The sequence below is a fragment of the Phragmites australis genome, chromosome 5, assembly GCF_958298935.1.
Source record: "Phragmites australis chromosome 5, lpPhrAust1.1, whole genome shotgun sequence".
Lineage (NCBI taxonomy): Eukaryota > Viridiplantae > Streptophyta > Magnoliopsida > Poales > Poaceae > Phragmites > Phragmites australis.
Window position 1 is genome coordinate 39,190,164 of NC_084925.1, and position 109,902 is coordinate 39,300,065.

General features: G+C 45.1%; 10 protein-coding genes, 1 long non-coding RNA gene and 1 pseudogene across 15 annotated transcripts; 9 read left to right on the top strand and 3 right to left on the bottom strand.

Moving 5' to 3' along the window:
* Positions 1-5,059: 5,059 nt before the first annotated feature.
* LOC133919585 (protein NRT1/ PTR FAMILY 8.3-like) lies at positions 5,060-8,472 on the top strand. The gene is made up of 4 exons (XM_062364018.1): positions 5,060-5,319; positions 6,187-6,280; positions 6,495-6,712; positions 6,833-8,472. Exons 1-4 carry the CDS (start codon positions 5,275-5,277, stop codon positions 8,171-8,173), a joined length of 1,698 nt encoding a protein of 565 aa, XP_062220002.1. The 5' UTR covers positions 5,060-5,274; the 3' UTR covers positions 8,174-8,472.
* A 2,957-nt stretch (positions 8,473-11,429) lies between these two features.
* LOC133919586 (uncharacterized) lies at positions 11,430-14,272 on the top strand. Its single transcript, XM_062364019.1, has 7 exons — positions 11,430-11,638; positions 11,738-11,828; positions 12,281-12,396; positions 12,797-12,856; positions 12,934-12,999; positions 13,649-13,850; positions 13,959-14,272. The coding sequence occupies exons 1-6, from the start codon at positions 11,582-11,584 to the stop codon at positions 13,841-13,843; spliced, it is 585 nt and encodes a 194-aa protein (XP_062220003.1). The 5' UTR covers positions 11,430-11,581; the 3' UTR covers positions 13,844-13,850; positions 13,959-14,272.
* A 548-nt stretch (positions 14,273-14,820) lies between these two features.
* Positions 14,821-22,105, top strand: LOC133919583 (probable GTP diphosphokinase RSH3, chloroplastic). 2 transcript variants are annotated; one of them, XM_062364016.1, is made up of 17 exons: positions 14,834-15,404; positions 15,934-16,124; positions 16,211-16,351; positions 16,747-16,803; positions 17,042-17,136; positions 17,818-17,950; positions 18,215-18,394; positions 18,654-18,847; positions 18,964-19,030; positions 19,206-19,339; positions 19,642-19,708; positions 20,196-20,258; positions 20,335-20,573; positions 20,655-20,784; positions 20,863-20,955; positions 21,171-21,374; positions 21,567-22,105. In XM_062364016.1, the coding sequence occupies exons 1-17, from the start codon at positions 15,053-15,055 to the stop codon at positions 21,849-21,851; spliced, it is 2,625 nt and encodes an 874-aa protein (XP_062220000.1). In that variant the 5' UTR covers positions 14,834-15,052; the 3' UTR covers positions 21,852-22,105. The 2 variants fall into 2 exon arrangements, with proteins under 2 accessions (XP_062220001.1, XP_062220000.1); XM_062364017.1 differs by lacking the exons at positions 20,863-20,955; positions 21,171-21,374; positions 21,567-22,105 and having other exon boundaries at positions 14,821-15,404; positions 20,644-20,786.
* A 174-nt stretch (positions 22,106-22,279) lies between these two features.
* LOC133919584 (uncharacterized) lies at positions 22,280-25,694 on the top strand (annotated as a pseudogene).
* A 672-nt stretch (positions 25,695-26,366) lies between these two features.
* On the top strand, positions 26,367-27,570 carry LOC133919587 (large ribosomal subunit protein uL11z). The gene is made up of 2 exons (XM_062364020.1): positions 26,367-26,968; positions 27,356-27,570. Exon 1 carries the CDS (start codon positions 26,464-26,466, stop codon positions 26,962-26,964), a length of 501 nt encoding a protein of 166 aa, XP_062220004.1. The 5' UTR covers positions 26,367-26,463; the 3' UTR covers positions 26,965-26,968; positions 27,356-27,570.
* A 3,507-nt stretch (positions 27,571-31,077) lies between these two features.
* On the bottom strand, positions 31,078-38,395 carry LOC133919588 (DNA topoisomerase 2-like). The gene is made up of 22 exons (XM_062364021.1): positions 37,745-38,395; positions 36,887-37,179; positions 36,723-36,789; positions 36,372-36,642; positions 36,088-36,287; positions 35,801-36,010; positions 35,602-35,715; positions 35,318-35,431; positions 34,986-35,150; positions 34,721-34,906; positions 34,476-34,631; positions 34,235-34,368; positions 33,982-34,150; positions 33,683-33,874; positions 33,416-33,602; positions 33,279-33,328; positions 32,775-33,200; positions 32,529-32,700; positions 32,361-32,422; positions 32,196-32,279; positions 32,007-32,106; positions 31,078-31,905 (listed from the first exon to the last, which is right to left on the bottom strand). Exons 1-22 carry the CDS (start codon positions 38,294-38,296, stop codon positions 31,319-31,321), a joined length of 4,491 nt encoding a protein of 1,496 aa, XP_062220005.1. The 5' UTR covers positions 38,297-38,395; the 3' UTR covers positions 31,078-31,318.
* Positions 38,396-44,602: 6,207 nt separating this feature from the next.
* Positions 44,603-45,686, top strand: LOC133919590 (transcription initiation factor TFIID subunit 8-like). Its single transcript, XM_062364022.1, has one exon. The coding sequence runs from the start codon at positions 44,781-44,783 to the stop codon at positions 45,486-45,488; it is 708 nt and encodes a 235-aa protein (XP_062220006.1). The 5' UTR covers positions 44,603-44,780; the 3' UTR covers positions 45,489-45,686.
* Positions 45,687-48,341: 2,655 nt separating this feature from the next.
* Positions 48,342-54,637, bottom strand: LOC133919591 (uncharacterized protein At1g51745-like). Of its 2 annotated transcripts, none has more exons than XM_062364024.1 (4): positions 53,957-54,637; positions 52,061-52,290; positions 51,265-51,948; positions 48,342-50,091 (listed from the first exon to the last, which is right to left on the bottom strand). In XM_062364024.1, exons 1-4 carry the CDS (start codon positions 54,169-54,171, stop codon positions 48,758-48,760), a joined length of 2,463 nt encoding a protein of 820 aa, XP_062220008.1. In that variant the 5' UTR covers positions 54,172-54,637; the 3' UTR covers positions 48,342-48,757. The 2 variants fall into 2 exon arrangements, with proteins under 2 accessions (XP_062220008.1, XP_062220007.1); XM_062364023.1 differs by having other exon boundaries at positions 48,342-50,094.
* A 14,009-nt stretch (positions 54,638-68,646) lies between these two features.
* On the top strand, positions 68,647-75,253 carry LOC133919592 (uncharacterized). The gene is made up of 4 exons (XR_009909938.1): positions 68,647-69,441; positions 69,515-69,609; positions 74,160-74,672; positions 75,066-75,253. It is a non-coding gene; the product is annotated as an uncharacterized LOC133919592 (long non-coding RNA).
* Positions 70,164-72,610, bottom strand: LOC133917677 (transcription factor EAT1-like). The gene is made up of 3 exons (XM_062361550.1): positions 71,326-72,610; positions 70,362-70,781; positions 70,164-70,259 (listed from the first exon to the last, which is right to left on the bottom strand). Exons 1-3 carry the CDS (start codon positions 72,229-72,231, stop codon positions 70,164-70,166), a joined length of 1,422 nt encoding a protein of 473 aa, XP_062217534.1. The 5' UTR covers positions 72,232-72,610.
* A 5,130-nt stretch (positions 75,254-80,383) lies between the features above and the next one.
* On the top strand, positions 80,384-83,320 carry LOC133919593 (cell division cycle 20.2, cofactor of APC complex-like). 2 transcript variants are annotated; one of them, XM_062364026.1, is made up of 6 exons: positions 80,384-80,913; positions 81,042-81,317; positions 81,424-81,693; positions 81,786-82,376; positions 82,470-82,847; positions 82,935-83,320. In XM_062364026.1, exons 1-5 carry the CDS (start codon positions 80,776-80,778, stop codon positions 82,611-82,613), a joined length of 1,419 nt encoding a protein of 472 aa, XP_062220010.1. In that variant the 5' UTR covers positions 80,384-80,775; the 3' UTR covers positions 82,614-82,847; positions 82,935-83,320. The 2 variants fall into 2 exon arrangements, with proteins under 2 accessions (XP_062220010.1, XP_062220011.1); XM_062364027.1 differs by having other exon boundaries at positions 82,470-82,830.
* A 4,418-nt stretch (positions 83,321-87,738) lies between these two features.
* LOC133919594 (myb family transcription factor PHL11-like) lies at positions 87,739-90,998 on the top strand. 2 transcript variants are annotated; one of them, XM_062364028.1, is made up of 6 exons: positions 87,739-88,204; positions 89,041-89,117; positions 89,236-89,293; positions 89,406-89,481; positions 90,257-90,326; positions 90,430-90,998. In XM_062364028.1, exons 1-6 carry the CDS (start codon positions 87,904-87,906, stop codon positions 90,859-90,861), a joined length of 1,014 nt encoding a protein of 337 aa, XP_062220012.1. In that variant the 5' UTR covers positions 87,739-87,903; the 3' UTR covers positions 90,862-90,998. The 2 variants fall into 2 exon arrangements, with proteins under 2 accessions (XP_062220012.1, XP_062220013.1); XM_062364029.1 differs by lacking the exon at positions 87,739-88,204 and adding an exon at positions 88,231-88,750.
* Positions 90,999-109,902: the final 18,904 nt, after the last annotated feature.

Below are 109,902 nucleotides of genomic sequence, written 5' to 3' on the forward strand. Positions count from 1 at the left end.
TAGGATCTCATTTTTTTACATCTGTCATCTGGGTGATGTTCTCTCATTGTTATTCAATCAACAAGAAATAATTTGTCAAAGGTGGACCGAAAAGATCTTTGTAGTATTTTGTAACATATGCCTTAATTTGCGGCTCCCCTTCAATTGTGTTGTCGTCCTATTTTTTTTATGTTTGCCATTTGCAATTAGACGGAAGTATCTTATATTATTATCACCATAGAGGGCATAGTTAACTTTGGCTCTTTGATACCATTTAAGCTTCTCCTTACAAAGAAGTTTAACTAGTTTTTTGTTAGCCTTGTTTTTTAGGTTGATTTCAAGATCAGTCAAATCGGACATTTTGGATGTTTTATCAAGGTTATCGATGATGACCAAGAGTTATTTATGTTTTTTATATATCCCAATAGTATTTACTGCCTAGCCTATGCTATAACATCTCAACGAAATGATTTTTTTTGTCCATCTCTGTATGGAGGACTGACCAGTACTCGATGATTCCACACAAGAACTTGTGGCACATGAAGATCTTGGTGGACTTGAGCTTGCTGAAGAGTTCATCACAAGTCAATATGTCATAACTGGATGACTCTTCAATACTTAGGATCTTTACTTCTCATATGCTACTGTCAAGAGCATAGAGAAGATTAATTGTCCTCTCATGACCAGAGTAGGAAAAAACCCCAATAGATCTAAGGTTGCTCATAATTTCATCAAATTTAGTAAACATAGTATCCAAACACTCGCTAGAGTCCTACACAAACATCTTATATTCTCGATTGTATGTGTTCTGACGTTAAACCTTAATTTGGTTAGTACCCTCATGAAAGACACTAAGAGTAGTCCAAATCTCTCGAGCAGTACGGAGGTGTTGGACTCCGTCAAACTCATTACGACTTAGACTTGTGAACAATATGTTTCTAGCCTTGTTGTTGGCTTCATATTATTCGATTTGGACCTAAGTAGTACGAGCAGTAGGGATGTCATAGCTGGGTCCATAATATCTCATATTGCACTTCTTTGACTTAAAAGATAAGCCTCAAGCGCACCTTTCACCACGAAAAGTCTCGACCTTCAAAGAACAGGATCTTCCCATGCCTCTCCAATGTCACATACGGATCACAAAACTGGTTAAAGTTAACAAGTGATCAAACTAACTCTGATACCAATTACAGGACTGAGATTTGTGACTAAAGAAGGAAATAGGCGTCTTACAAATTTCTTTCGAAATTGATGGCCTTCTCCAATTTTTGATCCCAACGCATCTGAAAACCACATGCAGAAGAAAGAGAGACAAGAATAGATTGTAAGACTTCTAAAACCAATGCTCCTCTTATATGAATGTGAACTCTAGGTTCCAGTTAAGACCATAATAAGAGTCATAGTGCAAGGAATCAAGCACCTTGAAGAAAAACTCCTAACCACAAGAGAATTAGCCACTTGAAGAAGGAATTTTTTAAGTTGATAGATCTAGAGGGTTGGGATGGTTCAAGACTACCTCATATGAGATTATTAACCCTCTAGCAACAAGATGAATACCTCTTCCACGACCCAAAAGGAGGAGCTCTCAAGGAAAACAAAAATCAACAAAGAAACTCCAAAAACTTGCACCAAAGCAAAGGAGCCAATAGAAGAAAACTAGAACAAGATGAATACGAGCATCGGAGGAAACATACACTTCATTTCTTCAAGAGGTCAGCCCTATTTTTGACATATTACAAGATGATTTTCTCACAAAAGCTCTCCTCTCTCCTTTCCTCTAAAAACCTAGCACACAAACACAAGTGGTTGGTTCACCCCTCTTCTACAGCCCTACCTGTCTATTTATAGGCCTAGAAGGTTGCTTAGACCTTAAGCTTTCTTGTTTCTAAAATAACCCTCTCTTCCAATGGTCTCATACCTATTATCGGGGTATTTTGGTCCATTTTTCGTTACATCCAACGAACGATCATGACTTCTTCACGACTTAGCTTCGCCTCGATGCTAGCTTCACGATGATACCACATGCGCTCCATCCTTCCACGGTTTTGAGACCAAACCATGAAACTGTCTTGCACGTTTCTCAAAGAGTGACTCACTGTTGCTTGCTCTAATCTCAAGCAAGCATCCTGATGTTGATGTGTGTACTCCATCTTGCGATCTTGACCGTCGACAAGTCTCTCCCGCTCCTCATTGCTCAGGCCATCTTGTCACTTATACATGCATCTACTTCGCTTGACTTTATCAACACGCCGTCTTCATCCATCTTCTCATGCTTTGCTTGACCTCTATGCACCTAGCTAGGGTCACCCTTGACTCCGTCTAACCTCCTCGATCGTCCGGCACCAAACACCTCGCTTGGCCCTAATCATCCTGCTATCAGTCGCCAAATTGCATCCATTACTTGCACACCACGAGACAAGCACACATGCATCTCCAACCCCATTATAGATTAGTCAAGCTTAAAATTCTCAATTGAAAGCACATCTTAATGAAAATTTGAACGTCGGATGATCCGATGTACACTCCTTCTGAACGTCGGACCATCCGGCGTGTTCAACTCATCAGTCAGCCCAGTTTGCAACCTCTCTGCAAGAATTTGTTCAGCAAAGCATCCAGCGTTCATCCCTTTGAGAACCAGACTATCCGATGAGTACAAATCCACCAGAGCCAATTTGCAACTACTCTGCAAGAAAAACTCCAGCGTTCACTGATGCCAAACGCCGGACCATCCGACATGTACTTCAAGTTTTGCTTCTTCGTTTAAATGCTCCGGTGTGTAGTGCATATGAACGCTGGATTATCCAGCGAGTTTTTTTTTCTTCAGCACCAGATCATCCAGCGTGTACAATTTTTCTGGACTTAGTCACAGAAATGTCAACTCTATTTTCTCTGCAGCTTTGGTTACTCATGATCATAATTGCAGTACTTATACACGCTCATGCAATCCAAAAATCATCAAACCAAATCAACCCACTTATCAATCACTTATCACATATAAAATAAGACATATTTTCATTCGGTTTTCTCAATATCCTCTCCCTTTGGCACCTACCAAAACTGAAATCTACACGATTCGATGCAACGATATTCCGATAGCCCAAATCCTAGAGGACTTCCCTGGCAAGGTCACCTCTCTACTATGCAAATATTTTGGTCTTCCCCTGCACACTAGACGGGTGAGAAGAGTGGACATCCAACCACTCATCGACAAAATTAGAGATAGGCTCCTAGGGTGGCAAGGGAATTTTTTCTCCATGGTCAGCAGAGAAACACTTGTCAAATCAGTCCTTTCCTCACAGCCAACTTACCTCTTAACCGTCCTCCCCTTACAAAAATAGCTTCTCAAGAAGATAGACAAGTTCTGAAGAAGCTTCCTCTAAGGGAGGACGACATGGATAAAGTCTCAGGAGGTGGGGTGGGGGACCGCCTGGTCAATTGGCCAACTGTGACACAGCCTAAAGTCCTGGGCGGCCTCGGTTTCCTGGAGCTTGGGTTCTTTGCTAGAGCGTTGAGGCTTAGGTGGTTGTGGCTCCAATGGAAAGATGATAGACCATGGAATGGTTTCCTGGTACCATGCGGTTAAACGGATATTGACATTTTTAATGCCTGGACAACAGTCGTGATTGACAATGGGGAGAAGACCTCAAATTGGCACTCAAGTTGGCTCCATGGACAAACATTGAAGAACATAGTACCTCTCATCTATGCTCTATCCTCGAGGAAAATTTCTCGGTGAAATAAGGGCTACCATAACATAGATGGCCTCACTACATTAGTCAGATTGAAACTAAGCATGAGCTTATGCAAATCTCTTAGCTTTGGAGCTTACTAAGGGGTCAATAGCTCCAACTGGACACTCAAGATGCAATAACTTGGTGATGGACCAACAATGGAATCTTCACAGCCAAAAGCGCTTAAAAATCCAATTTGTAGGCCAAATGAACAAATACAAGATGTGATCTGTATGGAGGGCAAGAGTTGAGCCAAAGTGCAAGACTTTCTCCTAGGTGCTTCTGCAAAATAAGATTTTAACAACGAACAACCTTGCAAAAAGGGGTTGGCCTCAACACCAAACATGTCGCCTATGTGATCAAGATGACAAAACGCTTACGCACTTATACAAAGATTGTGCCTTCACACGACAGGTTTGGACTAAACTGTCTCTATGGTTGCATCTACCACTTGCCATAGTTATCTTCCTATCACACCACCAGGGGCTGGTGGACTGTGACATCATGTCGAATGGACGAAGATTTTTGGAGATCGTTTGATGGTTTAGTGATCGCTTTCTGGTGGAATATTTGGAAGGAAAGGAGCAACAAAACCTTTCAAAACATCGAAAGTACCATGATTCAGGTTGCGGAGCGGATCAAGAAGCAAATTGAAGTTTTCAAAACACTATGTTTGGTTGATTAGCATTATTTGCTTTCTTCTGATAGCGTTGGTCTCTCTTTGTAGTTCTAGCCTCTGCTGCTTTCCTAGCCTTTTGGTTTCTTGTAGCCCGGTACTGCACGGCCCTCTAGTTGTAATCATTCTTTCAAACACGAAGACTCTTTGTTATTTACCTCTTTTATTCTTTCTCTAATAAAATCGGCAAGTCTAAAACAAGTTCAGTCATCCCTTTCCTAAAGCCAAGTGTTCAAAACACGTGTCTGTAGTGTACAAAAATATACAGTACTCCACCCAAAAAAAAATCCGACATGGCACACGCTCTGGCCCCCGCGGCAGCTGACCGGAGACCGAACGCTCGCCCGAGCACGACTATTCTTCAGAAGAACCTGCAGGCACCTACACCTACTGCGTGGAAACTTCTGGCTCCGCGACCAGTGACCATTCTACCAAGTCCACATCACTTGCTGCAGGGGAGGCAAGAAGAGGTCGTCTCGTATGCATGCGCATCCGTGTTGCCCTGTTCGGGGTGATGTGAACCCCCCCCCCCCCCCCTTGCTATTTTGAAGCGTTATGGCGCGCGAGTGCGAGTGCCGCGATTATTTTACGTGCGGCGACGGCTACGCTGGACAAATCCCTCGGCCCCCGCGCTCACCAACCTATCGCTTGCCGCGACGCTAGCAATGCTTTCTTCATGCGTGCGTGCACGCGCGCTTTCATATAAGCGGCGCGGCTGCCTCGCAGCTTGGACCTAACACAGCAGCAGAGCAGCCGAGCCAGCGGCGGGAGCTCGAACGGAGGAGCCAAAGAGAGGAGAACCACCGAGTGCAGAGCTCTCTTTGCAGCTCACTCTCCCGTTCCCAACAAGAATCAGCTCGCGCTCACAGGTCTCGATCGGCGATCGGAATGGACGCCATGGAGAGGGGCGAGCTCGCGCCGCTTCTGCCCGAGGTAACGATCAAGAGCTCTGCCCTTTCGCCGTCACGCCGCATTTCTCGTGATTTGCAAAGTCGTTTTTAGGATGATCAGGGCCGTTTCAGCATCAATGCGTGATGCGTTGTTAGCAGCGGCAGATCTTCACGGGGCGGGAGGGGCTCAAGCCTCCCCTGCCACTCCCCTTAGCCCCCTAAGTCTCCTCTCATTTTTTGCAAACGAGATGGAGGAGGAAGATCAGCCCCTTTTTATGATTTTGTTGCATCCATCACTGGTTGTTAGTTAGTTTATGAGCATTGTTCGTACCAAATCCTCTTCGCCGAAATGACAGGGTCATGATTCAGAAAGTGTGCGTCTGCACCGGTGAACAGGGATCATTTCTGATGTTAGAAACCATTCTCCATTGCTATTACTCGATAAGGTGGTGTCATGCATGCAGTGATGCTGACGTCGAATGCAGACATTTCTGAGGGAACAGGGCAGTTGCGATTGCGATGAGGATATGGGAGTTGGCAGTTAGCACCACACCATCAATTAGACTAAGTCCAAAATAAAGAAGATGGAAGAGGAATATATTCATCTTAATGATCGATAGTTGCTAGACACATTAAACTTACGGTTTTAGACACGAGGTTTGACATAGATCGAAGGTTCCAAGAATCGGCTGGGACTGGAAAACACATGCACACACACTTCTGCCTGCCAGTTTAATACGCACAAGCATAGGGCCCTTTCTTCCTTATCGGACAAGCAGTCAAGCACAAGCGCCGATGTAAATGGCATCCACATCATCCTTGTGCATCATATCCATGACTTTTCGATATGCAGTCAGTAAAATACGCAGATTCTCTTGTCATTGACAATTGGTGCATTTTTTTCTTCTAGGGTCATGGCCCGAAGATTCTGGAGGATAGCCTTCAAGTGCCACTCCTGAAGGATAAGAAACGCACCAGCAGCAAGGCGCCAGCGGTTCTTCTTGGTGAGCAGAGCTCCATGCTCCAAATTTTATTTTTTTTCGAAAAATAGAATATGCACACACACAAGATTCTTGTTTTACTACGATCATTTAAAAAACAAATAGAAACAGATGCTAGTTTTTTTTACAAGAACTGAAAACCAAATGAAGGAAGAAGAGCTGCAAAATTGCGTTTGAGACTGTACTAATCGCTGGAGAGTGCCGCTTCTGCTTGCAGGGTTCGAGTGCCTGGAGAGCACAGCGTTCAATGGCATCTCGACGAACCTGGTGGTGTACCTCGAGACCGTCCTCCACGGCAGCAACCTAGCGAGCGCGTCCAACGTCACGACGTGGTTCGGCACGAGCTACCTCACCCCGATCTTTGGCGCCATCATCGCCGACACCTTCTGGGGCAACTACAACACCATCCTCGTCTCGCTCGCCGTCTACCTTCTTGTACGTGTCCCTTGCTAGCTAGCTGACTTGACATGCTCACCCCATGCTGATCCATGCACGAACATTGATCGGGTCACGACTTGATGCTAACTGATTCTGTCTTGCGCGCGCCATCTGCAGGGGATGATGCTGGTGACCTTCTCGGCGTTCCTGCCTACGGCCACAGTGCTCGGCGGCTCGTCGGTGTTCGGCGCGCAGACCGTGGCGTTCCTCGGGCTGTACCTCGTGGCGATCGGGTGCGGCGGGGTGCGCTCGTCCTTGCTGCCGTTCGGCGCGGAGCAGTTCGATGACGACAACGCGGCAGACCGGGAGAGCAAGGCGTCCTTCTTCAGCTGGTTCTACCTCTGCGTCGACTTCGGCCCGATTGTCTCCGGCCTGCTCATCGTGTGGATCCAGCAGAACGTCAGCTGGGGCCTCGGTTTCGGCATCGCTACCGCTTGCATCGCGCTCGCCTTCGGTGCTTTCGTGCTCGCCACTCCCATGTACAAGCGCCGCATGCCCACCGGCACGCCGCTCAAGCGCCTGAGCCAAGTTGTCGTCGCTGCCTGCCGGAAGATCAGCCTCAGGCTCCCCGCCGACACTGGCATGCTCTACGAGGTCAGCGACAAGCTGAAGTCCCAGCCCAAGATCGCGCACACCGGCGAGTTCTCGTTTCTTGACAAGGCGGCCATCATCTCCGAGTCAGACTTGGAGGAGATTTCGGAGGAGGCGGGCTCGTCGTGGAAGCTCTGCACCGTGACGCAGGTCGAGGAGCTCAAGATCCTGCTGCGGCTTCTGCCCATCTGGGCGACCAGCATCATCGTCTCCTCTGCATACTCGCAGATGAACACCACCTTCATCCAGCAGGGCAGCGCCATGAACATGTCTATCCTGTCGGTGCCAGTGCCAGCGGCGTCGATGGGCTCGTTCGAGGTCGTCTGCGTCTTGACATGGGTACTGCTCTACAGCAAGGTGATCGTGCCGGCACTGAGGGGCTTCTCCTCCGGCGACGACGGCGAGCCGTCGCAGCTGCAGCGCATGGGCGCCGGGCGGCTCCTCATGGCGCTCGCGATGGCGGTCTCGGCGCTCGTGGAGATGAAGCGGCTCGACAGCGCGGCGCGCGGCGAGGCCATCAGCATCGCGTGGCAGCTCCCTCAGTACTTCTTCCTGGCCGGCGCGGAGGTGTTCTGCTACATCGCGCAGCTGGAGTTCTTCTACGCCGAGGCGCCGGACACCATGAAGAGCACGTGCACGTCGCTCGCGCTGCTCACTATCGCGCTGGGAAGCTACATGAGCTCGCTCATCTACGCCGTCGTGGCAACGTTCACCGCGACAGCGGAGAGCCCTGGGTGGATCTCCGACAACCTCAACCAGGGCCACCTCGACTACTTCTTCTGGGCCTTGGCGGCCATGTGCACGCTCAACTTCGTCGTGTACAGCGCGTTCGCCAAGAACTACAAGCTCAAGACGGTGCTCCCGTGACGTGATCACAAGTTGCAATGCTCGCTTCTCATCTTGAAGATTCCATTGCATTGTTGCACAATTGCCAGTTGGTAACTAGCAAGTACTGGCTCAACGGCAAGTACATACATAGGAAACATAGAGTAGGAAGAAAATGCAGGATTTTTTTGCCCTTTTTCTTTCCTTTTTCTGAAAAAAGTGCACAGATTCCTGTGACAGCAACATTCTTTTTTTTTTGAATTTTTTTGCTTATTTCGTTCTCATACAGTTAAAAGATACATGTATAATGTCAATGTTTTTTTTTCTCTTGTACTTCAACCAGTAAGGTGGCCCACAATAATAGTATGGCTAGTCTTACGGTAATATTTTATTAAGATAATCTTTGATTGAAAATTAGTCTATCTGGTATTTTTATGAGGTTAGTGTTATTTAGTTATAAAACATGTAAAATAGAAGAAGAAATGAAAATTATGTTAATGAAAGAGAAAATAATTATTCTCTAAAGTAGTACCCGGATCATATATATGCAATGGTTCGATTCATATACATTTTGATCAACTGTTACAATCGTACAAGTGTAGGCAATCCAACCAAAAGTAGAATATATTTGCTTTGTCTAAGTGTTGTGTTTTGGCTGTTGTCTATTTGATGCAACGATTTTGAACTATATGGTGCTTCTTAGTATTATTGTAGTAAGAATATTGAAAAAAAGTTATTATTTTTTGTTATGAATTTTAGCTATTGATTAATTTCAATTATTATTTTATTTAGACTATTTATTTAGATATTTTGCTTCACAAATCATGAAAATCGAACCGCTAATTTTTTATAATTTATATTATCAAATTTAGCTATTTATTAATCAATTTGATATAGACTCTTTAGTTTAATCTAGACTGTTACATATTCATAACAATGAGTAGTCTAGATTTTTTTTCGATTAACATGTTAATTCGTGATCTGAAGAGCGAAGGTGAAGGTTTGTTTTTTTCTCTCAAATATTAAGATAATAGATTCATGGAATGGAATTTGTGTTTTAAATGGATTGTCCCTATTGTATAGTTGATCACCCGTTCACCTTCGACTGAAAGTGAAACTACTCCCTCCTATCAAAAGAGTTGTTTTGGACATTCAAACCGTCCTTAAAACGCAATTTTGGTTGCTATTCCTGTTGTGAAGAAGCAAAACATATTTGGAGACAAATCCGTCTATACTGTTCTCAAACATTCGATCTCAATTTGAAAAAAGTATCGGTAATCAAAGTTTAGATAAGTTGAATGCACGCAACCCATGAGTCACTTTTTTTAATGAGCAGAGGGAATATACGTTAGAAAAACAAAAGTATAATGTATTCTACAAACACTAAATCCACTATTCACTACTCGTTTGATGAGCTAGAAGTTGGGATATGTAGAAATGGATGGAAGTTTAAAGAAAATATTTTTGGCTAATACAAGAGATTTCATTTAGCGAATCGCTAGCCTTTGGACTTCACGAGTTTCTTATTGATGTCCGCCCTGTCTGGAAATTTTGACCGCCTTGTAGATTTGTAATTTATCTCATCTAGAGAAAACAAAGTAAATTTGTAATTTGCCCTAGGCATCTCGTTCGTAAACATGGGAAAATGCAAGTCGGAAATTCATGGGCCATTAAAACACGGGGAAAAGCACTTAGGCCTTGGAACCAACAAGTTAGCCTTTCCCCAATACTCCAAGCAATTAAATAACGAGAGAGGAGCTAGTGTTTTATAGAAGAAAAAGCTAAGTTTGAAATTAAAAGACAAGAAACAATAAAATATACACTGGGGAAGGCTGTCTTTGATATATATATTCTCGTATTTATCTGTTGGTCATACAAAACTCTTTAGATGCAAGCTACTTGATTCGTTCGAAATAAGTATTGTTTAATATAACTTTGACTAGTGTTTTTTTTATTATAGTATGTTGATAAAATATAGAAAAAATATATTATTATAAAAATATTTTTGAGATAAATCTACTCGTATCATTTTTAAATATCCAAACTTAATATATAAAAAGTAATTCATAACTAAAATTTGAAACAATTGACTGTACGTAATCCAAAACAATATTTATTTTAGACTAGATGGAATATAAACATTATGTATTGAGAGTGTTATTTCATAGCATGTGTTTTTTACAATATCTCCCTGATAAATACTACCTCTATTTTCAAATGGATATCATCCTAAAATACATGTAGTTAAATTTTACAAACTTTGACTACTAATATACACGAAACTATTAGAATTTGGCATATAAAAATGATAGTAATGAATTTATTATGATAAATACTTTGATATTATCTAATTTTTATCAATTTTTACTAAAAAATAGTTATAAAAATAAAAATTAAATATATTTGTTAGAGACCATATCATGTTCTAAATAACAAGTAAAGAGAACGGATCGTGCATTGGAAGTGACGTTGGGCCATGGTCCATAGTTAACGGATACAGTAACGGTCCCATTTTCTATTTTTATTCTTTAGTCTTTGGGTTAGTAATTTTTGTTGGACTTGCATTTTGATCATGGGCCTTTTCCAGCCCAGTAAGAAAGCTGCTATGATACCGTGTGCGCCACGCCGTCTTAGGTCATTATTTATTTGTTCTTTTTTATTCTCTTTTTCATTCTTATTTTTTTTTATCTTTAACAGCTTATTTTGAAGAGAATTACGAAAGTAAAAGAAAGAAAATCTCATCTTAAAAGAATAACTTTTAAGAATTCTGTCACGAAGGTAACCATAAAAAAAACTATTAAAACACTCGGAGAGAATAAAAAACTCTCACCACGAAAATATCTTCCCGAAGAAAAACCGTTAGCCGTAGCCTTCCACACTTTGACGAAACGCGGGGACGGAGTCGCAATTCGCAAAGCTCACAGTCGAGCAGGCACCGCGTGCTTGCTACGCGATGCCATCTCTCCATCCCAACCGCTCGCGTACGCACAGACGGCGCAGATGCGTTCTCATGCGCATGGTCTCGCGAACCTTTTAGGCGGGACACGGATCCTCTGCATTACTGTTTGCACAGTAATATGAGTCTGCTGCTACAGTCCTCTGCATTAATTAATCACTGTTTACTGCGTATTACTGTAGCTGCACTGTTCGATTCTACTGTAACACGAATTTGTACTGTAGCATCAGGTACTGTAGCGTTACTGTAGCGTCGATCCAATCCATCCATCTCCAAATCAAATGCTGTGGAGTGCTCCTAATGCACTCCACTGTAACTCTCTGCAGTTGATATGTGTCCTTTTAGGCGGTGGACGCCTAGTTCCGCGAGACTCCTCCGAAAACCAAAAACTCCACCAGCTTTCATCTAATCCTGCGACTTGGAGAAGACGAAGCCCACGAATTCAGTCGGAAGTTTGGTGCTCGTGCGAGCGAGGAATCGTTCTCGGTGCGCGGATGGGGCAGGCGTTCCGAAAGCTGTTGGATGCCTTCTTCGGCACCAGCGAGATGAGGGTACGGTGATCTTTTCGTAAAATATTTTTTGGTTATTGGATTGTACTTTGCAGGAACTGCTTGGGTCATCTTATTTTTCTCGTGGTGCTTTCTGGTTAGGTCGTGATGCTTGGGCTGGATGCCGCGGGCAAAACCACCATCCTATACAAGCTGCATATCGGGGAGGTTTTATCGACTGTTCCTACGATTGGTAGGTTATTGGTTCCAAGAACTGATTACTGTTTGTTGCGTTCTTAGTTGAGTTAATGCTATACCAAGGCTTTGATGATGTGTTACCGGGGCGAAGGAGGTTGCTGCTGACTGCTGTAGATAGCAGATGAAGGAATTTACCAAGTTTTGACGGTTTAGTTGGTGCTAGATGGGGATTGTGAATATTATGCTGGGCAAAACTTACTGCTTATATAAATTTGTTCTTGTGATGAAGCGAGGACTCTTAGATTAATGTTTTCTTTTCTGCGGTTAGGCATTCATTGCTCTTTAGAATTTAGATAGCAATTCTCCTACGACTCAACCAGTTAGCCTGCTGTACATATTGACCTTATCAGCTTCTTGAGGCTTTTTATGAGGTCAATTGGGTGGAAAATATGTTTCACTTTGCTTGCAACTCAGTGATGATGCTATCTTTCCTGATGCTACTACTAGGTTTCAATGTCGAGAAAGTTCAGTACAAGAATGTGATGTTTACCGTATGGGATGTTGGCGGCCAAGAGAAGTTGAGGCCCTTGTGGAGGCATTACTTCAATAATACGGATGGCCTGGTACGTTTCAGTTACTTTTAGCTTTAAGACCCTGACAGAATGATATTGGTCTGTAGTCATTCTGCGTACTGAACTGGGTTATTAATGGTTTACTTTAAGATGTATTGAGTTCTATGATTGAGAAATACATATACTAGCCATAATACATTTCATTCAGATTAGCTGGCGACCCAGTGAACTAGTGTGGATATTCTTGTAAGTAATTTATAATGTGAAATTTGTTGACCACATCTTTCGGACAGTTATTGATTCCTTTCAGTGAGACTTTATTTTACATTTGAGTTGCCTTTATTTGTTTGGAGATCGATTTCAAACTCCAGAGCCTTGATGCATTCATGATTATGGCCAACTATACTTTATAATTTGAAGCTAATTACTGCTTGCATGTTCTGTGTTTCAGATCTATGTGGTTGATTCATTGGATCGTGAGAGAATTGGAAAGGCCAAAACTGAGCTTCAGGTTTTATAAATTATTATATCTCATCAGTGAATTTAGCTAGATTGAACCAAAGGTAATATTCAGTACCTTTGTTGCAGGCAATAATTAATGATCCTTTGATGATTAACAGTGTCATATTAGTATTTGCCAATAAACAAGATATGGTAAGGCGGCAACACTTGCCCTCTCCTCTTAGCATGTATATTCTTGAGTACAAACTGAATCCATTGAACATGCTGATTCGTTTACTTAAAATTTTGGCATTGCTTTATACTGTATTTGACAGCATGGAAAAGATGTTCCCCTCTTAATACTTTATGCATCTTCAGATAAAATACCTACATTTTTAGAATGTTTCATTTTGTGGTGAAAATTGAAAGCCTACATATTTTGAATCTCCATGTGGATACCAATAGTTACCTTTGCTTCCTTTCAACGAAGTATACCCTCTATGAAGATAAAATTATGTTGCATTATGCCACGCCACAGTCTATTGTTTCAAAAAATTATTTAAGTTGCACCTTAACTGATAATGTGCTGGTCCAGTATTTAGTTTAATTTGTATGTAGATGATATTGCACTTATCTGACATTCTTGATTTGAGGCGATTACTGACTACTGCATGAGAAGTGTGTTTTATGGCTCACTTTTGCTAAGGATAATATGTGTGTGAACAAATAGATGTCAGTGCCTGAATTAGATATGACTCTTGTACCTTCACCGCATAAAGCACCCTCCCTATCTTTTCATTAATGTAATAGGTAGAACTATCTATGCTGCTCCTTTCTAATGCAGATTTCCTTGGTTTATCAGAAAGGGGCAATGACGCCAATGGAGGTCTGCGAAGGCCTTGGCCTCTATGATTTGAAGAATCGCACGTGGCACATCCAAGGCTCTTGTGCCCTTAAAGGTGATGGTCTTTATGAGGGCTTGGACTGGCTGGCAAGTACACTGAAGGAATTACAAGCTTCAGGTCGCCTACCCTCAGGAGGGACTTCGTTGTTCTAAGTAGCAGGTATGACTGTAAAGATTCCCCCTGATGCTAACAATCATGGATCAAAGATTATTATCAGCAAAAGATCTTCATGAGAAATAGCTTATAGTTACATTTTACATGGTCCAGGGCAACATGCTTCACGGTGCTGATTCTGAAGGAAAGACGATGCATGGGCCTGACTACATCAAAGTTTGCCAATGCAATTTTGGGTTGTACCTATCCGGTCATCCCTGGGAATAACCATTTCCTGTCGATGATCTAACTTGTGAGTTGTGATATAGGTCTTGTAAATTTTCTTGTGAGTTTAGACGAGCTAACCAGGTGGATGCATTGGTTCAGATATGAGGATTGAGGAGTCTAACACACACACTCTGTTAAATACCAAAGATTCTGTAAATTTATGTTGGCAAATGCAATTTATCTCGACCTTTTTAGAGGGTGACCTTTTTTAGATAATATAAATATTGGGAGGGGTGACCTGGGCATGATTGGTTGGTTGCCGCACCTACTATTCTTCCTTCTAGAACAAATGCTCTTTGCATTGCAGCCTTCACCTATAATTTGGTCTACGGAATCTAAACTATTATATTCTGGACGATGTGTGTGGAAATTTATTTTGGTATCCAATATGTACAACAGCTCAGAGTGCCAATAATGCCCACATCCAAAAATCCAATTTAAATTCGTGCTGGAACATGCATAAATAATCCTGATAAAGAACAGTCTACATATGCTGTAATTCTACCATTTCTTTTTATTTTTAAAAGAAGAATCTTCAATTATGTCTCAGATGAAACAAGGCAAATAAAAAACTTCGAAAAAATAAAAAAATCTTGGTAAGTCGTAAGCCCTGGACAGAGTGACAATGTACAGTAGCAAGTAGAGGGGGAGGACAGAGGATAGAACCGTGACGTGACAATGTACAGTATCAAGTAGAGGGAGTGGACAGAGGATACAACCGTGACGAACACTGCAAACAGGAGAGACAGAGCAAAGCAGGAGCAGCAAGCAAGCAAACGCCACTCGCCATGCGCCCCGTGACCGCGTCACAGCCGCAACCACACAAACCGGTCGGCCCTCGCGGCCTCACCTCACCTCCTCACCCCCTGCCTCTGCTCCATTCCTCGTCGCCACTCGCGCGCCGTGTGACCGTGAGGATGAGATAGAAACCACCCGCCCACGCGGAGCCAGGTCAGGCCGGAGCCGGCCGCCCGGCTCGCATGACGCCATCGCCGGCGTCCGCGTCAGCCTCGGACTCCGGGATGCTCGGCCGCCGGCTCACGCTGCTCCCGGCGGTGTCGCGCGGGGGCACGACGCGGGCTCGGATGACGCTGGGGTGCGTGCTGCTCGACCACGTGGCACCGCGGCTCGCGGTGGCCTCGGCCGCACTAGTTGGGGCCCGGGAGGTGATCGCAGCGGCGGCCGCGGCGGGTGCGGGGGGAAGCGGCGCGGTGCACGGCGCCGTGGCGTCGACGCTCGCGCAGGTGGCGGTCACGGCCGTGGCGATCGCCTCGGGGGCGTGCCTGTCCACCAAGGTCGACTTCCTCTGGCCTCGCATCGAGCAGCTGCCTGGTAAAATCTATCTCCCTCTGCAATTGTGTCGATTTGTAGTGAATTAGCCCTATTGGGTACGTAGTTAAGGTATATAAGAGCTTTTGATTAAGTACCTAATTGTTGAAGCATGACTGTTTAGTTGCCACAGTTAGCAGTTATGTGTCAGCTATAAGCAATTCAGTCCCATGTGCGCACAGTTCTATTTGGATGAAGTCAGCATAGCTCTGTGCTTCCATTTTGTTAGCGTGATAACTCACAAGCTCTCATTGCCTTTTAGCTGATTTAAATTGTTGTGCCTCTTATTTTATTGGAAACTATTTTGTTGCATATCAGGATGTCAGACGTCAACATTATAGCTCACTAGATGTTGTTTGTGCTTTGTAGTTTAACATAATAAAGCAGTAAGCTATTTTGGTGCTTACTTCGCAGTTAGAATCGTTGGTGCAGCTAGCCAATAACAAATTTGTATGCCTGCAGTCTCTGCACCCATTTAATGTTAGGATTCATTCTGATAACTATCTCATATTTATATTCTGTATCTTTGCAGATACTCTTATATTTGAAGGAGTAGAGGTGACAGGATACCAGATATTTGAGGATCCAAAGGTGCAGAAAGCAATAGTATTTGCTAGCACGGCCCACCTTGGGCAATTTAGGAGAACAGGAGATCCATATGTTACACACTGCATACATACTGGGAAAATTTTAGCTGCCTTGGTTCCATCGACTGGAGAAAGAGTATATGCTTCATTTTTTCTTCACAAGCTTACTTAATGAGTGTTTTTCTTCTTTGATGAGTGTGTTTCTTCTTTCTTCCTTTATAGGCTGTTAATACTGTCGTGGCTGGCATTCTTCATGATGTTATTGATGATACATCTGAGAGCTTGAAGAGCATAGAAGAGCAGTTTGGGGATGATGTTGCTAGTTTGGTATCCGGTGTTTCAAAATTAAGCTACATAAATCAGGTGAGTAGTTGACATATATGTTAGTGAATGTGCTATATAAGCGTAGAAACAAGACCCTGCTGACATTGATTGAGAAAGCATAACTGACTCGAGCACTCAGCCATATGTTTTTGGATGTAATACATTATGTTTGAAGTATGCCAATTTCAGTCCATTTTTCTCCATTATGGTTGAAACACACCAAACTATCCATTTTTAGACTCATTGGTCTCAAGTGTCAAAATGCACCATATACACAACAGTTCTGTTTTTCCTTGTTGCATAATTTAGCTCATATAATATTGATCTGTCGAAAGACTTCATTAGCACATTGCAGAAATCTTTATGTCTATTATACTTTATTTCCCTCAGGAATGCTCTTGCTATTGTTCATTACTATTTTCTGTGCATTGCAGCTACTGCGCAGGCATCGACAAAAAAATACTGGTGGGAGCACTCTTACTTCGGAAGAAGTATGTTCTCTTCCACTAATCTTTAGTTCATAGGGATGAGATTATATTGAACTATTTCAGTTCTCTTCTTATGTAGACTGTTAATTTCTTCAGTCTTTTCGCATGATTTTGCTTGTTAATGCATGAGTGCAAACAATGTATCAGCATGCTTTCGACAAAACTGTTGTCAGATACCAGAAAAGTATATAACAGTGCTTTCAGAAAACTCTGGATTGATTATCCTCTTGTTGTCAATCAGGCAAATAATCTGCGTGTTATGTTATTGGGGATGGTTGACGATCCTCGTGTGGTGCTCATCAAGCTGGCAGATCGCTTGCACAATATGCGAACCATGTATGTCAATCTAGACTTCTCATCAGTATCTAGCTTGTCCTGCTTATAATTTGTTTCCTACACGTAAATTATTCAGTTTTTTTATATTCTTTTTATTCATCGTGTTTCCTTTCCATGATATGTTATGTGAGCTTATAATATTTTCATCAGAAATTCCTGGTTCACATGACAAGCCTAGTCCCAAAGTATGGGATTACTGATAGAGAATGAACCATATAAATGCAATAGACCTAAATTGGACAAACACGTTGGGTTTCAAGTAAAAAAGAAAGAAGGGTAAATTGGATAATTGAATTCCTGTGTTTTTATTATCTGCTGCTACTTGATACAAAGGAATGGAGGTGGGAAATTCCTCGATTTATAGTCCATCGGACATATTCATTGGCTCTTCCCTAGGCATCAAGTTTACAAACTATCTTATTGTGCTTGGTACCCATAGTGAAAATTTACTGCATTCCCTTTCTCAAATCCGCATCGTTACCCATTTTGAATCATTTCTGTGTGTCAGCATCATAAAACAGTACAAATCATTTCCATGCTTATCCTTTTAGGTGCTTTACTTTACCTGCATGCAAACTTGGTTCCATTTGTATTGAGATGCTCCTACTCTTGACTTCATTATGCTATCAAATAGCTGTTGGATTCTGTAAAGTTTGCACCTTATGAAAAGCATTATTTCAGTTATGCTCTTCCTTTACCCAAAGCTGAAGCTGTTGCTCAAGAGACATTGGCTATCTGGTGCTCACTTGCTTCTCGATTGGGAGTCTGGGCTCTGAAAGCTGAGCTGGAAGATTTATGCTTTGCTGTCCTTCAGGTTTTAATTCTATTGAACATGTGTTATTGACTATGAAATGTTTACTTTAACATTTAGATGCTTTGGGAAATTTAAATAAATAATTTTCTTGTCAAAAATATTCTTTGTTAGTGCCTATTCATTCAAATGGGTACATTATGTAAGGCACACAAACCTATGATTAGCCATTTTACCCCCCTTTTTTTACCAATTTGCGTTGTAATACGTTTTTTTACTGTGTATATCTTTATATTTTGTTCTTCAATACCTCTGTTATGCATGCAGCCTCAGATCTTCAAGAAAATACAATCTGAACTTACTTTAATGTGGAATCGTACCAGCAAAGCTAAAAGTATGAGAAGGTCATCAGTTAGAAGTGAATTGCTTGCCTCAATGAAGGATGCACATACGATGCCTGCCCATGATTTGTTTAGCTCGTGCAACCAAGAAAAACCCAATATGAGGGTGAGTTTATTTCAAATTGCATATGTTTGTGTCTTCAGTGATGCCTGCAAAGTGCACACTGATCATTTGCCGTCAGTTGATTAACACTGTCATTTTTCAGTATTTTCATTTGTGCTTCCTCTCATATGGCAGCCATTATATCATATGAACATAAATATGAATAAAAGCAATACGTCCTTTCTGATTTTTGTTGCCTTGTAGTCTGACTGTATGTGACATCCGATATCTTACTATATGAAATATGCTTTTCTACCTGCAGGAGCTATTGCAGGCTGTATTGCCATTTGACCTCTTTTTGGATCGGAAGAGGCGCTCGTACTTCCTTAGTAATCTCAACAGTAGTTCTGAAGAATCTATACCAAAGCCTAAGATTGTTGATGCTGCTGCTGTTGCACTAGCATCTTTAGCAGCTTGTGAGGAAGAACTTGAGCGAGAATTACTCATATCAACATCGTAAGCTCAAACCTTAGTAGTTTCTAGAATGCTGATATCTGTCTCTCGTTATGTTACCTGCGAAGTCTACTAATTTTATAGTGGTTTCATTCTTAAATTATGTAATTTCTTGTCAGGTATATACCTGGGATGGAAGTGACTATGTCAAGTAGACTCAAGAGCTTGTATAGTATCTACTGCAAGGTACTACTTCATACTGAAAAATATGTGTGTTGTTTGTAGGTATATCCATGTCTCATCCATTATGACCACCTTAAACTTGAGAGTTTGTGCTGGAGTTTTGAGTCTAATCAAATTATTTTTCGTGTAATTGTATTCTGTGTGATGATTTCCTTACTAACACATTCCGTCTGCACAGATGAAAAGGAAAGATGTAGGAATTAGGCAAGTATATGATGCTCGTGCATTGAGAGTGATTGTTGGGGACAAAAATGGCGCGTTGCATGGACCTGCTGTTCGGAGTTGTTACAGCGTCCTTGATATAGTACACAGGTAAACTTAAGCATTTAATGCTGGAATTACTCGTGCCAATAACAGCTATACATACTAATGTGCTACTTGGCAAAAAAGCCCTTTATTTTAAGATATAGTGCATGGATGAACTTATTTCTGTATTACTTAGGAACTAGGTCTTGCCATGTTTATCATCATGAGTGTTCATTGTGGCTAATTTAAGATCTGTGTTTTAAATTTAATGCTATGAGTCCACAATTCACTAAGTGACGCTTATTTCAGTTTGAAACTTTTAGCTTTATCTGCGTGCAAGCTTTGTAAATTGTCTGCTCCACCTGCAGGCTATGGTCTCCAATTGATGGGGAATTTGATGACTACATTATCAATCCTAAGGGTAGCGGTTACCAAGTAAGAATCATCTAAAATCAACGTAAACATAACATGCATTGGTAATTTGAGGTATTGCCCTCAGCAGCCTGTAGCCCATTTGGCAGAGCTCCAGTTTCCAGCTCCACGTCAGATTTTGAGGTTGGAGGCTATAATAAAGTGGTTTAAATCACTATTTTTAGTCTGAAATAGGAATAAGATGGCTCACCCAACTACCCTCAGTGTACTCATAGCTTCAGCTCCACAAATTCCTAGAGCTAGGAATATCTAGCTCCATGAATTCTTGGAGCTAGAGCTCTGCCAAACGGGCCAAAATTTCCAGAAGTTAGCATTCTGAGTTTTGCAATGGCACTGCTGTGGTGGCCCAAACTAGTATTATGCCAGTTCTATCATGAACTGGCAAGAGTCGAATTTTTATTTGCTTATCAATTAGTAGACTGCTGAGTACACTGTCTGAGTTTCCCTTTTTTTCTTATCAATTTGCTGGTGTGTTTTTTCTCCTTTGCAGTCACTCCACACAGCAGTTCAGGCATCTGATAGCTCACCGCTGGAGGTCCAAATTAGGACCCAGGTAAATAATTTTGTACTTCTTACTTGAATAGATTCTGATAGTTCATCTTGATGCTGATGGAGGTCACTCTTCACAGCGAATGCATGAGTATGCAGAATATGGACTTGCTGCTCATTGGCTGTATAAGGAGAGCAAAGTTGAGTACAGAAGTGGCATGAGTAAGAGGATAAGCCAAAGTACATCATATTCATCAAGTTCTTCAGAAGATGAGAGTTCTATACAGGATGGTATTCCATCAAAGTACAGTTCTATGAAAGTGGGGCATCCGGTGCTAAGAATTGAAGGTAGTCACTTACTGGCAGCTGTCATAGTCAGGTACAGCTGGAAACAAAACTGTTATTTATTCTGGAAGATTATTACTGCAGCTGATATCTGTTTGCATAAGTCAATTTGCAGCATAGATAAAGGAGGAAAAGAATTGCTTGTCGCTGTAAGTTTTAGTCTCGAAGCTTCTGAAGCTGTAGCTGAGCGAAGGTCATCTTTCCAGTTGAAGCGTTGGGAAGCTTATGCTAGGTTTCATAAGAAGGTCAAGATAGCAATTTTACTCTTCATGAGTCATTGTGAAAAATCACTTATTTTCTGTCTAATACCAAACTTATTTCAGGTTTCTGAAAAGTGGTGGTGTGCACCTGGACATGGTGACTGGTCAACAAATCTGGAGAGGTACACACTATGCCAGGATGGGATATTCCATAAGGTTTGTACAGCTGAAACATTATTAGCTTTTTATTACTTTGTTTATCTTTTTCTCAGTCTTTTGTTATGTTTTAGATTATCTGAGAATACGAGACTGATCGTGCATGCACATTTGGAATAATTGCACAAACTGATACTTGTAGCAGTGATGACAAGTTAGACTGTTTATGTCATGGGTTTGATTACATTCTATGCATCTATGATGTCTTGTTGCAGCAAGACCAATTTGGGAGACTTTTGCCTACATTTATTCAAATAATCGATTTGACGGAAGAGGAAGAGGAAGAGTATTGGATGGTTGTATCTGCCATATTCGAGGGCAAAGAGACTTCCAGTCTACCATCTGAATCAAGTTACGCTGATAGATCATCATCTGACCCTCCGAGTTCTACTCCATTAAGTGATCCCATCAACAATAAGGTTAGTATGATCTGACCATCTGCTACATTCACTCAATTTCGGGAAAGGAAAGCTCCTGTAACAATTTCTGTGTAACTATTGTTGATTCAGTGTCCACATGAATTTTCTCTGTTATTCCTTGTGGAATTGCTAGCTGCTCCAAAGCAAGGCAGTAACATCAATCCTTACTGTTTCTTCATTGTGCTCCCCTAGGTGCACTTGCTCAGGACAATGCTTCAATGGGAGGAGCAAGTTCGCCGTGGCGCATCTATGGCGGAGAAAAGTCTCGGTGTAAGCACATGCACGAAACCAATCCTACGCGAGGTGGCCATAATCTTCTGGCCGAATGGGAAGATAATGAGGATGAGCACTGGTAGCACAGCTGCTGACGCTGCTAGAAGAATGGGCGTTGAAGGGAAGCTGCTTTGGGTCAATGGCCAACTAGTATTGCCTCAAACGGAGCTCAAAGATGGGGATATAGTTGAAGTGAGGGTGTAGATGCAGTTTCCAGCTTCCAATACACCTTTCTCAGGGCTACTGATCAGATCAGGCTGGTTCCTCAGTTCTTGCCAACTACCTAGGCGTGCAACAGACCGGAGAATGGTAGACCTAGGAAGCCAAACCTCAATTGTACAGTCCATCTGTCGAAATGAATCGTAGGAAGCAGATTCTGTAAGTATCGTACAATTGTGTACTGTGTACATAAACAAAAGCAACTTAAAGTATCAAATGACTGTCCAATTGTAAGTATCCTTGTTCAGAGTGTAGTACTGCAAATTTCTGTAAGTAAAGTTGTGATAATATTTAGCCAGCGAATTACAGTTTAGGGCGGCATAATGGAGAGAAGAAACAAGGTTGTTCGGTTGGTTTGTGCCTAAAGTAAAATTTCCTATGATTTGGCTAGTCAAAATTTGACGGAGGTATTATAGCCTACAATTTGGCTAAAGATAGCCAAGAAATAAATGGAAAATATGACAGAAAGGTATAGTGCTTCAAAATTTTGCAACCATCTAGATAAGTGCTCAAGGAGCCCAACGTCATTTGCCTGTAAAATCCTGGTGAACTGTACGGGCGTTGATTTTCCGATTAGACTTGCGGACTGAAAACACAAAGGATCATTATTTTGGCTGATTACTTGTTCACACCGATCTTCGTGAATTGAATTGAGCAGCACAAATATTTTTTAAAATGAATGGCGAGTATGAAGCGGATTTTCCTGTTCACACCGGAACAACGGGAGCCGTGTTCACTTGTTAAGCATCCCCCGGGCCCACATGCAGCCACGCTCCCACACCGAGGCTCATCAACGGGAGAGGGTAGCCTGCTTACCCGTTTAATCACCCCATGGCCCCACTTGCAGCCACACCGCGTGCTCCCACTAAAGACTAAGGTGTTCAAACATTCAAAACGAGGGAAAACCCTAGGAGACCCTCTCCCAACGGTCGGATCTGCTCCTGATCTCCTATAAAAGCCCCTCGCCGCCGTCGTCCTCCGCATCACAGCTCGTTTCCCATCAACAATTCCACCGCACCCGCATCAGGAGAAGAAGGTAAGAGAAGGTAGGAGAAGAGGGAGAGAGATGGAGGTGGCGGCGGCATGGGCATCGGCCATGGACTTCCACGCGCTATCCCGCCGCGAGCTCCAGGCGCTGTGCAAGCGCAACGGCGTCCGCGCCAACATGACCAACGCCGCCATGGCCGAGGCGCTCCAGGCCCTGACCTCGGTGAGCATCCTCAATTTTTCCCCATTCGTTTCGATGGATTGGCCCGGGATTCTCGTTTGCGTTTTTGCGTTCGTGAGGCGTTTTGGGATGGGGCGGTCGTTGATGCGGGTTTTGGTTTGTGGATTAGGTGGACGGGATCGACGAGATCGGTACGACTCTGTGCCTCCCGACGCCGGGGAGGTCGGCGGTGAAGGTGGCCGGGGAGGAGCAGCAGCACGGGAGCCCGCTGCCCCGCGGCCGCCGCGTGTCGGTGAAGTCGCCTGAGGTCATCCGGATGGAGGTCGAAGAGGGCGACGACGAGGTGAAGCGGGATCTGGTGAAGGCGATCGTGAGGACCCCCGGGTTGGCGCTGCGCAGCTCCAGCCGCCGCGCGCGGACCACGCCCGCGCCGATCCCGACTCCAGCCACCCTGCGGAGGAGCCAGAGGACGGCGGCTCGGAAGGCCTCGGCGCCGGTGGAGGTGGAAAACCGCGCGGAAGAGGTGTCCACGGCAAAGAGAACGACGGGGAGGTCTGCGAGATCGAAGATGATGATGGATTTGGACCAGGAAGAGGTGGTGGCTGCGGCCGCACCGAAGGAGGAGAAGGTGCAGCAAGAGGAACCAAAAGGTGAGAGGCTTTCGCTTTCCCTGATCGACTTGTTTCTGCTGTTCGATTGCTCGGAGCAGCGTCTGATGCTGAGTTGTGGTCATGTAGCTGTTGCCTCTGAAGTGAAATGTGTTAACCCCGAGGAGGAGGAGGAACTTACGAAGCTTCTGGGAGGAGACAACAAAGAGGAGGAACCAGAGAAGGGAGAGGAAGGTGAGATTTACTTCTGCACTCTCCGTTTGCTCTGTAATTTGCAATTGTATGATTCTGCATTGTGCGCGGACAGTCATTGATTCTATTTCTTGAATGTGCAGCCGATTCTTCTGATGCTACCAATAGGTCTGCAGTGGTTTCGGATAAGAGCTGTGATGATCTTAAGTTGGAGGAAGTGGCAGTTGTGGTGGAGGAAGAGGCCACAAAGCCCCAGGAAGGTGAGATGCATTCCCAATCCCCAACCATTCGTTCACATTCCCAAATCCGTCATTTGTTCCTTGATTTATCTGTTGTTGTTGAGATTCTTTTTATATGGCATTCCAAAATCCATCCATTTGTTCTTTGCTTTATCTGTAGTTGCTGAGTTTCTGAACTGTGTGCTATTATTTGTTGAACACTTTTTCTAACCGTGTCAACCCTTATGCCATTGTCAGGAATTGTCGAAGAACAGGAAGCAGCCAGTGTTGAGAAATGTGCTCCCTTGGCAGCCATGGATGATTCTCCAATCCTAGGTGTCATGTCAAAGGCTGAAGCCGCAGAATCAGTTGGAGATGGTGAGGGCTTTGCCGAATGGTCACCCGCGAGGGAGATGACTGATGAGATCAAGCCTGTCATTAAAGATAAGGCAATGGTCACCGAAGAGGAGGCCGTCAAAGAAGATGGTTTCACTGTCACTGCTGAGACTGATCATTCCCCTAAGGATATCCTTCCAGCTGCTGCGGCAGAGGATGAGACCGGTGATGACCTCAGTACAGAGAAGGAAGGTGCTGCTGATGGGATGCTGCAGGCTGAAGTGACAGACGATGAGATCAGTGAAGAAGATGACCTCGACGACGAGGAGGAATGGGCTTCGGATGATGATGAGGCCGCTGAAGAAATTAACTCCACTGACGAGAGTGACTGCACTGCAGTGAGCTCTGGTCTCGATGAAGAGGAGGAGGTGGTCCAAATGCTGCAGGAAACAGCGATAGCTGAAGAGGCCAATGAAGATGGTTCAGCTGAAGAAGATGATTTCACCGGTGACCTACCACCAGAGTTTGACAATGTTGTGGTGCTCAGTGATGCTAAAACTGAGAGTGGCATCACTCTTCCGGTGCTTGAGGAAAACCAGCCTGCTGCATCTGCAACCAAGACCGCTGTGAATTCCCTGGATGAGTTCACCATCAAGGAGGGCACCCGACAGGCTGAGGATGAGAAGCTGAACAACAAGTCCGAGGCAGTGGGAGCAAAGGAGGACCTTCAGGGCAAGAGCCTAAGGAAGCTTAAAGCCATGTACAAAGAAGTTCTTACTGCTACAAAGGTATTACACTGAGAAATCTCCCATAACATTCCATCATTTCATCTCGTTTCCATTTACTTAGCTCCACTGTTACTGATCATTGCTCTTCCCTCTTTATCTGAATCAGGAAGGGAAGAAGCAGGTCGCTGAAGGGAAGCGGCTGCCGCTCGAGGAGCTGGATGACAACGCCAGCGTCGACTGCTGAACGGCACAGGCGGGCACAAATTTTCGTGTGAGGACGGCATCTGCTGCGACGGGATCAAATAAAGGAATGTTCTGGTTGTGAAGTGATAACTAGGCTTCTTTTTTCATCTCCGAAAGTTTTCGTGTGTGTCTGGGAGAGGTCGTGATCAGGTTGTGAAACCGTGGTTTCAGCCCAACCAACATGCAGTTCGTGTTGGCTCTCTCTTTTTTTCCCTTTGTTTTGTGGCTGTTCGTGTGTGTTAGACACATTTCTTCGCTGTTTCATTTACCTGGTTTGTCCAGAGGATATGATGAGTCGTGAGATGATGAGACTATGTTTTGGGCGCTATCGTAAATGTAATGAATTCTGCTCTTCGGTACTGAGACAAACTTTTGTGTCGGTTTTACTTCCTCAATGTGTCTAATGTCAGAACTTTTCGAAATTTAAATAATTCGAAATTGAGCCAAATCAAGATCCCTTACGGAAAAAGCAAATTTTAAGCTGGTCGATTTAACAGTAGAGTTGAATTTTGAAAAGAAAATTACGAGCTTGAGGAAGGAATGGAATATAGCGGTGCAGAATTAGGCCAGTTATGGCTACCAGGTGCATGTGCCACAAGTAGTGTAGTAGACAAAAGTAACAAATTTCCATGTTGATGTGCCACAAGTAGTGTAGAAGACAAAAGTAACAAACTAATAATCTACACCCTTAGTAATAACTTATCACGTTCAATCCTAAATTTTATCTACGCCGTCCAATCAACATTCAACCTTTTCACATAGGGAAATTCGTGTCATGCTCTTTTCCAAGTTACATAGAGAAAGATGGTCACATAGGGAGTATTTTTTTAGTGGAAGAGAAAGATTATCATATGGTTTCTGAAATTGGACCAGACAAACTTCTTTCTGAGCAATTGGACCGTCTAAAAACTGATTCAAAGTCGGCCCAAACCACACGGCCCAGTCGTAGCCTTACTGGACGGCCGTGATATGCCCACGGCGCCCCCAAACCCTAACCCCTCAACTCGGCCAGCATATAATCCCATCGCAAGACAGCACCCCAAACCCTAGCCCCTCCAACTCCCAGCTCCCGCCGCCACCGCCGTCGACCACTCGCGAGCAACCATGCCTCCCAAGCTCGACCCGTCCCAGGTGGTGGAGGTGTTCGTCCGCGTGACCGGCGGTGAGGTTGGCGCGGCGTCGTCTCTGGCCCCCAAGATCGGCCCGCTCGGTCTCTCCCCCAAGAAGATCGGAGAGGACATCGCCAAGGAGACGGCCAAGGACTGGAAGGGCCTCCGCGTCACTGTCAAGCTCACCGTCCAGAATCGCCAGGCCAAGGTCTCCGTCGTCCCCTCCGCCGCGGCGCTCGTCATCAAGGCGCTCAAGGAGCCCGAGAGGGACCGCAAGAAGGTGAAGAACATCAAGCACAGCGGCAACATTAGCCTCGACGACGTCATCGAGATCGCCAAGACCATGAAGCCGAGGTCCATGGCCAAGGACATGTCCGGCACCGTCAAGGAGATCCTCGGCACCTGCGTCAGCGTCGGATGCACCGTCGACGGCAAGGACCCCAAGGACCTCCAGCAGGAGATCGACGACGGCGAGGTCGAGATCCCATCCGCTTAAGAAGGTATAATTATCTATTTTTTGGTTCTTATTTGAGAACTTAATGTTACTTCGCCGTTTAGAATTGGCGGTAGCTAATGCATTTTAACGTTGTTCTATGTTCATGTGAACTGTGAATGCTGTAATCATATCGTTTGGGTTAAGATTGTTGTTTGACCTCATTGATTGGCGGTCCAAGGTTCTTTAGATCATTTGCTAGGAAATGTTGTAGATGGCATTCGGAAGCTACTTGCTACTCAGTCTTGTTTAAGTAGAAAACCTGAGTCGTCTTTATATCATATTGTTTGGGAAGCTAGTTGATCTGAAAGTTGTGTCAGTTATGGATTTCATATTTACTTATTGTTTATGACCTTTCATGAGTCTTTTAACACATTCATTATGAACAATGCAGGTTTGGCATCGAGATTGTTATTTGAGGCTGCTTAGCCACTTTCTATCTAGATGCTTCCTGATTCAGTTGAGGGAGGAATGTATGTGATATGTTCACTGAGTTCTACTCTTGATGAAGAAGAAACTTTTGTCATACTTTAGTGGTTACCTTGTGAGACTATTTTTGTCATGCTTCAATGAGTATTCTTGCAATATATTTTGTGACGGTTTGCTTGAGTGCCTCGAGGGTTCTGCGCACTTTGGCTGTTCGAAGATGAAATGTAATTACGTTGAACCTTTGGCAGTCTAGGTTTCTGTTGTACGTTTGCTTCTGATGGTGAAGTATGCGATGTTGATATATCGTGTGAACCATGATTGATGATGCAAATCGCTGCATTGATAATTCTCATTACAGCTAAATCGTCTATCTTTTCAAAAAGCTCGGTTCGGAGAGGCCAAAAGACGAGGTTTCTGTCCCCTCGATTAGCTCAGATCCTGAGTGCCCCCGCATTTCCAAATCAATTCATTCATAACAGCAGGATCAAGAGGACATGAACAATGTTTAAAGCTGTGTTTCTTGCGGTCAATTGCACTCTATTTGTACTGTGTTCAATTCACAAATTTGCTGATTTAGTTTTATCTCCTATGCTAGTAAGTACAGATCATGCAGATTCAGTTCTGATAGGCCGAGACTATCTTTCTTTTCTCTATTTCTTTTCTTCCCTCAGCGGCTCTCAGCCCCAATACAGAAAGACTGGTGCACAAACGCAGCTTGCTCTGGTCTCTTCTGCGGCCATCGGTGCACAAACGCTGCTGCTGAGGTCCTCTATTTAGTTGCATGCGTGTGTAGTGTTTTGGACAACTTGGTTTGGGCACCTAGAGAGGTTATACAAAATTAGACTCCTGCTAATTTGGACAACTTGCTTGTGATATTGTGACTGAATGGGAACTCGCTTAACACTGGACATGTTAAACTGGCTATGGTTTCTTATGTGAAATCCTGTGTTGTGCTAAAATAAGAAACAAGAGATCTTGGGAACTGAATGGTGCAACTCACAATTGTATTTGTGTTTACTAAACCAGTGCTATTATGTGATTTAGATGTTGCTGGTGGAAGTGTGTTTATGCTTTCCATGTACTAATCCTTCAATGTTTCATTTAACATATCATCGGGAGAGAGAACTTTCTCCTATGAGTAGGAACTGAATTCAAGAGGGTCCTCACCTACTGGTGCTGTGTAGATGCAAATTGTGTTCTTGTGCCAATCCTTATGGAAGATGCAGGCTGTTGTGAGGTTGAGTGTGAAAGGAAAACAGAACCCAGGTAATCCTTATTCTCTAGTTTTATAGCCCAACTAATACCTCTATAATTTTTGTTACTAAAGTTCCATTAGGATGTGTTGCTGCTGGTGCTCAGCTGCAATTGTTGACCACTTTAGAATGCTGAACCAACTTAGATATGGCATGGCTTTGCTGTAATTTCTGAAAGATACTGGAACTTCTACTGAAATCAATTTTAAATGTTTGATTAAATTCCAGTAGCCAATTTTGTGCTTCCTAACTTACTCGGCTTCTTGACACCAATTAAATCGAGTAAGTATTTTCCAAAAAGTTCCAGCAATGAGGCTGTCACATTCGGAGCTGATGTTAGTGGGAGGTGTTCTACTCTCGAAGGTGATATCCGCTAGTTCATGACAAATCCAAATACATCTAGTAGAGGTCTTATATTTAAAGAGTAAATGACCAGTGAATTAAATGGAAAAAAGAGGATCAAGTCAGCATATAGGGCAAACTAACTTAAAAATGTAGAAGAAACCAGGGGAAAAACTTTAAACTTTAAATATTAAGGAATGACAAATAACTAAAACTTAAAAAAATAAAGAAAGGAAACTAATCAAAACTACAAAAACAATGGGAAAGGAACGAAGTGCCCTTTTAGATAGCATGCTACCACTATCATGGAAAAAGGGAAAATGCATCACAGTACAGTAGCAAAATCAGCTCAGCTCAAATGGGTTGGGCAGGACTTAGTTCAGAAAAAGGTAAAAAAAAGTGCAAGAAGTTGAATAGATTAAAACTTCACCGGTTCACATGCTAAAGCTTCCTTGAGCTCTCACGGAAGCTATTCTTCTGAATTAAACAAATCACACAAGACTAATTTAAGAGCCTATGTGGTTGTGTGCATCTTAGTTATGTAGTTTAGAGACAAATTCTTATATGATTGTATCAGTTTGATATAATGATGAGACAGGGGCGGACCTACAGGGTAGTTCTGGTAGGCCTAGTAACCTAGTCCAACACAAAGTCCAGCCCAAAGTTTAGTCCGATTGTCAAAAAAAAAATCAAAAAAGTCCAGGACGGTTTTGGTCTTCCTCACGCCGACTCGACTCCTCACACCGCGACTGACGGCTCAACTCCTCACCTCCTTGCCCTTGGTTCCTCACACTGCTTCCTTCCTTGAATCCTCGACCTCCTCGCCCTTCCCGCCGGCAGACCCGGCCGGCAGTCTCCTCCCGCCGCCGATCCACAGACGCGTCGTCGGTCGGAGCCGACTAGTCCAACGCCGTGCAGTTCACGCTTGAGCACAACCTTGGCACTGGCAAGGGGTTCGCCCCCGGGGGTTCCTTCTCCGCCCGCCTCAAGTTCCCCGCCCACGGCGCGCAGATACTGCTCGCCGTAGCTTCGGTCTCTCCCTCACTTGTTTGGTTGGTTCGCTGATCTGCTTGGTCTACCTATTCCCTGATCCTTAATCTGTGGGATGACTAGTATATGGCTGTGGATCGTGATCTGGGTGAGCTTAGTGGTAGATTGGCAGATGTTGCACTCGAACTCCAATTAGCTGCATCAAGTTGTTTGGTCGGTTAAGGTGTGAATTTTGTGTTTCGAGTTGGTACGAAAGCTGAATCGGGGATTGGATCCGGTGCTAGTGGTTGTTTCTGTATATCCCTATGATCTATTAGCATTTGTATGGACGATGTGGATTGAGATTGGTTGTGGCAATACTAAGCACAGTCAACTGTTTTGCTCACTTAGTGTAAGCATTGTTCATGTCTTGCTCCTGAATTTTGATTAATTGTTGTATTTCTACTAGTATTTTTGCGTTAGATAGATCTATCCAACTTGATAACTTTATTGATAATATGAGAAAAGATGATTGATTCAAAGACCTAAATAATCTTGGTGAACTCTCTCTATTAGATTTGTTGAAACGAATAAGCATGTTGAAACGAATCATGTTTGGTGGCCTGCTGGCTGGCTCATGACATCTTCCTTGTCATTTCGCTCTTCTGAGACTACCTCAGAACTGCAACCGAGTTCAGATAAAAGTTCAGACAAGTTCAAGTGAGGAGAAGGTCCAGAGGAGTCGGCGGCTTACGTACTGCTTCGCCGAGCTCAGCCATTCGCAAGGACCTGGTGGCCGGATTGCCGGATAGATACCCAACGGTCCCAATCGCATTTTGTGACCGCTGATTACTGTAAAGAAACTGTCATTGTTTAGGCCCTTTGTTTTTGTGGCTGGCTCGCTGGCGTCGCGCCCAACTCGTAGGGCCTAGGGTCATCAGGGCGCGGAGGCTGGAACCGCTCGCCGACGGCAGGATGAGCCGGCGTAGCGCCACGCCTCCAGCTTCTGACAAAGCTCGTCGAGTTTCCCACGAGCGCACGGAGACCGATCAACCAGATGAAAAGGTCCGATTTTGATCAGCACAAGGAGAAAAATAGAAACTCAGACCACAAAACGGTCACATCCATTTAACCAACTGACGGACTCAGAAACTTTCACTGCTGCGCATACCACACACACGTGCAAACACAGTAGATGGATGCCAGAATTAGACAACGACCAAATCGATTAATGTCTTGGCAACCGAACGCCATAACGCACAAGAGATGCATCTCAGATTCACTAGTCGCTAAAATGTAACGACTCATCAACTAGGTACTGCCACAACAGCACATGTATCATTACATGTTCCACCGCCTCAAATTCACTCGTCGTCAGAGTTGTCGTCCAAGTCGAAGTCGGAATCATCAGTTAACTCCACCACTTCATCCTCGGGGTCATCGCTCTCAGAAATATAGACTGTTGTCTTCTTGGTCGTCCTAGCTGTCCTTCTTGGCTGCGGTGCAGCAACTGGCTCAGCGGAGCTGCCAGAGGGTGAAGTCTCAGAAGTACTTTCAGAGCTTGTCGAAGAGGCGGTTGCGCCTCTCTGCAAAACCGAGCTGCTCTTCTTGTTGAAGGGTGAGGCCCTCATCTTCCGTACCTTCTTCTCAGGAGAAGGAGCGCTGGTGTTGCTCTCCTCCTCTTGTATCACTTTCTGTATCATGGACTTGCCCTGAGCTGGCGCCCTCTTCCTGGTGGTAGCAGCCTTCGGCTTCTCGGCAGCAGTGGGCTTCCTTCCTCTACCTTTCTTCAGATTTTGGACTTCTGAGACTTCTTCCATGTCAAAATCGTCGTCATCAGAAGATATCACCGCTAAGGATGACGACGCCTTCTTTGATGCGCCTCTTTTGCTTGGTCCCTTCCTCCCTTTGTTTTCATTCTGCTGCCCTTCTGTTGTTTCAGTATCCATGGCTGCAAAGTTGTTAGACCATCAGCTTAAACTTTTCAAACAGAGACTCCCGACCTTTTCTCGTTCAACGACACCAAATTGACAAATTGTACTTGGGCATTACCAGAATGATCTGGAGAGGAGTCATCAATGTTAAAAGCTGCAAGACGATCTTTTAGTGCGGGCACGTCGTCCTCTTCGTCATCACTTGCCGGTGCACTAGCCTGTGAAATTACAAAATTTGAATTGTAAAACCACTAAAAGATTCATTCCACACACAAATGAATTGAAAAGATTGTGTTAAGGATCTTACTTTCTTAGATTGTTTCTTCTTTTGTGGTCCAGGTTTTGCATTTTCTGGTCCATAATCTTCATCATCAGACCCAGCACCATGCGCCTTAAAAATTATAATTATTTTGTTAGTAGAGTGTAACTGAATAGTTAGTCAAGTTAAGGGCTGGCATCTTATGGTTCTAACCTTCTTGGTTGGTTTATTCCATGTAGCTCCACGCTTTGCCACCACTTGTTCAGCAGTATTCCCTGTAATAGACGAACAAACAATTTCAACTATGGTTTAAACGGAGGTAACTCATCCCACAGGAATGGAATACGGAAAATTGTTGGCCATTGCAGGAACAACAGATACCTGGAGTATCACTTGTGCCACTTTCCACCTTTGGAGGTTTAGCTGCAGTCTTTTTGGGTTGTCTCTTGGTTCCTGGTTTGGATCCTTTCTTTTTGCCCTTCTCTTCATTCGCTTTCTCTTCCCTCCTCACCTTCCTTTCCTCCGCCTCTGCTTCATCCATTTGATCAAGCACCTGCATCACACTTAATGAGTGAGGCAGTGGAACACAAAGCATTAAGCAAAACAGAAGACAGCAGCATTACTTACATCCAGCTCCTTCTCAAAAGCGTCAAGGTCTCTCAACCAAAGTGACCTTGGTGATGTTTTCCTCAGTTCCTCAACTTCATTCTCTAATTTGGCCTTCTCATCATTCAGCTCCTGTATCTTCTCCCGAGTCAAGGTGCCAATTGCCATTGAGAGGAGATACTCATAGTCGCTTGCAAGAGCAATTCCTTTTGCAGCTTCAGAACTCTCTTCATTTTCATCCTCCTCTTCTGTAGCTCCTACAGCAGCTGGCTCGGCCGCCTTCTTTTTCTTCGGGAAAGGATCAAAATTCTTCTGCTGGAGCTCCACAAAAAGCTCTGCCCTCTTCCTGTTCTTGACTTCTATTTCATCCTCGACAACACAGCGGATAAACCTAACTTTGTTATTAAGCTTCTTCAGGTCCAGCTTTATATTTTCCAATAATGCTTTCTGCACAAAATAAATTAGTCACTGCAGCAGCAGCGCTTGAAAAAAGAAATGAAGAGGGCACAATGTAACATGTGGTACCTTTCTTTTATCGTAGAATTCAAGCCTCAATTTAAAGAAAGCTTTAAGTACTGTGAAAATTGTATACTTTTAGCTACAAGTCAACAAACCAAAAAGGGGGTATGTATCAACAAATAAAATGGGCACTAGATACGTACTCTGCTCCGGGTTGTCATACTTCTGTATTTTACCATCTGCATCAAACAAGTGCATGTTTGTAGTTCCAATTGTAGTTGTCAATTTGAACTTCTTCGTCAGTCCTTCTTCCTTAGCTATATTCATATTTGCTTCACTTAATTTGACCTCAAAGTAAACATCCTCATTGTCACCTTGCATCGTGAAATCCTGTAAAATAATTGCAATTGAAGAATATTGTTTACTAGGAAGGAAAACCCAAGTGAAAGTGTTTTCATATCATCAACTACCTCAATAAATATTTCCTTGTCCTTGTTCTTATCCTCTGGAGCCAAAGATGCAAGAAATTCTTTGTAGTCCTGAGTCCAGCGGCGGACCGGCAGCTCGGTAATCCTCAGTGTAGTGTTGTCAACAGCCTCTATAATACCGGTGATGGTATACGTGACACCAGCTGCCTTTGTATTTGTCTTCTCAATAGAGCCCTGTTGGTTTGTGCATCGAAAATTTGCATCAATACAACCATTAGTTTCTTTTTACAAAACTACGCCTTAGTGCAACAGAACTGTGCAAATCAACTGATGTTACTGACCTTAAACCCCCTGTACCATGGATGCATTGGTTCGGTACACTCATCATTCAGCAACCGTCTTAGGTTAGCAACAATGTCTCTTGGATTGTAGTTTGGGATATATGTGCTCCATCCAGTACCAATTCCTTCACTTCCATTGACTAAAACCACGGGAATGATTGGCACATACCTAAAGAAAAGAATGTGTCTTAGCTACTTCTATCAATATCTAATTACAATCATAAAGAATGGGTCATACAACCGTTAATATTACCAGGTGGGTTCAATTGACTGCCCATCTTCGTTTAGGTAGTTAAGAAGAATGTCATCATCCTTTGGGAAAATTGAACGAGTGATATGGGACAGTTTGGTGAAGATGTACCTAGGACTTGCAGCATCTTTTCCCCCCTAAAATGAAATATAAACATGTAAACAAGCATGACAAGAATGGTGACAAAGCACTATGTCATCAGAAAAGCACCCTATTGTACTTAGCTTTTACACTAATATCCCACCTGAAATCTGGTACCGAACTGGCCTTGAGGGTGCAAAAGGTTTATGTTATTGCTACCAACAAAACTTTGAGCCATTCCAATAATTGTACTTGCTAAACTCTGCTCGCCGTGGTGGTATGCTGAGTGTTCTGACACATAACCAGAGAACTGGGCCACCTGTGGTCAATAGAAGCAACAGTAAAATTTTAATAATGTCCTGATAGTCTGTCATATAAAAAATGCCAAAATTCTTTTGGATAACACACCTTAGCTTCCTTAACAAAGTTCCTCTTGAACGAGCAAAACATAATCTTCCTCTGACCTGGTTTAAAGCCATCTACCATTGAAGGTATTGATCGCTGCAGATCCGCCATTGAGAAGAGTATCAGCTCTTTGTTGATGAAGTCACGATACTTGATTTGGTTCTCACGTTGGTCAAGGTAAGTTCCAGGCTGAAAATTGGTTTGCACATTAATTTTGATACCATCTAAACAAACCCATATCAAATTGGGAAAAGATGCAAGAGCTAACCTGAAAGTTGGTAAGCCAGTCTTTCCTATCAGTAATTCTTTTCTTGCTGAATGCTAACTCAATATCATTACCATCTTGGTCATCCACCCAGACAAAATCCTTCTTGTGTTTGGCGATATCTTTAAAGTACTGCTGACCTTCTTTGGATGTGCTTGTTCCCAGCCCCTGTATCAATCATGATCCGGTTAACCGCATGACAAAGGTGGTCTCCTCAGCTAATGTCCATAGAAAGACACAAGATAAGTCTTTCAAGCAAAGGAAAAACAGAAAAGGAGACACAAGTGGAAGAACCGTGAAACAATATCAACAGAAACTAGAGGGGCAAAGCAGACCTTATAGTACTTTACAGACCATACACCTGCATTTCCTCCTAAACTCTCTTTCCATGCTTCATACTCTGGCATTGTGTAAAACGCGAGTACAGTTTTGTTCCTGGTATTGGTTGCCTGGACAAGTTAACTTATGTTTCATTATTGCTGCCAAACATACACTTCACAAATTATATTCATGTGGCAGAAAAAAATAATTCATTCGATGTAAAATTTAGTATGGAACCAAGAACCAATATTAAAAATAAAAAAAGGTGCACAATGAAGAACCCTGACTGTTACCCTACCTTTATAATCGGAGTGATGAACTCAACCAAGAAAGAAGGAACTTTAAGAAGAGATGGCCAGAATGAATGAATGAAGTTGATCAACAACCCTTTGATGTGAGAACCATCATGATCCTGAAATTTATTTGTCAAAATTTGAGTGAACAAGTAACTTGAGTTCGATTAGTTAATATAGCATTGGAGATGTTGTTTGGCATACCTGATCTGTCATTATCATGAGGTGGCCATATCTCAAGCCTTTTGTGCTATCATACTGCTTCCCATGCTGCAAACCGAGGATTTGTTTTATGTTCTGAATTTCCGCATTATCCATTATCTGCTTATGGTTTGCTTCTCTCACATTTAATAGTTTTCCCCTGAGAGGAAACACACCATAGTGATCTCTCCCTACTTCAGCTATGCCAGACATCTGCAAGGAGAAAGGCTCAACACTTTAGTTTGGTAGTTAAAGTACACACTGCCATATAGCAAGTTTGCATTACTCACAGCAAGAGCTTTTGCTGAATCTCCTTCAGTCAGGATCAAGGTGCACCTGTCAGAGTCCTTCCCACCAGCTTCATTTGCGTCCTCAAGTTTTGGAATGCCGGAAATTCTTGACCTCTTGGTTCCATCAGTCTTCTTTAGTTCTTTGCTTAGTTTGAAATCAGCCCAGGAGAGGAGATTGCTGACAACACCAGATTTCTCAACTGCAATTGTAAGAAGTGAGCATTTGCATTAATGTTGCAGCCAAACTACACAACTGAGGCTACCAAAGTGAACTCATCACATACCTTTCTTGAGGAAATCATTAGAAAGCTCACACTTTGACCCAAAGCTTCCCTGACGAGTGGTCAAGGTCTCCTTGGTCTGTGAATCGAAGGCGGGGTTGTCAATGAGTGCATTAACAAAGACCCATAGATGGCTCTTCACATTATGCAGTTTCATGTTTGCATTCTTGTTTTTCTTATTCACAATGGTCATCACATGGGTGGCAATTTGGTTGGTGACATAATCAACATGAGTTCCACCCCTTATGGTTGCAATTCTATTGACGAAGCTGACCTGCAATAGCACAAAAGGCGTTCAAGATGCAACTGTAACCACAACACAAGCTGCTAGCACAGAACATAACCCACACTTACCTGCTGAAACTGCCCTTCACTTAGACTCACACACACCTCCCACCGATCATTTACTTTCTCATAAATCCTGAAAGAAACGCCAAGCATGAATGATCAGAAACACCACCACAAGATTTTTTAGGGACATCACCCAAATGATGTTTGTCTGAAACGAATAACAAAACCTTGGGAGTTCTTCAGGTCTGTCAATGGAAGCAGACGTGATATACAGGTTCACATAATCTGAGAAGCTCTTTGCAGGCACCCTCTGGCCATCCAACTCAACCTTCACGGTTTTGCCAAGAGTGCCCGCCATATCAATCACTCTCTTCCGCATGAGGGCTACAACATCGTCTTCAAGATGGGTCATGTTGAACTTGGCAAGATCAGGCTTGAAGGTGACCTTGGTCCAGTTCTCCGTCTGCTTGCACTTGGTAATCTGGGGCTCTGACTTCTTCCCCATGTTTTCAGAGAAAACCTGCACGTGTATTCAAAAAGGCACATCACGCTTTGTATCTGTCTCTTAACAAGTACGGAATGAATTATATCGCGCTGATACAGTGATACTAAACCTTACTAACCAATGCTACAAACGATAACCCACAACTGTAACCAAAACTCTGAAATTTTGTCACAACTTTAGCATCTACCCCCAAACAACTACAGATCAGTACTAAATTAAAAAAGACTCTGAAGTAACCTTGTCATTTATAGGACAAGAACTAGGGACCGATCCTTAGAACTCCTAAGCCTGTTAGCCAATCAAACAGCAGAGCTTCTAAACTAGTGGCAAAGAAATGTGCAGACCTACCAATCTGCAATTCCAGCCTTACACTCCAATGCTTGACTCGCCGGATTCTAAACTGACAACACAAGGCACTTAATTCAAATAATCACGCCCAAAGCCAAAGATTATAATCACTTAAATGTTTTGTTAGATCTGGCAGGAATCTTCATTTCTAAACCAATCCACACCGAAATACCAACCCAGAACGGAAAATACCCATCTGAAGAACGCTTAAGGGGCAGCCGAAGCATCTCACCTGCTTGTACTTCTTCTGGCGGCGCCCATCGGCGGTCTCGATGACGAACTCCATGGAGAAGATATTGGTGAGCTTGGCCCCATAGCCGTTTCTCCCGCCGGTGGTCTTTTTGACGTTGTCATCGTAGTTGCTGCTGGTGAGTAGGTGGCCGAAGATCATTTCCGGCACGTAGACGCCCTCCTCCTGGTGGACCTCGACGGGGATCCCGTCGCCATTGTTGTAGACGGAGATGCAGCACCCGGCGACGTCGATGTCGACGCGGAGGGCGTCCATCTTGGGGTCGCGCTGCTTGTTGTCAGCGGCGTTGACGAGGATCTCGTCGAAGATCTTGTAGAGGCCCGGGACGTAGGTGACCGAGCGGTGCGCCATGGCGCCGCCCTCGTAGACCCAGAGCGTCTGGGTGTGCTTCTCCACCGAGCCGATGTAGGTGTCCGGCCGCAGGAGGATGTGCTCCAGCTGCGTCTTCTTCTGATACATCTCCTCGATGGTCTTGCCGTCGCCTCCCCCGGCGGCGGCGTTGTGCCCGGAGCTAGACTGCAGGGGGCCCTTCATGACGGCGCCGCGCTGCACACGGAGGTCGTGTGCGTGCGCTAGGGTTTCTGGTGGGTGGGTGCGGGATTGGGTAATTGGGGATCTGGGGGGTTAGACGGAATGGGGGTTGTGGTTGGGGGGGGGGGGGGTTATCGAAGCCGAAGGGGTGCGGGTAACGGTGCAATGGTTCGAAATTTGAATTTCGGGTGGGGCCTCACGCGGTGGGTTAAGGAACGAACGGTGCGGATCGCGGGGGCGCGTGAATGCGTGATCGAGCGGCGGAAATTGAATCAGCGGGGCTTAATCCAGAGGCTTCTCTCTGACGCTGCAGGGAGAAGTGTGGTCCTTGTGGACAGTAGCTCTGCCAATTTAGATTTGGGAATGTTGGTGGGGCCCAACTGTAAGAAGCTCAAGTTAAAGGAGGACGTGATGTGATGACTACCTTGTAAGTTCTAAACCAAGCTTAGGTCCATAAAAAACCAAGCTTAGGGGAAATCTGGACCATCAGTCGGTTAATCACAGCTGGGTGTGATGCATCAACACCGTCGCTTGATCCAGGCTCACATTGGCAAGCCCACTTGATGCACAGGCAGTGTGCACCGTGCTCTTGTCAAGATGCTGGACACGACTACACGGGCTTACACTTCAGAATGGTCATGCGATCCGATCTCTGTGATTTTTGGCCACCAAACCCCCTGAGGCCTGTGTCTAGCACGGAATGCGAAATGCCTTCATGGACCGGAGATAACCTCAGCTTGTAAGCAATTGGCAAACTCCAATTTCTCTCTCAGAGCGGGGTGACTTCCCACATGCTCAGCATTCATCTCGCATATATAGGCATGCTAATGTACGGTTAACCCGGCCCAAACCCAACCCCACCCACACAATATTATACAAAGAACCTAACTCTATCTAACCCAAAAAATAATTATCACAGACCCACCAAGTTTTCCAACCAATTCAAATCATTGAAACGGGTTCTAACCCATTCTCCAACCCAAATCATTGAATGCGCTTGATACCCCAAATTGAGGCGACATCCTCCGCCGAGGACCAGAGCAACTTGCGGGAAGTTGACGCGCGGCGGCATCATTGGTGTGGCACTCCAGGCGGCCATCGCTGCAACAGCAAAGGAAGAATTGGGCGCCCCATGCTTGTGGACGGGGGCGAGGAGGTCGTTGAGGCGGTGGAAGAAGGGCCATGAGGAGTCGTGCTTGGGCTTCTCCATTTTGTACTTCTTCTTAAGGGCGTTGATGCAATTTTTGCATTAGACGTTAGACTTGGGCACCTTGGAGTAGCCGTCATGAGAGGAGACAACTTCTGCCATTGCGAGTGGCGAACGCTATCGTAGCCAAGGGACACGAAGCACTCCCCCATGCGTTGATCAACGCGGAGGTGGCGTTATCGCTACATGCATCCTCCAAACCCCTACTGCCAAAGCTGGAGGGTGATGGCTTGAGGAGGGGATGACAACGATGATGTGGCCGAGTGGAGCGACAATGACGATGGCAGGATCGGCGACAAGGAGTAGGGAGGGCGAGGCCGTGGCATCGTCGTCCATGGTTGAAGATATGGGTGCCAAAGGCGAGGATTTGAGGGTATTCCCGGGATGTGGAGTGGGGAATACGCCTAATTTCCGGGCATTGACCTCATTGGTTACGTTGTCGCCGACGACGATAGGACGACAGTGGTGGTGGTGGTGTAAAGACGGTAGGGCGATGGCAATGGGTGATAGCTCGGGGTCCTTGAGGGCGATACATCCAACGGCAGGGTGGAGTCGATGATGACAGGACTAGATCCGAGGCGGCCTTGCGATGCTCCTGGTGGTGGCGAACAGGGTTAGCGGCGACGTGAGGCGGTGGATCAAGCTACCAAAGGATGCGGAGCGACTGCATGAGGTGACGACAGCAGGAGTAGGATGGGGAGGAGGGCTTTACCGGTCTTCGCACATTCCAACCCACTGTCTCACCCACAGTCTCAAACCATGAGTTTCCACTCATTTCACATGCTAATGTTTAACCCAAACCCAAACCATCCTAACCCAATAATAAAGCAACACAATCCAACCCAACCTGATTTTACTTGAACCTATTTCAACCCAACCCAAAGGAACCTGAATAGGGACCCTACCCGTTAAACCCAAATAAACTCGATAGACCTACTCAACTGTCGGGTCAGGTTCAGGTTTTTCGGATCGAGTCGGGTTTTTTTGGCTTCGAATCCGTTTTTGAAGCCCAAGCCTAACCTAAAACTCACTGCGAGCTAGAAGAGTCAAGCCCGAGCCCGACCCATGGATTGGTCGGGTCAAACCGATTCAGGCTATTTCGGGGCAGGCTGCCCATGACCAGGCCTAAACCCGATCCATTAGCAGGCCTACACGTACGTTTTAGCCTTGCCTTCGGTCTACAACCTGTCACAAGTATCATTCAGCCATTCATGACATGGCCCACGAGTGTTTGTACATGCATGCATGGTCTATGGGTGTAATTGGTTATCCGTATAGAGTCTTGTCCACATATATCATATATGCAGGTTGAGAAAAAGCGAGCTGAGCGAAGTTATATTTGTTAAAAAAAAAAGATAGTTTGGTTGGTTATATCTGTAGCTGAGTTTATGTTCGGTTGACCGAATCTAAGATCTCATAAGCGGATGAAAGAGTTGATATTGGTGATTAGTTATTCGTATGAATGTGATTTTGTGACACTGGCAAGTGAATTCACTTGCATGAGCAAATACAAAATCCTATATCCGTCAGATCAGGTTGTGGACATATATTTACATCTATCGAGTCAGGTTGAAACATTGTATGTAGATAATTAAACATATTTTTCATAAGATTATACGTATCCGTCGAGCTAAAATCCTCTTGTGCAAGAAGCCAATCAGCCCCTATCTTCTACCTCCAAGTTCAGATCGTCGAGCCGAGAGCAGATGGCGCGGCTGCTGCTTCAATCATCCTGGCGCTACCTCTCGCAGCTGTCTTACTTCCTCATGGTGCCTATGGCGCCGATCGGCTAGCTCTGCGGACCTCTGCCTCTGCCGCCGCACCCGAACGTGAACCGCCAAGATCGACAAGATATCGCGCTGGACGGCTACATCACCGGCCGTGATGGACCTTCCGGAAGAGCTGCCACCAGAGTAATCGGAGGAAGCGAGGGGCCTGTAGTTGCAGCCAGGTTCAGGAAATGCTCGTCACTTCGTCTGCCTGTTTTGCGTGGAAAACGCGAATGGCGTGCCGGTCAGGTTCAGGAGTCCAATTCTGCTCCGCCGCCTTGGGCTTGCTAGGAATAGCCTGCTGCCAGACCGAAGTGCCAGGCATGCACAAACGCAGAGTTCAAGGGCTCAATCTGTCGTTCACCAACATGGCGAGCTCCTCGGCTACTTCGTCGACCAAGAACACATAGGCTTCGTCCCAGAATTATCCTCCGATGCTGGCAGCGAGCTCTAGAGATCTGTGACATAGGAGCTGGTAGTGCCCACCTGGTGAATACAATGAGAGCTTAGACTGGTCAATTGGGAAAGACAGCTGCATGGTGCATGGAATGGAAGCAACATGGAGTGACACAACTTGCTCGACCAGATGAATACAAGGAGAGCATGAGAAAATGCCTCGATTCGCCCAGGGGAGTGGGCTATATCTGAAAGTGCTGTCCAGGATTTGCAGGAAATCCTTACCAGGAAAACGGGTTGAAGGTAGGGGAGTGGACATATGCAGATACTTGTTTTTGTGGGCTGAAAGACCATGTTCAAGTTCAAGCATGAGAAATTTTGGTAGTATCAAAAGGGCAACAGCATAAGAATTTAGAAAGTGATGAAGAGGTTAGTGGAATTACTTTGTTGTGATAATTTCTCAGCTTTTTTTTAAAAAAAAGAACAAAACCTTGCCTCTGAGAAAACACTGTGAATCAATTTTAAGTTAGAGAGCTTCTCCAGAGCAAATCAAGCACATCTTTTTTAGTGTGAGCTCAACGTGAACCAAGAATTCTGTATTCAGCAATGCAACATCTAAGCCTTAAACCAGTGTTCTGTTGCTAAAATTATGGGATCGATAATTTTAGCCATTGCCATTCATGAACTTCACTGTGGCAACCAATTGATCTGGACCAAAAACTTGTTTCTCCTACTAAAACATTCTGTTTTGTATGAGTACCAACTAATTTCAATTATTATGCTGATGCTAGATATCGATGAGGGCCAACTCCCTCCAGAAAGCTGGGATTACTCTTGCACATTTACACAGTACTACGACAACACTCCATGCGGATTTCAGTGTTCTTGCCCACATGCAACTTTATTCAACTGCATCTTTCAGTGTCAAGCACCGCTTTTAGCCTACTATTCTCTGAAGGCAAATAAATTGATCTCCATGATCTCTGTCTGATAATCGGGTTGATTTTACTTCCTGGATTAAATGAGCATACATCTCATTTCACTTGGTCTCAGATGGGAGACATATCAATAGAACCATGGAACACCCCCCCCCCCCCTCCAACTGTTTGCACATTCTAATAAACAGGCCGAGTAAACAGGTACCAATAAATACACCTTTTCTTATACTTACCGATGCCACTTGACATTTTTTATTTATATCTACATTTCAGAGGTTCTGAGTACCTCTGGGTTCTGAAGATCAACATATATTATCAAACAGGGATACAGGATATTTCAATTCAAAAAAGAAGGCTGCAAAACGAATTGCCTTCCAGTATAATTAATTATAGCACCTTTGGTTCGCAATTACTTAATAGTGCACAAGACAAGAGTGTGTATTTTGTTTCCTCTTCATGCAGGTTCCCCCTTTGCAAGTACAAGCCCACAAGTACACCACAGCCTCCGATCTCTTCATTGAGCATACAGTACAAGTACATATATGATGCGCAATTTTAGCATTCGGTGGCAGCCCTCATGTTCTTTTTTTTTTCAAGAATTATGTTGCCAAACTGCTAGGTACCCAACTTTGGTGCATCAAGACACGTCACATTTGATCAAACTGCTATATTACCTTGATCCCAAGGATTTCCGGAATAGCCAGATCACAGAGAAGACTGGTGTTTATAGTTCTTGCAGCAGTACTGACCAGGGAGAAGCCTGTTTCCTTCGGCAGGCCAGAATTTGCAAAACTCTTGTGCAACGAAGGTGGACAGCTTCAGGCAATGAAATCACATAGTTGGGCAGAAGCTGGAGAAAAGCTATGTGCCTATGGGGCTGTTTGGTTACGGGCTAAGGGAGCTAATCTAAATTTTGGCCGTGCTCTGAAAATTTAGTCTCTGTTTGGTTTGAGGCTAATATTTGGTCATATTTCGAAAAAATTTGGCCAGCTAAATTTTTTCTATAACCTTTTCGGTAAATCTCGGACGACCAAATCGTCTGCTACCCTGATTTGGTCTCTAGTCAAATTTTGGCTTAGCCTGTTTCAGCTGGAGATTGTGAAAAACAGTTTGTAGATTGTGGATTGTAAAAAGCTGAATTGTAAGAAGTTGAATTGTACAATCTGCAGAAATTGGTGGAACCTGGATGATTGGATTGTTACACTAAAAGGGCTGGATTGTGATGATGATGATCTGTTTGTTTCAACTTGCCCTATTGTGAATCACAATCCACAATATCTAATTGAAACAAACAGGGCCGGGAGGATTCCGTAGAAGTTGTGCCAAACGGTGGGATTCTACAGCAGATTATCAGTAAGCGGATTTCGAAAATAAACTATATAATCTGAAGAAGTAGAATCTATTTTTTACAGGATTCTCAAGAAGCAGATTGTGCAAAAATACAAACTATACCAAACAGGACCTAAATCTAATGAGAAATAACCGGATTTTAGCATCCCTTCTGAATGAGCGAGGCACGACAATATTCCAATCCATGGTTCTAAGTGACAAACGAACTAACATGCTGGATGCTGCTAGTATTCGGGACTTTTTTTATTTTTATATTTCAAAATAAAAAATAGATATCTATTAAGTTTTTTTCAAAATAGACTAATGTCACATAACATGTTAGAAGGACAACAGCCACTATCGCCAACGGTTGGACTACTGGTTTTAAAAAATAAAACTGTCGCCCTTAACGGGTAGTCTATTTTTATAATTTTTTCAAACACATGTTTAGTTTTACAATTTTTTATTTTCGAAATATAAAAATAAAAAATCGCAAGTAATCCTCGGTCTCATAATGGGCTAGGCCTAACTAGTCCTTATATGGACCTCCATACTAGGGACTAATTCGAACCGGCCTATTCATAGATACGCAGCCCAAAAGCCCGTTAATAATCCCCGTGCTCCCACCGACTCTAAAAAAAAACATTGGGTTAAAGGGAAAACAAAACCGAAAACATGGCATAAAACCACCGGTTGCAAGGATCTGACCGCTAGGGTTTTAGGCCTTCCCGCCGTCGCCGTCATGTATGGGAACTCCGGCGAGTCCCCCCCGTGACGCGGCGGCCGCTCCCCTCCAGACCGTGGCGACACCGCTAGGGTTTTAGGCCTTCCCGCCGTCGCCGTCATGTATGGGAACTCCGGCGAGTCCCCCCCGTGACGCGGCGGCCGCTCCCCTCCAGACCGCGGTCGCCACCGTCTCCACCGCCCAGATACTCCGCGCATCCGGCTACTCCGCCGCGGAGCCCTCCGCCCTCCGCGCCCTCTCGGACATCGCCGGCCGCTACATCGCGTCCCTGGGCCGCACCGCCACGGCCCTCGCGGGGGCCCGCGGCCGCACGGAGCCCAACATCGCCGACCTCGTCTTGGCGCTGGAGGACCACGCGCCTGGCGGCTTTCCCGGCGCGTCCGACCCCGCGCGCCCCGTGCTCCGCTCCGGCGCGCTCGCGGAGCTCGCCGGGTTCGTCGCCAAGGTGCGGGAGGTGCCGTTCGCGAAGCCATTGCCGAGGAGGGATTCGGGCGGCGGCAAGGGGTGCGAGAGCTTCGCGGCGGTGGGGAGGGAACCGCCGCTGAGGCACGTCCCGCGGTGGCTGCCGCGCTTCCCCGAGAGGTGGGAGGACCGGGTGCGCGGCCGCGGCGAGTTGGAGGCGAAGACTGAGGAGGACACAGGAGAGGCAGTAACGGTGATGGTGAATGGTGATGGTAATGGCGGCGTGGAGGGCAGAGGCGCCGTGCCGGAGAAGAGGGAGAAGGTGTGGTTCCGCGTGGGGAAGAAGAAGCGGCGGCGGGTGGGACCGGACAAGTGTGGTGGTGGTTTCGAACCATTTGAGAAAAACTGAGATAATTCGCGCTGCAAAACCGTGCCTGGTTATGCATCGAACACGCGACGTAACAATGAACCATACTGTAGACCAACGCGTCATCATGTGCTTCCGTTGTAAACTTTTTCTGATTTTTCTTTATTTACGATAACTATGAAGTCTGATGTTTTCGTTACCCTACCATAATTGCTAGTTTTTTTTAAAAAAAATACTGGAATTGGAACACATTGCAGTTGATTCACATGATACATTGCACAAACATCGATGCCATGGTAGAAGCCCCACCTAAAATCTTCCCTAACTTTGCATCTAAGATTGATTGAGATTGGGCCGTATCCTGTAGATTTGTTATTGGCTTCACTGGCTAGAACTATATTTGATAGAGCCTAACTTTAAGATCCATATTAAATTTAGAGTTGATAAAATAAAATAAAGTGTTTAAATATATGTTTTTAATTTAAAATAAAATAATATGTCTCAATCCAAAATCTTTAATCTGTTTATAACTCTAGCTTAAAAATTTTCTAAAGCTAAAAATGACTAGATCATAAAAACCATCCATGGACTCTTTGAGATGTGTGCCAAAAGAAATAGAGCAGAATCTGGAAATTGGTCAATGTCCAATCATAATCTCAGCCCTAGCCATGTGCCTTTCTCTCGTGTGATACGATTGGGAAGTTTTGAACACCTGCCCTCAACACAAATTTTATTATTATTCTCTAGCCTTGCAGATCATCCATCGTTCTCTAAATTTTTTCAAATGTGCAACATATTCAAACAGAAATTTTTGTACGGATCTCAAATTTAATAGCATATTCTCAATCCTTTGAACATGGCTCACTGGTGGAATCACCGGATCATTCGGTAGGTTAAACTTTATTTTCGTCTGAAAGATTACTTCTCTGTAGTAAATACTCTGATGAACTCTTATAGTCTATATTAAACTATCCGGTGTATCATTCAGATTTCTTCTCAGAGACAAAAATACTTCGACGTTCTTGTTAGCACAATACCGGACCATCCGATCAAGCTAATTTCCCAGACACCGAATATTCTTGTGAGTTTATTTTTCCTGAACACACTAATTCTATTTTTTTCTCCAACTTAAATTAGTCATAAATCAGAACAAACATCAACAAACACATGCTAACCAAATTAAACTCCACTCAAATGTTATCAATAACTTATCACAATCAAATCAAGACTCATCTCAATTTGATTTGTCAGTTACGCACCAAACAAACAATTGAAATAGCGAGTCCGTTAATTAAGCACGGGAACGAATTTGACAGGATTTTACCAAATCGCGTGAAGTAAACTACCCGACGGGTGATGGATCAGGCGTCCGTCCAGATCAGCTGGAACGCCTCCTCGAAAACAACCCGTTCATACAGCACCGGCTTCTTGGGATCCTCTGCCTACACTGACGTCGCCAACTCGGCCGCATGACCGACAGCCTCGGTGAATTCCACGCAAGCCGTGGTCATATTCTTGTCGATACACCCATTCGCGGCAGCCTCGACGCGCTGCAGCTCCTTCTTGTTCTGGTACATGCACTGCCCGAACGTGGCGCGGTCGAGGGGCAGGTAGACCGCCCCCGGCGGGGAAGCGCACGTCGGCGTAGAACGGCGCCGGGTGCTGGAACAGGTCGTGTAAGGCCTCCCGCGCGGCCTCGCGGGCCGGCTGCTCGAGGAGGTTTCGGCTGGCGAGGGAGCGGACGCGACGGCGTCGTAGCGCGCCCAGCAGCGGGTGCGTGCCATCTGAACGGGCGCGGCGGCCGGGCTGCAGCCAGCGGACGGGGCATGTTCCCGCGCGCCGTCGACGGCGTTGCGGATGACGAGGGGGATGTGGCCGCCGGTCGTTGCCGTTGGGCGCCTCGCGCATCTTGGCTCGTGGTTCCGAGACCAGAGGAGGAGACTGCGGCAGCCGAGTTGCGAGTTTTGCGCCGATCGTTTTGTCGTCGTCGTCGCCACCCGCGCCGTATTGCGCTGCTCGCTTCATGCGAGGAGGTGGACAGTAGTTGGAATGATGCGATCGAGTAGGCTAGGGGTTGGCTTTGTGATAGGGGGAGATTACAAAGCAACTATGAATCCTAGGATTTTCTAGCCCCGCTCAGCAAGGCTTAGCGTTTGGAATCGTGAAAAAAATCCAAGCTTTCTTAGGCAAGCTAGTCTTCGTGGGCGAGAAAAACCTTGCTCTTTAGGGAGGGAGAGCCGAATCGGCTAGCCGTCGACGGCAAAAACGGAAAAATCTCCTTCTCCACGTAACTGCAGACTGTTAGTGCTAAATAGAAAAGGTTGGTCACCGCGGCTTGATATGCACATCGAAACAATGATAAGGCAAGGCCGGCATAGCTGGAAGCCTGGAATGGCCAGCTTGCCCAACTGAGCTATATCCCATCTTAGCTAAACAACCAAACGTACCAAGCGCGAACGACGGAATAAGTTGCCTGCAAAACGTAGCAGCAGCAGACAGCCAGCAGTGACCACGACGATTTCAGACGCTAAATATTGAACCCCCGCTGCACACTCAAATCTTTTATACAGCAACAACCATGTCTTGCGATTGAAACTTCAACAACGTGTCAGCATTCCCATCGAGATTAGATAGGTATGGGGTAAAAGGCGTGTTGCAGCGGGGGTTATGGTACAGTTACTTCATAGTTCATATCAACACGAGAGTAAAACATATGAAATCATCTTTTCTCGACTATAAAGGAAACATCACATGGACGACTAGATTGTTACATCACTTGTCCTGATATATTACATCGACTAGATACAAATGCTTCTAAACATACAGTTGAATCAACTTCTCCACAATTAATAACAGACAGATCAGAATATAATTGAGGCATTATACATGACATCAAAAACCTATGACCTATGGACTATATATGATGAAGCAAATGTTTTAGCTAAATAGACACCTAAAATGCTGGAGTTAGTACTTTACAGGAGGCAGCTAAACCAAAAGACATGGTTACCGATGCTAGTTACACCAAAGAATGCCCTTCATGGAACCCATGGCTCAAGTGCTCAACTGCTGTGTGAGAAGCATTCATGATTAGACCTTGCTTGATCTCAGTCTCCAGTTAGAAATACACAAGCGTTATTGATCTTTACATGTTATCACCACTGCTAATAAGAGATCAGCTGTTCCAAGTTGTCATGAAGCCACCATATCAATCTGACTCTTCACAGGTGTAAACAAATGACTGAATGGCCCGTCTCTTCAATTAACGGGGAATGTACACTACCAACCATTTGCATTATAACAGTTGAAGCCTACGGTGGATCTCGCACTGAAGGACTAGCCATTCTAACATGGTGAGCAAGAGCTAGAGGTAGCCTGCCAACTGCTTCCAATATCCTAGTGAACACAACCTTCGTAGGGACACATGTGACTAGTGGAACTGCTCCCTCTGCTTTGATTAAACCACCAAATATGCCACTGTGCCAATGCGCCTTTGCTTGACCACCTTCTCCATTATGTCTTTTTCCAGTGGAAATGAAAGAGAGGGCTTTAACTTTCTGGCTTGAGAGGCTTGATTTCTTGGATGACTTCTTCTGGGACTTAGCCGATGACCTCCTAGCATTGGAGTTTTTCTTTTGGTGATTCGAAGAAGCCGAGTACTTCCTAAAGGCTGGTTTCATCTCCCAGTCAGGATACACAGTACCACCATCATCATCACCATCCAACAATGCTCCTGGAGGATTCGATCGGGGAACTCTTTGCATCATAGTCCTCCTGCCCGTTGGCCAAGCAGGTGGAGCTGCTGTGCTCTCTTGCAGACTAGTATCACCGCAGAAAACCAGATGATCAGTGGAATCATCTTCAAGTATTTCAATTTGGATAGGGTGTCCAACAATTGCTTTGCCATTCAGTCTGCTCATTAAGGAGACAAGAGGAACATGCTCTCCCTGGTAGCTGGCCTGGACTTTCAGGTCAACATCAAACAACATTGGTCCCATGCCACCAAAACGTGAAGTGGACTTTCTTTGGTAATACAAAGATCCGTCCCAACATGCATTCCGATCAACTCGAAATGTTCGATTGGCATCATTGTTTAAGGGTGAAATCTTTGAAGAGTCACTCTCATAGTCATTAAAATAACTGTAGCCTCGTCTAAGATCTCTTGTGGTTCTCAAGGATGAAGGGTATCTTTTACCACGGTACAAGTTAACCTCTGAATGGCATGTGTCCTCAAATAAATCTCTTTCATCAGAATCATAATTGGGCTCCTCTTTAATTTGGTAAGAACTGTGCCCAAGAAATTGGTCACCGGAGGTTTGCATACTTTCTTTTCTAGGATTTCCACCATTTGTCTTATGCAAAGATCCTTTCATTGAACCACTGGATTTATTTAACCAGGCATTTCCATCTCCCGTATCCACCAATCTCTTTGCTGCATTACGACTGTTGCGTTTACCTTTCATATGCCACTGGGAGATGCCCAGCTCAGAAGAGCCATCCTCTTCCTCTGATTCATTCAACTGAGGCATATAAGTAGAATGGGTCACCTCATTGTCATCATAATCCACATGCCTGAACTTGTCAGAAACTGCAAGGGAATAAGGATCAGGAGCACATGACTCAATAGGCAGAACCACATTTGCACCTGCTGAAAAGATTGCCATAACAAAAATGATCAAACAAAGAAAATATTCAGATCTTTACAGAAATCTAGGATGCAAGAAATTGTAGTAGTAAAAGAATATGAATTGCAGTAGTGAAGGCTTTGAGCAAAACTGAAATCAAAACAAAGGTAATCATTAAATATTTCAAGGAACTATTTATGGCTTTCCAGCAACCTACTTGTTATACAAGCTGAGGATGCTGCAACAGTAAGCATCAATACATATGTACCTAGTACCTACTCATTTCAGCTCTAACCTGCCAGCTTCAGAAATGCCCCCAAAGAGAAGTGCAGAGGATTTGTGAGTGATGGATTATAAGAAAATGCTAATTTTTCAGAATATATTAAGCATATAGCTTGATTATACATGATGCTTAATTCTTGCATATTTGAAGTCTAATAATTTATACTTCCCTACTACTATAAAAAGTATGACATTTGTTTCCTCGTACTTGATCCCATCAACCTAATGCGCCTAGTTCTAACAATCTGATCAAGCACATCTAATGGCTCATATCCATAATTATTCTTTTGAAACCAATTTACCCTTCATCAACATCATGCAACAGTCTTAACCATAATTAGAATAATTAATCACGACAAACATGTAGAAATTAGTTATGGTAACTAAGTTCTTCATCACCTTTAGCCCTGGGCCCTTGAGCTGAGCTGTTCGTGTATATACTTATGAATGATTCAAGTGCTCAAAAGGGGTACATATGAGGGTCAGCCATACAGTATGTAGGTAAGTCAAGAATGCAACCTGAAGCATGTTTTGCGATTTGTGTGAATGGAAAGTTTGAGATGTGTTTTATGCGGGGAGTTGGAACTATCTTGATTAGACATACGCTTCTATTATCAAAAAATTTCAAGCCACAGCACCCATGTCAATCATTTGTCTAGCCATGTTTAATAGAGGGGCTCTATGGAGATTGGGGGAAAAACACCTCGATTTCCAGCTGCAAACTGTATTTTCAGCCTTACAATATTGCATATCACTATGTCATACTTAGTATGAAAAGTTATCTACTTTTATGACTGTTTTATTATGTTGTGCTATGCTATACCCCATCATGCTTTGACAATGTAATGTGAATTCACATTCAAACTTCCAAGAAAACATTAGAAAGAGAATAGCAAGGTATATACACATACTTTGCAAAAGGTCAGCGTCATCTTCTGTCTCACTTTCTGAGCATTCCCTCTCTGAAGACTCGATTATTTGTTTTTCAACGAAGTCAGAAGATGTCTGTTCTTCAGAAAAAGAACCAGGATGCTGAAGATAACTTTCAGTCTCAAAATCAGCTCCTGTAGAAGCCACATGCATAGAAGGTAAATCACTAGGACTATGAGTTTCACCAGAATCACTAGGCATATATGCATATCGACTTCTTCTGGACCGAAAGGTGGCAAGTGATGGAATATTATTCTCCCCAATTAAGAAGTCCCTGTAATCACTATTTTGCTGTAAGTGATGAGGCAATTGTGCACTGCTCTGCAAAACTTGGGTAAGTGGCTGGCGTCTGTCAGATTTTAAAACAAGAGAGTCTTCAAAATTACTTCCATCCGATCTATTCTTCTTCACAATTATACTTTTCTCCTTGCTCTCTAAAGATGCACCTCCCTGAGAATGTCTCACAAAGGAAAAGTCACCCATGTGATTACTGACAACATTTCCCTGGGCAAGAGATTTTGAAAATTTTCTCTTTGAACCAGCATGGAGAGGACAATGCCCAGCTTCTTTTTTTACATCAGAAGGAGCAGATACATCTTTCCGTTTCTTACTCTTTTTGCTCTTGTAGCGAGTACTTCCAAGGTCTTTGCAATGTTTAGTGCAAGCTGCATTTCATAAAGACAACTGAGCTTTATTTGCAGTATACTTGAAGTTCATGCATACAATATAAGTAACAACCCGAACAACGTTACTTAACTGTCATCTTAGAGGACTTACCGGAAATGTTACCAGGTGGTCCAGGTCTGAAACCTTGAGTCTGATACTTCGATGCAAACTGCTTCCTCTCCAATTCAAGGGCATGAAGAATAGCATCTTCTCTGCGTGCATATTTCTCTCTTTTCTTCACAAGAGTCCCTTGAGTAGCCTCTGCCTTCTCTATACAAGCATCAAACTCCCCACACCTAAATGCTTTAACACGCTTTGATTTCTCAAGATTGTACCAATCCCTAATGAAAAAGAAGGATAAAAAGTTAATACAAAAGGATTAATGTCAGAAACTTCAATTTTCAGAAATTCGGATTACGCCAGGTGGTTTGATATTATAAGAGAGAGCAGATAACACAAATGTATAGTCAGCTATTTTGTGAAAAATGGGAGGAAGCAATAATAAGAGACTTGAATGAATGGAAAGTATCCAAAGAATTTTCTTGGGTAGGAGCGCGTGAAAAATAGCAATCCACGTGCCAGAACCATGACCTAGAAATCGAGTTTCTTGTACTACTATTATTTTTTTTGGTTCGTGTGGCTCTTGCTGGGTTTCATCTCTAACCTACCCCAACTTGCTTGCAGCTAAAGATTTTTTATGTTGTCATTGTGGTTTTGAACGAAATACAATTGGAAATGGAACTGTAATACATACCTGTCTACTATTCCAGGATACAAACTAGCAAAATAGTCAGAAAAATCTTAAAAGATAAATAAAATTAACTGACAAGCAGTAGAGATAACAGATTCACTGAGAGGAAGTTTTGGCAATATATTTTTAGACAATATTGTGATCTTCATCTTCATAAACTGGGAAAAAAGTTTTAAATAGCTACAATCAAGGACAGGTCGTAGCTTCTTGATTCATTAACACCTAAACAACTCACAGAGCAATAATTCGACAAATTTCTTTATCTTCTCTTCAATGCATCTCTCAGTTCTGTATCCATCAAATATTCCAAAAGAACGCACATGGAAGAACCCACACAAGAGCAGATTCATTACTGGGTGTCTTCATCATATGTTTTAGTGTGAGTGTCTTTGATTCTCTGCAAAGGACACTAATGATCTAATTGGGATATCAAAAAGCAACTATAGTGCTAATGCAGCTACTGATTATTATTTCCATGTGTGTTCTGTCTAACAAAATAAAATGCAGAACTACATGTGAAAAAAAACTTCTGCATCATATCTATCAACAATTTACGAATTTAATCTATTATGATACTGGGGAGGGGGGTGTTTAGAATGTCTACTTGCTGATACACAGAGCGAGTATAGATATTCTAATACTATATATCATCTGTATGGATTCCAAAAGCAAACATCTCCCAGTGAACAACATAAAATCAAAATTTCTCTGCACAACCAACATAGAGTAATTGAAACATTATATCAATCAACCCTATAATACATATGCACAGGTAGTTCAGGTTCTTGTGAAAGTAAGGGGTACAAATAAACCTTAATCTCTTATTCCAGATTATTTTTGCCAATTCTAAAACGACCATACATTGAATAGATTTCACTACATATCTAACCACAGCATACCAGGAAATCAACCGGGGAAGTTTTTCAAGTATGACTAAAGAGCAATGAGCAGTTTCGTAGTTAGAAACGAAATCACTACATACCCTATGAACAAAAGCTCTAGTTTTTGGCAAAGCGTATAACAGTAAGGCACATAAGAAAGGAGCAAAGAACCTAACACTGAGTTTATTACAAGCATGGAACACCGTATGTCCTGATACACCCTCCTCTTGCACCCAATTTCCAAGATAGAAATATCTCAGCATCCCATATGGATGCTGAAATAACAAGCAATGTAAAATGTACATACATCACAGGCCTCATGCGAAGAACCAAAAAAAAAAAAAAAAAAAAGCAAAGATGGGAGTGGAAGCTTACACGCTGGCGTCCTCCCGGCCGAGGAGCTTGACCGGCGTGCCGGACCTCGGCGACATGATCTGCGACGGCGGGAGCTCATCGGCCCCCAGGATCCTGCCTGGCCACCACGAGCCGTTCCTTCGCCGCACCCACACGATGGTCCCTGGGGAGGTGTCCCCGACGCCGCAGCAGCCCCCATCCCCGTCTGCTCCTCCCTCCACCGAGCTCCCCACCATCCCGCCTCCCACCAAACCCTAACCGCCGGCACGCCCGCCTCAACCCGCTTCTAGAAGCTCCCCTCCCCTTCGAGATCTGCCACCATTCAAATCCCGGAGGGTGCCAGCATCCAGAGGCACCCCCTCCACGGCGCCGCCCCAGCGCGACTTATTTCGCCGAGATCACGCAGCCCGCCGCGCCCTCGCCCCCGCCGCTGGTAGCTTCTAGAAGCTTCTTCCCCTCCGAGGCTCCCACAGCTTCCTCTTCCTCCTCCTCCCTCCGTCCCCGCCTCCGGTGCAGGGCGGGATAGGGTAGGGCTCCGCGAGTCCGCCGTGTCTCCGGCTCGCTGACGGCGAAGCGGTCGGTTCCGGCGCGGAATATTATTTCTCTCCTCTTTTGCGGGGAAAATGTGGGAAATAAAAAGGTTTTCTTTTCTGCCGTAGCAGTTTTGGTTCTTGGTTTCGGGGCGGTCCGGTCCGGTCCGCGTGTGGGAGAGAAGAGGCAAGGGGGGGCCAGGAAATGCAAAGGCTAGGTATTAGTAAAAATACAAAAATATATAATATATATCAGTATATTTGTTAAAATAGATAATAGATAGGTGTATTTATAAATCTAGCACCTGTATTCGGCATTTAAAATCCGAAAACCCAAACTCGGTATCTCAAACACTAAAAAAAGATCGACTCCACTGTATTCGGCACCTCAAGTGCCGAAAACACAGCTCACCAAAAGCAAAGACATGGATGTAACCGCGCAACAGGTCGGGCCGTATTCGGCGCATGAGGTGCCGAATATGGCACTGTGCACCGTATTCGGCATATGAGACGTCAAATACGGCATTGTTGCCCATATTCGGCACCTGGTGCCGAATATGGTTCGGGCCCACCGTTTTAAGGGGTTTTTTTGGAATTTGATGTACCGAATACGAGTGATAGATTTGTAGGTGATGTATATTGTCTATTTTTCCATTTTTGCCGCTAGGTATTGGGTTTAGGTTTTGGTAGGTTTAGTATTTGGTGGGTGTAGATTCAGGATTTAAATCTTGTTCATGGGTTTGATGGATCGGGTATTTGATTGTAGTGGGGTGCAGGTGCGGGTGCGGGTTTGTATTCTGTGGGCATATGAATAAAACTCGATCACTCTCTGATCAGCCTAATCCAACTGCTCAACATGTCGTCTGGTCATTTTATGCTACGGTGCCCTCTTGGACGCTCAGTCACCCCACCCTGCCTGGCGCCTTGACCTCCCTAACACCTCGCCCGACAACCATTGCCCTACCTCCTCTAGCCGCGACGTCCCCTTGGCCGCTCGATTGCCCCACCCCGCTCAACCTCCCTGACACACCACCCAGTAGTCGTCGCCCTGCCTCCCTCGACCATGGATCTAGATGTGACACCCCCTGGCCGCCTAGTCGCCCCTCGCTACCTGGTAGCCCAGCCTTTCCGACACACCGCTCGACAACCACCACCCTGCCTCATTTGGCCGCGACGGCCCCTGTTCACCCCACCCTGCCTAGCCATAGATCCAGTTGTGATGTCGAACCCCTCCTTCGGGTCACCTTGTGCAACTCATACCAGTCCCTGGATCAGTAACTGGTATGCACATATTTCTAACAGAAGTAGATATCACAGACATACAACGATTAAGTACGATATTAGGGGACATCACAAAGTTCATTACAATAAGGGTCCATAGGTATAATTAAATAAACCCTCACAGCACAACGAAAATAACACAAAAGCGATCTATGCCCTACAGGCAACTTGAGTGCAAACGAAACCAGCTTCTCTATTCTTCATCTTCTCCTTCAACGAAGTCGGTCTCTGGATTATCTGGATCCACAAATAGCAAGTGTGAGTACATAACGTACTTAGCAAGTCCTACCTCAAGGGGAGACATTAGATGCATATAGGTAGATCAAGGATAAGGCTGTAGAGTCTTTAGGTTGCAGAAAGCTAGTTTTTTTATGCAAGGTTCAATTTGTAAAAGACTATCTTAAAAACATTTCTAAGGGTAACACATAAGTCGAGCTTATGGGGGGTCGTCGGTCCTGGGGGAGATACTTCCATCCCACCAGTTCCCACACTTCTTTTGTCGGTGGACACACAGTCCATGATACTCAAGGCACATAGCCAACCTCTTTTTTTTTCAAAAATACGGGCACACTGCCCACTCACACACCAAGGAGGTACTCACACCGAAAAGCTAATCATTGTGACCGAACCATAGTATGTCTTTAACCGAGGACACGGCTATCCGAATAGGTTTAACACTCTGTAGAGGTTGTATATTTTACCCATAAAATATGCACAGGCTCCCACCTTAGTAACTGGTAGAGCTGTCATAACGAGACGCAACGACCTCACAACGTAGTCACAATATACACCCATGGGGCACTAAGATACCAGGGGCCTTAGAAGATCCACGAGAAGGACCACTTAGCAATTCCAAGGCTCTGACATAACCTTAACAATATCACCAGTCGGACCTTAGGCTACGTACCACCCAAGTCTTCTCCTGGTCCCCATTGCCACTACCAACCTCCGGGTGGGTACCAAACTAAGTTGGAGGGGTTATGTCAAGTCCTGCCCATTCATGGTCATGTGGTTGTATGAATGGATACCAGGTAGGATGTCACAGTGTACCGGTCCTTATACGACCGAGGCAAGTGTCTCCCAACAAGAATATCACAAAGGCGAACCTTACTCCAAGATAGTTCCCACCTTTGTGAGGTACCTTACTCACCCTCGTCAACAATACTCTAGAGTTTTTCAGGAACACAAGTTTTACACGCACAAGCACTAAGCACACAACACTTCACATTTTTGAAAAGGCATGATTAACATAAGTAAATATCCTGGTTCTTTCTTTTGAGAAAAGCAATCATAAGCATGCTAGTAAACAAGCATTCATCCAAACAATCATTATAGTTTATGTTAGGGACCTTCTAGGGTTTTAACGGAATAAAGGTAACAATATCAAGGCATGATATAAACAATCTAGGTCATAACTATATTTAGCATATTCTTTTAAAATTACAGCTATTAACTTAAGCATGCATATCTCTATCGTTTGAAACAATAGCTCTACGGGTTGTATTTAAAAACATAGGATCAATATGATCAACGGTGTAGGACTTGCCTTCGTTGAAGTCCTCGTCCGCTCCTTCTTCAAACTCCGGATCCACGAGGTCTTCCTCAAACGCGCCTTCTTCTAACAATCGCAACAAATGATAAAAGCACATACAATCAATCAAACAATTAAAATAAAAACTAAATAAATTACAAAAATTATGAAATTAAAATGATTGGGTAGATCTCAAATTTAGATGAATATTGGTGGAAGAATTGTTGAAAACAGAGTTAGGACGGAGGAGAAACGAGCTTTGAAAGTTTTGCCGGGAGAGAAAATCAGAAGAAAAAAAAGAGGAATATTCCTGGAATATTCCGGTTTTTTTAAATCGGCTCAGCTCAGGGTCGGCTTGGCTCGGTTTCGGTGGCTCGGCTCGGCTTCGGCGGCTCGGCTCGATGGGGCCTGCTAGTCAGCGCTGTGAGAGAGATAAAAGGGAGGGGACCCAGCCCGGCTTTTTCTTGATGGGGAGAACAAGAGGGCAAGAGGGAGAGAGAGAGAGGGGGGGAGATGGGGCGGCGACAGGCACGGCAGCGGCGCGCCGGTGGTGGTCGGCGGCGGGCCTCGCCGGTCGGTGGCGGGCCTCGCCGGTCGACGGATCAGGGCGGCGGCGGGGCGGATCTGGCCAACGGAGAGGGGGGGGGTGAGGGCATTGGCCGGTGACGAGAAGCGGCGACCGGCAATGACGGAAGGGCCCAGGTATGCTCTACTGGAGGGGAAGGAAGAGAGAGAGAGAGAGAGAGAGAGAGAGAGAGAGAGAGAGAGAGAGAGAGAGAGAGAGAGAGAGAGAGGACGGTGGAGCTCACCGGCGCTCGGAGAGGCAAAGAGGGAGGCGGTGGAGGTGAGGGAGAGGGTGGTGTGGTGCGGATGGGGGAAACGTGAGCACTGTTCACTTATATAGGTGACGGTGGCTGCACGGGGCGTAGGGCGCTAGGCAACGCGGGACGCGAGGTCTGCCTGCGCGGCGACGAGACGGCACGGTGCGGCGCGACGTAGGGCAGGGTGACGTTGGGTTTGGGGGGAGGAGAGAGAAGGAGAGAAAGAAAAGAATTTTCTCTCTTGAATCATGGGTGTGACAGTGATGCCCCTTTGGTCGCCCCACCCCCGCTCGGCCACCTCGTGCCGGTTGTCCCAACACCCTACCCGACCTCTCTGACGTCCACCAACCGTAGATCCAGCCTCGTTTGTCAGCGAGGCTCTGAAACTAGACGGACACATATTAGCGTGTCAAAATCGCTCGTTAGGAAAATACAGTATCGTTACAGACTAGGCATCATAGGCTCCAGCGCCATGATATCACTGTGTGTTGTCCATTTTTAGTTTCGGCTTGAAACTATATGAGTCTGATCGACGTGGAATGTTGCATCCAAACTTACACTACAGAAGAAAGGAATGGAGTTGTCACTATTATCCATAATATCTGGATTTGTTGTTGCTCATCTCCTCCTCGCAAAACAATTTAGTGTCGGCTATAATAAGATGTTTCGGAGGGCTTTCACGAGTTTTATAGTTCGAAGGGTCAGATGCGACCTATGGAAAAGAAGAGTAGCTAAAGAACGTTAAATTGAATTTTCTTTTTGGAAACATGACTTTTTATTAGACCCTGACTTCCGAAGAAGTCAGCCGAACCAAACCAGATAACATAATAGAGTACTTTTGAATTTAATATTCGTATTTAGCACTTTAAATACGAAAAAAATTTAATTTTGGTATCTAAGGCACTGAAAAACAGTGTTATTTAGATACCTCGGGTGCCGAATACAGGTCGGATGTGGCGCACACGTTGCTTCAGGTCGTGTTATCCTGTGCTTTTGGTGCATCTCCCCGTTGCTTTCGCTTTTGTCGTTTTTTCTCAGCCCACCGTTGTTGTTCTCGTGGCTTTTAGCCCCCACAGTGTTGTGTTTTGCTATAAGATAAGAGCGGGGTGGTAAGGAGCCGCAGCGTGAGAAGAGAGGAGACGAGCAGCAGCGCAAGACGAGGAGGAGTAGCAGCGCGAGAAGAGGAGAAACAGTGCGAAGTGAGGAGTAGCAGTAGCGCGAGGAGAGTAAAATCAGCCCGAGGCAATGAGGAGCAACAGCGCGAGTTATATTAAGTACTTAAATTATGTATTTAATTAATACTTTCAACAATAATAGTAATTAAAACAAGTAGATTGTTTAATCTATTTAATTATATTTGTTTAATTATTTGCTTAGTTTGATTATATGAATTTGATTATTCGTTTAGTTAGTGTAATAGTAATTAACGTGAATTTGTATAATAGAATAGTGTGAATTTGTATAATAATAATTATTTGTTTAGTCAGAGTAAGTAGATTATATAATAGTAATTAGTTTAAATTTGATTAGTCAGTGTAATTAGATTATTTAATTAGTTTAATAATATGATGGCCTAGTGGTGGCACTTTTGTTAGTGGTAGCGTCGGATGATGGCATATCATATGCATGCTCTCCGTAGGGTAAGTATGGTGTCGGTGTAACGAGATAAAAGAGAGAAAAATAAAGAAAAAAGAAAAAAAAAATTAGAAATATTCAATAAACTTGGGTTGAATAGAAAGATTTGATTAAAATCACAATACACCAAAAAATCAAATTAAATTTTTTAATTAACAGTAGTGTGCACATATTTAATTAGTATTTTAATTTAACCTATTAAAATAGTGGTGCGTACCAAATAGCTGCATGGCCAGAGAGGTGGTCAAGAATGAGATGTGATGTGAATGATGGATGGATAGTGGTGTAAATCTGTTTAATTAATATTTTAAATATTAATTATTAATTATTTCATTTGAATTCAATATTGATGATTTAATTAGTATTGTTAATTATGTACATATTTAACATTGTTAAGTATTGTACTACTTAATTTGTATTGTTAATTTATTTATTATTTATCGATGCGTGTAATTAGTTTTGTATCGTACATATATTTAAGTAGTTATTTTATTACATGTACCTTTATTTAGCAGATACGGTATGATTTTTTATATTTGTTATGAAAAGCGTCTCGTAATTTTGCACGAGAGACTCGTAATAATTCAGAACTATCGACACATAGAGAGTCTGATTGAGGTACTTAATGATCTAGATGGGCTAAAATCACATGTTACGAGCCTTTTACGTGTGAACCAGTAATCTCATACTATTGTCATGGAGGATGTGTGGACACAACTTGTTTCAAACAGCTCAATCATTGTTCATACGTTGTTCGAGATAAGAAGTAACAACACATGTGCTTTGTACTCACACAAGGCATTGAGGAGAACTTTGATATAGGGGTGTACATAAATATAGTGTCACTACTGGTGCAAGGTGATGTAGTGACTACCATAAAAGGACCAGGGCAGCAGGTGATGCATGAAGAGGATGGAGGGTATGTCGGGGATGATAGTTCCTATAGAGAGGGAGCTAGAGTGGACCCTTCTGAGGTAGATGTAGGATGCATGGATGATAAAACAGGTGATAGCGAGGATGAAGAAGTTGCTGACAACGATGATCTGGTGCCGGCGATCCAGTACTTTCGTAGTGCTGGGCTGCTGGATTGTACCATCGTTGAGTATAACACCTTATCTAACTGGGGATACTAGAATAGCGATATACAGGTCGGACAACAGTTTCGTAACAGGGAGAGGTCATCAACTTTGTTAACAACTATGTTGTAATGATAACAAGGGATCACAAGTGCACCCGGTCTAACCCTACGAAGTATGAGGTGAGGTGTATCAAGCACCTGAATTGTCCTTACTTCGTACGAGCACATAAACCGAAATATGATAACTATTTTATGATCAGTAGACATACCTCACATATATGCAACGAAGAAGCTATTAGGAATATAAGCCACGCTGTTGATGCGAGGTTCATAGCCCAACTCCTCGTCACCCTTATTGGTACGGACATTTGTTTGTCGCCAAAATCTATTATGGAGGAGGTGCAGACTAAAGTGAGTATGCTGATCAATTACCACACCGTGTAGCGAGCAAAGCAGAAGGCGCTGAAGATGATGTTTGGAAGCTTCGAGAAGTCTTACAACTATCCTCGGTAGCAACTGCAGAAGAATACCATGACGAATCCAGGGACCCAGTGGGCCATGACGGATGAGCCGATCAAGCTAGAGGTTGGATCATACAACACCACTAACCGATACCTCATTAGGTTATTTTGGTACTTTGGACAATGCATCGAATATTTTAGACATTGCATACCAGTTGTATGCGTGGATGCCACATTTCTGAGTAGCAAGTACCATGGTACCTTTATGACAGCGATAGCGACAGATGCAAATAATCAGATTATTTCTCTCGCCTTTGTAATGGTTGAGAGTGAGAATAATGATAACTGGTTGTGATTTCTCATCTTGGTGAGGACACGTGTCGTGAGTAACAAGGGAACGAGTTTGCATAATCTCAAACCGCAACAAGTGCCTTCTGCAGGTGTTGGATGTGCTGCATGATAGCACAAACTACTCTATTGCATGGCCTGATATGGAGAGAAGATAGTGTATGCGATACTTGGGAGCAAACATGTACACAAGGTACCACAACAAGTCTCTTGTAAAGAGATTCAAAGGATTATGTCTGCAGAACCAACAAACGAAGTTCAACGAGATATGGAGAGAATTAAATAAGACCACTCGCAAAATGATAGCAGAACAACAAGCATAGGAGGACTATCTGCGGACACAAATCGTTGGAGGACAAACTATCGTTAGCCGTTCACGTGCTATGTTTAGCCAATGGATAGCGGGGAAGTCGGCGGAGCGTTGAGCCCTAATCCATAACACTCATAGTGTCAGGTTAGCACATAGAATTTAATTATCATGTTGTACTCTTCCGTATGTAAATAGACCTTCTAAATTTATTGTATCTCATATTAGGTACATCATCATAACAACGAACATAGTCGAAGTGTTTAACAATGTCCTAAAGGAAGTATGGGGCCTCCCATTGTGTGTCATTATTGAGCTCATATTCTATGGAATGGTAGACTACTTTCGAGACTATAATAATGTTGCTATGAATTACAACACGCGGTTTGTACCTAAGGTAGAGAATATCATATCCAGAATAAGGAACAAGACGTACTTTCATCGGACAAGGATCTATGACCTAGCCAACAATGAATTCGAGGTTATATACCACTGTAGGTATGCTTCAGGGTATAGCGTAGGGGACACCGTGTAATAATATCAACTTGAACCTCATGAGGTGAAATGTACATGCAATAAGCCAAAACTGCATTATATCCCATGCTCGTATGTGTTAACCGCTTGCAGGTACATATACGACAATGATAGATCACAGTATGTAGCACCGTACTTCACGATCGATGCATTGAGGAGCACATGTATTCCAAAGATGCGGTCCTTTAACATCGGAAGCAGCTACAAAGCGAGCGAGAGGCCTAAATGGGTACCTTATCCTCGAGCACGACGCACAGATCCTGGAAGGGCTAGAGCCACAAGGCTACAAAGTGACATAGATGAAGCAGATATTATTGATAGCCTACACAAGTGCAAACTTTGCAAACAATCTGACCATGACAGGAGGACATGCTCGACAGTGCAGTAAACTATTAGGCCACTATCAAACTTTAGTGTATTAGAGTTGTTGTATTTTAATTTGTTGTTTGAAGTTATTCGCAATCATGGTTTGTATTATAAATGGTTATTCACCTATTAGTTATACTACTTATTTTGTAATATATCATATGGTACTAGCATCACATATGATGTTTTTTAATGAACTGTGAAGCTTTTATTGACCTATTTATTGAAAAATGAAACTTGTAATATATTCTAATTTGTTATTTACATACTTATTGAACCATGAAGCTTATAATATATTCTAATTTATTATTCACCTACTTATTAAACCATGTAACTTGAAATCATTATCATGGCTCATGGTAGTCTTCCTTAGCTTCTTCAACAGCGGTACGACAAGAACCATAGGGGACAGATAATTTTCATAGGGCAGCAAGTACCATGATTATATGCGCTTTTTAATTGCCATGATAATTTGCTACTAACTCAATACATGTATTGGACACCTTTTGCAGTTGCTTCCATTGCGAGGCTAAAGTGTCCACACGATTAAGGAGTTAGACCCTCGATTGCATGAGCCACTCACACGAGCAGGACTACTACCTTTCACTCTCATGATGGCAGGAGCTCCCATAACAGGTGATGGTAGGACACTTCTTCCGCCAATTGAGGATCCACTACTCACAGGTCCTGTCAACCGGTGGCGTCCTAAAACGCGCATATTTCACTTTCCTTTTGGTGAGATGGTCGTAACCTTGAGGGACATGGCCATACTAACTGGACTACCAATTAGGGGTGCTCTGTTAGTAATTTCGTAATCACTAAAGGAGCAGTGAAAGGGTTACATTGAGGGTATGTAATTATTTGTTATGTAATGCACTTTAAATATTGTAGTGCTATTCAAGCTTCATTGATCATTTGCATCTTGTAGGTTTGGTGTGCAATATGATAAGAAGGATATTAGCCTCTCTATGTCTTGGATTTATGGGCTGTCACAGTTCGGTATGTGCCCACCAAATGCGAACGATGCTACAATTATACAATACTATGAGGTATACAAGAGATGATTATGTCGTCCCCCGTATTGTATGGTTAGCGAGTCAGCTCGCGTCACATCCTTATGAGCTGACATCTTACAGTTGAGGATCTGTTATGCTGGCTGCAACCTACAAAGAATTCTATGATGCAACCTAGTGATCAAAGAAGAATGGATTTGTTATAGGTTACCTACACCTCTTATAGCTATGGAGCTAGAAGTACCTCCTTGTTTGTCAACCTTGGGTGCTCAAGAGCTACTATTCAGTCTCTATCTCTGATGGCATTGCAGATGATATGAGGCCTATGATAGGGTATCGATGGATGCATAACAGGCCAAGGTTGAGTCAACAGTAAGACCATGGTAGCTATTTCTGGATGATCAGTGATATGGATGTCCTCAACGCCTATCTCGTAGAGTACCTTTTGTGGTACGTCCGCGCACGCGTGTCACCTTACTCAGCGGACTTGTACAGACGGCCCTCATACCCTTCTCCGAGGATCGTGCCCGCCTTTTTCATGTTATGATAAGTGATGCGGTACTTATAATAATTTTTATTGGTTAAACCTCTGTATTACTGACATGACTCTCATCTTATACAGACCAAAGAGACGTACGAGATGCATACGCAGGTGGAGCAAGCTTGTGGGGAAGCAAGCAGGTCATCAACGTAGAGGGATCAGAACCCTCTCCAGGACTACATGAGGATGAGAGAGTCCCGCTTCCTATCCGCTATGCGTGATCTAAGTGGTTGTGCCTCACATTGGAGGGGGTATGACATATCAGCCATGGACCCGTCTCATGCCTCCCACAGTAGGCGCTCGTCTAATACCCGTGATGAACCCGTTCGGGCACAGTCGCAAAAGGCACATTCGGCTCCGGAGTATCATGTGTCACATTCTGGTGCTAAGGACGAGGAGTGCACGCATGCTCCTTCGCCCGAGCAATGTACACTAGGTTCACAAGCCCCGTAGTGGACACATCCTCCTTAGACTATGCTGACACATTCGCATGCAGCATCGACTCATCATGAGGACACCATTGACTGCACGTAGCATATGCCTGACTAGAGTGCTACTCATGATTTTAACTGGGCTACTGTAATGTAGGCTGCCAGCTTCACCGAGCTCCTCAGCGTACAATACCCCTAATATCTCGATGCACCTGGAAGTTCACAGTGGTACCAACAGGATGAGCCTTCGGTACATCGAACTCTATCGGAGCATATTCTAGGGGCGTCCACACTGTTGTATGAGGGTCCTTCGTCATAGTACATATAGGGTAGAGTTAGCGGGGTGGGATACATGTTCGATGGGGTACCACAGGGCAGGATGACGACGATGACAAGTAAGGGAACACGTGGCAGGGGCCAACGCAGGCCGCTGGGATGAGAGCCACACACCCACCAGATATGTACACTCCTAGGGATTGCGTGCGTCATCGTCGCCGTTGAGTCACCAGTGCAGTTGTTCGGTGCACTTGTACTTGTTAATGACACATGTATTATTGATTTTATTGTCATAGTCATTCTTATTATTTATTATTCATTGTATTGTTAATTTAAATATTTTTAATTTATGTAATGCTTTATTGTCATAGTCATTCCTATTATTTATTATTCATTGTATTGTTAATTTAAATATTTTTAATTTATGTAATGCTTGTCAAATAATTCTGGCACATAACTTTATTTTTATATTTATTAAGCTTTGTTACATATTAATTATGATATTTAATATTTTTTAAATAATCAGAGATTCGTGCTTTGGTGCAGAGCCATAACGTTGTAGTGAAGGATTAATAAATCTATGGCGAGTCTTCGAGTACATGCTTTCTATGCACACCTACAATGATTTTATATAGCACTTAATGCCTCCTTGCAGGTTATTCGTGAAGAGAAGGATGATTCCTTCAAAGAGAACAACCTAATCCAAGCCGTGAAAAAATTGCATACAAGACCCTTATGTTCTGCGTAACCGCTCCGCTTCAATATGTAACCATTGAGGACCTTAGAGCTCTCTTGCACGAGCAGCGTCAAACATATCTCAGCGTGTGCGAACTGACTGACTATCCTTCTGTTCTAGGTTTCTATAGGAGACAAAGAACGATAGTGATGTTGCCTGACCAGTATGCATTCCGCATTTAGGTTTGTAGTTTTCTATGTGATCACTCTACTTATCTTTTTTCATTGATTCGAATGCTCCTTTCTCCGTTAGGTGTTCTCGAAAGATGCACATTTGATCAACAAAGACATCATAAAATTTTTGGTGATGTATATGCTCTTTGGCCGGGGTGTCATGTCTGGTTCACGTAGACGGCGACGGTCAGCGAACCTAAGGAGTATAAGGGTGCCCTCTATTACTCATATAGAAAATAATGAGGACGATGAGGATGATGATTTTATGCCCCCAATGTCTCAACATTCCAGCAACAATACATGAGAAGGTTCAAGGAACACTACAAGAGAACGTTCACACGCCACATCAGATGGTATACAACCGATATGGAAATAGAACATGCTACTACCATGATAGCTCAAGATGACGACGATGACGATTTCATGACACAGCGACCCCTCCTTTCAAGGCCTCCATCTCTGGAGGACATTGATAACCCTAAAAATAATGGTGAATTTGATGGTACCCATCATTACAACTTCTCATTACCACTTCAGAGACGACAATCATCTTACCTAGATAGCATTGACTGGCATAGCTGGTATTCTTCCGCTAATTTGCATCGCCACTTTTCTCCGCCATCTTGAGATGATCTAGGTGTTCAACATCTATGCACTATGAACTATGCAAATGTCAGACATGACTATTTATTTTGTTTAACTTTCCATTTAATTAGTTCAGTTCGATAGGTATACGGTTAGTGCTTATATTAACGTACTATGTTACGAACTATTTGTGAACTTTATGTCTAATTAATGTGATGGTAAGTTTATTATATTAACATACTATCCAAGCAGAATTCTTTCCAACATATAAAAAAACATTACTTACAAAGCTACTTAAGTATCGTTTAGACACTTCTATCTTAACTCAGACTTTAGACATGCCAATGCTTATGCTAGTGTCCTCTTATGACTAATGTTGTATCACGAGCATCTTGGGGACTGGTATAGACTGGGTTGTATCATCATCACCTCAAGGACTAACATTAATTGCAGCTCTAGCATCAACCATGTGATTATATGAACCGTTCAACACACAAGAATTACTTGCTTTAGGATGAATGCTTAAAGCAGGCTTTGACTTTGAATTAAGATCAAAGGGATAAATATTACTTCTACACCCACTCAAAATTAATAGTTTTCGTAGGGAATGCTTTTATAGGATTATATGCCTCCATGCAGAGGCAACAATAACTCATTGCTGAACTTTTGTAAAATGAAATGATCACACCAAGCAAAACTTTCACATGGGATCTCTATCAAGCATCAATACCATAATTTTTTTAGTTTTCACGAGGAATCCTATGCTCTAGTCCTAGCCAAGCCCATGCACGTAATACATGGACAAGCCCCCAACAACCATAAATAACCCCATCCTCTTCCATATATAGACCATTCTTTTCTCAGCCCTCTCAACTATAATATCTTCCTCAGGTCCACCAAGCTCACCCAAGAAATATTAGGGGATTTTCATCTCTCAAAGGTCGAACCGTCGATGTGCTTCTGTAGCGATCCTTATAGGCTTCGTGAGTCCTATGACATCTCTTACACCTATGATATACGCTTCTTCACGTGTGCCAATTACCAGTACGACAAGTTTCGATATGGACCGTACAAGTACCCACCGATATAGTGACATATATCACTCATGCGGTAATTTTCGTACGATTTCATGCACTGTATTACTGATCTACCATCTTGTTATTTGTCCAGTCTCCTCTACCTATATGTGACTTCATGGAATGGCTAGATATGGAGCAAATAAAGCACCAGAAGCAGTGGGTCGATATGAGTATGCAGTGGAGGAGGGAAGCGTACGAACGTCGAAAGTACGAACAACAACAGGAGGAACTATGGTTCAAGCGTCAGGAGGAGGAGCGCATAAGGAAGATAGTGAAGGAGTGCACCGCGGCTGAGGCACACGAAGCAGAGAGGGAAAGGAAGTAGAAGAGGGCCTAACGCGCTAAAGCAGAGGGCCCTGATGCCCTGCAAAAGAGCAAATATCCTAGATGTACTTATTACAAAGCATCTATTGTAACCCGATCTATTTTCATTCCCTAAGACATGTTAGGTTTAGCAGCGGCACACTATTAAGTTAATCTTTAGGCGTAACATATATGCAAACATTTGTTGTCATCATCTCTTTATGGTTAGGGTCCATTCATGCAGCGACAAAAAATCCCCATATCCCATGTAATGTTTATCAGCGTATGTAACCTCTATACTGAGTTATATGATAATCATACTTCATAATTATTATTGTTCGATAAATTAGAATTTGTATCTCCCAACGTTACTTAACTAAAAAGGTTACCCACACAAATACATTAACTGAAAGATAAAATATTGACAAAATTACGTTGAAACAAATTTACATACACTCATTCATCCAGTTTTTTCTTTATTTATTCGCTTGTGCCCTGATAAAATAAAGTTATACTACTGCACTCTATTCAACCCCACTATCACCAGTAAGTACTGCACTCTATACAGAAATATAATACGAAATGACACACACTCACTCATCAAGTTTCTTTCTTTATTTATTCGCTCGTGCCCTAATAAAATAAGAACGAGGAATTTAGGGAAAAAACCGGGACTAAGAACGACTGCTCTGCGAATAATGAGGGGGAAAGAGAGAGAGAGACTTTCTGAAGTGATGTTGGCCACGGAGAGGAAGGTGAGCAAGCAGCAATCACCGGTTCCTGGCTGCTGCATCTGGCCTAGTGCAGGCGAGGTGCGCAGGTTCAGCGGCCGTGGTGATGGTCGTCGTTGCTAGCGTAGTGGCGAGAGCCCAGGGCGGTGGCGGCGGATTCGATGGCAGCCTAGAGCGCGGGGGTCGCGGTCTTCCATGGCGGAGGCCGTGCTGTGTTGTTACCGTCAAGGAATTGGATGGAGATTGGAACAAGGAGAGGAGAGGAGAAAGAAAATTGTCTGGCTAGGCCAAGGGGCTACCACATCGAGCGTCGGGGAGGCGGCTCCGGGGCGGCCGCGAGCTGGAACCGGGCGACGGCGACGGCGGCGAGCAGGTAGCATCGGGAGAGACCGGTGGCGGCGAGGAGGTGACAGCGCAAGGGGGGGTAACGCTATTCCTTTTCCCTGCATCCGCAGGGGCCACCGACGCCTGCGAGCATGACTAGCCAGGAACGAGATTTCCTGACGTGCCTGCTAGCCTCGCTTGGAGATCCCTTTTGGACTAGCTGCACCTGGCTCCAGGGACTAACCGACTGAGCAGGCAACCAGTCATGCCAAGCCTGCACCTCGCAAGCTTGGTGCATGCTACAACACAATCGAAGCCACGCGTTTGGATGAAGTAACCAAACCCCTTGCTAATCGAAGCCACGCGCATCCAACGTTCCTGCCCCAGCTCGTCGACCTCCGCAACTTCGCCGATATCGATCGGTACGGGTGCGGCTGCCCCATTTAATTCCCTCTTTTTCTGCAGTATTGCTCACTGTTTTATTGATTGCTTCAGGTGATTCCTTCGGATCTCTTCGAGACGTCCGCATCGGGAGCTTGATGGATTGGGCGAGTGGAAGGAGAATAACCAGTTGTTCTGTGCATTATGGGGTAAGGATCTCAACCAGCACGCACAAACAATTTTTAAGTGCATAGGAGTAGTATGTTCCGCAGTTTTGTGTGTCAATTCCTAAGTCGATTGCCCATGGTATTTGAGCCACCATGTCGGATTTTACATGGATTTTGGATTTTCATTATTGTATCTATACCAGCTTTTTATAGAATTGAGATGTACTAGCGTTTCCTGTTAAACAAATATATCTACTAAACCCGAGCCAGGCATTTGTAAGTTGAGTAGTGGAATCGATCTGCTAAGTATATTCTGATTTCTGAATTTGAATGCGATGGAATAAAGTAGTGGGTGATAGTGGCGGCAAGTGCTGAATCCGAAGCACCACACTGTTCAAGCAGACTGTTTAAGTGTACAGAAAAAGAGGGCAAGAAGTTAAACATGAACTAGTTGTCAAGAAATTCTGGTAGCAGACAGTAAAGACAACGCTATTTTCAGGTCCTGCGGTTCTTCTCTAATAAGTCAGCACCTTATTAGATGCTAAAAAATAGACCAGCACGGTACATCGTCTGAATAACCATTATGATGGATTCATCTAGTTGAAGATATTAAGAGCCTGGTGCTTCATCTCCACAGCTTCGAGGAGCTTCTTAGCCACCATGCATGCGTACACTGAGGAGCCCTTAGGTATCTGCACAATACCAAGATATGGAGTATTATAATTAATGTTAATGCTAGAGACACAGGGAAAAGGATCAAGAACCTACTTTCAGTAAAGAAAATTGATATTTACCTTTGTATTGAACATGAATATATGGTGATCTCCTATAATTCCCCCGACAACATGGATGAGCTCAAGACGGAACTCCTCTAGAACCTTTGCAGCACAAAGCAAAGAGTTGTCCCTCTTCTTCTCTGTGAACTTGATGTTTATTTCGTCATCAACTATGCGGACATCAACATCACACTCCTTGGACCTTCTTTGAACCCAGGAGCTCCTTATAGTCCCGTTCATCTGATTGTTTTGATCATCCCTCACTGGCTGCATTGAAGAGCTTTCCCCATCATCAGCTGCCTCATCATCCAACTTAAGCATCTTCCTCCTATCAGTGCTGTTCCTCTTCTTTTCCACTAGGATCTTCAGTTCTTTCACTGTTCTATTGAGCTCATTGATGTATTCAATGGCATCTCCAACTATAGAGGCCCTGTCATTCTGGAGAATAAATTTGCAACAATTCGTAACATATTTTGTTATGCTGGTCATAAATATCTTAAGTTTCTGTAATGAGATGCTCATATGTTGTGCAAACTGAAGAATTACATCATATTTTGTTGGATGTTGATACTGAAGATCTATTTACATGAATCTGTCGACTAAATACAGTAATACACAAAAAACACTTGAATATTCACCTAAAATAAAGTAAATAATGAACCTTCCTCCACATGCTTCAAGAACCAATACCATTTAACTTTTGTTTCTTGAGAAACCTATATCAGGTGGGCTGGCGAGTAGGACTTTATAAAAGTTCGCTAATGATGAAAACATCTTTCATAATTCATTTTTACCATACATGTTTGTTTTAGTTCACTTTTCTCTAGCGAAAAAATCTGGATGGATATATTCAGGAATTCCATTATATCCTGATACCAGTGAAACTTAGCAAAATTCTAGAAAATCCATGTGATCGTGCAAATCGAGCTATCTGTAATGTGAGAAACAGATATTTGTACGCAAAAAGATAAGTTAGACAAACCTTAGTAGGGTTTGGGAACAGTGATCTTAAAGCCCCATACTTTACATTTAGCTGCTCCCTCCTCTCCCTTTCAGTTGCAAAGTTAGCTTTTCTCTTGCCCTTGCCAAACCCACCTTTCTGTCTTCTGCTTCCCAGTATTGGACTTTCGAACTGCCTCCCATCTATCTCCTGGAACATATTCTCTGGGACCCCTGGTACCCCTATCATTCCATCTCTCTCATCATCACTTGTAAACAACCCATAATTTTGTGGCAGTGAATGATAGAGATCCTTCAACAGATGAGATTGAGTAGCATGATAACTTAACTGTAGAGTTGAATCGCTGAACATCATTCCACTCTCATGAATTGCACCTGGAAGGTCATTGTTCAACTCCAAATGATTGGCAGTGTTCTGTGCTGAATCACCAAAGATATGTTCCGTTGAAGGAAATTCAGGAGTAAAATTGCACCTTTGGATCTGTAAAACATTTGAGAGATCATGTGCAGCTGCGTAAGCACCATTTGGATATGGTACAGCATTGTAGTCCAGGATCTGTTGTTCCACAGTTATGTTATGTGGACCTTCTCCTATCTGATGGCTGAGGATATGATCTTGGACACCGAAGCTAGCAGGAACCAAATTTGCAGTTTCTACTGGAGGCGCTTCTTGTATCATGTGGCCACTGTGGTCCTTCTCCATGTCAATCCCAAGCTGGTGTTGAAGATGGCCGATTACCCTTGCAGGCTCTGAGGTAAGATTAGCTGGATTGGAGAGATCTTCCATGGAAAAGGAGGTGACTGTGAAGTTCTGCTGTTCGGCATTTGTAATGTCATAGATGGAAGATTGGGAGGAATCATGAATCAGCGATCCTGCCATGAGAATAGGATCATGGGAACCATCAAAATAGCCTCCCCCAAGAATCATGTTGGCCTCTGTTGCCTTCAGTCAAGATCTAAAAAAACATCATTTAGGAACTAATGAGCACCACATAAGTATCTAGAGTAGTAAAACTTATAGAAAGAAGCAAATTCAAGAAATGAGACTGATTAAAAATACAACAGTAGCATGTTAGAAGTGAACTAGTTTGGATCTGAAATAGACAGAATAATTAGCTGGAGCACATATATATAGGGAAAAGACAACTCAACCTGAATAAAACAGGGATAGAATTGAGTAGGCAGAGAAGATTGCAGCTGGCCTGGTTGGTTTGTTTGTTCGAGAGGAAGAGAATACGTAGGGTTTAAGCTAGGCAATCTGTTTCTCTCTCTTTTCCGTGTGGAGAAGTTTTATTAGCACATTGGATGAGACAGCAAGCCTTTTTGCTTCCTTAAGACCCAGCAAACTCCCTTGCGTCTTTACTTGCACCCTAGTCCTAAAAATATGAATCTTGCTGGTTTGTGCTTCAACTACCAAGCTCAACAATCAATCAGCAGAACACAGACTAGTAAATATAGATAATGACCAAAGTGCCCTTTGCCCTTCTATAATTCCATCTTCTAAACAAAGCACCACAAGTCCAAAGGTTGAGAAGGTGGTGTTTTGAAGCTCAAAGTCAGTTCTCATGATGAAAGCAAAACAGATTAATTTAGCACTGGAAGAGACGAGATGAGAAGAGAACAATACCAAGATTCTTGTAACAGATCAGGCGGAGTAAAAACAGTTCAGAAACTAGTAGGCGAGTAGCTCAAAACCATCCTTGAGAATGTGTTTGAGTGCGCTGCCAATAATATATATACAAGATCATGGTAAGAAGCAAAATGTAATTGGCATGTGAAGGCACTAATGCAAAAATTTGCTTGTCATGTAAAATTGATGAACAAATAACAGAATATGTCAATATCAAAACCAATCATTTCCTAAAAGTTTCTCCTGAACAATCCAAGAAGAGGTCAAAGTGAAAGGCTATCATATCATTATCATTAAGAACAGCCACGAGAAAGACGGAAAACTCACACTCTTTGAACTTGGCATCTTTGCTGTTATTCATGCCATAGGAAGTTGGGAAATGCAAGTCATGCCTTCTCCATTCCTCCGTATTTTGTGAACGTTATGCTGTAGTGTGCTTTCAGAAACTAAATGGACAAGTACAACTACCTAAAAGACCAGACAGTTGCAAAGGTAGGCATAACCTTGCATCACTGTGTAGAACTTAATGATAGTATCATGGCATGCACGAATGTCTTTGTGCCTTTTACACTTGGATCTTATTTCTTTTCCATATGATATCTCTGCTAGGTAGAGACGGTCTACCCTGCGAATTCATTGAACTGGTACTCTGAAGATATATTTCAGGAATAAAACATGTTTTTTTATTGAACTTTAAATACAGAACTGAACGTCCCGTTTCACAGAATGTCGCGATTGGAAAAACAGCATCCTGCAACCTCTCTCAAATCCATCTTGGTAGGAAGAGTGAGGGATGACCCTGCTATTTGTTAACAAGTATGTTGCCCTATTAGTTAATCGTGACATATGTCTTCCTTTCAGAAAATAATAGAAACAAACAGAGCAATCGAGCTCAACCGCCATGCTTGTATCTGAGCTTAGCTTTGTACCTTTGATAGAAGGATCTTATAAACATCGTTGAATTAGTTCATGGGTACTATCCATGCTAAACAGCCTGTTCTTTCCCTGACTAGGTGGGACATGAATCATATGGCTTGAATGCTGATTTTGGAGCTCACATTTGTTTAGATACAAAATTTTGGCGATAAATGCATACCTAAATAAAATATAGGTACAGGTTGATAAGACCGAAGACACAAGTATGCCATTCACCTTCATGCTTAAGTAGATTATACTGTGTGTTAGTGTGTAGGGTTACTAAACGAACAATCCTGATCCTTTTGCAGAGCTGTATTACAATGACAAATCCAATGAAGAATAAGAAGCATGCATCTTCTGTGAATCAAGCTGGTGAAATGTTGTGAAACTGGTGTTAACCCAGAAGGTGGCTGCAAGATGTGGTAGGAAATTGCGACAGAAAAGAAAATTGCAGGCAGGACATGGCTGGAAACCATTACAAAGGTCACAGCATAGTACAACTACAGATGAGATCAACCAGACAAGTTCATTTAGTACGGTCAGGGGTTGCTGCCGTGCTGGTTGTGAGTGACATCTCGGCGTGCGGCGGTGCAGGTCGGGGCGACGCGGTGAACCCGTCTTGGTCGCTGCCCGCGCACGACGGCGAGCAACGAGGAAGGGGCGGTCAAGGTGGTCGCAGCCGTCGGCGGCGCAGAGCCATACTGCCGCATTCCAGCAAACGCTCGCTGCCTGCTGTCAGGGAAATTGCGAGAGAAATTTTTTTTAAAAAAATGCGGGCAAGACGAATATGGCTGGAAACCATTACATAGGTCACAGCTTAGGTCATCTTCAACAGCTACTTTAAATTTTTATCCTAAAAAATACTATTACAGCATCCTCTATCACTATTACAACCTCTTTTATTTTTTCATCTTCAGCAGCTACCCCATTTCTTACCTTCTACTCCTCTTTTTCTCTCTCCGAGCCCGCTGTCAGCCTCTGTGAACAGTTCATCCTAAAAAATACTATTACAGCATTCTCTATCACTATTACAACATCTCTTATTTTTTCATCTCCAGCAGCTACCCCATTTTCTACCTTCTACTCCTTTTTTTCTCTCTCCGAACCTGCTGTCAGCCTCTATAAACAGTGTTGCTACAGTAATACTACAGTGCTTTACGGAGTACTGTAGCACTGGATGCACTGGATAGCTCCACTGCTGGAGGTGGCCTTAGTAAATAACACGTACAGATGGGATCAACCAGACAAGTTCAACGTCAACTAAGTACGAGAGGGCATAAAAATAGCACTGCTGCAAAGCAAATTACAATAGGAGTCTAGTGGAAGCAACATGTTATTTGCCCAAACGACTAATTATACTCTTGACTCACTAAATAGAACTGACTTTGCCACACAATAAGCATGCGCCCTGCCCCTTCGATCAATATCCATCACCATCATTAGCGCCGCTCTTCCCAGAGTTTAAATTATGGCCCACGATACCAAGTTTGTCGATGCGTCGATAGGCTATTGTCGTCGCCACAAAATATGACACACAACCAAATACTACGAACATTAACTCGTAGTGTGGGTCAATCAATTTATCATACCATGTCATGAACCTCGCGACTGCCGGCCTACAAAAGGGAAGTAAAAAAAAAAAATACAGCGTTGTTAGATTAGCATACATGTTTCAAAACTGAGATAGAGCATGCCTATTCATTTCGAAATGATGTTAAAAAATAAGTAGAGAGCTACAATAATGCTGAGCCTTAGTATTCTACTATTGATGCTAATTAGTATAGCTGTAGCTTCGAAAACCAGATATATTGTAGAGCTAGCAACAGCAGACAACTTAATTGCATATCGTTTTAAGATATGAGGAGGAATTGACAGCAGAAGCGCAGTATGTTCATCAATGTGAAACACAATCTACAGGGTTAAAACAGTATGCAAATTGGATTGACTACAATGAACTGTGCTGTTACATCCTATCCTTCCTTACTCTTTCCTTTCCATCGAGAGGAACCTCTTCTGCTCTGCCCACTTTATACCCTCGGTTCCCTTAGAGATGGCAGGGTGTTACCGGCCCAGCAGCAAGCACTCCGGTCAATATTAATGGTATAGAAAATCATAGCAAACATATTGATTGTGACACAAAATTATTTACTAAACTCAATTGTCAGATGAAATATAGATTGTAGAACCAGCATACCACGGGAACAGGTGAAAAGAAGCAGGCATTTCTTCTTTCTTACTTTATGTTATGGCATTGTGAAATTGAAAATAGATCAACAGCCCATCCAAAAGGAGAACCAGAGATGCAACACGCCCACCAAGTCAATCTATGGAGAGAAAAAAGAACTAGCACTCATCGCTACAGGTACTCCCTTTCTTTAGGTAATTCTACCAGAAAAAAAGTAGGGAAGCTCCCACATCCCCACATCCATATACTTTATACCCTCGGTTCCTTTCTTTAGGCCTTTCTTCCATCACCCCCATTGTGGATTTTTATTTTGATCCAGGCACCATTAGGAACAAAATTAAAAACAATTTAATTTAATAGTCCAATACCATTTTTAAATAAGAAAGACAGAGGATGGCAACAAAACTAAGATACTAACACAAGACAAATACACAATACTATAAGATATGAAGCACAGCCGCCAATTATGGTGATGTGTACAGGCACCTGTTCCTTGTATATGGACAAGTATATTACCTAGTAGATTCATTTTTTTTTAGAACACAGGTTTGTATTGTAAGTTAGCAGAAGTTGTGAACAGGGAAGATACTACTGGTCTACTATCACTTAACCTACTTTCAGTGACAAGGACAACTCTGGAATCCCCATGCTCAGGTGGCGAAAATATTATGCACCCAGTGGGTGGCAGTACGACAGGAATTCAAATGTTAAGAAACCTACACAACCAAAACCTAAATCTCGCTTATAACTACAACTGCAATGGTTCCATCACAAGCGAACATCAAGAAGAAAATTGTCTTCAAACAAATGTCAAATCGTATGGCAAAGACAACAATAGAGAAAATCAGCAAGGGGTCATCCAAGAAAACATTCATTGAAACCTGCAGAATTTGTGGCATACAGTGGGGCCGTGGTCTTTAGTGCATTGATCCAAGCTCAACAGACGGCAGTGGTAAAATTGAAATATATACAAAAAAGGTCATGTTAAATTATAGCCAGATCCAAGCTTTTAACATAACGTTTCAGAGTCCAGACACAAAATTGCCATTCATGTTATGCATCTACAGCCACCAGACCAAGAGAAATCCGGGACACCATGAATCAAGGTTGAGCACACAGGAAAACATAGCTGACATGATACCAAAAGCATTGCAAGGGGCATACCATCATGTTAATTTATACTGTAGACCCTATTCTTTTTTTTATATAAATCAACCGAAGGCTAAAAGGCCAACATGAACTCACTGCATTCATAGACCCTACTCTGAAATCACACGAACACTTGCACGACATTAACCTAACAAGAGATCCTCTTACGGCGTTCAGGAGTCAGGCGCCTAGGTTAATCAGCATTAGCGAGGAGTATGATTTTTACGCGAGGGCCAATAACTAAGCAAACGCCTGAATTGAATACGCGGTCTCACCTGGAGGTTAGGGATGCGACGGGTGCGAGCAGCTGCAGCGGCCGCGGCGGTTGGAGACGTAAAGGTCCTCATCAGCTGCGCTGCTAGTGCGGAACGCGGCATCCATGGCGCGGCAGGGCGGAGGGAGGGCAGCGCCGGGGCTTGGAGGATATCTCCGGCACGCGTCGGCTCACCAGTCACCACCGATAGGGCTGCCGACGATCCCGATAGGCGGCGGGAAACCCTCTCCAACGCCGGTCGCAACGGATCGGATTCCTGTCGTCGCTGATGTGTGGAGCCAGATCGTCAGTAAACATGTCACATGACTTCGACTACGTAACCATGTCACAGTAACTTCGACGTAAATGGATCTCGGTCCGGTCGCAACATCGCCATCTCTCCTGTCTGGTTGGGTCGGGTGCTGCGGATCTTGGCTCCCTCGCCGACTGGTACTCGTTCAATCTTGGCCGTATATTCTTATTCTAATTACAAAGGATACATACACGTGCACACGTCTAACTGTTGGAACGTGTAACCGATAGGGCTGCCTGTGAGTACGACGCCCATTCGGGAATTCCAAAGCAAAAAAGCAAAAAGTACTTAAAACAAACAGACGCTTTCTCCTATTATTGTTATGGTTTAGTATCATCTTGCAAGAGTAAGGCGTGTACACCGATATAAATAGTGGTGCTTTCTCTCTTACTTAAAACAAAGTGAGTGAGAGAGTGAGCTCTTGCTATAGATACACACATATGCGTATTTGTGTATTTTTTTAATGTAAAATTGTATGGCTTATAACTTATGATGCGTGACTGTAACGCGGTTATAAGTTAGCATAATCTTTTTGCCACCAACGTATTCTGCTTGATGCTTCGTTGACGATCCGCGCGGTTGCAACTTGTATCAAATCCTCTCTTCATCGACCTGACTTTAAGTCCATATCGTTATTAATGTTTATTTTGGTCCATAGCATGTTATTTGCGGTAAATTATTTTATATCAGTAAATAGTTATAAAATATATCTCCAAGTAGAATATGGTATTATTAGAATAATACATATATTTTCAACACCAACTCTATTAAAAAACACATCCAACTGATGGACGTCGGGATAAATAATAAAGAAAAAATTACAAAAACTCACTTGCATGATAAGAGGATTTTTATTTACTCACTCATAAGAACATTCTGTTCAATCTTCACCTGTAAATTTTAAGTGTCTTCAGATATCCCTTGGATCCAAATATCGCTTTAACCGTCACACGTGTATGCCACATGGACATGGATCCTGCTGCGGCTTGTCCATCTTGGCGGGCATGCAGTTTGGCTCATATCTATAGTTCTCATGGCTCGGCTCCACTGCATCGCTCTCCTCCCAACTCACAAGCTCGTCACCCCAGCAATCAGCCTAAGCTGACCTGAGATGAGCGGTGTTGGGGTGACGAGCTTGAGAGTTGGGAAGGGAGCAATGCAGTGGAGCAAAGTCATGAGAGTTAGCCAAGCCATACATTCGTCACACTGGATGAGCCAATGGAGGCAACACAACAGGATTTGCGGCCATGTGATGTACACGTGTGACAGTCAAAACGACATATGGATCTAAGGAGTATATGAAAACACTTTAAATTTATATATGTAAAACTGAACTGAAAGTTCTTATAAGTAAGTAAATAAAAACCCCTATCATACAAGTAGGGTTTTAAATTTTGCTAATAATAAATCTCATAACCTTGCAAAAGGTTCTTATTGAAATACGCTCACGTGTGCATAAAAATGGGCATCGTAGTTTGAACTTATACCACTCCACTAAGACGTCCATATTTTAGTTACACCAATACATAAGTTTCGTGTATGGCTAGGTTTACAATTTCCATCCCATACTAACGAAGATCACATCGCCCTAGATACAGGAAATACAACGACAATCATAGAAGATATATATTATTTCAATCTTTCCTACTTGGATCTAATAAATAAACTAAAAGTATGGCTGGATACTTTGTAGATATTTCAAGGGCGCTATGCCAAATCTTGAATAGTTTTTTTTATACATACAGTATTTTGTTGGCAAGCTCCCTCGAAGGTAGCTTATCTGCATCACAGCTCCTAGCACATAAGTTACAATGGATCAAATTCACAAGGATAGAGTTGGGATTCGGTTTCATTTGGCATTGTGGTGTGTTTTTAGAAGTAGTTTTTTATATCTGATGTTTGTGTGTAACAATTAGTTGGAAATTTATAGTCTTGTTTCTAGCTGTAACAGCGAAATATCACTGCTACTAAAGATTCATCTAACTAATTGTATCTCGTAGCGCAACTTAGCACATCACAAAGAATCAGAAACTGCAATGAAGTTTGATCTCAGAGACTGTTCAGAGTGGTTCGTGTAACTGCACATGCCCTTATCAGCACTTGGTCCTTGCAGCTAAGCACGGCTTCGTGCTTGCAAAGGGACAATTTTTGTGTGATGACATATCCATGGTAGAAGGAGCAGCAGCAGCTGCTACTTCAGAAATCCAGCACGAATTGAATAGGTCTCGGTCTCGGTCTCTGCGTATGAGGTCCAGCTAACTGGAGCACATTTAATTTTCATCAATCCATTATCATGTAAAATTTTAGTACAAACTAGTCGATAGATATAAACATGCAAACAATGAATACCAACTGATTCTTATCTAAAGATTGTGATTAATTCTACTATCCTATCGGTAGAGATGTTATTTTACGATATTTTGTGATAGTACAGTGATTTTCTACAAATTATTTGTATGTTTACATCTATTTACTAATTTACACTAAATTTTTTTCCAGGATCTAGAGGAGCACTTGCGCGAAAATATGGGTAAAATTATAATGACGGAACTTATTAACCCAAACGGAAAACTAGTCGGCGGATCGGAGCAGCTCGTCCACGTGGCTACACCCATTGAGCCCTGCACCACCAGCCAGCCCTAAACCCGCAATGCAACGGCTATTTTCTCTTCTCGTGTCCTCCTCGGCGTACTAGCCGTTGCGGTGCGGCGGCCTTCCCCTTCCCTCCTCCTCCTCCTACAAATAATCCTCAGTGACCGATCCCTAAACCCCCACAGAGCAAGCGACTCTTCTCTCTCCCTCTCCTCGCCTCCCCACGCCGATCTCGAGCGCTTGGGCAGACGAGACCTCGCTTGTTAAAGCTCTCGAATTTCTCGCTGTTGATCCGCTTGTTTAATTATTCTATCTTCTTCGCGTATTAGTTCGTGTTCGATTATACTAACCTGCAATTAATCCGTTCTTTTATTTACTATTTCTGCTATTGGTATTACTGTTTGTGCTTGTTCCGTTCTGTTGCTGCTAACCATGGACGCAGGCTCCCACTCGATCTCCTCGGAGAAGAGCCGAGCCGCGGCGCCGCGGCCGCCGCTGCAGGAGGCCGGCTCCCGGCCCTACATGCCGTCACTGAGCACGGGATCGCGCAACCCGTCGGCCAAGTGCTATGTGAGTTCCTTTCTCCCCGAGATTCTCAATGTTATGTGCGCGCGCGTAGGGTGTTCGACGATTTGCCTGACCGAGCTTGGCTGGTTCTCATTCTCTTGTGCCTGACCGAGCTTGCCTCCTGACTGCAGGGCGACAGGTTCATCCCGGACAGGTCGGCGATGGACATGGACATGGCACACTACCTGCTCACGGAGCCCAAGAAGGACAAGGAGAACGCGGCGGCCGTGGCGGCGTCCCCGTCCAAGGAGGCGTACCGCAGGCTGCTCGCCGAGAAGCTTCTCAACAACCGGACGCGGATCCTCGCCTTCAGGAATAAGCCGCCGGAGCCCGAGAATGTCTCTACCGACGCGGCTTCCTCCCACCTGCAGGCCAGGCCGGCCAAGCAGCGGCGCCACATTCCCCAGGTGCGCACACGCTCCTCTCATCCCACCTCTAGTCTCTAGATTGATGCAACGGATGTAGTGGTACTGGGATGGTGATCGCTGATGCGGCTTGAATCAAATTGTTCAGTCTGCGGAGAGGACTCTGGACGCTCCGGACCTCGTTGATGACTACTACCTCAACCTGCTCGACTGGGGGAGCAACAATGTGCTGTCCATTGCGCTCGGCGACACGGTGTACCTGTGGGACGCCTCGAGCGGATCCACGTCTGAGCTTGTGACTGTTGACGAGGACAACGGTCCCATCACCAGCGTCAGCTGGGCTCCCGACGGTCGGCACATCGCCGTTGGGCTCAACTCTTCCGATGTCCAGCTCTGGGACACCAGCTCGAACCGACTGGTATGTACATTGCCCTGCTTCATCCAAAAATGTTGTGGTGATGCCGCGATACATGTTCTCTGTTGCTGAATTAGACCATTCTTTCTCTACAGTTGAGAACTCTCAGAGGTGTGCATGAGGCAAGAGTTGGCTCACTCGCATGGAACAACAGCATCCTGACGACCGGCAGCATGGACGGCAAGATCGTGAACAATGACGTGAGGATTAGGAACCATGCCGTGCAGACGTACGAGGGACACAGCCAGGAGGTGTGTGGGCTCAAGTGGTCTGGGTCGGGTCAGCAACTGGCTAGCGGGGGCAACGACAACCTTCTGCACATTTGGGATGTGTCAATGGCGTCCTCCGTCCCATCTGCTGGCCGCAACCAGTGGCTGCACAGGCTCGAGGACCACATGGCCGCTGTGAAGGCGCTCGCTTGGTGCCCGTTCCAGAGCAACTTGTTGGCGACTGGCGGTGGTGGCAGTGATCGGTGTATCAAGTTCTGGAACACACACACCGGTGCATGCCTGAACTCTGTTGACACCGGATCACAGGTCTGCGCTCTTCTCTGGAACAAGAATGAGAGAGAGCTGCTGAGTTCACACGGATTCACACAGAACCAGCTGACTTTGTGGAAGTACCCATCAATGGTGAAGATGGCTGAACTCACTGGCCATACCTCTCGTGTCCTTTTCATGGCTCAGGTGAATTTTTCGTGCTAACTTTTACAGATTCTGTAAGCATTGAGTATATGTTAATATGAACTTTGCTGATGGTCTTGTTTGGTGAAATTGCAGAGCCCTGATGGTTGCACGGTAGCATCAGCTGCTGCGGATGAGACTCTCCGGTTCTGGAACGTGTTTGGAACCCCAGAAACGCCCAAGCCTGCAGCCAAGGCTTCCTACACTGGGATGTTCAACAGCTTCAACCATATCCGATAGGATGGATTATGAAAATGAGAACAAGCTCTTCAATTGGATATGGTCCTATAGACAGCTTATACTAGATCAACTGTCATTGGCTAAGCAGGCGGCGTCATAGACAGCTTTTGCTATTGATTGAGATGCTTTTGGGTTGATTTTTACCATTCCAGATGAGATCTACCTACCTTGGCTAAGCAGGCGGCGTGAGGGAGCAATGCAAATGCATAGTATTTCGGTATTGCCAATTGCTCGGTAAATGCTAACACAATTTCATTGTGATCTTGAAGTGGAAACTGAACCTAACAGTATCTTCGTTTTCTTTTATTTGCTACCTTTCAGAAGGAAAGTCAGAAATCAATGACACAATATCTGCAACGTTACAAGCACCAGAACAGCGAATGCAGAGAGCCACAGAGATTGAAATGCAGAGTTGCCAACTTCAGATAAGATACGGGCACCAGAACCGTGAAATGCAGAGAGCCACAGAGATTGAAGTGCAGAGTTGCCAACTTCAGATGAGATACACTGCGGCCTAGCTATGATGGCAATTTGTTACTTATCCTGTATGCTGTTCATTAAAACTGTTCGATGTACATCAAAGTACAATGTTTTGTCCCATTTGAATGCAACATCAAGAGGCCAGTTTGATGTGGCAGTTATTGTAAATCAACACAACCACTCGTTTGATAATTTATAATGGAATATTTGTCCTCTTTTTCCTTAAATCATCCGGAATTTCAGAAGTCTTTGGGAGTTCGGCGTTATTTTGCCTAATTAGGCACCAATTTTGCATTACGTTCCATTTTTTTTTCCGGCAGGTGGTTTCAAGGCTACACGTTGGAGCTGAGCTGCCAGATTAGCTAAGGCAGCCCGCAGTAGTCTGCAGGGCAGCTGAGCTGAAGAACGACGGGTCACACTTGAGGGATGCTCTCGTCTTGCAAAATTCTAGTTTGAACACAAAACAAGAAAAATATTACTCCCTGCATCTCATAATACATGACGTTCTACGATTTCGAGGTAATTTTACCCTATATTTTTCAGTTTTACCACTCTATTAAGTCTCTACTTTCTAAGTAAAATCTCATTTTTCAGGGCAAAAATACAAAAATAGACAATATATGTCAGCGTATTTGCGAAAATAGATAATATATCGGTGTATTTATAAATCTAGCACCTGTATTCGGCACTTTAAAATCCAAAAACTCAATTTCGGTACCTCAAACTCCAAAAATACATCGGACCCACTGATTTCGACAACTGAAGTGCCGAATACGGCAACTGAAATACTGAAAACACGCTGTATTCGGCAACTGAGGTGCAGAAAGCAGTATTCGGCACGAATACGGCTTCTACCGTGCAGCGAGAAGCTAGCAAGCTACAGTAGAATGCAGAAATGTGTTAAAAATTCATGTTTTTTATTTAACTCATGATTTTATTTGGGAGTATAAAAATAGTCTAAAAATTCTAAACGTTTTCACGAACAAAATAGAGGTCACTAGCAATCCGTTTTAATTGGTTTGATCCAAAAAGCATGAGCCAATATTTAATTAAAATTCTCTAAATAAACTAACTTTTATAAATTCTAGCAATTTTTAATGCCTCAAATAAATTCTCAAAAATCTAGAAAAAATCACTAATATTCTTCTAATGTGATGTACTAATTTATAAAAATATTTCGAACCCTATATTATTTGGTGAAAAAATAAGTTCCTTTATAATGATCTATTTATATGCATTCTTATCATTTAATGTCATATTCTTTTTTAATTCAATTTGAATAAAAATAAACGCATACATTCTCTTTTAATTCATTTCATGTGATATTCTCTTTTGTGGAGGATGACCGCCCTTGTTGTCATGGCTGGAGTGGTGTGAAGATATACTGCTGAGAAGATGAAAAGCATGACAAGGCAAGAGGATGTTGCGCACTTGCGAAGGTGTTTCGATCTACCGAGGAGTGACAATGTTTGGTTGGGAATATTTTGCTTCCTAGTGCAGACAACAAAGGTGCATGAAAAATCAATCTCAATATGTTCATGTTGACTGCATCACATGAGAAGAATATTAGCACACCTCATCGTCAAATGTGCTGGGTGAGCTTGAAATGATAAAAGAGAATATCACATGAAATGAATTAAAAGAGAATATATGCGTTTATTTTTATTTAAATTGAATTAAAAAGAGAATATCACATGAAATGATAAGAATGCATATAAATGAGGATGTCAAACAGAGGGGATATTAGCACATCTCATCGTTAAATGTGCTGTGTGAGCTTGAAATAATAAAATATTAGTACATGAAATAAATTAAAAGAGAATATGACATGAAATGATAAGAATGCATATAAATATATCATTATAAAGGAACTTATTTTTTCACCAAATAACATAGGGTTCGAAATATTTTTATAAATTAGTACATCACATTAGAAGAATATTAGTGATTTTTTCTATATTTTTGATAATTTATTTGAGGTATTAAAAATTGCTAGAATTTATAAAAGTTAGCTTATTTAGAGAATTTTAATTAAATATTGGCTCATGTTTTTTTGGATCAAACCAATTAAAACGGATTGCTAGTGACCTCTATTTTGTTCGTGAAAATGTTTAGAATTTTTAGACTATTTTTATACTCTCAAATAAAATCGTGAGTTAAATAAAAAACATAAATTTTTAACACATTTCTGCGTTCTACTGTAGCTTGCTAGCTTCTCGCTGCACGGTAGAAGCCGTATTCGTGCCGAATACTGCTTTCGGCACGTCAGTTGCCGAATACAGTGTGTTTTCGATATTTGAGGTGCCGAATACGACGTATTTTCGGAGTTTGAGATACCGAAATTGAGTTTTCGGATTTTAAAGTGCCGAATACAGGTGCTACATTTACAAATACGCCGATATGTTGTTTATTTTCGCAAATACGTTAGCGTATGTTGTCTATTTTTATATTTTAGCCCATTTTTCAGTCATGTTACATCATTATTACTTATAGGTCAATGTGCAATAAAAGAGGATAAGATGCTCATTCTACCTTTCACTTAATATTTATACTCAAATCTAAAACGTCATGTATTGTGAGTATATTTCAGCTGAAAAATACCCCATAGAATAGTGATTCCATGTGGCCTGCGAACCAAGAGTAGGCAAGATTGTAACACTCCTTTTGTCGCGCTGTTGCGCGCTTCGCCGAGCGCAAGCGCCAGGCTTCCTGGTTCGCCACTTCCGCTGCAAAGAGCCGAGCGGCGGTGGCGTGGCAAGTACGAGTACCAGTAGAAGAATAGTGGAAAGCATGAGGGATTCCGTGTTCCCTCCTCCCGTTCCCACGGCCGCACAGCTCATCGCCCTCAGTCGCTGCTGCGCCACCACCCAACACCCACTCAACCCGCTTCGCCTCTCGGAGGATCCCGCATTAATAAGCCGCCGCACCCTGCATATGCGCGTGCTCCCCCCCCCCCCCCCCCCCTCTCATGTGGAGCGGCTGGCAACGACGACTGTCCCGGTTCGTGATGTGCCGCTGTCATGCGCGCCACGAGACATGCACACGTACCCGGGCCAGGAGAGTGTTGACCCGGTGATCTCTCTATTACAAGTAGTCGTGGTCTCGTGGATACATGGATGGATTCAAAATTTCAAAATTCACAAGCGACTCAAGAAAATATCTATATGATGGTAGGGAGTTGTGGTCCGTTTGAGCAACAAAAACTACTCGTCCGTACGGCACCAACGCATCTAGAGAACTGGGCATCATCTATTCATGCACAATGTTCCATTGATAGGATTAGGGAGGATATATATGCGTACTACTTGATGTTAACACACTAGGAACTGATAGTAATTATTCGACGGCCTGGTCTCCCTTTGAGCATATGATTCTAACCCCAAAATGAAACCAAAGGATGCGATGCTTGTGGAATGGCGCATACTTCAGAGTTGGATAGAGTGAGAACAAAGACAAACAAATCCTAGGCTGACTAGCTCCTCGAATCTATATATATGCCCAAAAGAAGAATCTTTCAACCTCAAGCTGACCTAAAACTTCTAAACATGGGGACCGCATTTTCTATGTACTCCTTTTTTCTATATCCTCCTAAACATGGCCACAGTGTGCGAGTAGTGGCGCAGGTCGTTCGGAGCATGGCGAGCTTGTAGGAGAAGAAAGAAACGAAAAAGCTGCAGCAGTTTGAGCTTCCCTCACAGTGCCAGCGTGTGTTCGTGTGTGTGCGTCTTTGTGCTCGCGTGTGTCCAGGAGGCAAGGCGTGGCTGACATGGTACAGACAACTACTAATCATGTGGCTTATAGTCATGCCATCATAGTTTAGACTACGCTCTGTTTCAATTACGCAATCTACATGGATAAATTAAAGAACTAAGTACCAAATTCGCGGTCACGTTATGGATCACGACTGAAAATGCCGTGGCTAAGGGCATATTTATTTTAGCTTTAGCTGTGAAAATTCAAATTATGAATTATAAGATTTTACAGTACACCATAGATTGTAAGAATCAGTTTTTAGATTATGATTGTTTGTTTTGGTTTTACTTTTGAGATAGAATCTATAATCAGAATTAAAAACAAATATGACCTTGTTATTGGCAAGGCGTTTGATCCAAACCGACGGCGGCAGCATCCGGGTCGACGAAGCTCACGCCGATCCGAGCGTGTAGCCGTCGGCACCGTAGCTAGCCGCATGCCTAGCTCCTCACCACGCTAGCCTCACGCTGACGACCTCCTCGACGTGCGCTCCGGCTCGGCGGCCGTAAGCCGGTCGAGAAAACAACAAGACGAAAAACGAAGGGATCATGGAATTGGCGATCGACGAACGGGGGCGGGTGGAGCGGCGGTCACAGCCAAATTGGCGCCGCGAATATTCTCTCCGGGGCCACGCCGCGCGGCATCACCGCCAACATCTCCCCGCGTCCCTCTCGCGCCCGGGGCCCCACCGCTTCCCATCCCCACCCTTTCGCTATCCGCCGGGCCGCTACTTGCCGCCGGAATATGCCCTCGTCAAAGGCAGCGAAGTCGTTCCCGTGCGCTGTTTTTCCCATTCGTTCCTCGATCGAGGAGAGTAACAAGTCTCTAGGTCGTGCCTCCTCCAGTTTACCTTGTTGGCTTGTTTGGTGTAGTGGAGTACTAGTATATGCAGCTGAGTTGTTCTTGATCCCGGCCGGCCCGGCTTGTCGCCATTGACCACGGGGGACGGGCAGATGGCACCTAGTCACCTAGACACGTACAGGTCACAGTGTTCTCTAAATCTAGCAGCGATCGGACAGCTTCTCTGGCCTACGACCGTAAGACACAGCAGGCACACATGCCGGACCCCGCTCTTGTCGGGGGCCGGCGTCCACGCGACGCGCCCTCGCACATGCCCCCTTCGTTGTCCTGTCCCGCTCCGGTTTCCGAACCCAACAGAAACAGATCACAAGCCGACGGCACGGGCGTCGGATCACAATCAGACGCCCGCGGGGGGCGCGGTGCCGACGGTGCCCTTGGCGGCGCGCCCCGGTTGGCGGCTTGGGCGTTGGCGTTTGTTACTTTGTTCCGGGCTTGCCCCCCGGCACAAGGCTCCCCGAGATTCCGCACACATGAGTACATACATGGTGGTGATGATGGTATGCGATGCCGATGCGCGCTTTCTCTCTACATATTCCTCCTCTCTCTCTCTATCTCTATCTCTCCGCTCAGCTTTAGAACGCGCCACATATCGCACATTCCCGTCAGGAATCCGCCTCGGTGTTCGCCGAAATCCTACGCTACCTCCCCCCCCCCTCCGGCGCGCGGCACCAGATTCACACCGTGCCGTGCGGCAGCCGCCTCGCCAGCTGCTGCTGGTCGAGCCACCGCCGGCCGGGCGTGCGTTCGTGCGCGCGCGCGAGCTGCAGCGCAACGTACGGGTGACATACACGTCGCGGTCGCGCGCCTGAACTGCTGCTTCGTGACCGGTTGATCGATCCGTCGGCCGCGGGAGCGCGCGAGGAGGATACCGTAAGACCAACCGATCAGCAGCATGTTCGAGGGGATGGAGAGGGCGGGTTACGGCGGCGCGGGGGCGATGGGTGGGGTGGTGCTGTCGCGGGACCCGAAGCCGCGGCTGCGGTGGACGCCCGACCTGCACGAGCGCTTCGTCGAGGCCGTCACCAAGCTCGGCGGGCCCGACAGTGAGTACCCGCATGCCCTCCTCTGCTGCTAAACAGCAGCATGCATGCTCCACCTTCGAAATTTCGAATCCCATCTGCTCGCGCTGCTTGGCTCAGTGCACACAGAAAGATGCCAAAAATACTTGATCAAACTTCATGTATGCTACATGCATGACGTCCCTCTGATTAAAAGCTTCTGTGATAGTCTGTTATTGGAGCCCTGGGCTAGCTTCTAGTTGTGATTACAACTTCTGTTCCTGGAGACCTGGAGTTTCTGATATCGTTTTCCATTTGACTGTGCTGTGCGACAGAGGCGACGCCCAAGTCGGTGCTGAGGCTGATGAGCATGAAAGGGCTCACCTTGTACCACCTAAAGAGTCATCTTCAGGTATCAGCTCCGCCGATCTCTTCTCTGCAAATTCCTGTGCAATTATTGTCTATCGTTCTATTTGTATTGCTTTGTCCGGTGCTAATTCGTGCTTGCTGATGATGTCTCTTGTGATCAGAAATACAGGCTGGGAAAACAGAGCAAGAAAGATACAGGCTTGGAAGCCAGCAGAGGGGGTATGTACCTCGCTAATACTACTACTGAATACTAAATTGCTAAGATGAAAAGGTCAAAAGCACTTATCAACGTAGTTTTCTAAATCTTACATTGTTTTTGCTCTTTTCACAGCATTCGCCGCACAGGGCATCAATTTCTACACTCCAGAACCTCCTTGCATTCCGTCTACTGCCAGTAACAATACGGGGTAATAAGCAATCATCATCCTGTATCATGGGTGCTTCCTTTCACATCAGTACATAGACTCGTGCATGTCTGCTTTATAACACTGCCATGATGTTTGAAGAACATGCATCTTCAAATAGCAAGAATTCAACGACAACAATCTAATTTGATTCTGTTGCGCCAGTAGAACTGAAAAACTGCTATTTTAGTTGGCAGGGTATAAAATAAGATTTTTATATCAGATGGCTATAGAACGTACTATCGGTGATTTAAATATTTGTGGTCTACTCTTATAGAAGAGAAACGCCATGCTTAACTTATACTGAAAACGTGCTTACTTAAATTGTACCGGACTGTCAATCATTGGAGGATGAAGTCATAGGAAAGGGACGTTGATGTGCCAAAGTATAGGGGTTTATCAACGCCTGCAAAACAATTCTTGATTAATGTGTTGCGTAAACTGAATCTTATACTCTTATCACGTTAATGAAGCACTTCCACGGAATAAACTAACAAAATCATCTTATACAAATTGAAACCTGGATCAGGATTCAGGAATCAGTCTATGTCACCCAACTGAAACAACTAGCATTATAAAAGTTTTCCTATGTTGTATGCTATCTTATACAAATTTGAAGCAAGCCAGCAGCTAGCATTATCTCTGAAGTCTGAATTACTAGTTCAAATTTTCCAAATGGTGTTCATTTCATGGCTTGTGTGACCATCCTTCATATCAGTTTTTATGATCTTTATTCGGTTAGGCATACCATTTCTGAAGTATTTCTAACATGTATCAGGGAAACACCACTTGCGGATGCGCTAAAGTATCAAATTGAAGTCCAAAGGAAACTGCACGAGCAGCTTGAGGTTAGATGCCAAAAAGGAAAAATAACCGGCACATGCTTCTCTACTATAACATTGTGCTGCCATGATCACAACATTTTGACCGCTGAATGTGTTCTACATGCAGGTGCAGAAGAAGCTGCAGATGCGAATTGAGGCCCAAGGCAAATATCTGCAAGCAATACTAGAGAAAGCCCAGAACAACCTTTCCTACGATGCAACTGGAGCTGCCAACCTAGAAGCAACCAGGTCGCAGCTTACAGACTTCAACCTCGCTCTTTCAGGTTTCATGGACAACGCGACACAAGTGTGTGAGCAGAACAATGGAGAACTGGCGAAAGCCATATCTGAGGACAACCTCGGAACAGGCAATTTAGACTTTAAGCTGTACCACGGAGTTCGGGATGGCGACGGTGTCAAGTGCACTCTAGATGAAGGCTTGCTGCTGTTGGATCTGAATATCAGAGGAGGGTATGGTCACCGGTCTTCATCGGATCTGAAGATAAATCAGCACATGAGGTGCAAAACTCAGTTGAAGGGAGACAGTAGTTTAATTTAAGAGCTCCCCTTGTATTGTGAGAAATTCTTTCGGCAATCCTGAGGATGCTTGTTTACAGTGTTGATCTAGAGTATGCTAATGTAAATTTGTGGAAAGAGGCTCCGAAAGTCCGAATAAGCATAGCTAGTTTTATACGAGATCTCTGTACTTCATATGTTTCTAGAATCCAAAAAAAAAAAAAGCATTATGGGGTCATGCTCATGCAGCAGAGAGCAGACCAAGCATGTTCCAGATTATATCCCTTTTGCGTTCAGGTTCAGTAGCTTTGTTCATGTGTATGAGTAGATAATTTGTTTGTGTTATCATTTTTAGTAAGCTGATCAAATCAGATCAACTGAAGGCTGGCATTTTTTACACAGAGAACTCAAAAACTGCATAAGGTTACACCTGAAAGTGAATTGTGTGGCATGCTAACAAAAACAGGTCCCGTTTCTGAGTACACTTTAACCCAAAAAAATCATATTGACGGTGGCATTCAGCTGCTGAACAGAACTGGATCCCGGAGATGAAATTGGAAAACCAACTAAGCAGGCTGCTCTCGAGGGGGTTGATATACATTTGAGGAGAAGATTCGATAAGCAGCATAGTCATGGTGGAATTCAAGCTATAAAACACGAAACAAGGTCTGAACCTCTACTTGCAAACACACTGCGTACAAGAATTAGGAACACCGCAAGAGAGATTCCTCGAGAGATCTTTGCTACTCATGGCAGCCGGGCATTTTATTTCTCAAGCATCATGAAGTAGCTACATTTGTTTTTTTTTTTGGAGAACGCGCCTGAACACGTTTTTTCATTAAGAGGAAGAAGTACAAGCGAGTACTCGGAATCACCCAAGCCGTGATTAGGAGCGATAAGAACATAGAGGAAGAAAAAGAAAACAACTACATCCACCAGCGCATTCGCGACCAAGCTAAGCGCTAAGGAGATCAACCGGCTTAGGGTGGGAAGAGAAGCAGCGCAATCCAATTGTTGCCGGACTGAACCCAGATGCGACCTTCGTCCACGATCCTCCTGCTGAGAGCACCGGCCAAAGTAACAGATCAGTTGAACACATGATTATTCCTCTTCTTCCAAATGAACCACAAACCCAGCAACAGGAGGGAATCAAAGCCGCGACGCAGATCCTTTGGGAGGCGCTTTCGAGTCGGAAGCCACCAATCAACAAGCTCAGAGTTTGCCGGCGGAATATGGCGATCAAGACCTGAAGGTCTTAGGAGAAGGAACCACACCTCTCGACTATAAGGACAGCCAAGGAGCAAGTGATGAATAGTGTACGATGGTATTTTGCCACGGACAGTAGCAATCCCCTGTATACGCATACGTACATGTATACATATATATATAAAAAAAAAAAAGAAAAAGAAAAAAAGAAAAAAAGAGAAATGGGTCCTCAGCCGGCCCATTCTTTCGGCCAGCCCGGCCCGGCTCTTTCCCCCTCCTCCATTCTTCATCAGGCCGACCCGGCCCATCCCGGGCCACCTTATCCTCATGCGCCAGCTACCCTAGGGCACAGGGGCGCTGTTCCTCTTCCTCACACACCCGAGCGGCCGCCTCTCTCCCTCACGCGCGTCGCCACCTCGCTCGAGCCGCGCGTCCCGCCGGCCAAGCCGGCTCTCCCCCTTTTCCCTCCCTGCTCCTTGGGCCTACGCCGCTCTCCCACGCAGCAGAGCCGCCCCGCACCGAGCTGTTGCGCCGCACCGCCTCGCCCCCTGGTCCACGGGCCGCGCCGCTCGCGTCGCTCGAGCCATGCCGGCGCCCTCTCTCCCTTTCCCCTGTATCTCCAACAAACCGAATCCTCTCCATCTCTATTTTCAATCCCCAACGGAATCCCTTCCTATCTCTACCGGATTTGGACGGATTTTCCTCTTCCCCAATCGGGTTCCTCGCGGATTCGTGGAGTCCGGTTGCAACACTCAGGAAATCCCAACGGATTTGAGGTGGGCTTCATGATTATCTCCTCGCAGGGGAGCCCCGTGCCGTGCCTATATGAGGTGCAGGGAGGGGGTGCCCATAGGGGAGCAGATTTTTTGTGGAGGAGCACGCGGGAGCCCTGCTACTCTGCGCCGCCACCTCGCCGCTACCTCGCGTTGTCTCCTTCGTGCTCGGCCGAAGCCTTGAAGGGTGCCGCCCCTGCTGCTTCCCCATCACTGATCAGAGCGCGCTGTTGATCCGTCCCCATCGCCACCATGACGTTGATCCAAGGTGAGCCCTGGCCGTGACTTTTCTCTGTGATGCACGGCCTTGCCGTCGTAGCCGGTGCTCCGGCTGTGCCGTTGCTCTTCTCCCCCTCTGCTCTGTGATAGCCCGGCCTTCGTGCCGTCGTGCTTTTGCCGTGGCCGGTGATGTTAAAACTGAGGCCCGGCTGTCGTTTCACGACCTGCGTGCGCCGTGGTGCTCGAGTTTTGAGCCCGGCTGCTATCTTGTTTGTCATCTCGCCTGTGCACGTATGGTTGCTGTGCTGCGCTTGTCCCCGGCCTTCGTGCTGTGGTGCTCTTCGCTGGTGAGATGTTGTCGTCGGTCTGTGGTGCCTTTCCGTTGTGCTGCTGACTTCCTCGCCATGGGCCAGTGATGCTAAAACTGAGGCCCAGCCGTGACTCTCCCTTATGCTCTATGCCGCCCACGCGCCGCCCGAGCATGCCGTTGTGCTGTTTGAGCCCCGGCCACCCTTTACTCTCTGTGTCATGCGCTATTGAAGCACTGGACTCCGACCGTGCGCCGTTGAAGCTTGGCGCTTCCGGCCATATGTTGTAGCAGTTTCGGGCTTCAATTATCCCATAAGTCTTGCCATTACCCGTTACTGTCTCCTCCTGGTGGGTGCTTATGAATAAGACCCCCTTCTGTTGTCAGTTGATCTCAAGCAGTTAGGTTTTTGCTTCTGTTCCTGGTCGAGGTGGAGATGGCTAGTGATAGTGCTTGCCCCCATGCCATCTGCTACTCGGTGTTGGTTGGAGTTTCTACCTTGCGACTGCTAGCCTGTGCGGATGCTATTCTATTTGTTGGCCTGATTTGGTCCAAGTAATTCTGATTATTACACTTTGAGGTGCTGTTGTCGGATGGCGCTGTTCTTGTGCGGCTAGGTGTGTTGGATTGGTTATTGATTCCATCGCCCTATTGTTCTCCCTTTTGCTATGTGTGATATGAAACAGATACGATGATGGCTTGCTGGTGTGTGGCTGGACAGAGATGGTTCGGTATAGGGAGGGAGAGTTGGCTTTGATTACCTATAAAAAAAAAAGGAGCTAATGATGCTACTTTCAGAGAGGTGGTTCTCTGCTGTACCGAGCCCTCTTGCTACCTGTTGCCTTTGTGGCTTGATACTCTAGTGATTGCCCTTCGCCTATGTGGCATAGTGCCTGTGTGGCAAAGAATAAATGCGCCGTTGTGGCTGGAGCCTGCGTGGCCCGCAAGTGATCACCCTGCCTTTGTGGCTTTGCCTCTGTAGCATGTTTGCCTGTTGCTTTCGGAGACGGCCGATGAGGACAAGTCCGAGGCCCGAAGAGTGAGTTAGTGAGTCAAGCACGGCGTCGGAGCTCCCGGTTGTGGCCATGTTGCTGCTTTCGGTCGAAGCTACGCGTCGTGCAGCGCTCCCAGCCCACCTCTTCATAAAAACACAATTCTGAGGCCTATGTGGCCGATGATGATCCGGGATACATAAACAGTCCAAAAAGCTTATGCCAGACTGTTGTCCCGTACTTTACCGCATTTTATTTCTAACGCTCACTTTGCTTGGTCTTTGTTGCGTGTGACTACAGCCTTGCAGACTCAGAGACGACCTCGGTATGACGACCGCCAGCGCACTTAATCGGAGGTAGCCCGAAGACGGGCGTAATTAACCGGAGAGCCCCACGAGGCCACGGGAACCAAGACAAAGCAATCGCCAAATCATGAAGATAGTCAGATAGCGTGTGCGTTTGAGGAGTAAAACAAGTGTAATCGAAAGATGTACTTTATGAATTCAATATGAATGAATAAAGTTACAATTCCATTACATTGTATCCTGTCTCTTGTATACTCTGTATACTGGCACGCCCGCAATATTACATGCATAATTTCAAATACAAATTCAAACGCTAGACGTTTCGAATCCGCGAAACAAAATGGCACGCCCGGTGGGACATGGTTCTCCTCCCATCTTTGCTGCGCTGCGCTGGTCGTCAAGATGGTCTCCCGAGTCTACAAGTGCTACTTGCAAAGAAATCGTCGGGAAAATACTAACTAAGAGACGCTGTGGCTGCAGGTGGATTCATCCCTGCCCGCGACTCAGTTCCAACGATCCTGCAGTTTGGGACACTTCCACCCATGGTCATCCTACAGCATGAAGGTTCAATTTACTCCAGGATGATGAAGGAGCCAACTTCGGCTCCCACGACAAACAGGGCTCAAAAGAGAGCCTTCTCACAGATCAAGGAGGAGTGCCACGACATTATTGCCGAGGCCAAATCCATGTTGAAGGGTTTTCCCCTCACGAGTAAAACAAAAGCTGAGTTGGTCGTAGCACTAGACGCAGTTTGTGAGAACTTGCGTCAAAGTGTGACCCTTGCTCGTTTAGAAGGAAGACTCCACGCACGCCGGAATTGCCGGCGAAAAATTGCTAAAGCTCAGAGGCTTCGACAACAGATCGCCTCCCGTTTTACTTCAAATTGCATCACAGATGAAGAAGCGACTGCGAATGTGCTCACGCCTCGCGCATGGACTCATCATGCGACACGAGCCAGACTCCCCGCTCGAGAGGCCATCATAGAGGAGTTTTTGTCTCATCGCCTTGGGAGGAGGCGCAGGCTCTACAACCCCAGTCTCGTTGGCTGCCAGCACTGGGTGCCTTGTTTTCACATCGGTGTGACGACTGACCCTTCTTCGTCTAAAGACACAAATCAATTTGCCGTGCTTCCAAGTGAAGTACCGGCGCCTCGACCTGATGAGCTACAACGACAACTACAACAACTTAGAGACCAAATGAACGGTCTCGAAAGACAGCTTCGCAGCACAACTGCGTTAGAAGTTCCAAGGACTGGGGGCAATCCTCGTCCTACAAATCATCATCAAGATCATCGCGCCGAGGTTCCTCGACAAAGAGGCCCTCCGCCTACAACATATCGGCCACGACAAATGCAGCCACCCACTCGTTGGGATCAAGAGTCGCATCGCCAAGACTACGCCTATCCAAGAAGGACCTTTAGGCATGACCGGAGGCTTCCCTACGAGGCGGCTTCCTCCAGCTACGAAGCCCCGAGGCACGAGGCTCCTATGCGACCGGCACGTCGTCCCGCTTCATCAGCTAGATACTCACCCCCGTATATTCTCAACGAGAATCAACGGAGGCGCGAGCGAAGGAAGAGAAACCGGCAAGCCTGGTTCCGTGAATTACAGGACATAGTTCTACGTCATGTACAAGTCCGCGTTCGGGCGGATGGCCAAGTCCACCCGGAGGACGGAAGAGTTAGCGTTCGGGTAACGCCGAATCTCGAGCAAAATTCGAGATACAATTTCCTCTTAGAACGCCTGGCGCCAAAGCCACGGCAAACACAAGACAATGGCTCTATCCCTGTTTTAACAGGGCCTGCCAGGCAGCAGCAAAGGGTTGAGCCACTTCAACCCTCTCAAGTCATCACTACTAAAGAAAATGAAAAGCCAGTAACAGAGGACAAACCTGCAAATGTCCCTGAGGAAGTGACACCGCCATCTACTGTTAAAGGGTCCCGACAGCTTATAGAACCAAGCTCAGATGCTTCGACAAACTATGATACTACGTCCGAGAGCTCTAAAAAGTCCAATGACGGAGACATCATGATGTGCGGCACCATCGGGGTCTTGAGCCTCGAAGAATCGGACTCCGACTGGGAACCCCTTCCTATCACACACGAGCTAGCATACTCCTCCGAGGAGGAAATTTTGCCAAACCCAAAGGCTTGCTTCGGCAGGTCCTCACAAACTACTGCAAGACTGCAGAAGGAGGCCATAGTCGCCCCTTGTTTCCCCGTGTCCGGGAAGTACAAATCATTTGAAGGAGGGTCTTCTTTGTATGACCACCCTGATGCCTACAAAAGTATTTCTTCGCGTTTACCGCGAGATCAAGAACAGTTACACACGGTGGCTACGCGTCCTGGCCCCGACACACGCTTGAAGATGACTGCTCGACATCGAATAGAAAGTAGCCCCGTCACATCCGAGGATGAAGGACAATACAGTCCCGGGGCTCATACATCAGACTCGCTTGAAGCACGCTCTCAGTCACCACATTACTCCCGGCTGGCACCTTCGGCATTGTCCGGAGACGAAAAAGATCCAGAAGGCCTAAACGTTGCGCCTGTAAATATGGCCAACGAAAATGAAGGCATTCGCGAAGAACCACCCCCAGACGCGGGTACAATACCATCTATAGTACCCCTAGGGGGTACAAGCAGTCAACATCAGCAAGTACCTCTACCACATCCGGGCACTCAAAATGAGCATAATAGCGCTCTTGGAAGACAAGTAAGCGAGTTGTCCGCGAGAGTAGACCAGCTCTGCTCCATGATGCTACACTTTACATCAGGAGGTGCACCGCCACCACCACCTAACGTACTACGGATCCCTCAAGTTGATCCGCAGTTTACTGAGTTCGAAGCTGCGTCTCAGTTGCGCAATCCTCCTCCGATAGGGGCAGGGGGCACGCATACTCATCAAACGGGCGTCACTCCTCCACATGTCATGGCCGTGCCGACAAATTCAGCCACACATGTTGCGCCGGCCGTGACGCTAAGAGACTACCACAGCATCGCAGAAGACGTAGTCAACAGAAGAATGCGTCAATTGGCGGCCGAGCAGGCTCCAAGACCATTAGAGAGTGAGCTCGACAAACCATATGAAGCATGGCACGATCGAGTCGCATTCCCTGCAGGTTGGCATCCGCCGAAGTTCCGTTTGTTTGACGGAACCGGTGATGCCACTGAACATCTTGTTTACTTCGAGTCAGTGTGTGGAGACACTGCAAATAACCCATCACTACTACTGCGTCAATTCTCAGCTTCCTTGACGGGAGCTGCCTTCCACTGGTATAGCCGTCTACCTGCGGGTTCGGTGCCCAGTTGGGTTGCTATGAAAGAGCTATTCAAATCACATTTTATCACTATGAGAAAGGACATTTCGATTCTAGAGTTGTCCCAAATTAAACAAAGACGGGATGAGAGGATCGAAGATTACATCGTCCGTTTTAGAAACAACTATGTTCGTCTCGCAAGAGAAATGCATCCAGAGGATGCTGTGCAAATGTGCATCCACGGCATGTTACAACACTGGTTGGTCGGAGTTTCAAGACGTGATCCCAAGACATTCAGTTCACTTGGAGATGCCGTTGCGGCTACCAAGCTTGAGTTCGAGAAGGTACCACACATCATGGAGATGTACAAGAACGCAGGCTCCACCGACAATACTAGACGGTTCGGGTCTTCGAGTAAGCCGGCCGGAAATGGCAACAAGGCGAAGGCATCCGCTGAGGCAAATGCTACAAGTGCCGTTCCAGTCTTCGGCCCGAAGAATGAACGGCCAAGACCAACTGTGCGTCCTAATGTCCGGGAGATGCTGAATAAGCAATATGTCTTTCGACGGGACCTCATCAAAAGTCTCTTCGAACAGATGAACGAGCAGAAGCTTGTGAATTTACCTACTCCGGCAAGACCTGAGCAGGTCGCCATGATTGAAAATCCTTTGTATTGCCCGTACCATCGGTACGTAGGGCATGTTATTGAAGATTGCATCGCTTTCAAAGAGTGGTTACAAAGAGCGGTCGACGAGAAGAGGTTGGCCCTAAAGCCTGAAGCCATGAACTCAGATTACCATACCGCTAATGTGGTAACAGTAAGACATAATGGCTCATCATCTAGTCACATAAATGAAGAAGAAGAGTATTGGGTGCCATTCGCCCAAGTAGAAGATCAGTTCGAGAGGCTTCGGCTCACGCCCGTCACTCATCGTGTGAAGGAGCAACAGTGGCAGCAGGTACCGCAAAGACGCCCTCCAAGAGCTCGACGATCAAGCTATCAAGTTAATCCTCCTTCAGCGCTGGTGCAAATTGCACGGCGTAATCCAAGTCAACGACGTATGCCTCCCCGATTCATTCCCGAGTCGGAGGGAGATGAGGCTTTCCCGCGGAGAATTACCATTTTGCCTACACTAGGTCAATTCTTCCCTAGGAATTGGGGACAGCCAACGACGTCAAGAGATGAGCACGTTCTCGATACTACTCTGTCCGCCGAGGTGGCGCAATGTAATGCCATCGCCGCAAGTGAAGATGACGACGACTCAAATTTAGGAGTCGCTATTACTCCCGAGGAACGTAAAGCCCTCGAGGCGGAAGCTACATCCGCCGAAGAGGGAGAGACTGAAGAAGTAAATATGAATCTGAGAAATGGTAGAGAACTTCCTGAGCCAGTGAAGCCTCGACAGCCTCGCGCTGACAAAACCGATGGGTTACAACGCTCAAAGCTCCCCATTCAGGAATCCAAGCCATCATCGTCAAAGATGCAGGCTAAAGAAGACGACATAGAATATAACATCATTGCTCATTTAAAGCGCATTCCAGCGCTATTAAGCGTCTATGATGCACTGACGCTAATGCCAGACTTGCGAGAGGCCTTAATCAAGGCTCTACAGACTCCTCACATATACGAGACGGCTATGGCCAAACACCGGCTCCTTAGCACTCTTGCCGAAGCCAATGAGATATCATTCTCCGAGGAAGATAAGATGGTTGAAACCGATAACCATAATCGACCACTCTACATTGAAGGAAACATTGGGAGCGCACATCTTCGTCGTGTGCTCATAGACCCTGGCTCGGCAGTCAACCTTCTGCCTATTCGCAGTTTGACACGAGCCGGGTATACGATGGATGATCTCGAGCCAACCAGCGTGGTCATATGTGGCTACGACAGCAACGGGAGCAAGGCGTTGGGCTCCATCACCGTGAGGTTACAAATGTCCACCTTCAGCTTTAAGGTGAAGTTCTTCGTCATCGAGTTTGTGACGTCATACTCGGCGCTATTGGGTAGACCTTGGATACACAAATACCAGGTTGTTCCCTCTACGTTGCACCAATGCTTCAAGTTCGTGGATAATAAAGGAGAACAACATCGAATCATCGGTAATTTGTCCCCATACACGGTGCAAGAAGTGCATCATGCAGATGCTAAGTACTTCTTCCCTAGCACCGGTGGAGAAGAGCGTTTGGGTCGCTCGACCCCAGCAGTGGATGTCATGGTCACACCCGACCCCACATCCTCCAGCTCCGAGATGGAATTCCTAATCACACCATGCTCAAGACAACGAAGCTCTTTCCCTCGCGTTCGTGGCAGTAGGGACCGAGGAAAGCCTCGATCGTACGCTCCCGTGTCTCGACGACAACAAGGACCGGGGGCAATCAAAGAGGACAATTCAGGCACGTTCTGGAGTTGGAACTCCGCATCGCCCACCTCCACGACGCCCTTAATCATGGGGAACTTGGAGGCCTCTTCGTCAGCGCCATCAATGACTACTACCCTGACAAGGTCAAAAGCAAGGCCCTGGATAGAGATGCCTTTCGTTAAAGATGAAGGGAATACACCTTCCCCGATACTTTTCGAGTATAATGCTAATATAGAAAAGCCTCTTATAACAGTGCATGAGGGCTCAACAGATGCCCCTCCAGCCACTGCGCAAACACTTCAGGTGACTAATAAAGCGGCCACCTCTACATCCCCCGAGCATAAAGAGGGGAGAGTGAAGAAGATAGTCGCTAAAATAGAGAAGGTGGCCTCGAGCTCCCCTCTTCTTCCGCTTCCATCACTTTACACTTCAGTTGCTACACCATTAGAAGTCTGGGCTGTTCCTGATCCTCAGGGATACACAAGCCCGACCCTTTTCTATAAGGTTCCACATACTCAGTGCTGTAACCTTGTGTTGAATTTTCCAGATACTGAATCGGATAAGGAGGAGATCATCGGGACTTTGAGGGTGGAACCAAACATGGTCCCCTTACTCGAGAGGTCCGGAATAAAGCTCCGAAGGAATCAGCGATTACCATCTCCGCCCAACGTGTGTGAGGAGTGGTGGAGCCAGTCAGAACGACTCGTGAAAAAGGGTCGTCTCCCTCGTACTAGGTACGGACTCGGCTACCGTCCCTTCGCCTCGTGTGAGAGCGATGAAGAGTATGAAGATGATTCCGAATTTGTTATGTGTAATACTACTTGTGCAGGTGAAGACTGGGGGCACGAGGATGATGAAGAAATGCCATCCGATGAAGAGGACTTGATCGAGACATATGAAGTCCCTCATCAGCCTCGATCATTCTGCGCTGCTGCAAACGCGCGACATGGCTTGAGAGATGAGCAATACCTCTTAGCCAAGATACATGAAGCGACGCCAATTCATCATGGAGAAATCCTCAATGCTGCCCCAGCTCCTTACCAGTTGGAGGACGGTGGGCAGCAAACTGTTGATGAGCTTGTAGAGATTAATCTCGGGAGTGAGGATGATCCTCGCCCCACTTTTGTAAGTGCTACGCTCTCACCCAAAGAGCGCAAAGATTATAAGCAATTTTTAATGAAATATCGAGACTGTTTCGCATGGTCGTATAAAGAAATGCCGGGTCTTGACCCGTGGGTTGCTACCCATAAACTAGCGATAGATCCGCAATTTCGTCCCATTAAACAGCATCCGCGGCGTTTCCGCCCGGAATTACAAGACGATATTATTGCCGAAGTCGATAAGTTGATTAAAGCGGGATTCATTAAAGAGGTGCAATATCCTCGATGGCTCGCTAATATCGTTCCGGTAATGAAGAAAAATGGGCAAGTCCGGGTTTGCGTAGACTTCCGTGACCTAAATCGCACTTGCCCGAAAGACGACTTCCCTATTCCGATCACCGAGTTAGTGATCGATTCTACTACAGGTTTTGGAGCCCTCTCTTTCATGGACGGGTTCTCCGGCTATAACCAAATCAAGATGGATCCACACGACGCCATCGACACAGCATTCAGGACCCCGAAGGGTAATTTTTACTATACAGTAATGCCCTTTGGTTTGAAAAATGCAGGTGCTACATACCAGCGCGCCATGACGGTCATCTTTGATGACCTCATCCACCAGTCCGTAGAATGCTACATCGACGACTTGGTGGTCAAGTCCCGAGAGCGTGAGCGTCATCAAGAAGACTTGCGCGTCGTATTCGAGCGACTGCGTAAGTACCAACTCAAGATGAACCCGCTCAAATGTGCCTTCGCCGTACAATCCGGCGTTTTCCTAGGCTTCATCGTCCGCTACCGAGGCATTGAAATCGAGCCTAAGAAGATAACGGCGATCCTCAAGATGCCTCCGCCAAAAAATTTAAAAGAACTCAAGTCCTTGCAAGGAAAACTAGCGTACATAAGACGCTTTATCTCTAATTTGTCCGGGCGAATTCAGCCCTTTTCCAAACTCATGAAGAAAGGTGCGCCGTTCATTTGGGACGAGCAATGCCAAAACGCCTTCGACAGCATTAAGCAATATTTGCTTCATCCACCGGTGCTGATGGCCCCCATCAAAGGGCGGCCTCTCATTTTATACATTGCAGCGCAACATGCTTCCGTCGGCGCCCTTCTTGGGCAGATTAACGACGAAGGAAAAGAAGTTGCATGCTACTACTTGAGTAGAACCATGGTGGGAGCTGAATGTAATTACTCCCCCATTGAAAAACTTTGCTTAGCACTAATCTTTGCACTCAAGAAGCTACGACATTACCTGCTAGCACATGAGGTCCAGCTTATTGCGAGAGCGGACCCTGTGAGGTACATCCTCAGTCAACCCGCCCTTATAGGCAGGGTCGGAAAATGGGCATTATTGATGATGGAGTACGACATCACGTACGTTCCTCAGAAAGCCGTTAAAGGACAAGCTTTGGCTGACTTCCTAGCGGCGCATCCCGTTCCGGATGACTCGCCCTTAGTCACAGAATTACCCGACGAGGAAGTATTCACAATTGACATGGAGGCTCCATGGGAACTCTACTTCGACGGCGCTTCACGCACGGAGTACGACCCCGACGGGACTCCTCGTAGGAGAGCCGGTGCAGGAATAGTGTTTAAAAGCCCCAAAGGAGAAACTTTATACCATTCTTTTTCCTTGCTTAAGGAGGAATGTTCCAATAATGAAGCCGAGTACGAGGCCCTCATCTTTGGGCTTCTTCTCGCATTATCCATGGAGATACATATTCTTCACGCATATGGAGATTCTCAGCTCATTGTGAGACAGGTTAATGGAGTCTATGAAGTGCGCAAACCCGAGTTGGTCCCATATTGGGAAGCCACTCACAAACTCATGGAGAAATTTGAACTCATACAAATTAGACACGTCCCTCGAAGCAAGAACGCCTCAGCGGACGCTCTTGCAAAGCTAGCCGCAGCCCTCGTATTACCTGATGGGCAAGCAGAAGTGAAAATTGAAGAAAGATGGCTTCTACCAGCCGTACTTGAACTCATTCCCGAAGACCACGAAGTGAACACCGTGGTAACTACTGAAGTTGATAAACAAGATTGGCGCAAGCCTTTCTTAGATTATTTTAAGCACGGCAGTCTGCCAAGTGACCCCGTCACAAGACGTCAATTGCAAAGGCGACTCCCCTCATACATATACAAAGCGGGAGTCCTGTATCGACGCTCTTATGGGCATGAGATGCCTCTTCGATGCCTGTCCCGAAGCGAAGCAGATAAAGCTTTGAAAGAGGTACACGCAGGTGTTTGTGGTGGACATCAGAGCGGGCCAAAGATGTACCATAGCCTAAAGCTTTCAGGAGGCTATTGGCCCGGTATGATGACCGATTGTATTCAAGTGGCACGATCTTGCTATGACTGCCAGATACACGGGGACTTCAAGCATCGTCCCCCAGTTCCGTTACACCCGACTATACCCTCTTGGCCTTTTGACGCTTGGGGTATCGACGTAATTGGAAAAATTGAGCCGCCCTCTTCTAAAGGGCAGCAATTCATTCTCGCCGCCACTGATTACTTCTCCAGGTGGGCAGAAGCAGTTCCTTTGAGGGAGGTGAAATCCGACAACGTCATAAACTTCCTCGAGCACAACATCATATACCGTTTCGGAGTTCCTCATCGCATCACCTCCGACAATGGACTGTCTTTCAAATCAAGTAAGATCTACAAGTTTGCCGAAAAATACAAGATTCAATGGAACTATTCCACAGGGTATTACCCTCAGGCCAACGGCTTGGCCGAAGCTTTTAATAAGACCCTCGTGGGCATTCTGAAAAAGACAGTTACAAAAAATAAGAGGGATTGGCATGACCGTCTCTTCGAAGCATTATGGGCGTATCGGGTCACTGTCCGTACCCCCACACAATCGACGCCCTACTCACTTGTCTTTGGTACGGAGGCTGTTTTACCCCTAGAGCTGGAGCTTCCCGCGCTCCGGATTGCCATACACAATGAAATCACACAAGATGAAAGAATTCACCTTCGACTCCAAGAACTGGATGCCCTTGAAGAAGAGCGTCTCAACGCTCTCCAAAATTTACAATTCTATCGACAAAACATGATTCGAGCGTATGACAAGCTTGTCAAACCTCGCGTATTCAGGAAGGGAGAGCTAGTACTTGTTCTGAGGCGTCCGATTATACTTACCGGCAAAAGCAAAGGCAAATTTGAGCCAAAATGGGAAGGGCCTTATGTTGTAGAACAAGTTTACGATGGAGGTGCCTACCAACTCATTAACCAGGAGGGTGTTCATCCAATGCCTCCTATTAATGGTCATTTTCTCAAAAAGTTTATCGCTTAGAGCCGTCCTCCGTTCCCCTTGGATCAACATTGAAAAGGGAGAACTTCGAGGCTCGGTATAACTCTTTCAAAATAAAGGGTGTCGATCCACCCAACAGTGATCATGGCCTTTCTACCTGTCGCCGAGTTGCGGTTTCAAGGTATGGCTACTTGCATGTCTTGCCTCCAGAAATGTACGAAGTGTCGTGACAGTTTTAAGCTGAGATAATAAATACACACTGCACAAAAGACACATGTTCCTCTGTCTACGCTTGGGCGTCAAGGCTGACTCATTCTGCCTCTGAAGCGACTAACCGTTGTTAATCCTGTACTCTTCTACCCCAACATAAGTTCACCCGGGGACGACTATAGGAAAAGAGCAAGAGAGGGCTACCTTCCCGACACAAGTCGTGGGTAGGTGTGAAGCTTCTTGCCACCCCGGCGTGATCAAAACAAGGGCCTTGCTACACCAAAAGTTGCCCGCGAGGTTTAGTACCACAGAGCGTGGATGATGGGACCTCAAAGGCATTCGCAATCCCAAGATCAAGCTCAAGTACAAGCAAATTTAAAGGCCCAACGAAGGTCAACCATTGTTCAAAACACCCATTTGAAGGTGTCATCCAATCAAAGCCCTCCCAAATTTAAGGGAGAAGTACCAGCAATGTGCAAGTAAAGTCACCATCAATGGGTGGCATGAAGACTGCGAATGCCAGAGAGTGACCATTATTCACCACCCTCGCAGAAAATGGAGGCAACAATGCCACATCTTGCTTTCTACCCATCTTTGATCCATGCCATGCACAAATTCAGCCTCCAAGGAGTACAGGATTGTTAACTTGCTTTAGCCGACGAGGCAGTTTTGGGGAACCCCCATCGTTTTCAGAAGCACTTTCAGACATGTGTGCTTCACACGTACACGGATGTGTCGTACAATTAAATACAACTGTCACGACTCTTCGTCGTCTCCTGAGGAAGGAGTCTCTTGTGGCTGTATCTTGGGGTCACATCATAGCTTGGTGACATAAGAAAAGCCTATATCTCAAAACATCAAATGCATCAAACAGGGTTGTTAGTATGCATTTCCCTTTCATTATTAGTTAACCATTTTTTCATAGCTATTGCAGCTTGATGATGTAGAGAAGTACACCACATGTGTGTTTACGGATCTGTGAAGTCTTCGCCTTCATTGGCTAGCACCTCCCAAGGTCGCAGTGGAGTCTTTAATCATTCTCTGTCCTCACTGGATGGCACCTCCCAAGGTCACAGTGGCATCGAGGATCCCCTCGGAAGTGGCGCCGAGTTTCGTCGCAACTGAGGATTATCGGGAGCAGTGAAGCGTGCCAGTGCGGTTCACGCGGAACTGTAAGACCCTTCAACGCTATTAGCTGGCACCATGGCTGCTAAATGGTCGTAATAGAGTTGATAAAAACCTCTCTTCAGAGGTCTTCACTGGCTGGCACCTCCCAAGGTCGCAGTGGAGTTCTCTTTCTTTTATGACAACGCTGGCTGGCACCTCCCAAGGTCGCAGCGGGGTCGAATCATTTTCAACGATATTGGCTGGCGCCTCCCAAGGCCGCAGTAAAGTTGAGATGTTCCCTTTTGGGAGTGGTGCGTCTGTCCGCCACAACTAAAAAAAATGTTCGTAGCTGGTTGGCTCTGCAAAGCGGACACAGCGAAAGCCTCCGGGGTGATACTCGGAGGCTGTTTAATCCTTCAAGTTTATGAGCACCAAGTCAAGCCCCGCTCTTTGCCTCGCGCGGGCTCAACTTGGTGGGGGGCATTTGTACGATGGTATTTTGCCACGGACAGTAGCAATCCCCTGTATACGCATACGTACATGTATACATATATATAAAAATAAAAAAAAAAGAAAAAGAAAAAAAGAAAAAAAAGAGAAATGGGTCCTCAGCCGGCCCATTCTTTCGGCCAGCCCGGCCCGGCTCTTTCCCCCTCCTCCATTCTTCATCAGGCCGACCCGGCCCATCCCGGGCCACCTTATCCTCATGCGCCAGCTACCCTAGGGCACAGGGGCGCTGTTCCTCTTCCTCACACACCCGAGCGGCCGCCTCTCTCCCTCACGCGCGTCGCCACCTCGCTCGAGCCGCGCGTCCCGCCGGCCAAGCCGGCTCTCCCCCTTTTCCCTCCCTGCTCCTTGGGCCTACGCCGCTCTCCCACGCAGCAGAGCCGCCCCGCACCGAGCTGTTGCGCCGCACCGCCTCGCCCCCTGGTCCACGGGCCGCGCCGCTCGCGTCGCTCGAGCCATGCCGGCGCCCTCTCTCCCTTTCCCATGTATCTCCAACAAACCGAATCCTCTCCATCTCTATTTTCAATCCCCAACGGAATCCCTTCCTATCTCTACCGGATTTGGACGGATTTTCCTCTTCCCCAATCGGGTTCCTCGCGGATTCGTGGAGTCCGGTTGCAACACTCAGGAAATCCCAACGGATTTGAGGTGGGCTTCATGATTATCTCCTCGCAGGGGAGCCCCGTGCCGTTCCTATATGAGGTGCAGGGAGGGGGTGCCCATAGGGGAGCAGATTTTTTGTGGAGGAGCACGCGGGAGCCCTGCTACTCTGCGCCGCCACCTCGCCGCTACCTCGCGTTGTCTCCTTCGTGCTCGGCCGAAGCCTTGAAGGGTGCCGCCCCTGCTGCTTCCCCATCACTGATCAGAGCGCGCTGTTGATCCGTCCCCATCGCCACCATGACGTTGATCCAAGGTGAGCCCTGGCCATGACTTTTCTCTGTGATGCACGGCCTTGCCGTCGTAGCCGGTGCTCCGGCTGTGCCGTTGCTCTTCTCCCCCTCTGCTCTGTGATAGCCCGGCCTTCGTGCCGTCGTGCTTTTGCCGTGGCCGGTGATGTTAAAACTGAGGCCCGGCTGTCGTTTCACGACCTGCGTGCGCCGTGGTGCTCGAGTTTTGAGCCCGGCTGCTATCTTGTTTGTCATCTCGCCTGTGCACGTATGGTTGCTGTGCTGCGCTTGTCCCCGGCCTTCGTGCTGTGGTGCTCTTCGCTGGTGAGATGTTGTCGTCGGTCTGTGGTGCCTTTCCGTTGTGCTGCTGACTTCCTCGCCATGGGCCAGTGATGCTAAAACTGAGGCCCAGCCGTGACTCTCCCTTATGCTCTATGCCGCCCACGCGCCGCCCGAGCATGCCGTTGTGCTGTTTGAGCCCCGGCCACCCTTTACTCTCTGTGTCATGCGCTATTGAAGCACTGGACTCCGACCGTGCGCCGTTGAAGCTTGGCGCTTCCGGCCATATGTTGTAGCAGTTTCGGGCTTCAATTATCCCATAAGTCTTGCCATTACCCGTTACTGTCTCCTCCTGGTGGGTGCTTATGAATAAGACCCCCTTCTGTTGTCAGTTGATCTCAAGCAGTTAGGTTTTTGCTTCTGTTCCTGGTCGAGGTGGAGATGGCTAGTGATAGTGCTTGCCCCCATGCCATCTGCTACTCGGTGTTGGTTGGAGTTTCTACCTTGCGACTGCTAGCCTGTGCGGATGCTATTCTATTTGTTGGCCTGATTTGGTCCAAGTAATTCTGATTATTACACTTTGAGGTGCTGTTGTCGGATGGCGCTGTTCTTGTGCGGCTAGGTGTGTTGGATTGGTTATTGATTCCATCGCCCTATTGTTCTCCCTTTTGCTATGTGTGATATGAAACAGATACGATGATGGCTTGCTGGTGTGTGGCTGGACAGAGATGGTTCGGTATAGGGAGGGAGAGTTGGCTTTGATTACCTATAAAAAAAAAAGGAGCTAATGATGCTACTTTCAGAGAGGTGGTTCTCTGCTGTACCGAGCCCTCTTGCTACCTGTTGCCTTTGTGGCTTGATACTCTAGTGATTGCCCTTCGCCTATGTGGCATAGTGCCTGTGTGGCAAAGAATAAATGCGCCGTTGTGGCTGGAGCCTGCGTGGCCCGCAAGTGATCACCCTGCCTTTGTGGCTTTGCCTCTGTAGCATGTTTGCCTGTTGCTTTCGGAGACGGCCGATGAGGACAAGTCCGAGGCCCGAAGAGTGAGTTAGTGAGTCAAGCACGGCGTCGGAGCTCCCGGTTGTGGCCATGTTGCTGCTTTCGGTCGAAGCTACGCGTCGTGCAGCGCTCCCAGCCCACCTCTTCATAAAAACACAATTCTGAGGCCTATGTGGCCGATGATGATCCGGGATACATAAACAGTCCAAAAAGCTTATGCCAGACTGTTGTCCCGTACTTTACCGCATTTTATTTCTAACGCTCACTTTGCTTGGTCTTTGTTGCGTGTGACTACAGCCTTGCAGACTCGGAGACGACCTCGGTATGACGACCGCCAGCGCACTTAATCGGAGGTAGCCCGAAGACGGGCGTAATTAACCGGAGAGCCCCACGAGGCCACGGGAACCAAGACAAAGCAATCGCCAAATCATGAAGATAGTCAGATAGCGTGTGCGTTTGAGGAGTAAAACAAGTGTAATCGAAAGATGTACTTTATGAATTCAATATGAATGAATAAAGTTACAATTCCATTACATTGTATCCTGTCTCTTGTATACTCTGTATACTGGCACGCCCGCAATATTACATGCATAATTTCAAATACAAATTCAAACGCTAGACGTTTCGAATCCGCGAAACAAATAGTTTCCGTAGCTTGGGCACAAAGAGAGCACGGACCACCATTTCTCAAGTTATGTCTTTGAAGATGGTCATTCGTTCAGCAACGAGCGTAAAGCGCCAACCAGAAGAAGAATTTGCATTTAGCCGGAGCCTTAATCTTCCAGAGCTGTCGCGCTCCAGGAAGCTCAACCTGCCCATGGAAGAATGCCATGTAGGCCGAAGAAGCGGAATACTACTGGTTAGTCGACCAACGCCAAATAAACTTATCTGGATGCGCCGACAGAGCAACCTGCTCCACGGCATCCCATATGCGTAGGTATTCAACCAAAACGACGACAGAGAGGAAACCCTTAATGTCACGCACCCACCGGCGATTACTCAAGGCTTGCTGGACTGTTCTTGTGCGAAGGATGCGTTTGCCAACAGCCTAACTCAGATGAGGCGCCAATTGTTGGATGGACTGGCTAGCCAAACACTTGTCCAACCAAAACAAGGTCTTAGCACCATTACCGGCCTCCACGCTGCAAGAAGCTTGGAACATCAAGCGAATGATGATCTCGGGAGACGATGGCATAGAGGACCAAGTTCTCGAATCATCAATCAGTAGCCACTCCCAGCGCAACCGAAGAGTGAATCCAATGAACGGGAGATTCAGAATGCCTAGCCCGCCCAAAGAGAGTGGCCGATAGACACT

Coding starts and splice junctions, on each gene's coding strand:
- LOC133919585 (XM_062364018.1), top strand. CDS start 5,275: ATGGACGCCATGGAGAGGGGCGAGCTCGCGCCGCTTCTGCCCGAG. Junction 5,320..6,186: donor TCGCGCCGCTTCTGCCCGAG/GTAACGATCAAG, acceptor TTTTTCTTCTAG/GGTCATGGCCCGAAGATTCT. Junction 6,281..6,494: donor GGCGCCAGCGGTTCTTCTTG/GTGAGCAGAGCT, acceptor TTCTGCTTGCAG/GGTTCGAGTGCCTGGAGAGC.
- LOC133919586 (XM_062364019.1), top strand. CDS start 11,582: ATGGGGCAGGCGTTCCGAAAGCTGTTGGATGCCTTCTTCGGCACCAGC. Junction 11,829..12,280: donor ATCGACTGTTCCTACGATTG/GTAGGTTATTGG, acceptor TGCTACTACTAG/GTTTCAATGTCGAGAAAGTT. Junction 12,857..12,933: donor AGGCCAAAACTGAGCTTCAG/GTTTTATAAATT, acceptor CCTTTGTTGCAG/GCAATAATTAATGATCCTTT.
- LOC133919583 (XM_062364016.1), top strand. CDS start 15,053: ATGACGCCATCGCCGGCGTCCGCGTCAGCCTCGGACTCCGGGATGCTC. Junction 19,709..20,195: donor CTAAGGGTAGCGGTTACCAA/GTAAGAATCATC, acceptor TCTCCTTTGCAG/TCACTCCACACAGCAGTTCA. Junction 20,574..20,654: donor CTGGCAGCTGTCATAGTCAG/GTACAGCTGGAA, acceptor GTCAATTTGCAG/CATAGATAAAGGAGGAAAAG.
- LOC133919587 (XM_062364020.1), top strand. CDS start 26,464: ATGCCTCCCAAGCTCGACCCGTCCCAGGTGGTGGAGGTGTTCGTCCGC.
- LOC133919588 (XM_062364021.1), bottom strand. CDS start 38,296: ATGAAGGGCCCCCTGCAGTCTAGCTCCGGGCACAACGCCGCCGCCGGG. Junction 35,432..35,601: donor TCATCACTCCGATTATAAAG/GTAGGGTAACAG, acceptor TAACTTGTCCAG/GCAACCAATACCAGGAACAA. Junction 34,369..34,475: donor AGTTCGGTACCAGATTTCAG/GTGGGATATTAG, acceptor ATTTCATTTTAG/GGGGGAAAAGATGCTGCAAG.
- LOC133919590 (XM_062364022.1), top strand. CDS start 44,781: ATGGGAACTCCGGCGAGTCCCCCCCGTGACGCGGCGGCCGCTCCCCTC.
- LOC133919591 (XM_062364023.1), bottom strand. CDS start 54,171: ATGGTGGGGAGCTCGGTGGAGGGAGGAGCAGACGGGGATGGGGGCTGC. Junction 52,291..53,956: donor GGCCGGGAGGACGCCAGCGT/GTAAGCTTCCAC, acceptor CTTTTTCATTAG/GGATTGGTACAATCTTGAGA. Junction 51,949..52,060: donor ACCACCTGGTAACATTTCCG/GTAAGTCCTCTA, acceptor TATGAAATGCAG/CTTGCACTAAACATTGCAAA.
- LOC133917677 (XM_062361550.1), bottom strand. CDS start 72,231: ATGATTCTTGGGGGAGGCTATTTTGATGGTTCCCATGATCCTATTCTC. Junction 70,782..71,325: donor TGTTCCCAAACCCTACTAAG/GTTTGTCTAACT, acceptor TTTATTCTCCAG/AATGACAGGGCCTCTATAGT. Junction 70,260..70,361: donor TATTCATGTTCAATACAAAG/GTAAATATCAAT, acceptor GGTATTGTGCAG/ATACCTAAGGGCTCCTCAGT.
- LOC133919593 (XM_062364026.1), top strand. CDS start 80,776: ATGGACGCAGGCTCCCACTCGATCTCCTCGGAGAAGAGCCGAGCCGCG. Junction 81,318..81,423: donor AGCGGCGCCACATTCCCCAG/GTGCGCACACGC, acceptor CAAATTGTTCAG/TCTGCGGAGAGGACTCTGGA. Junction 82,377..82,469: donor GTGTCCTTTTCATGGCTCAG/GTGAATTTTTCG, acceptor GTGAAATTGCAG/AGCCCTGATGGTTGCACGGT.
- LOC133919594 (XM_062364028.1), top strand. CDS start 87,904: ATGCCGGACCCCGCTCTTGTCGGGGGCCGGCGTCCACGCGACGCGCCC. Junction 88,205..89,040: donor CATACATGGTGGTGATGATG/GTATGCGATGCC, acceptor GCTGTGCGACAG/AGGCGACGCCCAAGTCGGTG. Junction 90,327..90,429: donor AACTGCACGAGCAGCTTGAG/GTTAGATGCCAA, acceptor TTCTACATGCAG/GTGCAGAAGAAGCTGCAGAT.